Source organism: Ylistrum balloti, unplaced genomic scaffold (genome assembly GCF_031769215.1).
Source record: "Ylistrum balloti isolate Yb309-2 unplaced genomic scaffold, AGI_CSIRO_Ybal_v1 Utg370728, whole genome shotgun sequence".
Classification (NCBI taxonomy): Eukaryota; Metazoa; Mollusca; class Bivalvia; order Pectinida; family Pectinidae; genus Ylistrum; species Ylistrum balloti.
This window is the reverse complement of record NW_026782431.1, coordinates 761,832-883,423: the sequence shown is the minus strand read 5'-3', so window position 1 is coordinate 883,423 and position 121,592 is coordinate 761,832. Positions and strand designations below refer to the sequence as shown.

Genomic DNA, 121,592 nt, shown 5'->3' with positions numbered 1-121,592 from the left:
TACGTTGTGAGGAAATCGTTGCCCTGAACATGTTTACGTTGTGAGGAAATCGTTCCCCCTGAACATGTTTACGTTGTGAGGAAATCGTTCCCCCTGAACATGTTTACGTTGTGAGGAAATCGTTCCCCTGAACATGTTTACGTTGTGAGGAAATCGTTCCCCCTGAACATGTTTACGTTGTGAGGAAATCGTTCCCCCTGAACATGTTTACGTTGTGAGGAAATCGTTCCCCCTGAACATGTTTACGTTGTGAGGAAATCGTTCCCCCTGAACATATTTACGTTGTGATAGCTACTGTTATACCGTCTCCTGTGGTGTTTTCGTAACCGGTGACACTGGACTCATAAGGGATCACGGATTAATTAAAAATGTGTGGTGAGAACCACAAGGCGCTTTGGACATCTCATGTCAATGGAATCAGTTGATGTTGTACGAAGTCTCGACGTTTGTGATGTTTTGTGATGGACCATTAACAAACGTACCAGTGTTATTAAATATACTGCTTTCCGTCTGTCAGAGACATGTAACCGCCATCGTTGTAGAACGACGAGACAATACTATTGGTCATAAGTTGTCCGTTACTGTCACGTAACGGTCACTAGGACGACGTGGAAAACGAAGTGTAAATTTAGTCGCAATTCATACCTCAGGATAAATCCAATAGTTTTACTGATATCACCTTATATTGAATATATTCCTTCACATATCATTTAAATAATATCATATTTGGACTCGTGAGCATGTTGAACATTACCTATGTAGAATGCATATCAGATATACATTGTGAGCCACCACGTGATAACACGGGCCAATCGTTGTGGATAGTTATGTGTATACAAAGAGTGTATATATATGTTAAATGTAAACAGATATAGGTACGAGACACATGGCTGGTATCCCTGTGCATTCATTAGAAATAAAAGAAAATTCACTCGCATTTCGTGACAATATTTGTTTGAATGTTTTCTTAAAACCAATATTATTTACAGCAGAATGGTTTTCAACTCTACACCATGCTAGCACAAAGGATAGAAAATCATCTGTGCCTCGGGGGTTCAAATGGCGAAGCTCTACAAGATGGGACGATTCTTCCCGAAAGTGGAAAAATAACTGGAATATTTCGCCCTCTAAGCAAGAGATAGGCAAATCGTTACCCGACGAGAAAGAAAAATATTGAGTGTTTGTTGACTGTACTAGAATATTTTAAGTTCGTTTGGACTGATGTAAATTCATATTTTAGATATGATGGATCTGTCATGGGTTTCCATTCATATAGATTTAGGCAACGAGGTGAAACAACAAACAAACTTCGTGACAAGTAAGACGATCTGTTTATTACATAACATACATTGGAAACTATTTGTTTTAAAAATAGCATAATATAAGATTGTTCAAGGACACACAAGTGGAAAGCACTTTTTTCTTAATTTAGGGTGGGATACAGTAGAGCTTAACAATGAATTAAACTGCATCATACAGCTGTTTCGTCCTTCTAGAACTAGTCAGTGATGCTACATCATACAGCTGTTTCGTCCTTCTAGAACTAGTCAGCGATGCTACATCATACAGCTGTTTCGTCCTTCTAGAACTAGTCAGTGATGCTACATCATACAGCTGTTTCGTCCTTCTAGAACTAGTCAGTGATGCTACATCATACAGCTGTTTCGTCCTTCTAGAACTAGTCAGTGATGCTACATCATACAGCTGTTTCGTCCTTCTAGAACTAGTCAGTAATGCTAAGGGCCTAAATATGAAGCCTTGGAGGAGTCTAAGGAAAATCCCAAGTGATAAAAAGAAAAGTCAAAATCTAGACGGGGAGGTGCAGCAGACTGATACACAATATAACGTAGAGATATTGTCACTCTATTTCGCTCTCTAGTTGCTGATGAGTATCACATAATGATGATATGACGTCACAACGGAATCAATAGGAACATTTAGCCAATCACAACTCGTCTTAGTCATATTCCACATGTGTAATAACACAAATCTATGTAATGAGTGTATCAAACTGATAATAAGTAAGATATATGATAAGGTCATTTATTGTGTTAACACTATCGTGAGTAATTAGAATGTGTGGGTTTGGAATATCATAGCATTGATATACTTGTTCATGAAGACACTATCTTCGATGACACGCAATACTTTCGCTTAATATCACAGCTCAGTACACTTGTAACTAACAAGATAGGACAAGTCAGAACGAAGGTATGCGTTCATATCTGAATATCGACCATCGTATATTTAGTCTCAAAACTAATGCCTATGGTAAGTTTCTTTACTAGCCATGTGCTCACAAATTATTCCTAGCATACACTATTAGTGAATTATAATAGTAACATTTAAAAACGGAATATGTTGCAATTTAGTAACATTTGGAGGTGACCGTCCATCACCCTCCATACCATTTTTAGTACGTTTGAAGGTGACCGTCCATCACCCTCCATACCATTTTTGTGGTACGTTTGGAGGTGACCGTCCATCACCCTCCATACCATTTTTTGGTACGTTTGGAGGTGACCGTCCATCACCCTCCATACCATTTTTTTGGTACGTTTGAAGGTGACCGTCCATCACCCTCCATATCATTTTTTTGGTACGTTTGAATGTGACCGTCCATCACCCTCCATACCATTTTTTGGTACGTTTGGAGGTGACCGTCCATCACCCTCCATACCATTTTTTGGTACGTTTGAAGGTGACCGTCCATCACCCTCCATACCATTTTTTTTGGTACGTTTGGAGGTGACCGTCCATCACCCTCCATACCATTTTTTTGGTACGTTTGAAGGTGACCGTCCATCACCCTCCATACCATTTTTTGGTACGTTTGAAGGTGACCGTCCATCACCCTCCATACCATTTTTTTGGTACGTTTGGAGGTGACCGTCCATCACCCTCCATACCATTTTTTTGGTACGTTTGGAGGTGACCGTCCATCACCCTCCATACCATTTTTTTGGTACGTTTGAAGGTGACCGTCCATCACCCTCCATACCATTTTTTTGGTACGTTTGGAGGTGACCGTCCATCAAACCTCCATACCATTTTTTTTGGTACGTTTGGAGCTATTTATAAGTAAAACTGTTGATGCAATCTTGTAAGAGATGTCTTAATTATCACTATATAACCTAGTTCAAGGATTGATAGGGCTGAGCATCTCGTAAATTTTCATCATCCTCATATCAGGTTGTTTTTTAATCATAGTATCTAAAATCTCACATTGCTGTTCTAGGCATAGCTGTATGTAAATCGGGACTGGTTATACCGCATCGCTGGCTGAAATTCTGTACTGAGATGTGATTACGATCGACAGGAATTAATGTATCTCAAATCAGATCTTTATAAATCTTAACGGGTTTTCTCTCTAAAAATTCCAAACTGACACCTATATTTATAGCCAGTTCTAATTTAACAAGTGTATCAGCCGATTTTTGACGTCATTATTTCGTAAGAATGTTCATGGTGCAATGATAGAATGTGTATTCAATGTTAACTTGTTACGCCCAAAACACTCCCGAATAAAATCAGCCAATTTTCTTCTTCACACATGTGAATAGCGGACCATACTGTAAATAAGACGTCAGATTTCTAAACAGAGAACAATTCGTCAGCTCAACACATAGCTGTAAATACGACGTCAGATTTCTAAACAGAGAACAATTCGTCAGCTCAACACATAGCTGTAAATACGACGTCAGATTTCTAAACAGAGAACAATTCGTCAGCTCAACACATAGCTGTAAATACGACGTCAGATTTATAAACAGAGAACAATTCGTCAGCTCAACACATAGCTGTAAATACGACGTCAGATTTCTAAACAGAGAACAATTCGTCAGCTCAACACATAGCTGTAAATACGACGTCAGATTTCTAAACAGAGAACAATTCGTCAGCTCAACACATAGCTGTAAATACGACGTCAGATTTCTAAACAGAGAACAATTCGTCAGCTCAACACATAGCTGTAAATACGACGTCAGATTTCTAAACAGAGAACAATTCGTCAGCTCAACACATAGCTGTAAATACGACGTCAGATTTCTAAACAGAGAACAATTCGTCAGCTCAACACATAGCTGTAAATACGACGTCAGATTTCTAAACAGAGAACAATTTGTCAGCTCAACACATAGCTGTAAATACGACGTCAGATTTATAAACAGAGAACAATTCGTCAGCTCAACACATAGCTGTAAATACGACGTCAGATTTATAAACAGAGAACAATTTGTCAGCTCAACACATAGCTGTAAATACGACGTCAGATTTCTAAACAGAGAACAATTCGTCAGCTCAACACATAGCTGTAAATACGACGTCAGATTTATAAACAGAGAACAATTCGTCAGCTCAACACATAGCTGTAAATACGACGTCAGATTTATAAACAGAGAACAATTCGTCAGCTCAACACATAGCTGTAAATACGACGTCAGATTTCTAAACAGAGAACAATTTGTCAGCTCAACACATAGCTGTAAATACGACGTCAGATTTCTAAACAGAGAACAATTCGTCAGCTCAACACATAGCTGTAAATACGACGTCAGATTTCTAAACAGAGAACAATTCGTCAGCTCAACACATAGCTGTAAATACGACGTCAGATTTCTAAACAGAGAACAATTTGTCAGCACAATACACAGCTGTAAATATGACGTCAGATTTCTAAACGGAGCAATTTGTCAGCACAATACATAGCTGTAAATATGACGTCAGATTTCTAAACGGAATAATTTGTCGGCTCAATACATAGCTGTAAATACGACGTCAGATTTCTAAACAGAGAACAATTCGTCAGCTCAAAACATAGCTGTAAATATGACGTCGGATTTCTAAACAGGGAACAATTTGTCAGCACAATACATAGCTGTAAATACGACGTCGGATTTCTAAACAGGGAACAATTTGTCAGCACAATACTACCTTAGACAATAAGTAATTAGAACTTAACCACATATGACGCATTGTTATAACATCGTATAATAATAATGTATTAAGGATTCCGTCAATTATTGAATGCTTAAACAAGTCCGTATCCGAGCACGTTTTCATGAACCTTTCTCAAAAATTCTACGAATATGATTTACAGTCCCTTGTAATGGCGTTTAAAGTTTGTGAAGAGCCAAGATGATGAAATGTCTTCGATCCGTCAGATTACTCGGACAAGAAGACATACGTGAACGGTATGTTTATGCGGATATCTGGGTTTGTTAATGGCCTAGCTTCTGACAGATAACACGGTTCTACTTCATTCTGTGAACAATTTCACTATATATCGCCATATGTGAGAAACTGTTTTGTCTGGTGTGGTTTTGTTGTTCGTAACTCTAACACCTGGAATACAAAGAAAATGAAGTGTAATTTATGTTTGTACAATTACGAGTGCTACTTATGTTTATTGTATGATAAATACACTCACTTAAATTGGACAAAGAAGAGCTTTGCAAAAAAATAACAACAGCTTAATTGATAACATATTTCCATTAACGAGACCGCCACAACACAGAAGAGAAGTGCGCACAGTACGTAAAGACAGAGGTGTTTAGAAAATCAAATGTTGGAATTACCGATGACAATAATGGAGACCAACCGTTCTTGGTTACCGTATCCTTATACACTAAGCAGTAGTAACGGTACCCAGTGTTCTTCTATTGAGGAGCTTACTGTCCTTATACTCTAAACAGTAGTAACGGTACCCAGTGTTCTTGTATTGAGAAGCTTACTATCCTTATACTCTAAACATTAGTAACGGTACCCTGTGTTCTTGTATTGAGGAGCTTACTATCCTTATACACTAAGCAGTAGTAACGGTACCAAGTGTTCTTGTATTGAGGAGCTTACTGTCCTTATATTCTAAACAGAAGAAACGGTACCCAGTGTTCTTGTATTGAGAAGCTTACTATCCTTATACTCTAAACAGTAGTAACGGTACCCAGTGTTCTTGTATTGAGAAGCTTACTATCCAGTGTTCTTGTATAAAGGAGGTAACTATCCTTATACTCTTAACAGTAATAACGGTACCCAGTGTTCTTGTATTGAGGAGCTTACTATCCTTATACTATAAACAGAAGAAACGGTATCCAGTGTTCTTGTATTGGGGAGCTTACTATCCTTATACACTAAGCAGTAGTAACGGTACCCTGTGTTCTTGTATTGAGAAGCTTACTATCCTTATATTCTAAACAGTAGTAACGGTACCCAGTGTTCTTGTATTGAGGAGCTTACTGTCCTTATACTCTAAACAGTATAAAGGAGGTAACTGTCCTTATACTCTAAACAGTAGTAACGGTACCCTGTGTTCTTGTATTGAGGAGCTTACTATCCTTATACACTAAACAGTAGTAACGGTACCCTGTGTTCTTGTAATGAGAAGCTTACTATCCTTATATTCTAAACAGTAGTAACGGTACCCTGTGTTATTGTATTGAGAAGGTGACTATCCTTATACTCTAAACAGTAGTAACGGTACCCGGTGTTCTTGTACTGAGGAGCTTGCTATCCTTATACACTAAGCAGTAGTAACGGTACCCAGTGTTCTTGTATTGAGGAGCTTACTGTCCTTATACTCTAAACGGTAGTAACGGTACCAAGTGTTCTTGTATTGAGGAGCTTACTATTCTTATACACTAAACAGTAGCAGCGGTACCCAGTGTTCTTGTATTGAGGAGCTTACTGTCCTTATACTCTAAACAGTAGTAACGGTACCCAGTGTTCTTGTATTGAGAAGCTTAATATCCTTATATTCTAAACAGTAGTTACGGTACCCAGTGTTCTTGTATTGAGGAGCTTACTATCCTTATACACTAAACAGTAGTAACGGTACCCAGTGTTCTTGTATAAAGGAGGTAACTGTCCTTATACTCTAAACAGTAGTAACGGTACCCAGTGTTCTTGTATTGAGAAGCTTAATATCCTTATATTCTAAACAGTAGTTACGGTACCCAGTGTTCTTGTATTGAGAAGCTTACTATCCTTATACTCTTAACAGTAGTAACGGTACCCTGTGTTCTTGTATTGAGGAGGTGACTATCCTTATACTCTAAACAGAAGAAACGGTACTCAGTGTTCTTGTATTGAGAAGCTTACTATCCTTATACTCTAAACAGTAGTAACGGTACCCAGTGTTCTTGAATAAAGGAGGTAGCTATCCTTATACTATAAACAGTAGTAACGGTACCCTGTGTTGTTGTATTGAGGAGCTTACTGTCCTTATACTCTAAACAGTAGTAACGGTACCCTGTGTTCTTGTATTGAGGAGCTTACTGTCCTTATACTCTAAACAGTAGTAACGGTACCCTGTGTTCTTGTATTGAGGAGCTTACTGTCCTTATACTCTAAACAGTAGTAACGGTACCCTGTGTTCTTGTATTGAGGAGCTTACTATCCTTATACACTAAACAGTAGTTACGGTACCCTGTGTTCTTGTATTGAGGAGCTTACTATCCTTATACACTAAACAGTAGTTACGGTACCCAGTGTTCTTGTATTGAGGAGCTTACTATCCTTATACACTAAACAGTAGTTACGGTACCCAGTGTTCTTGTAATGAGGTATGAAGCAAAATAAATCATTTTACCTTACCATATACTAAACAGCAGATACAATTCTATAGATAAAATTATATAATTATATAATGATTGGTTGCTTTCCTTCACATGTAGTATTGTAATTTTATCAAACTTCTTTAATTTCTGAAGAAACTATGTTTTCTGTCTCGGAACAAATGATACTATACTGACTGGACAAAGGTACAGCTTAGTCATCGGTCTAAACGTACCTCAGTAAACTCCTAAGAATGCCTGTTTAAAATCCTAGTGTCACCTATATCCTGTACTATGACCTATTTTATATTCCTTGTTATGGGCGTGAGCCAGGGTGTATTTCTTACCCAAACACTTGTTCAAAATACTATAATAAAATCATTTAATTTGATCAAATCCTCTCCATTAAAGTCTGCTGCAATTTATGATCCAAGTGTAAAGCTAGATATTACGTATATAAAAAGTTATGGGAATTTAACTGGCAAAAAACATAATTTTCCATAAAAATTTTCAACAAATTCAAGTTTTGAAAAGCTGTTTGACAAATTAACAGTTGCTGTTCACCTAAAATATTTAGATGTTTTTGGCCAAATTTATGTACTTAAAATATTGAAAATTTTCATTAAATCTTGGGACCGGTAAAATTGTTGCAGGGAACTACTATCATATCTGACATTATACCCAGTGTTATTTGTTATCCAATTTTATGTTTATGTCAATTTCATTCATTATATATATTTGCCTTTAATTGGGAATGATATCAAATCACATTTTGACTCGTTGGATTATAGACAGAAAAGGCTCACATGGCCTGTATACGCTCTTGATGGATTTGCATATCAAAGGACATTCTGTGTATCTTTACTTAATCAAGGTGGGAGTATCCCTGTGTAAAACAATCAAGCTGAAGCTGAGGTAAGCAGCTGAAGGCCATGAACTGGTGAACTATTAGCCACCAGGTACACTTTTTTTTTAATTGTGCACCTGATATATATAAGCAAAATTAGTCACCAGTGACACCAAGCCAAAACATTATCATAAAAGCAATTCCTCTGTTGCAGTTGAAGCCGTCATTTAATTAAGTTTTCGTTTTTCCTTCCGGCAACACATTTTATTAAAATCGATTCATCATTTTCTGTTTCTTTCATTGAGACATTGGCTGTTTAGTTCATAGAATAGAATCTTTAAGTTTGTGATGGACTCCAGGTTTTCCAGATCCACATGAGGGAATGAGATATCTGATTCTTCAAGTTTCTGCCATTCACTTATAGCCCGGCGTGTCTTGTTGTGGTCTTCACCAACTCGCTTTGCCAAAACGTTTTTTGTAGGAGCAAAAGCTGAGCCATTTCATTCCAGTATCTCGTTCCGCTCGAAGTGGATCTGAAACATATATGGGGCCTCTGAAGGCATTCAGACATGCTGTTACAATGCGAACTAACTTGCCAATGATGTATTTTGATGGAAGTTGATTCTATTAAAGTGTTAAATACATCAACTATTTTTGTAAAAAAATATCTTGACAGTGTGACTTTGGAGAGGTAAGTTGGCGTGGCCATTTATCTTCATGAAAGATTAGTTTTAAGTTTCACCCTAAAAATACAGAAACAGGACTATTACATTTGCAGTGTCACTTGAAGTTGAAACAAGGTCAAATTAATATATTCCATACGTGTCCTTAAACTGACCGAAAGTCCAGCCAGTCTATCAAGTCTGAATCTGAGAAATGTTGGTGAATTTCCATGTATTGTACTGAAGTACATTAATTACAAGTGAAGAAATAATCCACGAAGTTTACTTCGCAAAGGAACATACTTGTCTCTACTGATGTTTATATCAGGATGTAGACTGCTTCCAAAGAACTGATTTAAAATACTTTCTTTTACCTTTAAATCTTGATTTGCAACTTGGAATAACACAAACATCAACCATTTTTACCATAAAAAATATCACAAAATAACTAAAATGTCCAAAACATTGAAACACAGGTAATGGTGTTCTGTGTCGTGGGTAAATACTCCAGCAGATATAGAAACATTGAAACTCAGGTAATGGTGGTCTGTGTCTCGGGTAGATACTCCAGCAGATATAGAATCATTGAAACAGGTAATGGTGGTCTGTGTCTTGGGTAGATACTCCAGCAGATATAGAATCATTGAAACACAGGTAATGGTGTTCTGTGACTAGGGTAGGTACTCCAGCAGATAAAGAATCATTGAAACACGTAATGGTGGTCTGTGTCTTGGGTAGATACTCCAGCAGATATAGAATCATTGAAACACAGGTAATGGTGGTCTGTGTCTCGGGTAGATACTCCAGCAGATATAGAATCATTGAAACACAGGTAATGGTGGTCTGTGTCTCGGGTAGATACTCCAGCAGATATAGAATCATTGAAACACAGGTAATGGTGGTCTGTGTCTTGGGTAGATACTCCAGCAGATATAGAATCATTGAAACACAGGTAATGGTGTTCTGTGTCTTGGGTAGATACTCCAGCAGATATAGAATCATTGAAACACGTAATGGTGGTCTGTGTCTTGGGTAGATACTCCAGCAGATAAAGAAACATTGAAACACAGATAATGGTGGTCTGTGTCTTGGGTAGATACTCCAGCAGATATAGAATCATTAAACACAGGTAATGGTGTTCTGTGTCTTGGGTAGAAACTCCAGCAGATAAAGAAACATTGAAACACGGGTAATGGTGTTCTGTGTCGTGGGTAAATACTCCAGCAGATATCTGTGTCTTGGGTAGGCAGATATAGAAACATTGAAACACAGGTCCTGTGTCTTGGGTAGATAGCAGATATAGAATCATTGAAACACAGGTAAAACACAGGTGGTGTTCTGTGTCTTGGGTAGATACTCCAGCAGATATAGAAACATTGAAACACAGATAATGGTGTTCTGTGTCTTGGGTAACTCCAGCAGATATAGAATCATTAAACACAGGTAATGGTGTTCTGTGTCTTGGGTAGAAACTCCAGCAGATAAAGAAACATTGAAACACGGGTAATGGTGGTCTGTGTCTTGGGTAGATACTCCAGCAGATAAAGAAACATTGAAACAGATAAAGAAACATTGAAACACGGGTAATGGTGGTCTGTGTCTTGGGTAGATACTCCAGCAGATAAAGAAACATTGAAACACGGGTAATGGTGTTCTGTGTCGTGGGTAGATACTCCAGCAGATATAGAAACATTGAAACACAGATAATGGTGTTCTGTGTCTTGGGTAGATACTCCAGCAGATATAGAATCAATGAAACAGGTAATGGTGGTCTGTGTCTTGGGTAGACGCAGATATAGAATCATTGAAACACAGATAATGGTGTTCTGTGTCTTGGGTAGATACTCCAGCAGATATAGAATCAATGAAACAGGTAATGGTGGTCTGTGTCTTGGGTAGATACTCCAGCAGATATAGAATCATTGAAACACAGGTCATGGTGTTCTGTGTCGTGGGTAAATACTCCAGCAGATATAGAAACATTGAAACTCAGGTAATGGTGTTCTGTGTCTTGGGTAGATACTCAAGCAGATATAGAAACATTGAAACACAGATAATGGTGTTCTGTGTCTTGGGTAGATACTCCAGCAGATATAGAAACATTGAAACACAGGTAATGGTGTTCTGTGACTAGGGTAGGTACTCCAGCAGATAAAGAAACATTGAAACACAGATAATGGTGTTCTGTGTCTTGGGTAGATACTCCAGCAGATATAGAATCATTGAAACACAGGTAATGGTGTTCTGTGTCGTGGGTAAATACTCCAGCAGATATAGAAACATTGAAACTCAGATAATGGTGTTCTGTGTCTTGGGTAGATACTCAAGCAGATATAGAAACATTGAAACACAGATAATGGTGGTCTGTGTCTTGGGTAGATACTCCAGCAGATAAAGAAACATTGAAACACGGGTAATGGTGGTCTGTGTCTTGGGTAGATACTCCAGCAGATATAGAATCATTGAAACACAGGTAATGGTGTTCTGTGTCTTGGGTAGATACTCCAGCAGATAAAGAAACATTGAAACACGGGTAATGGTGTTCTGTGTCGTGGGTAGATACTCCAGCAGATATAGAAACATTGAAACACAGGTCATGGTGGTCTGTGTCTTGGGTAGATACTCCAGCAGATAAAGAAACATTGAAACACGGGTAATGGTGTTCTGTGTCGTGGGTAGATACTCCAGCAGATATAGAAACATTGAAACACAGGTCATGGTGGTCTGTGTCTGGGGTAGATACTCCAGCAGATATAGAAACATTGAAACACAGGTAATGGTGTTCTGTGACTAGGGTAGGTACTCCAGCAGATAAAGAAACATTGAAACACAGGTAAGGTGTTCTGTGTCTTGGGTAGATACTCCCGCAAATGTAGAAACAACAAAACTTAGGAATAAGCTTAGATAACTAAGGTGTTGTACTAAATGTGCAATTTTAGTGAAAAGTACCAATAGTAGACTACAGAATATAACAGCTCCCGTTTGGTAAAATCAGCTGCTGTATCAATCAATCTGAATTGACAAAAGTGATTAATGTTTGTGAGTTACTATCATAGTATGCCTGAAGTATGGCAACAATCATTATCAGAAATTATTTGGGAGTATGAATTTAGATTAAAGCAATCTTTGCCAGTGTTTCAACACATGCATATAATAGCCACGCCCTTTTGTTTCTGTTCCATAAAGAAAAGGACAACATGCTGATAAAATTTGAAATATTTTTTTGAATCTGACATCATAAGAAAATCTGTCCCTGGAACAATTTAACCAGTCCCGGATTTTGATGAAATTTTCGGTACTTTAAGTAAACTTAATAACCAAAATGAAATGCGTTCATATTTGAGGTGAACAGCAACTAAAATGTTGTCAAACAGTTTTTCAAACCTTGAATTTGTTGAAATTTTGTTTAATTTGAAAAAAAATATTAACACCCCCCCTTCAGTTAAACTTCCATAACTTTTTATATGTGTAATACTTAGCTCTATATTTAAGTTCAAGACACGCAGTAGAATTTAATGAAGAGGACTTGACCCAATTTGATAATTTATTAAAGGTTTTGAACAAGTTTTGGGTTAAGATGTTCATCCTAGCTCACACCCATGACAAGGATAATAGAATAGTTCATAGTACAGGATACAGGTTACTTTTGGAGTTTTCAAACATATACTCAAGGGATAATGAGAAGCTGGGTGACATTATTGGCAATATTTAGCGAACACGTCGTTCAAAAACAGTGAAAATCGATCAAGCGACTCTGAAGGTTACAGTGCACGTGGTCCTGTTTCGAATGTAGCATTATTGCATTGCGTGACGATGTCTTCCGGGGAAAGCACGAAACGGGAAAATCTCGTGCACAGCAGTGTTGTGACATTGAATTACACTGATCGGCATACCATAGGTACTCTTCATTAATTAAACAATGACACGACTGACGGAAGTTCAGAGGGGTCAGGCCATTGCGATAATTATGCAAGGTCAAAGGTTGCCAGACATTTCGGTGTCCATGTTTGCACTATATAACGTCTTGTTAGGTGTTAAAGGGAAACTGGGCGGGTTGCTGATAGACCTAGGTATTGGCGTCGGCGCGTGACGTCACAAGGTCAGGGCAGGTTTATTCGTCTCGCGCATTTGTACAGTCGGCATCTTACTGCCATTACATCTGCCCTTCATACCATAGGTACTCATTACCGTCCTACCGATGCCAAAACTGTAAGGAAACGATTGTTGGAAGTTGGTCTGCGGGCACGTCACCCGTGTGTAGGTCTGCCCCTTATCGCTGCTCGTCGCCAGCGTCGGATGGTTTGGGATGCGGCACATGCTCCCAGAATTATCTCATTGAGGCAGTGGAGGCGGGTCTTGTTTACTAATAAGTCCCGGTTCACCCTGTTTCGAGCAGGCGGTCGACGTCGTGTATACCGACGTCGTGGAGAACGTTTAGCCGACTGTTGAGTAGCTGGTTCTGGTATAGTGTAATTGAACTGCCGCTAAGTATAGAGATGAGATCCTCCGACCCCATGTTGCCCCACTATTACAGCAAAACAACCTCACATTAAAGCTTGACCCCATGTAGCGAGGATCTGTCGCGACTTTCTCACTAACAAAAATATCCACCCACTAAACTGGCCATCATACATCCCCAACCTATTCCCTATTACCACTTGTTGGACCAGCTGGTTAGACAGGTTCGACGACGCCAGTCTCTCCGTTACTCTGGCCCAATTGAGAGCAGCCCTCTTGGAAGAATAGGCCAACATCCCAATGAGGAGGATAAGGTTGCTCATGAACTTCGTGCCTAGGAGAATTATGACTGTGGAGAGAGCGAATGGGGGACATATCCGGTATTGACTAGCCAGCGCCCACGGTCAGTCCATCTCAATTTCAGATTACAAAGTTATCTTTTAATTCCCTTCAATTATTCCTAAATCACTTACATTATATTTTTCAGAAAATCATTTTACACGTATTTATGGGACGAGATTATCATTTATTCATTAAGCAACTTCACACCGGTAATCCAAAATCAAATGTAATGTTTTATAGTAAAACTTTTGAGTCCGAACTAAAATATCGGTCAAATTAGACCGACATTTCATCATCTTAACGCAAAAGAACGAATAAAACATCGTGTAGTTTACGTATTAAGCTCTCCATTAAATGCATACGTGAAAAGTTCTAGCTGATGTTCATCTGGAAACCAGAAAGAAAACTTTTCGTGTAAAAACGCACACAAAAATACCATCCAAATGCTCTCAAGTACAGATGTATCTGCTAACGAAAGCATCACCCAGCTCCTCGTAGGTCCGTAGATTTTAATCTGAAACATTTTACCGCTGTAACAGTACATTGAGTTTGACTTAATAAGAAATACACTAAATGTTGATACAATGAATGGTGACGTTTCGGTAGAGATCCTCTCACACTATGTTAATAAAGCAGCGGTGTAGTGACCTTTATACCCCGAAAATGTGTCTTAATGATAATGTGCTTCAAGCTTTCATGCCAATATTTTTATTTTACAAAACAAACCCGTAGTATCAATGAAAGTCTGAGCTCATTAAATTAGATAGGAAGTTCTCGTTTATAGGGAAAGAACATCTTGCAAGGAGCAGTATTTATGAGCAACAAATGTAATCATTTGTTAAGTATGAACGTCGCATTTTCGATTACTATGCATTATACATGCTTAGGAAATTGTTTATCAAATCAATGGACATTTAACTGTATTTCTGCATTTGATTTCTAAACACATGTAGACGGATGCGTCGCAGTTCAAAATTTCCTTTTTATTACAAGAATGTAAATTCGCCATTATCTCTTTTTATAAAACGTTATAAAACTTTTTGTTTCTGAACTCGTACTGTTCCCTGAACGTTGTGGCGGAACTAGAATATAGTGAACCCGTTAACTTCCTTTTAGCTTTGTTTACTTTCACGGAAAATGTGAAAAACCAGTTTTGATCTGTGGTATCACAGGGAAAGTGATAACCAAGTTCTGTTCCTGTGGACTTTGCGAGGCATCACTGTGAATGTGTAAAGACAGCCAAGTTCATGTGCACTCTCCGTGGTATCACAGGGAATATGGTAAGCCATTTTAGTTCCTATGAATTTTACGGGGTATCACTGAGAATGTGGTTAGCCCGTGAGACAGGCCAAACAACAACATAAGGAATATGATCATACACATAACAATGACGTAATGACTGATGCTTGTACCAATCTCGAGCCAACTACCATAATCACGGACCAGGAAAAAAAAGTTCTGAAAAAAATATATCAATGCATTTAAATGAAATCTCCAAATAGGGTAATATAACAATATTAGTAATTAAATATGTTATGATCAATGACGAGTGTTCAAATAAAGACAAATACCTTGAACATGACAATTTGAGTAAAATTATACAGATTATCATGCATTTAAAACATTGATTACTTAACTGCCAGGAATCGTTCAACAAATTAAAATATAGGTTAAAAATAATAATACACCAAAACCTGTGAGGACATTTTTATAGGAGCGTGATATAATCCTGGCTTTATGTCCAATGTTGTAATACTTCAAATCAAGAATATAAACACTACCAAAAATAACTTACCATGGCCATGAAGTCTGACATGGCGAGTACCAGTAGGAATAATGCTCTGATCGGGACATGCGTAGTAATATGGATGGCCCTGAACGTGCATGTCACAAGCACGAATGGTATTACATTCTGAAATCAAAAGAAAGCAGCACTTTAAAACGTGTTTTATATAAAAATCTCCCTATTGGTTAGGGATTATTAAACGTTAATCAAGCACCACCATCACGTTAGGTTAAGTCTGTAACGCTAAATCATATTGGTTCGATAATATTCCAAACTGTGCTTTTATTTCATTGAATGGCTGCACCTAATGATTTACCGGCAAAAACCGATGGTATGAGTGAGCGGATAGGAAGGAAAATTAACATATGGTGAATTTCGTAGGAGGAAATGTATTTTACGTCCATCAAATATACTAATTTAGAATGGTTTTTGTTTCAGTGTCATGCAAACAACTGGAATGTGACACTTAGTTACATACAAAAAAGACACGAATTTTGACGTGTACGCGTTTTTATATAAGACGGGTATTGTAATTAGACAGCAATACAAGATTTTTCCAACTCCTCTTCCCCATCAGGAAACCCGGTATTCTACTCAACCTCTTTGACAAGGTCATGTTTTTAATATTGAGACAGCCTTGAAGCAGGTGCTACGCACATTGCACAATCATTAAGCAAAGTATAAGCGAGCCAACGCCGTAACGACACGACTGATAAACAGTAGTGCTGATGCAGTACACAGTCTGTCAACACGTCCGCAATTTCGGACCTGCCTGGGAGCAGCACCCGTGCCAATCAGACAACTGTGCTCTCGATCGACATATCTCACCCAATCGACAAGGGCAAGACACCTGTTTCCACCTGTCAGTGTTGTGTGAACAGCCAAGATCGTCGATATTCACATAACTTACATAACTCTACCCTTATAGCAAACGAAAAGTACGATCCTCCAGATACTAAACCAAAAATGTAATGAAACAGAGCGAGTTTTATTTGTCTACACTACAGCGTAGCTTTCCCAGTAAACCTGCCCTGACAACATGTTACTTGTCAGATTAGTATGAAATAGTATTTACTTATAACAACCACGTGTGACGTGACCCAAAACACATTTATTTAACAGCAGATAGCGAAACAATAAAGCAGTGCGATGCGTTGTAAAGTTTAACGCATGCCTGTCCTTATTCCATTTACACACTGATGCCATATTGTTCGGCAAGTAACTTCCCAGACGAGCGATATTATGACGTCACAAAATTCTAGCGAGTTGGTGTTCCGAACACGTAGATAACATTATAATAATACCCAAGGGGTTACATTCAGTATGGCTCTCTGTACCCCTGGACCATACTCGATATTCCAAGGATTACGCACAAGCAAAGTAATTTGATTGGTCTAGAGCGTATTTCACTCACTAACACTAACCAATCACAGACTGATACGCTCCTTTGATGATCACAAAAGAGCGACAACCAACGTCAAATGCATGATCTAATTTCTGGTTGACAACATCTTCGTCGAATTTAGTGGTAAGCTCTTCCAACAATCTATTGGCATTCCGATGGGAACTAATTGTGCCCCTCTGCCGGCTGACGTGATTTTGGATTTCATACGAGACTTAATTGATTAAAGAGCTTCTCAATGCAGGTCACAATTACCTTGCAAAGTCGCTTTATTTCACTTTCAGATATGTTGATGAATTCTTGTCTTTAAATTTAAAAAAACTGCTATCATCGGTCACAATTGGGAATTTGAAACCTGATGTAGAAGATTCTGTCGTGTTCTTGATTTTCAATCCTGGTGCAAATCCACTTTGAAGTTCAAAACCGTATATGTGCATCATTCACATGGATGCATACCCAAGCACACATCAACGACGCAGGGAACGGATCCATATGTCTGACAATGTACAAACGCAATGCGTCCAGCGTCGCAGGAAGGTTTTGCTCCTGACGTAGATGTCGCTACATTTCATCCCAAACTTACTCGATGTAGAGCCAGTTAATACGGATATTTCGTCACTTTAGCGCAAAACGGTCAAGTTGTCTTCCGCTTTAACTAAACACGTCCTTCCATGCGTTGTAAAGCAACGCAAAACCATGTCCTATTTGGTGCTGTGTAACGTTCTCTCGGTCCACAGTTCACCTGAACAAGAACATTACTGTTTTCAAGGTGAAAGGTCAAGGCTTTGTATAGCATTTCAGATCAGTCCCTGTTACTGAACCATAGATAACTATTTTAACACTGTAGCGCGCATGTCTATGATGTTGAAACAAAACTGGACAGAAATAACTGGATGTCGAGGGCGAATGTTGGACTGTTTCCGACAGTCCTGGTACTAGCGGTCAATGTAGAGGACTCGAACCAATAACGCAAATACAGCGGTCGTGTATACGCCATGTTCGTGGGCGGTCACGTGATGCGTTCATTTGCTGATAATACATCCACAAAATATTGTTCGTATCAATATGCACTCCGAACTGTCTTGCTACATTACTCTGAGATATTCCAGTCTCTAGCATGCAACTATAACGTAAATATTCAGTTCGCAAATATATGGCATATTCCTGACAAAAGTTTCTCTGTTAAAATAATGATTTTCCGTTACAGTGTATATAGCACTACCAATAAACGGGGAAAAGTTTTATTGTTGTCAAATCATGCGGTACCTAGGTTCTAGAGAAACTCAAACACATTGAAGCGTAACGACAGAAGCAGAGATTAAAGTTTTACCAATCGACCAAGCTTCAAATACAAGATGTCATATTTGAAATAATCTGAACATTTATTTGTTTCCACATCTATAGAGTATTTGTCCATTCGTATAGTTTGTTATGTCAAGAATTATCATTCAATCAAATAACGAAGTAGGTGGGAACGAACCAGGCCTCTCTTGAGTCGAGCATGGTGGCCAAGCATCATCGATACATCACTTTCATGACGTTTGTCACAACAGAGATAATACTTGAAAACAAAATGCTGATACGGTTTTAAATCTTAATTCAGATCAACAGTCCATAACAGCACAGTACAGACACACAGCAGCGCTAAGCAGTGAATAACGCTTGATAATGTCCTATCGAGCAGTCGGAGATACGCATTATCATGGGAACATTATTAATACCATACTGTACCGTGAAACCAATGGAAGACTGGGGCAACTATTTTCTAACGTGTACAACAAGCGATGTGTAGTTTATTGTGTTTTCAGATTATGTCAAGATAAACAGGTCATAACGTGATAGTGTTAAATAACATATCAACGGTTCTGACAAGACAGGACTGCAATTCAATACATAAAGCACTTAGGATGACAGTATCTAGGGCAGACATCGAGGAAGTTGGTCTGAGGTAGAGTTATGGGTGCGCGAGTCGCATCATATGTTGAAATAATAGGTATACCATATATTCATCACTCCATCTCATGGAATAGTGTCAATACAGAGTTATATCGTGTGACAAGAGATAGGGCCACAGAGATTGAGTACCACTTTATGTCATGGAGTAGTGTCATTACAAAGTTATATCGTGTGACAAGAGATAGGGTCACAGAAATTGAGTACCACTCCATCTCATGGAGTAGTGTCAATACAGAGTTATATCGTGTGACAAGAGATAGGTCCACAGAGATTGAGTACCACTCATTTCATCAAATAGTGTCAATACAGAGTTATATCGTGTGACAAGTGATAGGGTCACAGAGATTGAGTACCACTCCATCTCATGGAGTAGTGTCAATACAGAGTTATATCGTGTGACAAGAGATAGGGCCACAGAGATTGAGTACCATTCATCTCATCAAATACTGTCAATACAGAGTTATATCGTGTGACAAGAGATAGGGCCACAGAGATTGAGTACCACTCATCTCAGGGAAAAGTGTCAATACAGAGTTATATTGTGTGACAAGAGATAGGGTCACAGAGATTGAGTACCACTTTATGTCATGGAGTAGTGTCAATACAAAGTTATATCGTGTGACAAGAGATAGGGTCACAGAGATTGAGTACCACTCCATTTCATGGAGTAGTGTCATTACAGAGTTATATCGTGTGACAAGAGATAGGGTCACAGAGATTGAGTACCACTCCATCTCATGGAGTAGTGTCAATACAGAGTTATATCGTGTGACAAGAGATAGGACCACAGAGATGGAGTACCACTCCATGTCATGGTCGTTGTTCACATAGTCACGTCGTGTGACCACCGGTTAAGTAACTTTAGAAGCTCAGTGTAACACCTTTATGTCACGCCTCAAAGCCTCGAAGTCGTGTTAGCTACATTATGTAGCAAAGGGCGCACTTATCATAGCACTGACCGCCATTCCCGCTGAACTGTGAAGCCATACGGACTACGGACGCAAACTCATCAGTTCGTGTTCTGGTGGTTGTGAAACGTTGAGTGGTGTAATAGTCAAATCGCGTGAAGAGTGTAGATTACGCTGTTCTTAAAATCGAGAATGAAAGATAAAATCACTTATAAGGCAGAATTATTTAATGTTTCTTAGCTATGTAAAACGCAAAAGTCTGACTTCGTGGGAAGGAGCATAAAAGTTCACGTAGATCATAGCATCCTAAATCATTATACATTAACAGCCCTCTTCCTCGGCTCCAACACAACAGTAATTTGTAAAACAATCTGTCAAAAATATGACTGTTGATTTATTGGTGTGTGTGTGTGATATATAGCACCAGTTGTGTATTCCATATACAAACATATCACCTGTTACATAAAACACATATACCCAAGGCGTTATCAGCTGAGTGTATATATAACTCCGCACCTGGGTATTATCGTGCCCAGGGTAAACAACCTTCAAATAATCCAAAACGCTGATAAATCTGCATATAAACGCCAAAAATATTAGAAAAATCTGTAAAGTTTACACATAAACGTGTATGTTGTGTGTGGTTTATTTATACTTCTCTTCAAATTTATAGTAAACGAGATGGAACATTCGTAGTATATACTATTTAAGTGATACATTTATTGTACATAGCTTTAGAGATAAAAAAGACATTATTGAAACACGATCCATCTCTGAATATTTTCCGTGAAAGTTAGATGGATTACAGATCTTTGATGTTTTAGAATTTCGGTATGCTAGCCTTGTACCGAATTAACAGCTTGTTGAGGTAATTAAATCACAGGCTGAATCTGCTATAAACAGGCTTTTATCTATGTCTGATTTTACCTACTCTCTTATCGACATGTAGTTAAACTCAAGGTTGCACACACCTAGTCTATTTTCTGTATACTATATCGTTACACTACAGTCAAATTCTTAATATAACCCTAATATAAAATTATGTCATACTTTAAAATGACCGGGTTTACAACAGTATACCAAAGATCCTAATCATCTGCAATGTTGAAGAGAAAAGAAAATACATTTCTGTAAAAGTCATGTGACTTTATAGGCGACATTATCGGTCTCAATAATGGAGGAGTATCCCTTTAAAGTAATGTACCTTTACAGCTAATAAAGCAAAGTATTTCTGCACTTACAAGATTTACAGAAACTTGAACTGTTAAAATAGATATAAAAAAGCATGTTTGACATAACACAGAATGCGTGTTAAGTCAGCATTCCCCCATCGTTATACCATTAAAATACTATAATTTGCTGAGAGATTTCATAAACACGTTTTACGGTAACAGCCTTGCGTCTCCACATCTCTTCAATGTCTATTCTATCAAAGTGTGTGCGGCTAGGTTGGCCCTATCTGTTAAACACACTCATCATATATGATATGTAAATGACCCAAAACATTAGTTAATTGATAACCATATACCACTTCCCTACGACTGCGAAAAGATTTATTTGTAAGCTTGGTGTTCAGGAAGATGGTTTTAGAATAAACGGATAGTCCATAGTCAAAACATGTGACTTTAATAATACTGCAGTAAAGTGATAGCATTTCAGGGGAAGTATGAGTTTCACATCACACATCTGAAAAAGTCATCTAGGCATTAAGCCTCCCCGGCCCATTATAGAATTTGTAACTTTTGTGATAATATTAAGATAGGGAAATGGCACATATTTTAACCAGACCTATGATTATGTCTGTTACAACCATATCAAAACCCGCCCAATCCAGAAAGGCTTCACTCAATGTACGAACGTTATGTCTTAAAACATGCAAGCGACTCAATGTGTCACTTTCAGACAATTACGTCTTACAATATGCAAACGACTCAATGTGTCACTTTTAGACAATTATGTCGTATGACAAACGACTCAATGTGTCACTTTCAGACAATTACGTCTTACAATATGTCAATGTGTCACTTTCAGACAATTAAGTCAAACGAAACGACTCAATGTGTCACTTTCAGATAATTAAGTCTTACAACATGCAAACGACTCAATGTCTCACTTTTAGACAATTATGTCTTACAACATGCAAACGACTCAATGTGTCACTTTCAGACAATTAAGTCTTACAACATGCAAACGACTCGATGTGTCACTTTTAGACAATTATGTCGTATGACAAACGACTCAATGTGTCACTTTCAGACAATTATGTCTTACAATATGCAAACGACTCAATGTGTCACTTTCAGACAATTAAGTCTTAGAATATGCAAACGACTCAATGTGTCACTTTCAGACAATTAAGTCTTACAACATGCAAACGACTCAATGTGTCACTTTTAGACGATTATGTCGTATGACAAACGACTCAATGTGTCACTTTCAGACAATTACGTCTTTCAATATGCAAACGACTAGATGTGTCACTTTTAGACAATTATGTCGTATGACAAACGACTCAATGTGTCACTTTCAGACAATTATGTCTTTCAATATGCAAACGACTCAATGTGTCACTTTCAGAAAATTAAGTCTTACAATATGCAAACGACTCAATGTGTCACTTTCAGACAATTAAGTCTTACAACATGCAAACGACTCAATGTGTCACTTTTAGACAATTATGTCGTATGACAAACGACTCAATGTGTCACTTTTAGACGATTATGTCGTATGACAAACGACTCAATGTATCACTTTCAGACAATTACGTCTTACAATATTCAAACGACTCAATGTGTCACTTTTAGACGATTATGTCGTATGACAAACGACTCAATGTGTCACTTTCAGACAATTACGTCTTACAACATGCAAACGACTCAATGCGTCACTTTCAGACAATTAAGTCTTACAACATTCAAACGACTAGATGTGTCACTTTTAGACAATTATGTCGTATGACAAACAACTCAATGTGTCACTTTCAGACAATTATGTCTTACAATATGCAAACGACTCAATGTGTCACTTTCAGATAATTAAGTCTTACAATATGCAAACGACTCAATGTGTCACTTTCAGACAATTAAGTCTTACAACATGCAAACGACTCAATGTGTCACTTTTAGACGATTATGTCGTATGACAAACGACTCAATGTGTCACTTTCAGACAATTACGTCTTACAATATGCAAACGACTCAATGTGTCACTTTCAGACAATTAAGTCTTACAACATGCAAACGACTCGATGTGTCACTTTTAGACAATTATGTCGTATGACAAACGACTCAATGTGTCACTTTCAGACAATTATGTCTTACAATATGCAAACGACTCAATGTGTCACTTTCAGACAATTAAGTCTTACAATATTCAAACGACTCAATGTGTCACTTTCAGATAATTAAGTCTTACAACATGCAAACGACTCAATGTCTCACTTTTAGACAATTATGTCTTACAACATGCAAACGACTCAATGTGTCACTTTCAGACAATTAAGTCTTACAACATGCAAACGACTCAATGTGTCACTTTTAGACAATTATGTCGTATGACAAACGACTCAATGTGTCACTTTCAGACAATTAAGTCTTACAATATTCAAACGACTCAATGTGTCACTTTCAGACAATTAAGTCTTACAACATGCAAACGACTCAATTTGTCACTTTCAGACAATTAAGTCTTACAACATTCAAACGACTCAATGTTTCACTTTTAGACGATTATGTCTTAATCAATGTGTCACTTTCAGACAATTACGTCTTACAATATGCAAACGACTCAATGTGTCACTTTCAGACAATTATGTCGTATGACAAACGACTCAATGTGTCACTTTCAGACAATTAAGTCTTACAACATGCAAACGACTCAATGTGTCACTTTTAGACGATTATGTCTTATGACAAACGACTCAATGTGTCACTTTCAGACAATTACGTCTTACAATATGCAAACGACTCAATGTGTCACTTTTAGACAATTATGTCGTATGACAAACGACTCAATGTGTCACTTTCAGACAGACAATTACGTCTTACAATATGCAAACGACTCAATGTGTCACTTTCAGACAATTAAGTCTTACAACATGCAAACGACTCAATGTGTCACTTTTAGACGATTATGTCGTATGACAAACGACTCAATGTATCACTTTCAGACAATTACGTCTTACAACATGCAAGCGACTCAATGTGTCACTTTCAGACAATTACGTCTTACAACATGCAAACGACTCAATGTGTCACTTTCAGACAATTAAGTCTTACAACATGCAAACGACTCAATGTGTCACTTTTAGACAATATATGACAATTTACTGCTGTATAACATACGAACGACTGCGTGTATCTTATTCCAGACTTAATATGACTTTTTAATTGGCTTACACGGAACTGTCTACTGAACATGTTCTTATGCCGGACGATAGATGACATTCAACAACTATCTATGCACCATTCGTTATAATGCCGAATTGAATAAGGACCTAACAGTCATTACACATGACATAAGGCTGTAAGATATCCAATGATATCAGCAAACATTTGTCCACAATCGTTATACAATTTCAACAGTGAAATATGATAATAACAGTAATATGCCTGGTTAAAAGGCGACATAATCTGAATGAATAACTATCATGATAAATGAGATTGTACATTTCACAACGCCACAACGTATTGAACACATTAGGTTACATTTCATTCAGGATGCTAGCACTACTTCATCTGGTTTCTGTTGAAAATGTACTTATATGTGATACAACACAGTTGATAAAACAGAACAGGAATGAGCCAAACGTGATGGCATAATACTACATCACTGAGCAGGAAAATAAACGTTGGGAGGACAAACCCAAGATAAGGTTATGTACTCTTCCAAGTGATGTTTTGATCAGAAAGTCTGGTATTCAATTATATTTGTAACAAATGAAAAAAAAACAACAAAAACAAAATGGCAGTAAGAGAGGCCGGAATCTGGATTGCGAAGAACTTTGACACCTGTATGTAATATTTCACGCAGTAAACACGTTATACACCCATACATAATTAATACTTCACCAGAAAGATATTTTACTAATGTAGATAACGTGTGTTTAGACTTCCAGAAAGCACTGACATATTTCAGTATCTTAATGACACCGTGTACAATAATGTCTGATATCACAAAGTTGAAAGCTGCAGTGAACAAAACAACAAGAAACTACCAACATGACAACATAATCACAATCCAAACTCAAATTCCATAAACCTAAAGCAAAATATGAAAAAGGTAAACAGAGACTCAATGAGTACAATGAGAATAAGACCATGTGTTCAGGAAGAGATAGCGTCTTCTACTCCATCGACGACATCCGTCATGTAAACCTTGATCAATCCAAGTAAGTAGTGTCACGTTCCCAAATGAGAAAAAGATAAACAACGGAATACTTTTATCGCACGATGACATAAAATACTTCTCAGTGAGATCAACATGACGACCTTATATCCAGCATGATATCCCATAAACAATTACATCATTAAGGGTCCCAAGGTCAAGGTCGTTGCTTTTTGTATATGTAAGATTTAGACGTCAATGCACCATAAGAGGCGCATCCTTCCGGAACACCTGGTGTTATTCTTCTTGTATTTTTTTTTTTTTAATTTTTTAAGTCGTCTTCGTGTAAATGCTTATTTTGGTCTTGTTTTATCATGATAGTGTTTTCGTGATTTTAGATCTAAATGAAGTCCACGCAGTAATGTCATTGAATTAGATAATGCTTTCCCCTAACCACCCGTGACCTCGTTAAGCAATGGTACAAGAGACACACAAGTTATTAGCATCAAATTGCTCCGTACAGCTAATTCGTCCTTCTAGAACTTTGTCAGTGATGCAAAAGACAGTGGAGACGACTGAGGAAATTTTAAATCTTAGATGGGAAAATGTAACCCACAATCTTTTTTTATAAAATTATTTTTGAAATTGAATTAGTTCAAAGTTGCAAAATTTAAAAACGATTTGAATTACATTTGTATATACTAAACCCTGAATTAAATTGTGACATGCATGTAATGCCAGACCTCTTTGACTAAAGCGAAAAAAAAATCAAACGTTCAATCAAAAGTACGAGGTGAGTAGAAATAAAGTGCATTTGTAAAACAGTAAACGTTTTGGTACGGGAATCTGTTTGAGGTGGGAACAGGTATTTTATATATAAGCCATTTTGGACAAGGTGTAATGCATGTGTGGGAGTTAGCAAACTTTAGTTCAATGTATATACATTGGTAGACATGTCAGTCAGTTCAATGCTGAAAGCGTTTACAGAGTGGATCTGCTTAAGTAATATTTTTTATAAAGTTTATTCGTACTTAATGCGAGGTATACAAAATAGTAATAACACAACTTATACTGATGTAGTAACACCTAACAGCAACAGATGTTTTACCTCGTGTTAGAAAATTTTGTGTTTCAAAAAAAAAAAAAAAAAAACAACAAAGGGATACAAGAACGTGACTACTGAATAAGCAAACGAAATGTGTGAAGTATCTAAATCAGTGAAAACATTCAGTACGTCAACATATAACGTCCATGTAATCTTTCTAATATAGAACCTCCTCTAGATATAACATTCTAACCAAGCATAAACCATATTCTAATCCAGCAAGTCTACACATGATAATCATCCGACAATAAACCTGGCAGGTCACATTCACGGGCACATGAATGCCAGCATAATCAGGAAAATTCACTCAATTTGCGTATGTTACTTTCAATATTCCTACACCGTTTGCATTTAATGAGCTTGTAACAAACCATTTACTTTTGTAAGGTTACATCGCAGCAATACCATACAATTATGAATTTCAGAAAGTTTTGGGGTGATATGTTTATACTGACAACGAGCAATTAGCATAACGTTAGCACGTAACAGAGAGCTTAAAACCAATTCGTTGCGCAACATGTGATGACTAGAATTCCCGGTATTGAAATAGAAGCCATTTTTCATGACATGGAAGTGCATGTGTGTTATTTATTGCTATTTTATTAGCCGACACTATAACAATGTCAACTGAATATGTTAACTTGTGTGAGATTTATTGACACGACAAAAACTACTGAGAATAGCATTCTTACCTTTAACATCATAAGAGTTCCCATGGTGAACGGGCTGAAGACAGTCATAAAACAGTACACAGATGCTGGTTCAAAACTAGAAGGATATAAAACGGAAATAAATTAACATGTTAGTATAAAAACAGAATCTCCTATCGCTCCCACCCACAACGGCGACCATAAATACGAGTTTCAACTTTCATATACTTTTTATTCGTGGATTCATCTCCCTCTATCTATTATGTAATCCTAAGGTAGATCGTAACATATTACAATAGTCATGTTGAAAATGGTCTGGTGTGTGTCTGCCGACGGTACAGAGAGTGCTGTTTAGTCACTTACGTGGCTATGTAACAAAACTAATTCACAAAAATAACTTCAATTATATTTAAACCTACATTACAATAAAACTCACATTACATTAATCACATTACATTAATCACATTACATTAATCTCACATTATATTAATCTCACATTAGATTAAAACCCCACATTACATTAAAACTCACATTGCATTAAAACCCACATTACATTAAAACACAAATTACATTAATCTCACGTTAAATTAAAACTTCCATTACATTAAAACTCACATTATATTAATCTCACATTACATTAATCTCACGTTACATTAAAACACACATTAAAACTCACATTACATTAATCTCACATTATATTAATCTCACATTACATTAATCTCACATTACATTAATCGCACGTTACATTAATCTCACGTTACATTAATCGCACGTTACATTAAAACTCACATTACATGTAAACTCTCATTATATTAATCTCACATTATATTAAAACACACATTAAAACACACATTACCTTAATCTCACATTATATTAAAACACACATTACATTAATCTCACGTTAAATTAAAACTTCCATTACATTTAAACTCACATTATATTAATCTCACATTACATTAATCTCACGTTACATTAATCTCACGTTACATTAAAACACACATTAAAACTCACATTACATTAATCTTACATTATATTAATCTCACATTACATTAATCTCACGTTACATTAAAACTCCACATTACATTAATCTCACATTATATTAAAACACACATTACATTAATCTCACGTTAAATTAAAACTTCCATTACATTAAAACTCACATTATATTAATGTCACAGTACATTAATCTCACGTTACATTAAAACACATATTAAAACACACATTACATTACATTAAATCTCACATTATATTAATCTCACATAACATTAAATCTCACATTATATTAATCTCACATTACATTAATCTCACGTTACATTAAAACACACATAAAAACTCACATTACATTAATCTCACATTATATTAAAACACACATTACATTAATCTCACGTTAAATTATAACTTTTCATTACATTATAACTCACATTATATTAATCTCCCACTACATTAATCTCATTTTACATTAAAACTTTCTATTACATTAAAACTCCCATGATATTAACCTCACATTACATTAATCTCACGTTACATTAATCTCACGTTACATTAAAACTTACATTATATCAAAACTCAAAAAATAATAATCTCACGTTATATTAATCTCACATTATATTAATCTCACATAACATTAATCTTACATTACATTAATCTCTCTTACATTACATTAATCTCACATTACATTAAAACATCACATTACATTAAAACTCACATAACATTAATATCACGTTAAATTAAAACTTTCATTACATTATAACTCACATTATATTAATCTCACATAACATTAAAACTTACATTATATTAATCTCACATTACATTAAACATCACATTACATTAATCTCACATCACATTAAACATCACATTACATCAATCTTACATTACATTAATCTCACATTACATTAAAACTTACATTATATCAAAACTCACAAAATAATAATCTTACGTTATATTAATCTCACATTATATTAATCTCACATAACATTAATCTCACATTACATTAATCTCACATTACATTAAAACCCACATTACATTAATCTCACATTACATTAATCTCACATTACATTAATCTCACATTACATTAACAACCCACATTAACCCACATTACATTAATCTCACATTACATTAATCTCACATTACATTAAAACCCACATAACATTAATCTCACATTACATTAATCTCACATTATATTAATCTCACATAACATTAAATCTCACATAACAATAAATCTCACATTACATTAATCTCACATTATATTAATCTCACATTACATTAATATCACATTACATTAATCTCACATTATATTAATCTCACATAACATTAAATCTCACATAACAATAAATCTCACATTACATTAATTATCACATTATATTACTCTAACATTACATTAATCCCACATTATATTAATCTTACATTACATTAAATTGTACATTACATTAAATCTCACATCACATTAAAACTACAGATTAAATTGAATTAAAACCAGCATATATCAGGATCTAAGCGTTTGGTAGATTTTAGTGGAATATTTCGCTGTTAAACACAAACTGAGTTTTACATTTTACCGTGAGAATCTGGCCATCAGAAACGACATATTGAGGAATATAATCACAAATACCAGAATAAAATGTAGCAATATTGCTGCGCTGACACAGGATTTGTTATACAGTGTTACAGACATTTTGTAATATGTGTCCGTATGTAGAATGTGACTTGATACATGTAGTCCTCTCTACTTTATGTAAATTGTAAATTTACATCCCAATTATTTAATTTGGTCATATTGTACAGTAACAAGATGTCATCATAAACTCAGCTGATAAGCATTCTAGCTTTCAATCTAGATAAACATTCAAACGAACGACAGATTTTCTCCGTCTGCGGTGACGCAAACAAAACCAGTAAGAATTAAAAATCAGTGTTGATGAAACGCGGACAAACTTTCCACTGAGGCCAATGGCAAAGTAAAATGTGACAAGGTACTTGGTGAGTATTGTAATTGTTTAAGTAACTTTACAATCAAATGTGACGTCATTCAATGTCTCCAACGTACAAAATACCATCGGTGTCATTTTGACGTTTTACCTCGCGCAAGACATTCGTCAATCACAAACTTGGCTGTCTTTAGAATGATTTCAGAAATCCGTCCACATTTTCGGTACCGACACTCAGTTTGGAAAACTTTTTTGAAACCGTAAAGATTATGTATAGAACGGTAACCTACAACGACGTGCAGGTGTACAATATCTAAATTTAAACTAATGGTTAGGATTAAGTGTGACTAATAATGAATGTATCTTATACTGCATTACGACATCATATAAAACCTAGCGAAAGTGCAGTGTGATAAAGTATGAATCTAGTGACATTAATTAATATTTAATGAACAGTAAGACCTACTAAGCTAGTATCCGTTACAGAAAATAAAAACAAGAAAACATCTTGCCCATTTTTACTCAATTTTTATTTCTTTCACAGCGTACTTTAGTGGTGAAAGAAAAATGAAAATGCTGTAGACACGTCAGCAGATACCAAATTAAACAATACATATCGTCTTTGATTATGTATATTAGTTCAATACGTGTTATTACTCAAAACTTTCATTAACTTTAAATTGTCTCTACTTATTCATTTGCGGTAAATACATGTATTTAAATAGAGTAAATCCACCAGGTATTCAATAATGAAGCTATATCATGCTCAATGTTTACGTGTTTGTTTAAAGAACGGCTTTCTCTGTTTAAACTGAATGTAGACAACATGTTTTCACGCAACGAAATCACCAATCTGACAATGGGTGGGACAAGAGTGTGATGAACTAATACATTATAGTGCTGGTACCACTGAGAACTGCAGAAAACTGTAATGAAATGCACATTTTGACATCGTTGTTCATAAACTTGGCAGCTACAAAATGACGTATAATTTGCCGTCTTCAAGAAATTAGACACAATTTCAAGATTTAATACAAAAAACATTGCTGCTTTCATTACATGTGGAATGAAATGTATTTAGTAATTATAGAAAACCTCCTACACACGAATACATCCCTGTTTCCTATCACCACTCTATACATTCATTACTATATGTCTTGTAAAGAACGTTTCCACCGATTTACACCAATAATAACAAATTAGATGTACTATTACCATCCTATAAACCTACAGTGAACACACATGCTTGCTGACTAGGTGACAGAGAACAATGTACAATGTCCAAACTAGCTATGTAAATGCTGGACAATATATCTACATTTTGCACATTTCTTAGGTCAAAAGAGACAGGTGACACTAAATGAACCAGTCAGATTAACTTAGTTCAATAACGGCAATGGAATCTCTTAATGAGCCATTTCACGACAGGAACATTTATACAAAATATGTGTACTTATTAGATGTGAAGACAAGAATGTTTTGTCAAGAACACAAAATGACAAAAACAGTAACTAGAAATGCAAAAAGTCCAGATCTTCTCAATTAAATCTTAATGGCTCACGACAACACATATTTATATCTGAAACTTCTTTTCACGGCAAACCTCCTCAAATAATTAGGATTACAAATTAAAAATTGATTTAACTGTTATGGTTTTTAGTAAAACTGATTTAATCTCAAAGTCGACATACCTGTTAATGCTGGCTATATTCCCAGTGCCGAAAAAGCCAGTCAGCATCAGGAAAACCTTGTTTGTTAAGAAAATATTTCATTTACTGCATCAATTAATCACCTACTTTCATGTTTACCCTGTAGATCAGTAGCTCAGATATATGTTTAATCAATTATGAAGACATGTAGTCAGTATGAGATTACATGTTGTTTGAGGTAAGAAGATTATATAATACTGCAATTCTGAACTTTTTTTAACTCTTCAAATATTTTCTAAAATATCAATCTTTCCAGAACAAATTGTCTGAAAAGAAAGTTAAGTTATATTAAGAGTAAACACTTAGATACTTTGCCAAAATAATTTAACTTGCTATAAAGAGCCATCAATCAAAAATTCTGCTGTAGGAATGTTCAAGTACATTTACAACACTACGAAAAAGATACAAAATAAAAAGCTCTGCGGACGTCTTCCAATTGCAGGTGGCGCTGTTGTTTGATTTCAGGCAGTAATGGCGAGACAAAGTCTACAGATTCTACCTGAAACCATAAAATAACATATAAGTCCATTAAACATAATAAATGATAAAATAATGAAATATAATGATTCAGTGTTGGAAATCTGAAGACCTGAACTTCATTTATAAATACAATGTATATTGGTGTAAGGTAGAATCAGCGAGGATTTAATTACTATTCTATTGAGAATGTTCACAAAGGTCGTGTTCAAATTAACATACGGACATTCAACCTTTTATTGATTACTAGTGCTACAACGGTTGCTATGGTAATATGTACGATTAAATCTATAACTGTATCTATAGTAATAATTATGATAATACTATTCTGCCAGTAGTTAGTGAAATTAGACATGTAGGTATACTGTTAAATGGTAGATGTAATTCAACTGAAAGAACAGAAAGAGCTTGCAACAATTTACAATCTGGTACCATGTCTCTCCTTAAATCTGGTGCTCACCCCAGTGCACTTAACCCTCTTACTGTAGCTAAACTGGTTAATATTAAAGTGTATCCGTCTGCGTTGTATGGTTGTGAACTATGGATACTCTCAAAAGCTGAAATAGCCATGTTAGAAAGAGCACAAAGTTTTATTGTTAAATCCATCCAAGGTTTTGAAAAAAGGACGAGAACCGATATGTGTAACTCATTATTAGGTTGGACATCTATTAAAGCTTATATTGATATAAGAAAGTTACTATTTTTGAGGCGAATATATAGTATGAACATTAGCACTTTGGTATATAAAATATTTGCCATTAGATATTTTATGTTTAATACGAGTACTGCAAAACAAAGTGGGTTCATACCAGATATTGTACGGATCCTACGCAAGTATACATTGTATGGTATTTTTTCAGATTGTATAAGAACGGGCTCGTTACCTGGTAAACGACAGTGGAAAACATTGGTAAATAAGTACGTATATATATTTGACTACTTCCGGTTCGCGTCGATTCATAACAAGCTAGAGTCACATTGCTTATGGAAACTTGCTGCAAAATATCCTCAGTACTCTTTATCTATACATTGTATTTTAAGATGGTGTGTAACCTCTCGCAGGTCTACCAATACGGAATTGTGTCATGTTTGTGGAAAATTTTACAATGATTCTATAACTCATATTGTTCTAAATTGTGATACAAATGCATACAATAGAGACGAATTATGGTGCTATGTTATTAACATGTCAGATATTCAATTCAGTGTCCATATACATAACTTATCGCATTTCGAATTAACTAATGCTCGGTTAGGCAGTCTATTAAAGTATGATTTATCTTCAGAGAAAATGGAACATTTCAGATTAGGCGCTATCTCATATGTATGTCAAATGTTGAAAAACTATTATCAGTAATCTGTTTTTCTGGTACATATAAGTACCAAAACCCTATATCTTGAAAATGTGTTGAAAGTAGTGAAATACCTCTAATTAACTATCAAAACATATTGTAACTGTATATATATGTATGTGCGTGTTGGTGTGTACGTGTGTAAATTTATGTAATTTATTGCAGTTTATATAGTTTTCTTTGTAAATCTTCATATTTGGAGGAAATAAAGATAATAATAATGATAATACTACAAATATACCATTTAATTTTTGTAATTGCTAATTTTTTAATGATAACCATGGTTATAGGTATGATCGCTAATTATACAACGGTAACTTTGGTAATATCTATGATTACTAATTTGAAAACGGTAACTATGGTAATATGCATGATTACTAATTTAAAAAAGGGTACCTATAGCAATATGTATGATTGCTAATTTTAAAACGGTAACTATGGTAATATGCATGACTACTAATTTTAAAACGGTAACTATGGTAATATGCATGATTACTAACTTCAAAACCATAACTATGGTAATATGCATGATTACTAATTTTAAAAAGGTAACTACGGTAATATGCATGATTACTCATTTCAAAACAGAAACTATGGTAATCTGTATGATTGCTAATTTTAAAACGGTAACAATGGTAATATGTGTGATTGCTAATTTTAAAACGGTAACTATGGTAATCTGTATGATTGCTAATTTTAAAACGGAAACAATGGTAATATGTGTGATTGTTAATTTTAAAACGGTAACTATGGTAATATGTATGATTGCTAATTTTCTTAATAACGGTAACTATGGTAATATGCATGATTACTAATTTTAAAACGGTAACTATGGTAATATGTATGATTACTAATTTTAAAAAGGTTACTATGGTAATATGTATGATTGCTAATTTTCTTAATAACGGTAACTATGGTAATATGCATGATTAATTTTAAAACGGTAACTATGGTAATATGTATGATTACTAATTTTAAAAAGGTAACTATGGTAATATGCATTACTAATTTTAAAAAGGTAACTATGGTAATAAGCATGATTACTAATTTTAAAAAGGTAACTATGGTAATATACATGATTACTAATTTTAAAACTGTAACTATGGTAATATGTACGATTGCTAATTTAAAAAACGGTAACTATGGTAATATTTATGATTACTAATTTTAAAACGGTAACTATGGTAATTTGCATGTTTACTAATTTTAAAACGATAACTATGGTAATATGTATGATTGCTATTTTTTTAATAATGGTAACTATGGTAATATGCATGATTACTAATTTTAAAACGGTAACTATGGTAATATGCATGATTACTAATTTTAAAACGGTAACTATGTTAATATGTATGATTGCTAATTGTGTAAAGCATACCTACATATTGTACATAAATATAAGAAGAATAAACATTTTCAACAAATACTGGACTTCATCATCAACTCTACAAGTTCTACTTCTGAAATTTAATAGTTTTCATCATATTTGGTGCCGTAGCTCCATCGCATTGAAGACCAGCAGCAGATGCATAAAATTCCCTGTTTCTTAGACCTTAATCAAAACAAGTTTTTAAAACTCTGAACTTCTCACTCTGTAATACACTAAACACCTTAGCCAGCCTAACTCTACAGTAAAAACTTGTACAGGATTAAGCTCAGAATATTTACGATCAATAGATATCTACATACAATGATACAAACCTTTGGTTTGATTTGGCTGATCTGTCCACTACTTCTATTTTCCAGGTGTAGCCAGAAATACAAAAGGTAAGAGAGAGTGACCACAAACAGCCCCTCATGTCTGACATCTGGTCAAGGATAACTAACACGACAGCTCACACACTGATTACATCACTCTACAAACTTCCTATATCTTAAATACAATATTTTGAATGTAGAACTTTGTTTTAGGAAGAAAATGAATGTCAATTTGGGATTTTAATCCACAATGGTCAGTACAATAATTGTACATTCATTACAATTGTGTTACATTTGTTATTAAACAGTACAATTATTGTACATCTATAATAAATGTTTCACAATAATTACTAAAAAAGAACAATGTACATTAATTATTACCATTGTATTACAATCGTTACTAAGCACTGCAATAAATTTAACAACATTCCCTCAAAAAAATGTCAACTGAACTGGAAAATGAAAACAATTATAATCACAAAAACGAAACTGTAAACAAAAAACAAAAAACAATTATAATCAAACACAAAAATGTAAACAAAAAACACAAAACAATTATAATCACAAACACAAAAATGTAAACAAAAAACACAAAACAATTTTAATCACAAACACAAAACTGTAAACAAATAACACAAAACAATTATAATCACAAACACGAAACTGTAAATAAAAAACACAAAACAATTATAATCACAAACACAAAACTGTAAACAAAAAACAATTATAATCACAAACACGAAACTTTAAACAAAAAACACAAAACAATTATAATCACAAACACGAAACTGTAAACACAAAACACAAAACAATTATAATCACAAACACAAAACTGTAAACACAAAACACAAAACAATTATAATCACAAACACAAAACTTTAATAACACAAAACAATTAAAATCACAAACACGAAACTGTAAACACAAAACACAAAACAATTATAATCACAAACACAAAACTTTAAACAAAAAACACAAAACAATTATAATCACAAACACAAAACTTTAAACAAATAACACAAAACAATTAAAATCACAAACACGAAACTGTAAACACAAAACACAAAACAATTATAATCACAAACACAAAACTGTAAACACAAAACACAAAACAATTATAATCACAAACACAAAACTGTAAACACAAAACACAAAACAATTATAATCACAAACACAAAACTGTAAACACAAAACACAAAACAATTATAATCACAAACACGAAGCTGTAAATAAAAAACACAAAACAATTATGATCACAAAACAAAACTGTAAACAAATAACACAAAACAATTATAATCACAAAACTGTAAACACAAAACAATTATAATCACAAACACAAAACTGTAAACACAAAACAATTATAATCACAAACACGAAACTGTAAATAAAAAACACAAAACAATTATAATCACAAACACAAAACTGTAAACAAATAACACAAAACAATTATAATCACAAACACAAAACTGTAAACACAAAACAATTATAATCACAAACACAAAACTGTAAACACAAAACACAAAACAATTATAATCACAAACACAAAACTGTAAACAAATGACACAAAACAATTATAATCACAAACACAAAACTGTAAACAAAAAACACAAAACAATTATAATCACAAACACAAAACTGTAAACAAAAAACACAAAACAATTATAATCACAAACACGAAACTTTAAACAAAAAACACAAAACAATTATAATCACAAACACAAAACTGTAAACAAATAACACAAAATAATTATAATCACAAACACAAAACTGTAAACACAAAACACAAAACAATTATAATCACAAACACGAAACTGTAAACACAAAACACAAAACAATTATAATCACAAACACAAAACTGTAAACACAAAACACAAAACAATTATAATCACAAACACGAAACTGTAAACACAAAACACAAAACAATTATAATCACAAACACAAAACTGTAAACAAATAACACAAAACAATTATAATCACAAACACAAAACTGTAAACACAAAACAATTATAATCACAAACACGAAACTTTAAACAAAAAACACAAAACAATTATAATCACAAACACAAAACTTTAAACAAATAACACAAAACAATTAAAATCACAAACACGAAACTGTAAACACAAAACACAAAACAATAATAATCACAAACACAAAACTTTAAACAAATAACACAAAACAATTAAAATCACAAACACGAAACTTTAAACAAATAACACAAAACAATTAAAATCACAAACACGAAACTGTAAACACAAAACACAAAACAATTATAATCACAAACACAAAACTGTAAACACAAAACACAAAACAATTATAATCACAAACACAAAACTGTAAACACAAAACACAAAACAATTATAATCACAAACACGAAACTGTAAATAAAAAACACAAAACAATTATAATCACAAACACAAAACTGTAAACACAAAACAATTATAATCACAAACACAAAACTGTAAACACAAAACAATTATAATCACAAACACGAAACTGTAAACAAATAACACAAAACAATTATAATCACAAACACAAAACTGTAAACACAAAACAATTATAATCACAAACACGAAACTGTAAACACAAAACACAAAACAATTATAATCACAAACACAAAACTGTAAACACAAAACACAAAACAATTATAATCACAAACACAAAACTGTAAACACAAAACACAAAACAATTATAATCACAAACACGAAACTGTAAATAAAAAACACAAAACAATTATAATCACAAACACAAAACTGTAAACAAATAACACAAAACAATTATAATCACAAACACAAAACTGTAAACACAAAACACAAAACAATTAAACACAAAACAATTATAATCACAAACACAAAACTGTAAACACAAAACAATTATAATCACAAACACAAAACTGTAAACACAAAACAATTATAATCACAAACACAAAACTGTAAACACAAAACAATTATAATCACAAACACGAAACTGTAAACAAATAACACAAAACAATTATAATCACAAACACAAAACTGTAAACAAAAAACACAAAACAATTATAATCACAAACACAAAACTGTAAACAAATGACACAAAACAATTATAATCACAAACACGAAACTGTAAACACAAAACACAAAACAATTATAATCACAAACACAAAACTGTAAACAAAAAACACAAAACAATTATAATCACAAACACAAAACTGTAAACAAATAACACAAAACAATTATAATCACAAACACAAAACTGTAAACAAATAACACAAAACAATTATAATCACAAACACAAAACTGTAAACAAAAAACACAAAACAATTATAATCACAAACACAAAACTGTAAACAAATAACACAAAACAATTATAATCACAAACACAAAACTGTAAACAAATAACACAAAACAATTATAATCACAAACACGAAACTGTAAACACAAAACAATTAAACACAAAACAATTATAATCACAAACACGAAACTGTAAACACAAAACACAAAACAATTATAATCACAAACACGAAACTTTAAACAAAAAACACAAAACAATTATAATCACAAACACAAAACTGTAAACACAAAACAATTATAATCACAAACACGAAACTTTAAACAAAAAACACAAAACAATTATAATCACGAACACAAAACTGTAAACACAAAACAATTATAATCACAAACACGAAACTTTAAACAAAAAACACAAAACAATTATAATCACAAACACGAAACTGTAAACAAAAAACACAAAACAATTATAATCACAAACACAAAACTGTAAACACAAAACAATTATAATCACAAACACGAAACTTTAAACAAAAAACACAAAACAATTATAATCACAAACACAAAACTTTAAACAAATAACACAAAACAATTAAAATCACAAACACGAAACTGTAAACACAAAACACAAAACAATTATAATCACAAACACAAAACACAAAACAATTATAATCACAAACACAAAACTGTAAACAAATAACACAAAACAATTATAATCACAAACACAAAACTGTAAACAAAAAACACAAAACAATTATAATCACAAACACGAAACTGTAAACACAAAACACAAAACAATTATAATCACAAACACAAAACTGTAAACACAAAACACAAAACAATTATAATCACAAACACGAAACTGTAAACACAAAACACAAAACAATTATAATCACAAACACAAAACTGTAAACACAAAACACAAAACAATTATAATCACAAACACGAAACTGTAAACACAAAACACAAAACAATTATAATCACAAACACAAAACTGTAAACAAATAACACAAAACAATTATAATCACAAACACAAAACTGTAAACACAAAACAATTATAATCACAAACACGAAACTTTAAACAAAAAACACAAAACAATTATAATCACAAACACAAAACTTTAAACAAATAACACAAAACAATTAAAATCACAAACACGAAACTGTAAACACAAAACACAAAACAATAATAATCACAAACACAAAACTTTAAACAAATAACACAAAACAATTAAAATCACAAACACGAAACTTTAAACAAATAACACAAAACAATTAAAATCACAAACACGAAACTGTAAACACAAAACACAAAACAATTATAATCACAAACACAAAACTGTAAACACAAAACACAAAACAATTATAATCACAAACACAAAACTGTAAACACAAAACACAAAACAATTATAATCACAAACACGAAACTGTAAATAAAAAACACAAAACAATTATAATCACAAATACAAAACTGTAAACACAAAACAATTATAATCACAAACACAAAACTGTAAACACAAAACAATTATAATCACAAACACGAAACTGTAAACAAATAACACAAAACAATTATAATCACAAACACAAAACTGTAAACACAAAACAATTATAATCACAAACACGAAACTGTAAACACAAAACACAAAACAATTATAATCACAAACACGAAACTGTAAACACAAAACACAAAACAATTATAATCACAAACACAAAACTGTAAACACAAAACACAAAACAATTATAATCACAAACACGAAACTGTAAATAAAAAACACAAAACAATTATAATCACAAACACAAAACTGTAAACAAATAACACAAAACAATTATAATCACAAACACAAAACTGTAAACACAAAACAATTATAATCACAAACACAAAACTGTAAACACAAAACAATTATAATCACAAACACAAAACTGTAAACACAAAACAATTATAATCACAAACACAAAACTGTAAACACAAAACAATTATAATCACAAACACAAAACTGTAAACACAAAACAATTATAATCACAAACACGAAACTGTAAACAAATAACACAAAACAATTATAATCACAAACACAAAACTGTAAACAAAAAACACAAAACAATTATAATCACAAACACAAAACTGTAAACAAATGACACAAAACAATTATAATCACAAACACGAAACTGTAAACACAAAACACAAAACAATTATAATCACAAACACAAAACTGTAAACAAAAAACACAAAACAATTATAATCACAAACACAAAACTGTAAACAAATAACACAAAACAATTATAATCACAAACACAAAACTGTAAACAAATAACACAAAATAATTATAATCACAAACACAAAACTGTAAACACAAAACACAAAACAATTATAATCACAAACACAAAACTGTAAACAAATAACACAAAACAATTATAATCACAAACACAAAACTGTAAACAAAAAACACAAAACAATTATAATCACAAACACGAAACTGTAAACACAAAACAATTATAATCACAAACACAAAACTGTAAACACAAAACAATTATAATCACAAACACAAAACTGTAAACACAAAACAAAAAACAATTATAATCACAAACACGAAACTTTAAACAAAAAACACAAAACAATTATAATCACAAACACAAAACTGTAAACACAAAACACAAAACAATTATAATCACGAACACAAAACTGTAAACACAAAACAATTATAATCACAAACACGAAACTTTAAACAAAAAACACAAAACAATTATAATCACAAACACGAAACTGTAAACAAAAAACACAAAACAATTATAATCACAAACACAAAACTGTAAACACAAAACAATTATAATCACAAACACAAAACTTTAAACAAAAAACACAAAACAATTATAATCACAAACACAAAACTTTAAACAAATAACACAAAACAATTAAAATCACAAACACGAAACTGTAAACACAAAACACAAAACAATTATAATCACAAACACAAAACACAAAACAATTATAATCACAAACACAAAACTGTAAACAAATAACACAAAACAATTATAATCACAAACACGAAACTGTAAATAAAAAACACAAAACAATTATAATCACAAACACAAAACTGTAAACAAATAACACAAAACAATTATAATCACAAACACAAAACAATTATAATCACAAACACAAAACACAAAACAATTATAATCACAAACACAAAACTGTAAACAAATAACACAAAACAATTATAATCACAAACACGAAACTGCAAATAAAAAACACAAAACAATTATAATCACAAACACAAAACTGTAAACAAATAACACAAAACAATTATAATCACAAACACAAAACTGTAAACACAAAACAATTATAATCACAAACACGAAACTGTAAACACAAAACAATTATAATCACAAACACAAAACTGTAAACACAAAACACAAAACAATTATAATCACAAACACAAAACTGTAAACACAAAACAATGAACAATCTACAATTAACACAAATGCAAAATGAAACAAAAACAACAAAAACTGAAAATGCAAGTATGGTAGACCGTTTTAGCATGGTATTGTGATGCATGGGGAAATGAACCGAGGTCAAAATACCATATTGATGAAATGAACCCCTCCATGGTAAAGTGAAGCCACTTTATATTTTGTTTTCAGTTGATGTTTCTGCACTTAATTTCTTATCTCTTTCGTTTATCAAGTTCCTCCAAACATAATAAAACTGAAAAATAACAATGGTTGGTGAAATTTAGGGCGGGGTTGGGCCATGGTAAAGTGAAGCGTTACACTGTTATCTTACTGATTTACCTTTCTGTACCCTATTTTTGTCCTATTTACCCTGAATCAATCATATAAACACAAAAATAACAAAACATAGGCTTGGGATGGTTAAATCTGAGGTGAGGCAGGGGAGGGGGGGGGAGTGACTTAACCATGGCCAAGGTGAAGTGAACCCTATTGCCCACCCTAAATTTCCCCACCCCGGACCTAATGTTTGTTATAAATGTGTTTATATAATTGAATGAGGATGAATTGCAAAGCAATTGGTGAAAAAAAGTTAATTAGTTCAAAAATAGCTTAATGCTTCACTTTACCATGGCCATGTTCAAGTGAACCCCCCCCCCAACCCATTCCATCCTTAATTCCCTGTTTTCTTTTGTTTTATTATGTATTGAGGAACATAAGTAAACCGATAAAAAGTTTAGTGAAACAGCAATTGAAAACAAAATATTAAGTGACTTCACTTTACCATGGGTGGGGTGGGATTTTTCACCATGATGGTGAAATGAACTACGGTTCACTTTACCATGGGTGGGGTGGGATTTTTCACCATGATGGTGAAATGAACTACGGTTCACTTTACCATGGGTGGGGTGGGATTTTTCACCATGATGGTGAAATGAACTACGGTTCACTTTACCATGGGTGGGGTGGGATTTTTCACCATGATGGTGAAATGAACTACGGTTCACTTTACCATGGCCTTCACTTTACCATACTTCACCGGTATTCTACAATCACTATTTAACAGATCAATAAGTGTACTGTTATCACAATTGTATTACAAATGTTACTAAGCAATACAAACACTGCACATTTATTACAGTACTGTTGTATTACAACTACTAATCATATTTACGATACATAGAACTCACTGTGGTAGGAAGTTATACAATCAGTCTAATGGTTTATTGTAAGGAAACATTATAAAACATCACATGGCTCATTTGAATGCAATTTAAATATGACTCCCTTCTTCTGTCTAGAGAAGATGTAATTAAGGATACGAGATACTGAGCAGAAGGTAGACAGGAAGATAGGCTAGCATGATCGTCAATAGGCGATGTAATACACCTGTTCCTGACAACAATGGTATCATCAATGAAACACCTGGAAAGAATAACACACCTGTAACTGTTACTGTAAATAGATATCTTCAGTGAGTTTTCAATGTGATGAGACCAAAACATTGCTTTCCTCAATGTGATCGACTTTCTTAAAGATCTTGGTAAAATTAATGAATTATCAGATGTATGACTCAAGAAGTATGCATTTTCATCTCATAATTAATAGATAATCAAATTATATCAACGAAACAAAACAGTTAAGGGACTTTGAGGAAATGTTGGAAAATTAATCAAGAGAAATGGTGTTCCTAATAAAATCAGTGCTAACCTAATACAAGCCAGCTAAAGACCTGGTTGATGAGGGGTAGTCCTTGTTTCTTCTGTATACTGTGTGAGGTGGACAGTACAATATACACAGACAGGGCTGTAAGTACAAGCTGAAAATGACAAGAAGAAATCTGACTCAAAAACTGTATAAACATTGTAAATAGTGACTCATAAAGACATGTCAACATTGTAGATAGTGACTCACAAAGACATATCAGCATTGTAGATAGTGACTCACAATGACATGTCAACATTGTAGATAATGACTCACAAAGACATATCAGCATTGTAGATAATGACTCACAATGACATGTCAACATTGTAAATAGTGACTCACAAAGACATATCAACATTGTAGATAGTGACTTACAAAGACATATCAACATTGTAGATAGTGACTCACAAAGACATATCAACATTGTAGATAGTGACTCACAAAGACATATCAACATTGTAGATAATGACTCACAAAGACATGTCAACAATGCAAATAGTGACTCACAAAGACATGTCAACATTGTAGATAATGACTCACAAAGACATATCGACATTGTAGATAGTGACTCACAAAGACATGTCAACATTGTAAAAAGTGACTCACAAAGACATGTCAACATTGTAAAAAGTGACTCACAAAGACATCAATATTGCTACAAACTTGGAAGTCTGGAATAGTCTGTCAATATTTTTACAATAATGTCAGGTAAGTCAGGCACAAAAGTCAACACTGTTATAAAGGCTTGTATGTCAACCTAAATAAATGTATCAAAATCAGACTAAAAAGTTGTATCATATCATATCATATCATAGTAGCTAAGTTTACCATACCTGTACATAATTAACAGTGTAACCATAGTGACTAAGTTTACCATACCTGTACATAATTAACAGTGTAACCATAGTGACTAAGTTTACCATACCTGTACATAATTAACAGTGTAACCATAGTGACTAAGTTTACCATACCTGTACATAATTAACAGTGTAACCATAGTGACTAAGTTTACCATACCTGTACATAATTAACAGTGTAACCATAGTGACTAAGTTTACCATACCTGCACATAATTAACAGTGTAACCATAGTGACTAAGTTTACCATACCTTTACATAATTAACAGTGTAACCATAGTGACTAAGTTTACCATACCTGTACATAATTAACAGTGTAACCATAGTGACTAAGTTTACCATACCTGTACATAATTAACAGTGTAACCATAGTGACTAAGTTTACCATACCTGTACATAATTAACAGTGTAACCATAGTGACTAAGTTTACCATACCTGTACATAATTAACAGTGTAACCATAGTGACTAAGTTTACCATACCTGTACATAATTAATGCTGTAGCTATGATGACTAGGTGTTCTAAAATACTGTAATCTGAAATGAAAGAAAAATTAAAAAAGGCAATACATCACCGCCAAAAATTACATGTATTTAGACAAGAGGCCCAAAGGGCCTTAACGGTCACCTGAGGAATATATGTCAATAATCTGGGGATTTTAAAATGTAGCAAAATGTAACAACACTTATGCAGGACCATGTGTAAAACATCTGTACCAAGTTTAAACATGACCCACCCAATGGTTCTTGAGAGGAAGTCAATAATGTCTTAGCCAAACAGAGGCCAAGGTGGCCATCTTGGATTCTGAATCGCCCCAAAAAGTTAAAACACTTGCCAGGACCTTGTGTAGAACATTCGTATCAAGTTTCCCCTTTTCCCTGCGGCCCCTATTGGGGCCTCACCCTTTTTCTTCGCAAACTTGAAGCGGCTTACCATGGGGATGCTTTGTTCTAAATTTGGTCAAAATCCATCCAATGGTTCTTGAGAAGAAGTCATTTAGAGAAGGTTTTTACATATGGCCCCTTACACCTTATGGGCCCCAAAGGGGACATAATTACTTTTTTCAACATAATTTCATATGTCCTTCACTAAGGGATGCTTTCTACCAAATTTGGTTGAAATCGGTCAAAGTTCAATTTTTGACCCTTTTGAGCGCCCCCTAGTAGGGCCGTTTTTGACCCGATTTTTTTTCATTCGCAAACTTTGTAGACCTTGCCATAAGGACCTTAAATATCAAATATGAATTTAATCTGAATGTTGGTTTATTAGAAGAAGATTTTTAAAGATTTACCTAATTTTACCCCCTTTCCCCCACTCCTGCGGCCCCTGTTGGGGCCACACCCTTTTTCTTCTCAAACTTGAAGTGGCTTCCCATGGGGATGCTTTGTGCCAAGATTGGTCAAAATCCATCCAATGGTTCTTGAGAAGAAGTCATTTAAAGAAGGTTTTTACATATGGCCGCTTTTACACCCCTTATGGGCCCCAAAGGGGACATAATCACTTTTTTCAACACAATTTCATATGGTCTTCACTAAGGGATGCATTCTTCCAAATTTGGTTGAAATCGGTCAAAGTTCAATTTTTGACCCTTTTGAGTGCCCCCTAGTGGGGCCGTTTTTGACCCGATTTTTATTTTATTCGCAAACTTTGTAGACCATGCCATAAGGACCCTAAATATCAAATAGGAACTTAATCTGACTGTTGGTTCATGAGAAGAAAATTTTTAAGATTTACCTAATTTTATCCCTTTTTTCCCCCTCCTGGCGCCCCTATTGGGGCCATGCCCTTTTTCTTTGCAAACTTGAAGCGGCTTCCCATGGGGATGCTTTGTGCCAAGTTTGGTCAAAATCCATTCAGTGGTTCTTAAGAAGAAGTCGAATATGTGAAAAGTTAACAACGCAGGATGCATGACGACAGACAAATCATGATGGCAATAGGTCACCATGAGCCTTCGGCTCAGGCGACCTAAAAATCTTTAAATCCAATGTTGGAATAAACATTAACAATTTAAGATTTTTTTCTAACCAAATAAATGAAATCCTTGTGAAACAAAGGTTTCTATATATTAACCTACCTTTGTATAGCTAATACTCCTGTACCCATAGCAAGTATACCAGCAGCTCCCCTGTAATCAGTCAACCACAACAAATATAATATTTCTATGTCACACTTGATCAAACATGGTGTCATTTCAAACTGTTAATGATTACTTCTCAATGTTTGACATCAACCTAGTATCTTAGAGTATGATTGCAAATGTATACCATAATCTGTCACGATTTCTGAATTTCTAAAGAGAATTTTTTGAAGTTTGTATCAATAGGCAGGAGAAGTTTAATCCCTTTCGTCGTGTTTTCACTACTATATTCCAGAACATTTCTGGTTTAGTTATGATTCCAGATTTGAGCAAATAAATTCTGGTGGACAGAAGAGAAAACATCTCATTCCTAAATCTATTGTACTGATAATATTGTTACAACAACAAGTCTCACTCAAATATCTAAGATACGAATAAGGCAAGAATTATAATCAGTTATCATCACTAATCATCATTATCACTCAAACCTCAACATTTCTTTAATCTTTAAGATCAAGAGTAGAAGAAAATGGTTAAAAACAATGACATAATCATCAAGATCCCTCGCCCCGGTTTATTTGTAAAACATTTAAAGTGAGCAACATGGAACACTGGAAAAGATATCTGTTAATCAGGTCACGGTAGCCTGAACAAGGAGTTACGGTAATAAGTTTAAAAAGCAAGGAATTAAGGTAATAGATAAGGAAATGAAAAAAAATACACATACACATGGAGGTAGTTTGTTTCTCGGCCAACCACGGGCATCATGGGAAATAATGCAAGAATCAAACAGCTTATCGTCCATCCAAAACGTATCCCCTGTAAAATAATGATATCCTGAATTGAGGTTTTTTAATGTAAAACCAATTTTCATGATGTAATACTTACCATAACTTTAGTATGCAAATACAGTACCTACACCCATCTTTGTATCCCAACAACAAAAGATTCAAAAGAAAAACAATCCCGCCCTCCCTACGATCCATGAGCCATCACGACAGGAACGCAGAGTGATCTCCCTTCCTCTAATAACCTTTATGGCGTAAACCCCACAGAGGGGCAGCCAGGCAGATAAGGAAGAGGGGAGGATAGGGTGGGACTCCATAAAGTTATGGTAAGTATTACATCATGAAAATTGGTTTTACATTAAAAAACCTCAATTTCATTTCAGTAATAATTACCATAACTTTAGTATGCGAATTCGTCTTACCGTAGTGGTGACTAGAAGCCAGGCAGCCCCTTCAGCACAACCAAAGTAGTAGGGAGGGAGAACAGAGTGCTAAAGTGAAGGAAGGGACCTCTCTGTGAAAGAGCAGGTGTACCCACATGCCGCCGTACGGAAAGACATGGCCCGGGGCTAACGAGGAGGCCCAGCCACTGACTATGCCACCACCAAAGGTCCCAATGATACAGGCCTTCTGAGTGGGAAGCTAGGGATCACAGATAAAAATCTGTTAAGGTATCCCTGCCCTGCCAGAATACTGCAGACATGACCTCCTGAAAGGAGGACTCATTGAGAGAAGGGCCCAGGATGAAGCAAGGGCCCTGACCTCGTGAGACCGCGCTTTCACTCTCGCCCGAGCCAGATCATCAAAATGCTCGTAAGCATACTAAATCACCTGGCAAACCCACCTGGAAACCGACTGGGAGGAGATATCTCGTTGCCCCTGTTTAATGGGCAAAACAGACGGGATCGAGAGCCCCGCCCCCCCTGGTTTTATCAAGATAAAACCTAAGAGCCCGACAAGGACAAAGCAACCTATCTCGCTCCTCCGAGCTAGTCACAGCCAGGATCCTGATGGGATCGTGCGAGAACCCCGGAACCTGATTCTTCGCTAAAAACAACTCTATTCATAGCAAAGCCTCTGATTAGGGCAGAAAGAGAGGAGGACTAACCGATCTCCTTCCTGCCATAACAAGCAAGAACTCTGGCAATAGCTGTACGATAGCCAGCAATAGTGCCAGGTGGCAGATAGCGGTACCTAAACAGAGAGATTAGGAATTCCGCAATCAAATGCAGAGGCTTCGAATGAATAAGCTTCCTTGCCGACACACCAATCACAGAAGATCATCCAACGTGACTGGTAGACGGCAGAAGAGGAAGCCCTGATTGATTGCTCAATGCAATCGGACACCTCTTGAGAAAAGCCTGCCTTGGCGTGGCTTCCAGAGATAGCCTCAGCGCGTGAAGGTGGAGGATCTCTGGTCAAGAGTGTGTCGTTCTGGGCCAAGGCTGGCGAAGGAGATTCGGTCTGGTGGGGAGAGCCAAGGGCTCCTCCACCAGAAACGACAAGAGCTCCTGAAACCAAGCTTGCCTCGGCCACAGAGGGGCTCTCAGAAGTAAGGAGCAGTGATGCTCCCAGAACTTCTGTAGAACCCTGCCCACCAGGTTGAAGGGAGGGAATGCATATGCATACGTCCCTTCCTATTCCAGAGAAAGGGCGTCCACAGCCCACGCCTTACGGTCTGGGACCGGGGAGACGAAGGTTAGCAGCTGGTTGTTCAGGGAAGTGGCAAACAGGTCTATAATAGGTCTGTCCCACGCCTGACAATTCCCCTTGAAAATCAAGGGACACAGCTGCCATTCCGTCAACACCGGCTGATGGCGCCTGGAGAGTGGCCACCAACACACTCAGCCTGCCAGAAAGATGCTTGACCGCTATGGTCAACTGCATGTCCTGGCAGAGAAGATGGATGTGGATGGAGAGGGCACACAGGACATGAGACCTGGTGGCCCCTGTCTCTCCAGATACGCGACAACTGTTGTCGGTAGCCACACTTTGGACTGCAGGATACCCCTAAAGGACTGCAGAGCCAAATGAACAGTCTCATCTCGAGTACACTGATGTGCTCCGAGAGTTATTCGCCAGACCACTCCCCCATCGAGGTAAGCTCACATTCCTGTCATGAACGCGTCCATGAACAGGATCATAGAGGGGATAGGCTTGGTCAGAGGTACCCCGTGGAAAACGTTCTCCTGAATGGTCCACCAGCAAGAGAACTCCCTGACCGACTGGGTAAGCGGGATCCAGGCCTCCTGGATGACGGAACCCAGTCAGACAGGAGGAACATCTGGAGAGGTCCGATGTGAATCCTCCCTAGGGGGACCACATATGCCAAGGAGTTGAGATACCCCAGAAAACTGAGGAACCAATGTACCTGGACAAGTGACCAAGTGATGAAAGTCAGAGCCAGAGCCCTGACCTTCTCAAACTTCTCCAGAGGTGGAAGGGCTAAGCCCCGAACCATGTCAAAATGGTTCCCCAGGAAGAAGAAGTCCTAATATGAAGGAACCTCTGACTTCTCTCTGGAAGGAATGAAGCCGACTCTGAGCAAGAGTTTCAGGACCAGACGAGTGTCCTTCACTAACGATTCCCACACCAAAAGAGGCATGAGGGAGTCGTCGAAATAGATGTGGACGTCTATTCTGCAGGAGTGAAGGAAACACCAGCAGCAACTTGGTGAACACCAAAGGAGCTGTCGTGAGCCCCAAGGGCATCTCTGCCTTGGCAGCATGGTCCCTACTTCCTCCTGGAGCACCCGTGCCCTTTCTGAATCCCCGGGAGGAGGAAAGAAACAAAAACGGCCAGGAGGTGAGGGACGAATCCTGAAGAAGGGGAATACCTAGACCCTCCCTGACCACCGACAAAAGCCCAAGCGTCCTCTGTAATATCCTGCCACTAGGAAAGGAAAGCAGAGAGACGTCCGCCCACAGGGAGTTCCGGATGGGGCAGATCGAGCCCCTGCCAGACCAGAGAATCGTCTGCCCACCCGGAGCCTGAGCCTGCAGGAGAAGGACATGAGCCCGGGAAAGGAGAACCACCGTCCACCCGGCCATACCCTTCGCCTTTCGCGGCCAAGAAGCAGAAATAGTCAGGAACCCTTCTTCTTGCCCCCAGGAGGTTTCTTACCCTTCCTACCCTTCCCCTTGTTGCCGTTGAAGTGAGGTTGGGACTTGGGCTGTGCAGAAAACTGAGCAGCCGAAGACTTCGCCTTCTTCTTAGGAGGCACTGACCCCTGCGAGGCACTGGCCTTCTCAGCCTGAAACCTCTTCACCAGAAGTGCTGAGGCGACCGAGTCCTCCTTCATATCCTTCTGAACCCAAGGAAGAGCTCCCCTGAACAGGGTAGAGCCCTAGAAGGGGGCATTCAACAAGCGGAAACGGTAGGGTTACTGGACTGGGCGGAATTTCAGAACTGAAAACTGCCTAGCCAACACGGCATTGACGAGCAGAGAACCTGCAAGGCTGCCGTGTCCTGTATGTCGGCTGTTCTGTCTCGGATAACCGACACTCAGGCAAATCGGATACCCTGTATAGACAAACTGTCAGGAAGTCTATGTATGACAGAACTTGGATGGAGAGGTGCAACATTCTCTCCATCCTGTGGTGCTCTTTGGGATCGAGCACCACCTGGTCCACTGATTTGCCGGGCCAGGCAGCCAGCTGTCTCAACTCCAGCTGTGCTGGTTGAGAGGCCAGCTGCCCATCATGTGTGGCATAGTCGGAAGCTGAAGCCTCCGACAATTCACCAACACTGAGCTGCAGACCGACAAACCCGAGAGCACGGGTAGAGAAGGAGTCCTTCTCTAAAACCGGAGCCCGGGCCGTGGCCAGAACCGAAGACATGATATTGCCTTCTGGCAGAGACCGATCTGAGCGAACGGAAGCCCGAGGAGCCACCAGGGAACCCAGAAGGATGGTGGATTCAGGCGCCGACGATGCTGAGGCGGTGGGCAAACCTCCGCCCTGAGAATCCGGGAGATGTTGGCCCGGAGGACCCGCATCCCAGAAAGCACATGCTGAGCCTCAGCTTCAGCAGTCTCAGGGCCATCTTCCCCTTGTGAACCCTCTTGGCCCAGGAGAAAGATGAATGACATCGTCTTCCTCTGCCGAGCCCGCACCCTCGATGTCCATCTCCTCCTCAATAGAGACCGAAGTCACCTTGGGAGGAACAGGGGCCGCCAGAGGAGCCATCTCCGCAGAGGGGAACTCCTCTTTATGGCATTTGGACGCAGCGCGACCAACAGCTGTAGCTGTAGGCTTGGGTCGGAGACCCGAAGCCGACCCCTGGGAACAGGAGACCGACGGGTCCGCGCTGGAGGCGGAAGTCCTTAAGGTCTGGCAAACCTTTATAGGACCGGCCAACAAGGCCCCCGAAGTAGCAGAACATTGGGGGGATTCCGCACTGCTATAACATCTCCTAGAGGAGAGACCAACCCCTATGGGTTCCACGAGTGAAGACCCATGGGGTAAAAACCCAAACCCCTGAGGGAATGGGAACGGTCCAGCGGGCCGGGAGTGACCCCAGAACTGGCCAAGATGGCCTGCCTGAGTCTGGGGCTGGACATCCTGTCCAAAGGACCAGGATGAACCGCCACTCCCACCAGGTGGAAACCCAGACATGTACAGGCTAAGCCCGTAACTGCTGAGTAACTGTTGGTACCCAAAACCATCCGCAGGTTGGCCTGGGCGACCCAGGAATAAGTGCCCGCAGGCACCCCTACTCCCTGAGCCCGGGGGAAAGGGAGACCGGAAACCGGACTCCTGGCCTGAAGCCCCAAACCCTTGGAGGAAAACCCCCTGGGAAACCCTGCACTGGGAAATCTGGATTGGGACGGAAGTCCCAGAGCCAGAAGCCTGTGAGGGTGGGAAAACAGACCCCGCGCTGACACCAGGATTAGTGAACTCAAGTGTCACTAATCCCCGTAGCCACAGACAATCCTGACAAAAAGTCTGTGGCCCCTGAACCTATACCCGAAGGCACAGTTCCGGAGTCAAAGCGGCCCCCACCAACGACGCCACCTGGCGTGCCGAGGTCCCTGAAGGAATCAGAGACCTCGACCGGAAGTCCCTTTCCGACGGTAACACCGCCGCCTATCGAGAGCTACCGGCCAATTCGACCCTTGACTGCGCCGAGTCAGGGTCGGGCTGCCCCCCCCCCTACTCCAGGACGCACCTGGACAGGGGGAGCCACCCCCTGCTGAAGGGCGGAGCTCGGTGGAACGAGAGCACCCCCAGCAGGAACGCTCTGGTTCAGAACTTCAGGAGGGAGGTCTTAAAAAGCTTACTTCCCTTACCGGAAGAAGAGGACGAATCCCTCTTCCGGCGGAAAGTTAGCTGGAAAGGCATGGAAGCCTAAGCAGCAGACTCCATGTGCAAACAAAGTTCACATTGTGAGGTCTGGCTGTAATGTCGGCAAATGGGACAGGTATCATGGGGTTCCCATTATCTATAGAAATAGGAACATCCATGCGCTGACCCCCGACGTAAACCCGGCACCTTTATCCAGCATCGAAACAATAAAAAATTGTAACAATGAAAACAAGGATAAAAAGTTTTCTAACAATCAAAAAACTACGAACGAGATCATAAAACCTACCGTACGCAGCAAGATTGTACTGCAAAAAAAGAAAACGGTCGTACAAAACGGCCGACAAAGCAGCAAGAAAACAATTTCAACTTCACGAAAATCCGAGTGACGAGACAAGTAGTCACTCACTCGAACACGCGGAGTAAAAACACGGCCGGAAACGAAGTTCTCGAACAATCAAAAAACTACGAACGAGAGCACAAAGCCTACCGTACGCAGCAAGATTGCACTGCATAAATAAAACGGCCGTACAACACGGCCGACAAAGCAGCAAGAAAACAAATTCCAACTTCACGCAAATCCGAGCAACGAGACAAGTAGTCACGCACTCGAATACGTGGAGGAAAAAACGGCCGGAAATACGGTCAAAATAAACAAATGACAATACTTAATTTCACAATATAAGTTGGGAGATGGGTTTATAGACTACTAATAGAGTAACAATATACTCAAACGACAATGGCAGTACGAAGAGAAGGAGTAAGAAAAGCACTTAGCTCAGACACCTCCGCACTCGTCGGCAGCCATAAAGGTAAGAGGAAGGGAGATCACTCTGCGTTCCTGTCGTGATGGCTCATGGATCGTAGGGAGGGCGGGATTGTTTTTCTTTTGAATCTTTTGTTGTTGGGATACAAAGATGGGTGTAGGTACTGTATTTGCATACTAAAGTTATGGTAATTATTACTGAAATGAAAACTGATCTCACCCAGCAGCAAGGAAACAAGACAATATTTCAAACTTTGCAGAATTTTCTTCAGTGTTAATAAATTACACAAACTATACAAAAATCTATCATAAATTACACTGCCTATACCACTTCAATAACATGAAACTATCATATATTAAAATTTCTACATCTCATGTATCAACAATTATTAATATAAACACTAAACAGAGCACCTAGAAGTCAAGTCAAATCTCATCATCTGTAAATAATACATCTTTAAAATAACAACAAAATAAAACATCAATACATGATGTACCCTGTCTGAGAAACGTGACAATTTTATACAAGACTTCAATTTAAAAAAGGAAAAAAAGAGTTGAATGAAAGAAAAAGAAAAATCCATAATTGTTTCTATAAAATCAAACAAATCATACTTAGAAAAAAAAATTTGACGGGATCAAACTCCATGAAGTTCTGTGAACCGTGAATGTAAGATTTAATCTCAAGTCACCTCAAAGTGTCACTCTCCAATAAGTCAATTTCTCAGTTAAGTGAAATCTTAGAACATTGAGAAGTAACTCAAAATCACAATAAAAGAACATATGACAAGGACATGTCATAACATTATGTGATATATATATTTACATCAAGTTTATTCTCCCAGGGAGATCACAAAAGCTTTATCAACATAAAGACAAACAATTAATCCAAGCACTTTTTTAAACTGATATTGTGTCAAGACAGCTAGGATTGTGTCTGAGGGTGAGGAATGGTGCCTGGGGGTGGGGATAGTGTTTGAGGGATGAGCATTGTCTGAGGGTGAGAAATGGTGTCTGGGGGTAGGGATGGTGTCTGGGGGTGGGGATGGTGTCTGGGGGTGGGGATGGTGTCTGGGGATAGGGATGGTGTTTGGGGGTGGGGATGGTGTCTGGGGGTGGGGATGGTGTCTGGGGGTGAGGAATGGTGTCTGGGGATTGGGATTTGTGTCTAAGGTTGGGATCATGTCTGCGGAGAAGGTGAGGAGTAGGGGATTGTGAAAAATTGTGTCAGGGGTCGGGGATCATGTTTGAAAAGTGGGGAATTAAGTCTAGGGTTGGATGGTGGGGATTTGTGTCTAAGGGGTGGGACATTGTGTCTGAGGGTAGGGAATTGTGTCTGAGGATTGGGAATTGTGTCTGAGGATTGGGAATCGTGTCTGAGGGTTGGGATTGTGTATATGGGTGGGAAATTGTGTCTAAGGGTGGGAAATTGTGTCTGGAGGTTGGGATTTGTGTCTGGGATTGGAGTATTGTGTCTGGGGATGGGGATCTTGTCAGTGAGGGTTGGTTAATCCTGTCTGACATGTTGTGTCTGAGGATCGGGGATTGGGTCTTAAGGGTTGGTGTTGTGTCTAAGCTATGGGATTGTCTCTGAAGGGTGGGACATTGTGTCAGAGGGGCAAGGAATGTATGGGTAGTGGTTGTGAGTTATCAGGGGTAGGCTGCTGGTAAGGGAGGTAAGTGTTATATTGTGGAAGGGATTAGTTGAAGTTTTAAGCCTGAAGAGTGTATGACAGTTTGTAAGAGCTGGGCATACATGTACATGTGTACTGATCCTAGGATTCATAAAGGGGAATAGATAACACTGAAGTCATAAAAACACAATCATTAACACCTAAAGTTGTACCTTGTACCACCTATATCTCCCATATAAAATAAGCTATTCCACACATGGAATGATTCATTATCTATTGCAAGGGGAAGCAGGGATATATCAGCATAAGTAAAAATATATAAATATTTATGGACATGAGGGTCTGGATGAAAAACTCTGAAGTGCTTTAATGCTATTTTGAATATGACATCACAGATCGTGCAATAAAATCGTAAAACAGTTTTAAAGGGCAATCACTTGCCTCATTATATTCATAGGCATGCTTAAAAACAAGGACAAAATGTACAGGAACAAATAAGACTACATAAAAAGTTTTTTAAACGTGGAAACCGTTGATATGAACCTTGACCTTACTAAAGGTAGCTAACAAGGAACTATGTTGGTTTTTCTTTTTTTGGTGAGAGCCAAAAGGAGGTTATGGAGGGAAAATATTCACATAAATATAGCTGCAAGGAGAAAACACATTTTACTTAGAAAAAAAAAAGTCTCCAATGAAAATGTATATTAATATAGGATTTATCATCATAGAGGCGACATCTTCACTGTCACATTATGTAAAATATATGTCTCAGTCTGTAGCTGAAATAAGATAACAGTAACACAAACATTTACAATGTTAATCAAACAGATACATTTATTTCATCTTTATATCATTTTGCCATTTTAAGTCAAGGTTCATATGACAACATTTTGGAAATAATGATTGCGGGCAAGAGGGAAGGGAGATCATGATACAGGGAGAGAGGGAAGGGAGATAAGATTGAGAGAGGGAAGGGAGATAAGATGGAGAGAGGGATGGGAGATCATGATATAGGGAGAGAGGGAAGGGAGATAAGATGGTCAGAGGGAAGGGAGATAAGATTGAGAGAGGGAAGGGAGATAAGATTGAGAGAGGGGATATCATGATATAGGGAGAGAGGGAAGGGAGATAAGATGGAGAGAGGGGAGGGATATAAGATTGAGAGAGGGAAGGGAGATAAGATTGAGAGAGGGGAGATCATGATATAGGGAGAGAGGGAAGGGAGATAAGATGGAGAAAGGGAAGGGAGATAAGATGGAGAGAGGGAAGGGAGATAAGATGGAGAGAGGGAAGGGAGAAAAGATTGAGAGAGGGAAGGGAGATAAGATGGAGAGAGGGAAGGGAGATAAGATGGAGAGAGGGAAGGGAGATAAGATGGAGAGAGGGAAGGGAGATAAGATGGAGAGAGGGAAGGGAGATAAGATTGAGAGAGGAGAGATCATGATATAGGGAGAGAGGGAAGGGAGATAAGATTGAGAAAGGGAAGGGAGATAAGATTGAGAGAGGGAAGGGAGATAAGATGGAGAGAGGAGAGATCATGATATAGGGAGAGAGGGAAGGGAGATAAGATGGAGAGAGGGATGGGAGATCATGATATAGGGAGAGAGGGAAGGGAGATAAGATGGAGAGAGGGAAGGGATATAAGATTGAGAGAGGGAAGGGAGATAAGATTGAGAGAGGAGAGATCATGATATAGGGAGAGAGGGAAGGGAGATAAGATGGAGAAAGGGAAGGGAGATAAGATTGAGAGAGGGAAGGGAGATAAGATGGAGAGAGGAGAGATCATGATATAGGGAGAGAGGGAAGGGAGATAAGATGGAGAAAGGGAAGGGAGATAAGATTGAGAGAGGAAAGGGAGATAAGATGGAGAGAGGAGAGATCATGATATAGGGAGAGAGGGAAGGGAGATAAGATTGAGAGAGGGAAGGGAGATAAGATTGAGAGAGGAGAGATCATGATATAGGGAGAGAGGGAAGGGAGATAAGATTGAGAAAGGGAAGGGAGATAAGATTGAGAGAGGGAAGGGAGATAAGATGGAGAGAGGAGAGATCATGATATAGGGAGAGAGGGAAGGGAGATAAGATGGAGAGAGGGATGGGAGATCATGATATAGGGAGAGAGGGAAGGGAGATAAGATGGAGAGAGGGAAGGGATATAAGATTGAGAGAGGGAAGGGAGATAAGATTGTGAGAGGAGAGATCATGATATAGGGAGAGAGGGAAGGGAGATTAGATGGAGAAAGGGAAGGGAGATAAGATTGAGAGAGGGAAGGGAGATAAGATGGAGAGAGGAGAGATCATGATATAGGGAGAGAGGGAAGGGAGATAAGATGGAGAAAGGGAAGGGAGATAAGATTGAGAGAGGAAAGGGAGATAAGATGGAGAGAGGAGAGATCATGATATAGGGAGAGAGGGAAGGGAGATAAGATTGAGAGAGGGAAGGGAGATAAGATTGAGAGAGGAGAGATCATGATATAGGGAGAGAGGGAAGGGAGATAAGATGGAGAGAGGGATGGGAGATCATGATATAGGGAGAGAGGGAAGGGAGATAAGATGGAGAGAGGTAAGGGATATAAGATTGAGAGAGGGAAGGGAGATAAGATTGAGAGAGGAGAGATCATGATATAGGGAGAGAGGGAAGGGAGATAAGATGGAGAAAGGGAAGGGAGATAAGATTGAGAGAGGGAAGGGAGATAAGATGGAGAGAGGAGAGATCATGATATAGGGAGAGAGGGAAGGGAGATAAGATGGAGAAAGGGAAGGGAGATAAGAGATCATGATATAGGGAGAGAGGGAAGGGAGATAAGATTGAGAGAGGGAAGGGAGATAAGAATGAGAGAGAGGGAGATAAGATGGAGAGAGGGGAGATCATGATATAGGGAGAGAGGGAAGGGAGATCATGATATAGGGAGAGAGGGAAGGGAGATAAGATTGAGAGAGGGAAGGGAGATAAGATGGAGAGAGGGAAGGGAAATCATGATACAGGGAGAGAGGGAAGGGAGATAAGATTGAGAGAGGGAAGGGAGATAAGATGGAGAGAGGGAAGGGAGATAAGATTGAGAGAGGGAAGGTAGATAAGATGGAGAGAGGGAAGGGAGATAAGATGGAGAGAGGGAAGGGAAATCATGATACAGGGAGAGAGGGAAGGGAGATAAGATTGAGAGAGGGAAGGGAGATAAGATGGAGAGAGGGAAGGGAGATAAGATTTATGAGAGGGAAGGGAGATCATGATATAGGGAGAGAGGGAAGGGAGATAAGATGGTCAGAGGGAAGGGAGATAAGATGGAGAGAGGGAAGGGAGATAAGATGGAGAGAGGGAAGGGAAATCATGATACAGGGAGAGAGGGAAGGGAGATCATGATATAGGGAGAGAGGGAAGGGAGATAAGATTGAGAGAGGGAAGGGAGATAAGATGGAGAGAGGGAAGGGAGATAAGATGGAAAGAGGGAAGGGAGATAAGATGGAGAGAGGGAAAGGAGATCAGATGGAGAGAGGGGAGGGAGATCATGAGATTTGAAGAGAGGGAAGGAAGATAATGATAGAGAGAGGGAAGGGAGATAATGATGGAAAGAGGGGAGGGAGATCATGAGATTTGAGGAAAGGGAAGGAAGATAATGATGGAGGAAAAGAGGGGAGGAAGATATTGGAAGAGAGGAAAGGGAGATAATGATGGAGGAAAAGAGGGGAGGAAGATATTGGAGGAGAGGAAAGGGAGATAATGACTTAGGAAGAGAGGAAAGGAAGGTTATGATCAATTACAAAAACAAAGTGCCAACTACAATAAATAATATGCAGGCTCTGACACATTAAAGTTATAAATGAACCATTGAATGATATTTGTGTTGTATGGAGCCAGGAACAAGTGCCAAACTACTAGTATTTAAATCAATAAGAGTTTCTTGTGTCCCTCACTGAAAAAAGTAGGTGAAATGATTTCCATTTGCAAATAATGCCCTGTTTCATTAATTATCAGAAAAGTTAATGTTTTGGTATAAATATTTGTTGAAAAATCCAAAACAATTCTAAAAAATTTAAAAGTGACATTTTCAATCAAACTCCAAAGGGAAGCAACTCTGCACAATTTACATATCAGAATTTGATATAATCTGTCATGTTAATTTCTGCTTATCATTGGTTGTCAAGTAAAAAAAAAAATCAAATTTTACCTAACTTCTGACAATAAGGAGACCATCATATAATACTTACAGCAAGAAAAAATTATTTTTCTTTGTAAATCATTTTTTAAAAATCAATATAATATGAAGTAAATGATAAGTTCTTTTAGATAAATTTCCTTTCATTGTCACAAAAACAATGCGGAAAAAAACCCACAAAAACTAAATTGAAAACAAAATGCATATACTTATATTTTCAATATTGAAAACTGATTTGAAGTGTAATTTTGTAGACACAACAACAAAGTCACACAGTATATTTATTATTCAACTAACAGGTAATGATTGACTTAAATGTTTACAATGTGAAACATGACCTGTCATCATTCCTCATTTTTTTCTGCACACAAAATTTCTGAGGTGAAACATCAAATTTTTTGTTTTAAATATATAACATAACAGGTACGAAGGCAATTTATCAACAGTTATAAACAACATCATCAACAAAACAACAAATTAACACTGTACAGTAAATTTTGTGACATCTATTTATCACAACAACCTCAACCATAATGCTAGCCCAGCTTTTCAATTCACTTCTGAAAATGAAAATTTATGATCCAATCTAAAATTACATTATGAATTCAAATTTTATTCACTAACAGTAAAAAAAAAAAGAATTGTTCGACTCATGTAGACAGGATATGAGTTTCTCATGTCTAACTTATATTTAGAACTTTTGAGAAGTTTAATAAAATTTGACAAAAATCTAAAATTCAAATTATGTGATTTCATGCATCTGCTATTTGAGAAAGTGGATTCTGGTCACTTGTGACGAGAAGAAAACCTAACAATTTAGACCCCACACTACCTTTACCTTCTATAAAAGATATTCTGTAAAATCTTGAGATTTTTTCAAGTTTTACCAATTCTCACGATGTTATACTTACCATAACTTCAGTATGCAAATACAGTACAGGCACCCATCTTTGTAACTCAAAAAACAAAATATTCAAATATTCCATCCTACCTACTCTCATGTGAGCTTAACTTTACAGGAGACATAGAGTGATCTCCCTTTCTCAAAAGCCTTAATGGGTAGTCAGACTGAGAAGATATGGGGAGGATAGTATGGGACTCCATAAAGTTATGGTAAGTATTTTATCATAAAAATCTGTTTTGAATAAATCTCAATTTCATTTCAGTAATAATTACCATACCTTCAGAAAGCATAATTGGAGGGCAGTCCTGGACAAACAGCACAACTCCAGGCAGAAAGAAAGTGGTTCTGGTACCCTAACCCCTCCTCCCAAAAAATTATTACTGAAATAAAAATTTATATTTTGTGGGGCTCAATTTTCGTGGTTTTTTTTATTTTTCATTTTTTTTTTTTTAAATTTCTATTTCGAAGAAACTAAATATAGTTTAATAAATTTGTTTATTTTATCAGTTTGTGGACAAAGGAATTTGTGAATTTCGAGTACCCATAAAATCAATCATTAGTTCAACACAAAATTCATAATTTTACAGCATATCAAAGTAGGAAATTTGTTTGTGACTTAATGATGACTAGTGCGACATCTTCTCCAGGTGGTATGACTTCTTAATCAAGTTTTAAATTAGGAACATTTTATTTCATGAAAAACTGATGAATATCAACTTTGATTTGAAAAACGGAATTTTTTTTATCCAGTTAATTTTTTCCAGTTTTTAAAAATTAAATCTCACTTTTTTTAAGCTTGGATGATATAATATCTGTAGTGTTAACAGAAGAAGGAAAGCTAGCAGAGAAACCCCATTGTTACCAGGGAGATCTGATATCTATCACATGTTATCAGGACAGTGAATACTCCTTATTGTGTTGGTGACATCCAATACCCTAACTGTTCACTTTGCAAAATTCTGACTTTCAGGTAAAAAAAAAGTCACCAACAATACCAGTGAATCATTAATCAAGCTGATTTCTTCTACAAATATAAGTTGTCATCATCTTGTCATTTGGTACATAATTTTGTGTCTGCTTTGATGCAAATTCATTTGATCATTCTAAAAAAAATCTTTTGAAGTTTTGAAATTCAAACATCTAAAGAAAAAAGAAATATTTGATACATTTTTTTTTCTTTTTAACTCATTGGATCTGATCACAAACTTCCTTAAACTCTATATGAATTCAGTACTAAAATAATTGTATCTAGCTTCTGTTTGCAAATAATTCCTTTGTAAAAATACTGTACATATAGAATTACTGTTTCTAATAGGTGAAGTCAACCATCTCATAGTGAAGTGTCATTCTTCAGGGATATTTCTTTAAAAAAAACATAGAAACACTACATTCCTGTGAACAAAATTTGTGTCTAAGAAGAAAAAAAACAAAAAAGTCTATCAGACATGAATGACTCTGCTCCCGAAGCATTTGCACAAGTTGTCAAATGTAACCTTTGACCCTTTAAAATTAACTCACGACCACCTTAGTTAAGGTGTAAATTTGATATCATGATGCTATGGGGCAAATATGACCCAAAATGTTTTATTAGATCTCAAGATGCGACATTGATTTTGAATGGGACGTGATTTGATGGGGCGAACATGGGTAACACTATATGCCCACTCAATCCCATCAAATGGCGGGGCATCAAAACACAAACACTTAAAGTTAAATGCTACCTTGTACATCATACATGTAATTCTAAAATATGAAAGAGTTACCTCCCTTCAATCCTACTAATTTGTAGGGAGAACAATATAGAAATTAGCCTGGTATATAACCATTTCATGGCCCAGCCTGATAATATTTTGTTTGTCCAAAACTTTGTAGTATTTGCACCAGAAAAGCTATTCCAACTTTACAAACCATTTTAAATGGTTGAAGATCAGTCTCTATCTGTGCTATGTCCTGTTATTTTACACCAATAAACAATTTAATGGTCTAGCTTTCAATCTGTTTCACTTCAGTTCATTGGTTCATCAAAATTGTCCAATGAAAATTGAGAAGCTTGTAGATTGGGCGACTGACTCCCTGACCGATCTGACTGGGCTTCTTCAGAGCGGTCCATACCCATACAAAGGGTTGATGACTTTAGAGGCACGGGCCAGCCACTAGAGTAGACTCCCTTGAGGGCAGGGTCTCGTCGAGAGATTAAGTAAGGACTAGAGCTATGTATATGTCTTTGAAGCTGATCTGACTTCTGCTGGCGTGAAAATGCTGCCACATCAAAATTGTTCCTTGACAGGGGAAGAATATGGTCATGTGATGATTTCATCATCGTATTCATATGTAACGGGGGTCGTACCATAGCTGCTCCACTGGCAAGAGATTTCGATAGCGTAAATACATTCATATCAATTCCTCTGGCTGTCTGTTGATGTATCCTGTCGTAACGTACTGAACGATCATTGTGATTGTCCTCATCAATATTCCTAGCATCCCATTGGTTGAAATTGGAAATCCTGTCTTCTGACTGATTGTTACAAGGTTTGCTTTGTAACTGACTGAATGGGGAGCTCCTGTTCTCTGGCTGGCTAACCTCTGAAACCTTGCCTGCAGATTGGCTATGATTTAAGATTTTACCTTCCAGCTGACCGTTTGATGACATTTTATCTGACTGGCCAAAGTTAGGCATTTTGTCCAACTCACTGAACTTTTGAATCTTGTCTGAATGATTCAAGTTAGCCATTTTGTCCGAGTGGCTAAAGTTAGGCATTTTGTCTGACTGGCTAAAGTTAGGCATTTTGTCTGACTGACTAAAGTTAGGCATTTTGTCTGACTGGCTAAAGTTAGGCATTTTGTCTGACTGGCTATAATTCGGCAATTTGTCTGAATGATTAAAGGTAGGCATCTTCATATCCGTCCGGTCAAAGTTAGGCATATTAAGCCTAGAGAGTGGAATGTTTTTATGAATGCCATTTTGAGATTCACCCAGACAACTATGTGTCGATGAATCTTGGGAAGTCTCTCTGTGGAATCTATCCTCGTACCGGACTAGGTCTTCCTTCTGCTCAGCTGAGTTCTCCTCCTCTGGGGTTAGTGGTGTGGAAATAGGAACCATAGTAGGGGGCATGTACAAGTGTTGTGGCCGTGATGCCTTCCTCTTCCTTGGCTTTACCTGTCCTGACAGGTTCACCTGTGAGGGAGATGTGGGGCTGCTTTGGGGAAGGGGAGATGAAGATTCAGTCGGCCCTGGGGGATCATGTTGCTGCTGAAGCTGCTGCTGGGTCAGGTCAAGAGGCTTGGAATGCAGGTGTGTCTGTCAACAAGGAAGAAATGACAACATTAACAGGTGTGTCTGTAAACGAAGAAGAAATGTCAACACTTAGTTAACATTGTGTCTGTAAACAAGGAAGAAGAAATGTGTGTCAACACTTCAACACTTAACATTGTGTCTGTAAACAAACAAGAAATGTGAACATATAGTTAACATTGTGTCTGTCAACAAGGAAGAAATGTAAACATATAGTTAACATTGTGTCTGTCAACAAGGAAGAAATGTCAACACTTAGTTAACATTGTGTTTGTCAACAAAGAAGAAATGTCAACATTTAGTGAACATTGTGTTTGTCAACAAAGAAGAAATGTCAACACTTAGTTAACAATGTCTGTAAACAAAGTAATGTCAACACTTAGTTAACAATGTGTCTGTCAACAAAGAAATGTCAACACATAGTTAACAATATGTCTGTAAACGAAGAAGAAATGTCAACATTTAGTGAACATTGTGTCTGTTAACAAGGAAGAAATGTCAACACTTAGTTAACAATGTGTCTGTCAACAAAGAAATGTCAACATTTAATTAACATTGTGTCTGTTAACAAGGAAGAAATGTCAACACTTAGTTAACATTGTGTCTGTAAACGAAGAAGAAATGTCAACACTTAGTAACTGGTTTGTCAACAATGAAAAAAATATACCATTTTGTCAGAGGTGAATCTGTCAACAAGGAATAAATGACAACATTTAGACACATATGTGTCTGTCAACAAAGAAGAAATGACAACATTTAGACACATATGTGTCTGTCAACAAAGAAGAAATGACAACATTTAGTCGCATGTGTTTGTCAACAAGGAATAAATGACAACAATTTTTAGATTTCGTCACAGATATGTCCATTTGTCCCAGAGGGATCTTGGCGCCAACCTTTGTATGATTTTCTTTGTTCTTAAAAATTTTGATCCCTTCCCTTTTTTTATTTATAATTTGCTCTAGATGATCGGAAATCTGACAATACTTCTCAAGCAACAGCAACAATCCACTCAGTCCATTTTTCATGTCATTACAACATTACATTATAAGATATTTTGTGAATGTAGACAAACCACTGTCTGGAACAGCAGGGCAAATATATATGACGGGAATTTGTAGATGTAAATTTTTATCATATGCATAGACTTTTATTATCTGCCATCATTCTACGTATACATATTCATATTTCTTCAACATAATAAAAGTAGGTTTTCATTGATAAAAAAAAGCAATCGCAACAATAACCTGACTTTACTGAAGTCCACGAGGGTCACAGTCAGCCATTTTTTTTTTTTTTTATCATTTCTAAAATGGACAATGCACAGTTAGTCTATGGAAATAAGAGGACCACAGGCCCTAATGGTCATCTGACTATAAAGACCTATCTATGAGAGAGGCCAAATAGGCCTAAAAGGAATAGCTCAACTACCATTACGCTACAGGCTATATAAAAGACATTGATTCATAAAGACATTTTCTGCAAACTTGAAATCATATTCTTTATACATCATAGCACACAAATGCCATTACTGCAGATCTACTGCTTGTTGAAAAAGAAAAGAAGATCTCAACTCATTTGACATAAGAAATCTTGAATCAATTGGCAGCTCTTCGTTGACTTATGTTAAAGAGCCAATATCAACAGCCTGGACCTTTTTAGTCGTTAGAAGATTTTAGCACATTTGAACCCTGTGACCTTTAAAAAGAGAAAAGGTCACAAATATTGATACATTTCACATTTGTGACCTTGAAAAGGTCATTAGCATTAACAAACTATGTGAATCTTCATCACAGGATGCTACAGGGCCAATATCAACACACTTGGCATTTTGGTTATTGAGAAGTTGTTAAAATTGTTTTAGACATACATGACACCCGTGACCTTGAAAGTAAGTCTAGTTGAATCATTTGCCAAAATTTAATAGCCCTTTGTCCCAGCATGCTACAGACCCAACATCAGCACCCTTGAATCTTTGGTAATTGAGAAAAAGTCACCTCAGCATTTCAAAATATTTAACCTCTGTGACCTTGAAAGTTTGTCAAAGCCATTCATTTTTACAAAATTATCCATTCATTCTAAAGGCTGATACCAACACCCTTGGCCTTTTGATTATTGAGGAAAAAGTTGTATAAAAAATTTTTAACACCTGTGACCTTGAAAAATGGTCAAGGTAAATGATATGAAGAGAGCAGGTAGCACTTTATTCCAGCATGATACAGAATGCTATAGGTCCAATATCAGTAGACAAGGCCTTTTGGATATTGAGAAGAAGTTGTTTAGAGATTCTGACATATTTGATACATCTGACTTTGACAGTATGTCATGATCATTCATTTTAACAAACTTGGTAGCTCTTAAACCAATCATGCTACAGGTCCAATGTCTACACCCTGGGCATTTTGGTGATTGAGGAGATATCATTTGAATGGAAAGTTTAATCACAGCAGAAATCCAAGATGGCCACCTTTCAGCCACTTTGTTAATCTGATAAATCCCAAAATGAAAAAGAGCAAAACTAGGGACCAAGGTGAACATACATATACAATTAGACAATGATCCATCTAGTACTTCTCAAGGGATAACCTTAACCAGACAGATCTAAGTATGGATGACGGACGGATGACTGACGGATGACGGACGGATAACGGCCAGATGTTAGACAAATGACGGATTTAGATTAAGAAAAGAGATATGTTGGGAGGTCAAAACTTGCTCAGCTTAGAAGGGTCTTATTCCATGAGAAAATGGTGTTAATTTGATATGAAGATATAATCTACATCCTGTTTATCTTTCATCCCACACATTCATTTTAGTGCCAATGTTTATAAATTAAACAATTTTTTCTCCCTTATCTAACGACCATATCACCACCAAATTTGTTTTACCTTATTAAATATTTTAAGTAAGATTTAAATATGAATCTTTAAGCATATCATACAACCTGATACTTCAAAAACTTAATTGCATGAATGTTACAATATTAACAGTGATAAAATCAGACTCAGATTTATAATGTAACATTCACTTGTAAAGATTCATCAATTTGATGAGAAAAATCTAATATTTTCATTAAAATAACATCATTATTCACGGTTTCATGGAATTTAAATAGTATCTGCTCTATTAAATCATGGGTTAACATCAAAAGAGTGCTTGTATACCTATAAGACAGGTGTCCCCACTGGGGGGCCCCTTTTTCCTTACTTTGGCCTTTCTTTATGATAAGGAAGATTATGAAGCTTCATCAATTTTTCAAAGCAATCATGAAAACATTTTATCACAGAAGAGATTGGGTTGTGGTGTACACATAACTAATACATATCATCTGTAATGTGTCTGTAGGAGAACAGCCATACAGACAATACTACACTATACAATAGTTCTCATCCCTACAACCTACAGACAATACTACACTTTACAATAGTTCTCACTCCTACAACCTACAGACAATACACCACTATACAATAGTTCTCACTCCTACAACCTACAGACAAAACACCACTACACAATAGTTCTCACTCCTACAACCTACAGACAGTACACCACTATACAATAGTTCTCACCCCTACAACCTACAGACAATACTACAATATACAATAGTTCTCACTCCTACAACCTACAGACAATACCACACTATACAATAGTTCTCACTCCTACAACCTACAGACAATACTACACTATACAATAGTTCTCACTCCTACAACCTACAGACAATACCACACTATACAATAGTTCTCACTCCTACAACCTACAGACAAAACACCACTACACAATAGTTCTCACTCCTACAACCTACAGACAATACACCACTATACAATAGTTCTCACTCCTACAACCTACAGACAAAACACCACTACACAATAGTTCTCACTCCTACAACCTACAGACAATACTACACTATACAATAGTTCTCACTCCTACAACCTACAGACAATACACCACTATACAATAGTTCTCACTCCTACAACCTACAGACAAAACACCACTACACAATAGTTCTCACTCCTACAACCTACAGACAAAACACCACTACACAATAGTTCTCACTCCTACAACCTACAGACAATACACCACTATACAATAGTTCTCACTCCTACAACCTACAGACAATACACCACTATACAATAGTTCTCACTCCTACAACCTACAGACAATACACCACTATACAATAGTTCTCACCCCCACAACCTACAGACAATACAACAGTTCTTATACCATAATATGTCTCCCCTATAACTAACATGCATTATCACACTTAACAATAGTTGTCTCCCCTACATCTAATAGATAATACACAAGCAATTGATAGTTGTCTCCCTTACAATGCAACCCTATACATTTGGATAAGCCCTGTCACACAGATCCCCCTCCACACTTATAACATACCATGTGTTGTATGCCTTGAGGGTAGCGTCATTTGGGTAAGCCCTGTCACACACATTACATACCCGTGTGTTGTGAGCCTATAGTTAAGCCTTGCTTGGGTAAGCCCTGTCACACACATTTCAAACCCGTGTGTTGTGAGCCTATAGTGACGCATCGTTTGGGTAAGCCCTGTCACACACATTACATAACCGTGTGTTGTGAGCCTATAGTTAAGCCTTGCTTGGGTAAGCCCTGTCACACACATTACAAACCCGTGTGTTGTGAGCCTATAGTGACGCATCGTTTGGGTAAGCCCTGTCACACACATTACATAACCGTGTGTTGTGACCCTATAGTGAAGCCTCGTTTGGGTAAGCCCTGTCACACACACTACATACCTGTGTGTTGTGATCCTATAGTGAAGCCTCGTTTGGGTAAGCCCTGTCACACACATTACATACCTGTGTGTTGTGACCCTATAGTGAAGCCTCGTTTGGGTAAGCCCTGTCACACACATTACATACCTGTGTGTTGTGACCCTACAGTGAAGCCTCGTTTGGGTAAGCCCTGTCACACACATTACATACCCGTGTTATGTGAGCCTTGAGAGTAGCTTCGTTTAGGTAAGCCCTGTCACACACATTACATACCCGTGTATTGTGAGCCTTGAGAGTAGCCTCGTTTGGGTAAGTCCTGTCACACACATTACATACCCGTGTATTGTGAGCCTTGAGAGTAGCCTCGTTTGGGTAAGCCCTGTCACATAGATGACACTGAAACTGACTATCCACCAGCTTATCATGGTTTCGTATGTGGTGCTGCAGGTTGGAGAGTTGAGGAAATGCCCGGTCACATCCTTCTAGTGGACACCTGTAAGGTTTCTCACCTGAAAATATAACAGAGACAATATCAGTTGCCTACACCTCAGCAATGAACAAGTCTTCATATGGCACTCATAGTTCATGAACAAGTCTTCATATGGCATTCATAGTTCATGAACCAGTCTTCATATGGCATTCATAGTTCATGAACCAGTCTTCATATGGCATTCATAGTTCAGGAACCAAACTTCATGTGGCATTCATAGTTCATGAACCAGTCTTCATATGGCATTCATAGTTCATGAACCAGTCTTCATATGGCATTCATAGTTCATGAACCAAACTTCATTTGGCATTCATAGTTCATGAACCAGTCTTCATATGGCATTCATAGTTCAGGAACCAAACTTCATGTGGCATTCATAGCTCATGAACCAGTCTTCATTTGGCATTCATAGTTCATGAACCAGTCATCATGTGGCATTCATAGCTCAGGTGATTGACAGAATTTTTATAGTATCTATCTGATAATAATATTCATTGTGTTCAACAAATCATGCAAATTTATTGAAAAATATGTTGGAAGTAAGAGAGTGAATTCTCTGTGCCAAGTTGGTGAAATCTGTGTGTTAAGTTAGTGAATTTGCCGCACTAAGTGAGTGAATTTTCCACGTTAAATTAGTGGATTCCTGATGTTTATAGACATTACAATGTGATATCCACTGGCTCATAGAAATGGCTTACAGATATTTAGAATCTAAAGACACATGGCATAAGAAGATGATTTTTAAAACTGTAAAGGAATAAATGTATAAGCTCAGTCTCCTAGTGCTGCTTGAGTGCCCTCAACAATCCTTAAAACCTCTCCAAACTAATCAGCATAAATATCAGCTGATATGACAAGGAAAAAAATAAAAATCCAATATTCTATTTCACGTAAATTTAAGACTTCTTAGAAAGTAAATGGATTCTGATACAATAAATTTAAAATGGAAATTTTACATTTACAAATTTGAAAACAAAATGAAGAAAAAAACAAAGTCTTTCAATAAACATTTTATTTTGCATCTTGAGAAGATGAAGCAATTCTTCTGTTCCGAGTGCTTCCCCGAACTGTCAATTCCATTCATCATACGGTTTAGTTTTTTCCCCATTAGCTAAGAACTTGTTCTACTTCTCTAGGAATATTTCAAAATGATTTGTCTATATGCAGAAACTGTAATTTTTTAAGTTACTAATTTTCCAAATCCCATCAAGAAAATGCACGGTGCATAAGGTATCCACTTTTAATCTTAAGTAGCATTTCCAGGAAAATCAATAAAAATTATTGCAATATCTTGACATCCAGCCAAAATAAATTGCAAAAGCAAAATAATCCAAATAAGAAATATATTCATGCATGCGCATACCTCTTGTGATCTCATTATAACAAGAGCTGGCATTTTTCTGTGCGCAGTAAGACACCATAATTTTTTTTGGAAAATTTTGTTGCAAGATATTTCTACATAAGAGAAAGCCGGAATGTCAGCCATCTGCATCTTACATGTACACATTTTTTATCGTGATCCTTAAAAATACATAATTTCAAGATGAATGAATCATTTATCAACTAAAGTACATTATTGCCACCGAGAAACGGCAGAAAGGTTTTTGTTTGAAAATGAAGCCTCAAATTTTACACAATGAATGAGACAATAAACAATAGGGCCCAACTTTTCAGCTCCATCAAACAAGCATTGTTTGTAATTATGTTTTATATGGAAGAAAAGCTAGATAAAAATCAGCAAAATAGGGTCATTATCATCATATTTTTTAAATAAAACCAGAAAGACATTGAACAATAGCATTCCACCAAAACACAACTGTCTCCACAGTATCTTTTAGTAACAAACCAACCTGTCCCTCAGGATCCTTTAGTAACAGAGACAATCTGTCCTCCCACTATCCATCAGTAACAGAGACCACCTGTCCCTTCATTATACTTAAGTAACAGAGACAATCTCTTCCTTCTGGATCCTTTAGTAACAGAGACAACTTGTCCCCTCAGTATCCATCAGTAACAGAGACCACCTGTCCCTCAGGATCCTTTAGTAACAGAGACAACTTGTCCCCTCAGGATCCTTTAGTAACAGAGACAACTTGTCCCCTCAGTACCCTTTAGTAACAGAGACAATCTGTCCTCCCAGTATCCATCAGTAACAGAGACCACCTGTCCCTCAGGATCCTTTAGTAACAGAGACAATCTGTCCTCCCAGTATCCATCAGTAACAGAGACCACCTGTCCCTTCATAATACTTTAGTAACAAGAGACAACCTGTCCCCTCAGTACCCTTTAGTAACAGAGACAACTTGTCCCCTCAGTATCCATCAGTAACAAAGACAACCTGTCCCTCAGGATCCTTTAGTAACAAAGACAACATGTCCCCTCAGGATCCTTTAGTAACAAAGACAACCTGTCCCTCAGGATCCTTTAGTAACAAAGACAACATGTCCCCTCAGGATCCTTTAGTAACAAAGACAACATGTCCCCTCAGTATCATTAAGTAACAAAGACAACCTCTCCCCTCAATATCCTTTAGCAACAAAGACAACCTGTCCCCTCAGTATCCTTTAGTAACAGAGACAAGTGTCCCCTCAATATCCTTTAGTAACTGATACATCTTGTTCCCTCAGTATCCTTAAGTAACAGAGACAACCTGTCCCCTCAGTATCCTTAAGTAACAGAGACAACCTGTCCCCTCAGTATCCTTAAGTAACAGAGACAACCTGTCCCTCAGTATCCTTAAGTAACAGAGATAACATGTCCCCTCATAATACTTTAGTAACAAGAGACAACCTGTCCCCTCAGTATCCTTTAGTAACAGAGACAACCTGTCCCCTCAGTATCTTTTATTGACAAAGGCAAACAATCCCTTTGTGTCTTATCATCCTTCAAGCTATGTGTCTGCATCCTGTTTAACAGCCTCCAGACTATAATTAGGTGTCTTAATCAATAGCCCAGACTATTTGTATGTGTCTTTATGAACAGCCTCTAGACTAGGTGAGCATGGCCTTATTTAATTAAAATCCTAAAGTCCTTGTATTAGTGACTTAATAAAGAACCTCCAGGCATTGGGTAAGTGTCTTAATAAATAGCTTCCAGGATATGTCTAAATGTCTTGTGTAAATGTAGGTATCTAAACCAACAGCATCAAAGGCTATGTATAGGTGCCTTAATGAACAGTCTCCAGGTTATGTGTGTCTTATTTAACAGCTCAAAGGCTACTTAAAACAAACAATCTCTAGGTTGTATGAAGGTGTCTTAATCAATAGCTTCCTAGCTATGTCTCCAGACTTTGTGTAGGTGTCTTAATGAACAGTCTCCAGACTTTGTGTAGGTGTCTTAATGAACAGTCTCCAGACTTTGTGTAGGTGTCTTAATGAACAGTCTCCAGACTTTGTGTAGGTGTCTTAATGAACAGTCTCCAGACTTTGTGTAGGTGTCTTAATGAACAGTCTCCAGACTTTGTGTTGGTGTCTTAATGAACAGTCTCCAGACTTTGTGTATGTGTCTTAATGAACAGTCTCCAGACTTTGTGTAGGTGTCTTAATGAACAGTCTCCAGACTTTGTGTTGGTGTCTTAATGAACAGTCTCAAGGTTATGTGTAAGTGTCTTAATGAACAGTCTCCAGACTTTGTGTAGGTGTCTTAATGAACAGTCTCCAGACTTTGTGTAGGTGTCTTAATGAACAGTCTCCAGACTTTGTGTAGGTGTCTTAATGAACAGTCTCCAGACTTTGTGTTGGTGTCTTAATGAACAGTCTCCAGACTTTGTGTAGGTGTCTTAATGAACAGTCTCCAGACTTTGTGTAGGTGTTTTAATGAACAGTCTCCAGACTTTGTGTAGGTGTCTTAATGAACAGTCTCCAGACTTTGTGTAGGTGTCTTAATGAACAGTCTCCAGACTTTGTGTAGGTGTCTTAATAAACAGTCTCAAGGTTATGTGTAAGTGTCTTACTTAACAACTTAATGAATAACCTTTGGGTTATGTCTATATGCCTTAATGTCTTCAAGCTATTTGTTCACAGCTTCCATGTTTTGTTTAATGTTTTAATGAACAGTCTACAAGATATGTTTTATGTGTCTTAATCAACAGCCTCGAGACTTAGTGTCTTAACGAAGACTTTGTATAGGTGTTTAGATTAAAAGCCTACAGACTATGTGTAGCTATCATAATGAACAGCCTTATGGCTATGCGTAGTTGTCTTAATTAACAGCCTACAGGCCTACAAGATTTGCAACCTCACTTTTTAAGAAAAGTGTTTTAACTCAGTAGACCTCTTGTCTTAATGTTTAATTCCACTTTTAAGTCCACATAATGCTACATCTTCACTGACAACTTGTCTTCGGTTGGGTAGTAAATTATTGATATATGTCTGTATTTTTTGTATTAAAAGTTTCAAAGTAAGAAATAAAACTACAGATTTCTTCTTTTCTAATATTCCATGTATTGATGATGTACTTTATTAGATTGACAAGTAGAATTAATGACCAGGAAATGATACAGTGTAATTTACATCAGCATAACCATTTATAACCCAAAATAAACTTCAAATGTTGCCTCTCGTCAGTCTTATCTCTAAAAAAACACCCAGACCATTTCTTATGCGGAGTTTTGACATTACCTGTGCACAGATATATGCACAAAGAGATACACAAGTCTCTCTGCCCACTTCTTTCATTCCATATTTTTTATTTTTTTTTTTATAGATAAAATATTCAAAAATAGATCCCTACATAGAAACTAGAAAAAAGGTAGAAAAATTCCATTTCATCGTAACTTTTGCACCTGTAATCTGGAATGTGTATATGCAGAATGTCTGTGCATTCTAGTACTGTAATTGAAAACAGCTTCATGGAACTGTGATAATGTGTGCCATACTTTATCTGAGCTGACTGCATGTCGTTAAAAATACATTTAAATGCAACTCCCAAAAATACCAGAAAACCTGTATAAAACCTGAATGTGTATCAGCAGCCTGTTCTATATGCAATCTTCACTAAGCCCTCATCAAGTCTGTCAGTTTTTTTAAATGCTCTAGTGATGTTTTTTTTCCCTTTGTACACAATAGTCATTATTCAAACCTGCTCTGAGAAAAAAAAAACCCATTTCAATATTTAACACTTAAGAGAATACGTCTATTGCAGAATTCAAGAGAAAAATGGGGAAGTTCATTATCAGTGGTTCAATGTGTTACTGTACAGAAGTGATAATCCAGCGGTTGGTAGTGTTTCTGTATAGAAGTGGTTGTTCAGTGGTTCAATGTGTTACTGTACAGAAGTGATAATCCAGCCGTTGGTAGTGTTTCTGTATAGAAGTGGCTGTTCAGTGGTTGGAAGTGTTGCTGTACAGAAGTGATAATTCAGCAGTTGGCAGTGTTGCTGTATAGAAGTGGCTGTTCAGTGGTTGGTAGTGTTTCTGTATAGAAGTGGTTGTTCTGTAGTTGTCAGTGTTGCTGTATAGAAGTGGTTGTTCAGTGTTGCTGTATGGAAGTGGCTGTTCAGTGGTTGTAAGTGTTGCTGTATAGAAGTGGCTGTTCAGTGGTTGGCAGTGTTTCTGTATAGAAGTGGCTGTTCAGTGGTTGGTAGTGTTTCTGTATAGAAGTGGTTGTTCAGTGGTTGTCAGTGTTGCTGTATAGAAGTGGTTGTTCAGTGTTGCTGTATAGAAGTGGTTGTCAGTGTTTCTGTATAGAAGTGGTTGTTCAGTGGTTGGAAGTGTTTCTGTATAGAAGTGGTTGTTCAGTGGTTGGAAGTGTTTCTGTATAGAAGTGGCTGTTCAGTGGTTGGCAGTGTTTCTGTATAGAAGTGGCTGTTCAGTGGTTGGCAGTGTTTCTTTATAGAAGTGGTTGTTCAGTGATAGTCAGTTCTGCTGTATAGAAGTGGCTGTTCAGTGGTTGGCAGTGTTGCTGTATAGAAATGTCTGTTCAGTGGTTGGCAGTGTTGCTGTATAGAAGTGGTTGTTCAGTGGTTGGCAGTGTTGCTGTATAGAAGTGGCTGTTCAGTGGTTGTTCAGTGTTGCTGTATAGAAATGGCTGTTCAGTGGTTGGCAGTGTTGCTGTATAGAAGTGTCTGTTCAGTGGTTGTTCAGTGTTGCTGTATAGAAGTGGTTGTTCATTGGTTGTCAGTGTTTCTGTATATAAGTGGCTGTTCAGTGGTTGTTCAGTGTTTCTGTATAGAAGTGGTTGTTCAGTGGTTGGTAGTGTTTCTGTATAGAAGTGGCTGTTCAGTGGTTGGCAGTGCTGCTGTATAGAAGTGGCTGTTCAGTGGTTGTCAGTTCTGCTGTATAGAAGTGTCTGTTAAGTGGTTGTCAGTGTTTCTGTATAGAAGTGGTTGTTCAGTGGTTAGCAGTGTTTCTGTATAGAAGTGGCTGTTCAGTGGTTGGTAGTGTTTCTGCATAAAAGTGGCTGTTCAGTGGTTTGAAGTGTTTCTGTATAGAAGTGGCTGTTCAGTGGTTGGCAGTGTTTCTGCATAGAAGTGGCTGTTCAGTGGTTGTCAGTGTTGCTATATAGAAGTGGCTGTTCAGTGGTTGTCATTTCTGCTGTATAGAAGTGGTTGTTCAGTGGTTGTCAGTGTTGCTGTATAGAAGTGGCTGTTCAGTGGTTGGCAGTGTTTCTGTATAGAAGTGGTTGTTCTGTGGTTGGCAGTGTTTCTGTATAGAAGTGGCTGTTCAGTGGTTGGCAGTGTTGCTGTATAGACGTGGTTGTTCAGTGGTTGGCAGTGTTTCTGTATAGAAGTGGTTGTTCAGTGATAGTCAGTTCTGCTGTATAGAAGTGGCTGTTCAGTGGTTGGCAGTGTTGCTGTATAGACGTGGCTGTTCAGTGGTTGGCAGTGTCTCTGTATAGAAGTGGCTGTTCAGTGGTTGGCAGTGTTTCTGTATAGAAATGTCTGTTCAGTGGTTGGCAGTGTTTCTGTATAGAAGTGGCTGTTCAGTGGTTGGAAGTGTTTCTGTATAGAAGTGGTTGTTCAGTGGTTGGCAGTGTTTCTGTATAGAAGTGGCTGTTCAGTAGTTGTCAGTGTTTCTGTATAGAAGTGGCTGTTCAGTGGTTGGCAGTGTTGCTGTATAGACGTGGCTGTTCAGTGGTTGGCAGTGTTTCTGTATAGAAGTGGCTGTTCAGTGGTTGGCAGTGTTGCTGTATAGACGTGGCTGTTCAGTGGTTGGCAGTGTCTCTGTATAAAGTGGTTGTTCAGTGTTGCTGTATAGAAATGTCTGTTCAGTGGTTGGCAGTGTTTCTGTATAGAAGTGGCTGTTCAGTGGTTGGAAGTGTTTCTGTATAGAAGTGGCTGTTCAGTGGTTGGTAGTGTTTCTGTATAGAGGTGGCTGTTCAGTGGTTGGCAGTGTTGCTGTATAGACGTGGCTGTTCAGTGGTTGGCAGTGTCTCTGTATAGAAGTGGTTGTTCAGTGGTTGTCAGTGTTTCTGTATAGAAGTGGCTGTTCAGTGGTTGGTAGTGTTTCTGTATAGAGGTGGCTGTTCAGTGGTTGGCAGTGTTGCTGTATAGACGTGGCTGTTCAGTGGTTGGCAGTGTCTCTGTATAGAAGTGGTTGTTCAGTGGTTGTCAGTGTTGCTGTATAGACGTGGCTGTTCAGTGGTTGTCAGTGTTTCTGTATAGACGTGGCTGTTCAGTGGTTGTCAGTGTTTCTGTATAGAAGTGGTTGTTCAGTGGTTGGCAGTGTTTCTGTATAGAAGTGGCTGTTCAGTGGTTGGCAGTGTTTCTGTATAGAAGTTGCTGTTCAGTGGTTGGCAGTGTTTCTGTATAGAAGTGGCTGTTCAGTGGTTGGCAGTGTTTCTGTATAGAAGTGGCTGTTCAGTGGTTGGAAGTGTTTCTGTATAGAAGTGGCTGTTCAGTGGTTGGAAGTGTTTCTGTATAGAAGTGGCTGTTCAGTGGTTGGAAGTGTTTCTGTATAGAAGTGGTTGGCAGAGTTGCTGTATATAAGTGGTGTTTTTTTCATATAGTTCATATAGTTATTTACAGAAATGATGGTTCAGTTGTAAGAAGTGCAAGTAGATTTCTAACCCAGAATTCAGATTTTTACCCCATGTTTAAATGAGCTGCACCCCCCCCCTTCACCCCCTTGTTTAATATGAGTTAATATGATACAGTAGGGAAATTGTACATTGCACCAAACATGGTGTTCGACACTTTATTTTAGATTAAAGTCTATCCAAAAGACAGGCTTCACAGTACAGCTGACAGGGCCAGTATGAGATATCACATGGTGGGTTTGATGTAGGTGAGAGAAACGCTCAGAATAGCTGCCTACGGGTTCATTATTACTGCGGCACTTTTAATCAGGCCATGCTTGTACACTAATGAATATTTATTCATATTTTACTGATACCAAAACAGTTTTTGTAGTAATTTTTGGTATATTGTTTTATGAGAGTACAACTTTAACATCACGGCTAATTGAGCTGTCAATGCTTTGCGTGATTTATAGACAAACCAAATTACTGCGATTTTTTGGTATCCATTCTTCATAACATTTTCTGCAAAAGAAAGGTGTGATTTATAAATATTCAAAGCTTTGGAGGTTTGTCACATCACAAATACATCACCTCTTCACACTACATATTTCTGAATACTTTGGAAAGAAAAAGTTCATATTCGTGATCATTGCGATGAAGGAATCAACTTCAAGGATGGATATCTATTAGTCACCAGGGAACAGAAATTCCTTCCAATCTTGAGTTTGACAATTTGTAGTTTTCCAAATAATACCGTTTGCAATTTTTACCATTTTTAATCCCTGTGACCTTGAAAATGGGCCAAGGTTATTTATATTAGGAAAATTTATTGCACTAACTGACATCCAAGGTACCATATCCTACATCTTATGAATCTGTAAATTAAATTATGTTGAAATTTTCAACATGTTTGACTTCTGTGACCTTGAAAACTAGTCAAGGTCACTAACATTATATAAGTGCTCCATTATACCTACTGGACAAATAACAAGGTCCTGGGTATTCTGGACCTGGAGAAGAATTTCTTTCTTAATTTGTTAACAATTAAAGTGCAGGTAATTTTTTATCTTTTAACCCTGGGTGAGTAATCAAGTTGACTTAGACCTAAATACAATATGTAAGAAATATATTGCAGTGCAGCTACACATAACACTCCAACATATTCCCTCTCTAAACCTTAAAGACATTAAGAAGGTGCTGTAATGAATTTTCATATATCTGACTTCCATGACATTGAGTGTAAAATCAAGGTCATATATTTGAGGATATTTTACCCCAGGTACCTTAAATGGCCTGATATAAGAATCCATGTGCTATAAAATTTCTAACAGAACCTTTTCAAAGTAAAAGGTTGACAGATGGATGGACAAACTGATGGACAGACGGAATGCTGGACAGATGGATGGACAAACTGATGGACAGACGGAATGCCGGACAGATGGATGGACAAACTGATGGACAGACGGAATGCTGGACAGATAGATGGACAAACTGATGGACAGACGGAATTGTGGACAGATGGATGGACAGAGAGATCCTGCAGTATACCATTCTCAGCTCATGCTATGTGAGCAAATTATCAGTTGTAACCAATATTCTTTCCATAATTCTTGCTTCACTACAATCTTTGTATGAAACTGTTACTTAGGAAAAAATATGTAAATAAGAAAGAATATTTTCCATTTAATACCCAGAATTTTGTGCCAGCAGTTTAAGTTCTCCTCGATGCACGAGTTTATGATGATTAAATCTGTGACTGCTGATATAACATTGATTTACAGAACACAACATTTTTTTCTTGAAGTCTCTATGAGGATAAAGCTGTATTGAAATCACTCTGAGGAAAAACATAATTACCTAGGCAAGGTTGTTAGATTTTTTCTTTGATGATGCTTAAATTTACTTTGATATCAAGTTTTGGATCAACGTTGAAGCAAGCGAACAAAAGCCAATTTTCGTCTGCCATTTTTAATGGGCAGAGAATGCTGCGTGAAAAATCAACAAAAAATTGCTATAGTCTTGATATGATAATACAAGTCAAAGATTTATAAAACATTAAATTTAAAATTGAAGTTAATGATTTTGAAATAGAACCAAGTTTCCAAAAACATGATTTTACACTATGTTTTAAACATCTGAAGCTCTATAAAATATGTGCGATAAATTTTTTCAGAAATAATCAATATTTTTATATATAACTCTAAGGCATTTTTCATTAAAATTCTACTGAATGTTTAGAGCAAGGGGGACAGGAACCCCGAACCCGAACAAACTTTGGTCAGGGGATCTCATTAAATCACAGGGGGTCAACATATAAATTCTGATTTGAAATTTGGGGTTTGCCTTTTGCTGGACAGTAAAATAGCATATGATTTCAATTCCACTTGACAAAATTGCTTGACTGGGCTTATCAGACACAGGAAGATGATTATGTATACTGCATTAAGTCCATGACAGATAATTACAGCCCTTGTCGTGGTCAATCTGTAGTAAATCAAAGCCCATGCTCAGACTTGGGAGGTATCTGATGATATCAAGACGACAGAACATTGTTACAAAGTTACCTCCCCTGATTGATCAAGAGTTCCTGCCAGCTTTGAGGACTACTCTAGCTGACATTAACATGATGTTTATATTATCATACCTTGTATCTACCTTACAATAAGCCCAGGACAAACACGTAGTCTCAAGGTGGAGGAGCACAGGGCTGATATTAATGTTTTAACTTTCGACAGGTTCTTTAAAACCAGCAAAAAAAAAGTTGAATTATATAAAAAAAAAATACCATGAAAACCAAAATGAATTAAGAAAAAGGCAAACTACATCTCTTTACCCTCAAGCTTTTGATAAAACAGTTAAAATTTCAATAAAACTTTATTGTATACGAGGATAAAAAATAGCAATTGTTTGTATTTGTGTAAAAATAATATACAATAGATTCTGATTTTTTTATCAGGGCTAAAATCTCATTGTGTACAAGACTTTGCATTTTTGTTGGTATTGGGTTTTATGGATAACTCTTGTTTACAAGGTCCTTTAGCACTATAATCCATGTCAATTTGTATTGCTTATTTCATGGGAATATAAATTAGCAGATTAGGAGTAAAGAAAGTCAACTGCCCAATAAAAGTGCCATTTTATTGTGAATGTCAATATCAAATGCCTACTATAGGACAGATGTTATATATTCTGTCACCAATACATAACTTTCTTCAATTAAAGTTCTCCAATCTTGTTTATACATTGTGTGGTTTGGTGTATTTAAAGTTCTTCCAGTGCCTTATTCATAAATATCAGGTAGTTTTTTTTTATTGAATAGAATTGATTGACGTTACAATACTGTACCATTATTAAATGCTATATTCATGTTCACGATCAAGGATGTTAAAGAATTTCAAAAGAATATTAAATGTTGTTGAAAAATGTTACACACAGGTGTGACTAAATCGGAAAAGTTTTCAATTAAATTTTTTCAGGTATTTTTTTATATATATTCTGATACACCAGAGCACTTTAATGGGATTTTTTTCTTGAAGGATTGCTATTCTGACATGAATAAAATTACATCTCATTTCATATTCAGGACACGATCCTTAATTGACAGGTGAAGACCAAGGAAGACAGATTTAGAGGAGTTATGTAATTCTTTGTATGCCAGAACTTACATCTTAAGTACAGTTATCGTGACTACTTTTCCAATGAAAATATACATGTACGAATATTGCAACAAAAAACTCTGTGACCCATCGCTGCAAACAAAGGTATTCACATGCAGAGTAGGGAGAAGACTGCATAAAAGTCATCGTCATATCTACGTATTTGTTTTTGCAGTTTTATATGAAGTAACCTGCATCTAATGTGTCATTGAAATGGAATATATCGGAACGAAACAAGGAAGTACACATTTCAATTCTAGCTTGTGGCCACAACTGGACTGTGACATCTTTACTCTGTCACACCACAGGACTGTGACATCTTTACTCTGTCACACCACAGGACTGTGGCATCTTTACACTGTCACACCACATGACTGTTACATCATTATTCTGTCACACCACAGGACTGTGACATCTTTACTCTGTCACACAACAGGACTGTGACATCTTTATTCTTTCACACAACAGGACTGTGACGTCATTATTCTGTCACACCACAGGACTGTGACATCATTATTCTGTCACACCACAGGACTGTGACATCTTTATTCTTTCACACAACAGGACTGTGACGTCATTATTCTATCTCACCACAGGACTGTGACATCATTATTCTGTCACACCACAGGACTGTGACATCTTTACTCTGTCACACCACAGGACTGTGACATCTTTACTCTGTCACACCACAGGACTGTGACATCTTTATTCTGTCACACCACAGGACTGTGACATCTTTATTCTGTGACATCACATGACTGTGACATCTTTATTCTGTCACACCACAGGACTGTGACATCATTGTTCTGTCACACCACAGGACTGTGACATCTTTACTCTGTCACACCACATGACTGTGACATCTTTACTCTGTCACACCACATGACTGTGACATCTTTACTCTGTCACACAACAGGACTGTGACGTCATTATTCTGTCACACAACAGGACTGGCATCATCACACAACAGGAATATTTCAACTAGTACTTCACCCAGGGGCCAAGTCATACCCCTCCCCTGCCACTAACAGAATTATTTATAAAATAATAAAACAGTATTTAATTTTGGTGATATATATAATCTATTTAGTAGTTAGGAGTAACTGGTACATTGTTGAATTCTAAAAGGGGCATAAGTTTCTGAAAAAGGGAGATAAGTCAACCTGATGAAGATTACACATATCTACAATGTAAAAGCTTTATAATCAGCAAGTTTAGGAGGAGTAGTCACTACATTGTTGCATCTACAGATCAACAGACAGACAGATGGACGGACAACCAGATTCCAGTATATCCTCCTGTCCCAACTTCATTACAGGGATTATGTATAATGAAATATATTACATTATAACAAGAGGCCCCTTGGGTCTGTATCAATCACCTGCTAATATAACTGGGCTTACTAGGATACCAAGGTTCTTTACCTCAGACAGTCAGCCATATATCCTGTTCTAATCAGACCTTGTGGTCAATGAGAAGCAGTTCAGTGTACAACAAATCTGACCCTTTTGACCTTCATTTTGCAAATTTTGTTGGGCTTCATTCTAGGCCTTTGAGTTTTTGAGGGGAAGTCATTTAAGTGTTTTACCACATTTGACCCCTGTGACCTTGAGTATGGGTCAAGGTAATTTCATTTTGCAAACTTCGTTGGGATTCATCCCAGAAACCAACAGCAAGGTACCATGATTCTCGGCAATTTGGTGACCTTGAAATATGGCCCAAGTTTATTATTTTCCACAAACATTGTAGGGTTTCATCCCAAAAATTAATCAACCAAACATCTTGATTCTAGACCTTTTGATTACTGAGAAGAAGTTATTTATTTGTTCATCAAATTTGACCTCTATGGCCTTGAAAGTTGATGAAGGACATTTCTTTTTTCAAACACTGTCAGGCTTCATTCCAGGAAGCTACCAGTCAAATATCTCCATTCTTGGCCTTTTGCTTTTTGAGAAAAGGTTGTTTAAAGGTCAAAAACTGATGCTGGAGAAATTCCAGATAATGGATGTCGCACCATTAAATAGTTCATTTGGCCTGTGAGTTAACAATGTGTGAGGCAACATTCCATCAAAAGACAGGTGATGATGTCTTCATGTGTATTTTTATGTGTGAGGCAACATTCCATCAAAAGACAGGTGATGATGTCTTCATGTGTATTTTTATGTGTGAGGCAATATTCCATCAAAAGACAGGTGATGATGTCTTCATGTGTATTTTTATGTGTGAGGCAATATTCCATCAAAAGACAGGTGATGATGTCTTCATGTGTATTTTTATGTGTGAGGCAATATTCCATCAAAAGACAGGTGATGATGTCTTCATGTGTATTTTTATGTGTGAGGCAATATTCCATCAAAAGACAGGTGATGATGTCTTCATGTGTATTTTTATGTGTGAGGCAATATTCCATCAAAAGACAGGTGATGATGTCTTCATGTGTATTTTTAATTTTCCTATCTTGTGTCTCAAAACTACAATTACGACATAATGATGTGATGAAATGGTAATTATGTCAAATAAGACAAAGAACATAAGGAGATTCAATGACGAAAATAGGGCAAGGATGACAACATAACAGACAGTTGTGTTATCAATGACTTAAACGTGACTTCTGTATCAATTCAAATACATACTGTATTCTGTCATTAGCTCTGCTAACTAATGAAATACATTTCAAATGTGTAAAAACCAAACACCAAAATGGTTATTTAGAAGCCGATATCCCGACAATAAATTCTTGGTTAAAGTACACCACACCAGGTTAGTGTGTAAAGGCTTTTAAGTATGGAAAAAATTACTCTCATATCAGATTATCAGCGGAACTATTTATCCTGAGGTGTTGAAAAAACAAACCCATTCTATAATCTGATTTATCTACATTTATAGACCATAGAAAATATTCCCTGACAAATCAGACTTAACAATCTGCCAGTGCTAAGAGCAGAATATCCACATAATCAAAGTTATATAGCTCAATTCAATGACAAAAAAAGTCATGTTGATGCAAAACATGTTTTCCTTATATTTTTTCTTCCTGTTTTGATTGTGTTTGTTAAATTAGCTAGAAATGTACCAACCAAAATAAAACAACTCTTTAACCGAACCTAGATGAAGGATGTACTGACAAAAATAACACACTCTGTAGCTAGATCTTGACGATGAATTTACCCACCAAAATAAAACACCCCTAAAACTGGACTTAATGTAACTAAATTTACCCACCAAAATAAAACACCCCTCAAACTGGACTTAATGTAACTAAATTTACCCACCAAAATAAAACACCCCTAAAATTGGACTTAATGTAACTAAATTTACCCACCAAAATAAAACATCCCTAAAACTGGACTTAATGTAACTAAATTTACCCATCAAAATAAAACACCTCTTAAACTGAATATAAAAGATGAATATACCAACCAAACTGAACATAACCTTAAACCATTTTCTTTCAATGAATATACACACAAAATATAAAAACTATCACACTGTCCCAGGCCTTGTAATCAACAATATACCAGTCCTGATAAACAACACTATCCCTCTGTTCTATATACAATAAGAAAATGACAACATGTGAACATAACCATAATCCATTTTCTAATTCAATGAAATTAGGGCAAAATATAACAAACTATCACACTATCCCAGGCCTTGTAAACAACACTATCCCAGTCCTGATAAACAACACTATCCCAGCCCTGATAAACAACACTATCCCAGTCCTGATAAACAACACTATCCCAGTCCTGATAGACAACACTATCCCAGCCCTGATAAACAACACTATCCCAGCCCTAATATTCAACACTATCCCAGCCCTGATAGACAACACTATCCCTGCCCTGATAGACAACACTATCCCAGTCCTGATAGACAACACTATCACAGCCCTGATAAACAACACTATCCCAGCCCTGATAAACAACACTATCCCAGTCCTGATAAACAATATCCCAGTCCTGATAAACAACACTATCCCAGCCCTCATAAACAACACTATCCCAGTCCTGATAAACAACACTATCCCAGCCCTCATAAACAACACTATCCCAGTCCTGATAAACAACACTATCACAGCCCTGATAATCAACACTATCCCAGTCCTGATAAACACTATCCCAGTCTTGATAAACAACACTATCCCAGCCCTCATAAACAACACTATCCCAGTCCTGATAAATAACACTATCCCAGCCCTGATAGCCAACACTATCCCAGTCCTGATAAACAACCATATCCCAGTCCTGATAAATACCACTATCCCAGGCCTGATAAACCACACTATCCCAGCCTTCATAAACAACACTATCCCAGCCTTCATAAACAACACTATCCCAGCCCTCATCAACACAATATCCCAGCCCTCATAAACAACACTATCCCAGGCCTGATAAACAACACTATCCCAGTCCTGATAGACAACACTATCACAGCCCTCATAAACAACACTATCTCAGACATGATAAACAACACTATCCCAGCCCTCATAAACAACACTATCCCAGCCCTGATGAACAACACTATCCCAGACCTCATAAACAACACTATCCCAGCCTTCATAAATAACACTACCCGAGCCAAGGCTAATAACATTATCCCAGCCCTCATAAACAACACTATCCCAGCCTTCATAAATAACACTATCCCAACACTCATTAACAACACTATCCCAGCCCTAATAAATAACACTATCCCAGCCAAGGCTAACAACATTATCCCAGCCCAGATTAAAGAGATTATTCCAGCCCAAATTAAGGAGACTATCCTATGAAAGTTCACAAATTTTTGCTGTTTACAAAGAAACTCCATTCCTATTAACTCATCTCATGTATAAAGTGAATTAGCGCTGCCTTCAAGAAGCATTCATTCTGCATTGAGATTAAAGTTTAAAATAATATAAATGCTATCTGCAAGGGTTGATAGATGTTCAGAGCCGAAGACTATTTCAAATTATATTGTATTCACACTTGCTGGTAACCATGGTTACCCACGTTAAAAAAAATTTAAATTACAGGAGAAAAATTATATGAAGATATTGCATAATGCTAAAGAAAAATGAGATTTTTTTTAATCTGAAATCATTTGTAAAAGTACTGTAAAGCATTACTATGGCAGATGGATGATAGTTGAAAATGGGAAATTTGACAAAAGAGTTATTTATAACCCTTTTAAATTCTAAAATTTGAAATTCAATGCCATGATGTGTCAGTGCGGCTTATTTATATCTTAATTATATATGATATAATATGCATTCTGATGGAACAACGAAAAAAAATATCTGCACTGTTATAAACTACCAGCGATTCATCATATCTGCATATCAACGAAGATGGGCAAAATTCAAATATCATCATATTTGCATAAAAATGCTTCAACATGCTGTGCAGAGACTTATCAATTCCAGGCAGGCACTTAAAAAGACAAAGGCAACAGGATATGCATTTTAAATGCAAACTGTAAAAAATATCACCTAGGGGCTGAGTTAAATAATATTAAAAACAAGATGAAATTATTTTGCGATACCCAAATGTAGGACACGAATATTACATTATCAAATACTATAAACTGTAGTTCTCACTTAGTATCAGTTCTAAGGAGGCTTTTGTCTAAATATTTCTGTTTCCTCTGAAAATGGAAATGCTTGATTTCATCAGCATACATATATCATGAAACCCTGATGTGTTTTTGATGTCAGCTCTTCAGTATACCAATAATTATTATCTTTTCAAAAGTTCTCTCATTACAATTTCTTGCAAAAAGTTTTTCTTTAAAAGTTCTCTTATCTAAAATTGTTTCTTCTTAAAATCATCTCTTTAAAGTTTTTGATTCATTTTAAAATTCTAATTACAGATTTTTAGATAAGCTAGGTTTTTTTCTTTGAAATAAATGCTGCTACATTTTTAAACCGCTGAGTAAAACAGTTTTAGAATCTGATCCCTTTTTACCAACTCTTACAAAGTTCAATCCTATGTCATTTTTAAGAGTTTTTATCTTAATTAAGCTTAAGGGACAAAATGAATCATGAAACATTGTAATCGTCAAGTAATTACATTTTTTCTCATAACTCCACATTCCAGTCATGAGTATCACTTTCTTTCACCTTAACTTTAAATACATCTGCATCAAGCAGAGATCCGTGCACAATATAGAGTGTTTTTGAGCTTCTGTTGAGCTCAGGTTTAATTCCTCTTAACGTTAGTCTACTCAATTATCCTTTCTTCAGCTTCCCCCACATCAAAACATCCAAACCCTAAAATTGAGTTCCTTCCCCTATAATTTACCCTCCTCTATCATTGAGTTCCCTCCTCTATCATTAACTCTCCCCAACTCATTGAGTTACATCATTCTTTAATTTACTTTCATCCAATCATTCAGCTCCCTCCCCTATAATTTCACCTCCTTCCCCAATCATTGAGTTCCCTCCTCTATAATTTCACCTCCTTCCCCAATCATTGAGTTCCCTCCTCTATAATTTCACCTCCTTCCCCAATCATTGAGTTCCCTCCTCTATAATTCACCTCCTTCCCCAGTCAGTGAGTTCCCTCTCTATAATTTCCACTCCTTCCCCAATCATTCAGCTCCCTCCTCTATAATTTCACCTCCTTCCCCAATCATTGAGTTCCCTCCTCTATAATTTCACCTCCCTCCCCAATCATTGAGTTCCCTCCTCTATAATTTCACCTCCCTCCCCAATCATTGAGTTCCCTCCTCTATAATTTCACCTCCCTCCCCAATCATGGAGTTCCATCCTCTATAATTTCACCTCCCTCCCCAATCATTGAGTTCCCTCTCTATAATTTCATCCCCATCGCCAATCATTGAGTTCCATCCTCTATAATTTCACCTCCCTCCCCAATCATTGAGTTCCCTCCTCTATAATTTCACCTCCCTCCCCAATCATTGAGTTCCATCCTCAATAATTTCACCTCCTTCCCCAATCAATGAGTTCCCTCCTCTACAATTTATGCTCCCTCAGTCATTGATCATGCACCAGTAGAATTATAAGAAAATCAAACATTATGTCAAAAACATTTTTATCTTGTACAAGTTGGATTACGAGTGTCAAGTGCCAAAATGGAAAAGCTCGATCATCCCTTCATGTTTTCTTCAACCTTAAAAGCATTTCTGAAAGTGGAAAGATTGCAACACCTTCCTATGTCAGCAAATGAAGCTGAACCACAATTAAAAGACTAGTTGTATTTCACAAGGGAAAAAAAGGTTAAATTATTGCAAATATACACCACCATCTAATGGTCTTGATCAATACCAAGAACAGCCTAATATCTAGATATCTGAGGGTTGGACATGATTAACATTAAGATTAGTCCAATAAGATATCTGAGGGGTAGATAGATCTAAATTGAAATCAGGAATAGTGAAACGGACTATTTCATTGGTGAACATGAGGTTTAAATCAGTGTCAGAACCAGTCCATCTCAATATAAGGGGTTAACAGGTCAAAATTTACATAAGGTATAATCCATTTAGATATTAGAAGGGTGGATGTTAAAATCAATATGTTGAGTATTGATATACATGTTGGCTGATTTTTGTGTCCATCTTGACTTTTTTTTATTTTTAGATTTAGCCCAAATGAAGCATATTTTCTTAATCTTTTTTCTAAAATTACCAACATATATATCATAACATGCTTTCTTCAATTTATCATTTGCTTCTGTATAAAGTGGAATTTGTCAACCTTCCCAGCAACAGTTTGTCAAGATACCTTTCCCAGCAATGAATTCCTGTCTCATTTTTTAATACAAGCTTATTTTGAAATTTTCAGGTCTTCAGAAACGTCATATGTATATTGGACTGAGTCAATTCAATCTTTTCAGACGAAATTTAATACAATATCTAAGTGGTTATTTCACAAGTTGACACATCTATATTTTTTTTATAATTAATGAAAAATATTGAAAAGTTTTAGACAAATTTTATTCCCTAGACAGCTATTTGCATTGTTATCTTGCCAACCTATAAACTAACATGGATAGATCAAAATAAAAGGCAAGGAGATACCACATAATATGCATAGGGGAGGCAGGGTGTTAGTAACAGCATTGTTAGCTTCACACAAGTTTTGATAATGAAGTTTTAGAGATAAAGATTGTATTTTGACTCTGCTTTCTTAAAACTGGTGTAGTATCATACAATGTCTGTATTTATGTTATGGATTAATAACACATGCAAGCATTTTTCCAAACAGGTTGATTTTTTAAAACATGACTGTTGATGGTTGATTAAGCTGACCAAGTTTTATCTGTGTCCAGACACTTAGATATATATATACACACACACAAATGCACAGACATCACATACACAGTTAACTTAACACATTTTAAATAAATATACATTTTCAATATCATCAAATATCAAATGAAAAATACAACACTGATATTTGAATAATGGATGGATTGAAACTTATTTTCTGATTCATGCATTAAACAGACGACACATGAATATGATTCAAATAAATTTCAAAGAGAAAAAAGTCTGATAAAGCACATATACACTTTGTATCTGATGTAAAGAAAAGTTTTTTAAGGGGGGAAGGGAGGCATTTTGTCTGTCACAAACCAGACACAATGAGATGCGTAGCCCATGTGTTGTGTCTCATTTTTAATGTCACTCAAACTTTTTGTTTACACATTCGCTATAGGTAAGCTGTCAAGAGAAAGAAAAAAAAAAAAACCCATTTGCAATAATTCTTTTAAGTATAATGTTCCGAGTAATTTTCTGTAGGAATAATTTATCAGCAAATATCAAATACACATTTACAGCGCCTAATCAACCTGCGTTTAAAAAGTCCAATGAAATTTTTTAGAATTCTATTGATTTCAGTTTTTGAAACAGAAGTAAAAAGAACTAAAAAATATCAATATTGATCCTTTTTCTTTACATGCTAAAGTCTTCTATTTAACTATGTCAGGAGAATCTGCTTCAGGACAAGGTCTACTACGATATCTCGTGATGAAGAAAATCAAGGCATCGTTAAATCTTCTAAGGCATTCAGATTTGTTACAGAACATTTAACAGTTATTTTTGCAACAAAATTGAGGATTTTCAATCTAATTTTAATTAACAGACAAAAATGTCAAAGTGAGGCTTACAGAACAAAGGTCGAGTGGTCAAGGTGAAGGTCATTGTTTGGATCAGAGGTAAACATACTTGTTAAAGTTGAGCAGACTTGCTGAATATAAAAAATCACAATTAAGCATTGAGAAAGAAATATACTATAAAGAGGGAGACTTTGGAAATTTTCAAGGGCAATATCTCTTGTAAATACTTAAGTCAACCTATACCAAATTAAACAGCAACCTACATGATTTCATTATACAATATCCCCACCTGTCCAAGAGTGAAAGAGTAGAAACCAAATTATGATAGATTAATGTGCAGATGGCCGTCCAGGTATTAAATATTGATTATCTATGCACACAGATCCCATATCAACTTCATTACACTGAAAAAACTAAACTCTGCATTATCTGGACACTCCGTAAACCAGACCCTGTTCAAACTGTCACTGTATAATTCATTATGAACCTGTGTGGGCGCTCAAGGACGGGAAACTGTTTAAACAACACCCTGTATGATCAGGACATCATTTGAACAATACCCGATATGAACTGGACAATATATAAATAATACCAACATGTATAAACTGGGCGATATATAAACAACACCCTGTATGATCAGGTTACTGTACAAATACACTCTGTCTGTATGAACCAGACAATGCTGAAACAATACACTGTGTGAACTGGGCACAATAAATATATAGGACTTAAAAGAACTTCCAAAATTTCCCCTTTTGGCCCCGCCTTTCCAGCCCCCGGGGGTCAAGAACCAATATTTATGCAAGCTTTGTTCCCTTCCCTTCTGGATGATTCTTACCAAGTTTGGTCAAAATCTGCTTGGTCATTCATGACTAGTAACATTTTTAGAATAAAGTTGAGGCACTTGTGATGCCAGACACAGGAAGGACAACCGACAGACCACAGACTCCTTGCTATGGCATAAGCTCATCTGTCCTTCTGACCAGGAGAGCTAAAAACAGCATACTGTGTAAACTGGACATTATATAAACAACACCCTGTGTGAACTAGACACTGTTTAAACAACACCCTGTATGAAGTTGACACTGTTTAAACAATAACCTGTATGAAGTTGACACTGTTTAAACAACACCCTATATGAAGTTGACACTGTTTAAACAACACCCTGTATGAAGTTGACACTGTTTAAACAACACCCTGTATGAAGTTGACACTGTTTAACAACACCCTGTATGAAGTTGACACTGTTTAAACAACACCCTGTATGAAGTTGACACTGTTTAACAACACCCTGTATGAAGTTGACACTGTTTAAACAACACCCTGTATGAAGTTGACACTGTTTAAACAACACCCTGTATGAAGTTGACACTGTTTAAACAATAACCTGTATGAAGTTGACACTGTTTAAACAACACCCTTTATGAAGTTGACACTGTTTAAACAACACCCTGTATGAAGTTGACACTGTTTAAACAACACCCTGTATGAAGTTGTCACTGTTTAAACAACACCCTGTATGAAGTTGACACTGTTTAAACAACACCCTGTATGAAGTTGACACTGTTTAAACAACACCCTGTATGAAGTTGACACTGTTTAAACAACACCCTGTATGAAGTTGACACTGTTTAAACAACACCCTGTATGAAGTTGACACTGTTTAAACAACACCCTGTATGAAGTTGTCACTGTTTAAACAACACCCTGTATGAAGTTGTCACTGTTTAAACAACACCCTGTATGAAGTTGTCACTGTTTAAACAACACCCCATATGAAGTTGACTCTGTTTAAACAACACCCTGTATGAAGTTGACACTGTTTAAACAACACCCTGTATGAAGTTGAAACTGTTAAAACAACACCCTGTATGAAGTTGACACTGTTTAAACAACACCCTGTATGAAGTTGACACTGTTTACACAACACCCCATATGAAGTTGACACTGTTTAAACAACACCTTGTATAAATTGGACACTCAAAATACACCCTGTATGAACTGGACACTAAAAATACACTCTGTATGAATTGGACACTAAAAATACGCCCTGTATGAACTGGACAATAAAAATACACCCTGTATGAACTGGACACTAAAAATACATCCTGTATGAACTGGACACTAAAAATACATCCTGTATGAACTGGACAATAAAAATACATCCTGTATGAACTGGACACTAAAAATACACCCTGTATGAACTGGACACTAAAAACACACCCTGTGTGATCTGAATGAACACCATAATAAACTCTGTATATAATGTATATTGAATCCTCTGGAAACTTTATAAAACGGTGACTGTATGAGGAGGTCCTTTTAGATTTAATGTTGTAAAAAAAAAAAACAGTTCCTTTATTAATTGGTTTCTGTAAAAACTGGACAGCCAGTTCTCTGTATACATAAGTCCCCATCCTATCATACTTACTACAAATCTGTATTGACACATCTACTTGAAACTGTACACGAGAAATTAGTTTGCTGTAATTAATTTTTGTAACAGTAAGGCCAACATATATGCAACAAACTCACTGTAATCTGTCAAAAATACACATTAATGCCAGAAAAATTCTCACCTGACAAATTTTCCTCGTTGATGTCTGTGTTATGACAAGTAAATGTTACATTTTTGCGTTCTGTTTTATATTACAGACAAATCAATGTCCACGTCAACTCGTTTTTTCCAGTCTCATATTTATTGGCGTTAATAGTCAATCTCCCAAAAGATTTTTTTCTTAACTTCAGATCCTGGCAAACACCATATCACAAAACGATAAAAAAATCTTTTTGATGCACTGGAATTTTATATTCTAAGGGATATTTTTTATGTGTTGCTAAGGTCCATGTCAATTGAGAGAGGCCAATCTAAAGGGAAACTATATTTATTTTGTCACTCAATAGAGGCTAATCAGAAGGGAAACCATATTTATTTTGTCACTCAATAGAGGCCAATCTGAAGGGAAACTATATTTATTTTGTCACTCAATAGAGGCTAATCAGAAGGGAAACCATATTTATTTTGTCACTCAATAGAGGCTAATTAGAAGGGAAACCATATTTATTTTGTCACTCAATAGAGGCCAATCAGAAGGGAAACCATATTTATCATGTCACTCAACAGAGGCCAATGAGAAGGTAAACTATATTTATTTTGTCACTCAATAGAGGCAAATCAGAAGGGAAACTATATTTATTTTGCCACTCAATAGAGGCCAATCAGAAGGGAAACCATATTTATTTCGTCACTCAATAGAGGCCAATCTTAAGGGAAGCTATATTTATTTTGTCACTCAATAGAGGCCAATCAGAAGGGAAGCTATATTTATTTTGCCACTCAATAGAGGCCAATCAGAAGGGAAACCATATCTATTTTGTCACTCAATAGAGGCCAATCAGAAGGGAAACCATATTTATTTTGTCACTCAATAGAGGCCAATCAGAAGGGAAACTATATCTATTTTGTCATTCAATAGAGGGCAATCTAATGGTAAACAATATTTATTTTGTCACTCAATACAGGCCAATCAGAAGGGAAACTATATCTATTTTGTCATTCAATAGAGGGCAATCTAAAAAGAAACTATATCTATTTTGTCATTCAATAGAGGCCAGTGTGAAAGGAATCTAAATCTCATTTTGCCACTCAATAAAGGCAATCTGAAGAGAAGCTACATCACATTTTGTCACGCAATAGAGGCCAGCCTGAATGGAAACAATACTGTGAATATTTTCAATACATGTACAGCATAGGGTTATTGGGTCAGATTTTATCAAAAATCTTCTTGATTTCCGTACTAGAAAAGGCATGCTATTAACTACTGATAACATTAACAGGGAAATAGCAACAGATTCTAGTACAGAGGTATGACCATTTCAAACAAAATTACTAATAGTGTCAAGCTAAAACAATTCTACATTATTTTACCAGTAATGTTAACTACAGGAAAAAATGACTATTACTTACTGGTAGTTCTACTGTGCATACATAAGATAGAATATCAAATCAACAGAAACATTAAGAAAAAGATGGGTTTGAATGGGGTCTTAAAGGCAGGTATTTATTTTGTAACCTTGGATGTTCACGGGACAATAAATCTAGCATGCTCTAGTGCTTGTGAGATAAACCTTAATGACAAATTAGTAAAATATACTATCATCAATGTCTCCATCCCTCCTCCACCAACCAAAAGCCCAGTACACAGATACCCTGTTTAGTATTTCAACATTAGAACTCTTGGCCCTTAACTGTACAATTTTTTTTTTAATTTTTGATTTTAGATGAAGATATACATTTAAAAGGAAACATTCATGAAATATGCATGTACTGCAAAAGTGCAGAGAGGAAAAAAAAAACATCAATAAAAACCGGAAAATAATTGCAGTATTTTGGAACATTTTCAACAATTTGTCAACAACCATCATTTGGTGAAGTTTGAAGCAAAAGAAGCAGGGCCTACTAGATAAACAGATGGTGGAGAAAGGACATTCATTTACAGGTTTAGTTATCGGAGAAGCTGAAACCAAAATAAAATACATCCTACATGCCAACTACTTTCAACTGCTGACAAAGTTGTTGATATCATCAATAGTGCATATGACCTTTCTTCCTGTATGGGAGGTTACTGACTGCCTAGAGTTGTGATGTCACACTGCATCTGTCCATATAGTTTTTGTGTGTCATCCATCTGTCCATAGTCTTGAAATGACAGAGTGTGTCTATCCATCTGACTTAAGCTTTTGTCATGACATAGTGTGTGTCCAGCTGTCCATAGTTCTTGTGATGACATAGCATGTCTAACTGTTTGACTATAGCTCTTGCAATGTGTGTCTAGCTATCTGACCAGTTCTAGTGACCAGAAAGTGTGTCTGTCCACCTGACCATAGAACTTGTGGTGACAGTATGTCTGTCCACCTGACCACAGAACTTGTGGTGATAAAGTATGTCTGTCCATCTGACCAAAGAACTTGTGGTGACAATGTGTCTGTCCATCTGACCAGTTCTTGTGGTGATAAAGTATGTCTGTCCACCTGACCTTAGCTCTTGTGGTGACAATGTGTTGTCCACCTGACCTTAGCTCTTGTTGTGACAGTGTGTCTGTCCATCTGACCAAAGAACTTGTGGTGACAGTGTGTCTGTCCATCTGACCAAAGAACTTGTGGTGACAGTATGTCTGTCCATCTGACCAGTTCTTGTGATGATAAAGTGATTCTGTCCACCTGACCAGTTCTTGTGATGATAAAGTGATTCTGTCCCCCTGTCCATAGAACTTGCAATAATAGAGTGTGTCTGTATATCTGTCCATAGATCTTGTGGATGACACAGCATGTCTGTCTATAACTCTTATGATAGTGTCTGTCTATTGCATTAGTGATAACAGTGCATCTGTCCATCATTCTTATGATGATAGAGTCTGTCCATCTGTCCGTAATTCTGGTGATACAATGGTCTATATGAAACAGCTTCCTGAAGTGAATTTCAGTGAGATGACTGATGGTCAGAGAGCCTGGAATTGCACGTCTGTCCATCAAAATAAATGCTTTTCCTTTCAGTATTATCTGTCCATCTGTCCAAAGCTTTTGTCAGAAGTCATATTCTGTGAAATAAGTAAATGGACAGAAACTCTAATGACAAAGTACAGAAAATACATAACACATACAAAAATGCAGACTGAGGCCTGTGAGGATGGACCAGGATTAGAGAAGGGGTTGGATTCAACAGAGTATTGGGTAGAGGGAATGTTTAAGGGATATTGGTAGGGAAGTGTTGAGGTTTAGGGAATCATTTAATGGAAGGAGATTAGTGAGGTATTGATGTGATTTTATAGCATTGGTGGGTTAAAAATGATAACAGTGGGATTTGATATTAGTGGATCAGTAGGAAAGGAATAAAGTGAGAGGATAGTACTAGAGCAAAAGGAACAGAAGTCTTAAAGTTAGTGAGGGGGAAGTGACTTACATTGATTCAGGACTTGTGTTTGTGGGGATGAGAGTTAAGAGTAAAGGTGTGATCCTGTATAACACATACAGTATTGTGTGGCTTTAAAAGAAACATGGGTTCATTGCTCCATGAAACGCCACGGTCACTTTCACTAAGCGTGTAGAAGTTGATGGCTACCTAACTGAACACCACACAGGATGCCTTACAAATGTTATCCAAAGCGACTGGGATTGGGAGTCTTTCTCAGAGACAACTTATATCTTTCATTTTATCATCTGACTGATAAATACAAACCCACCCAGTTTGTAGTAATATATTAAAATCATTGATTTTCGTAAGGGATTTATTTTCCATTGACGTCATTTGTACTCATAAGCCATGAATTCATCTGTCCTTGAAGAATTGAAAATTTGTACAAGTAGACTTGCTGAGCTGTATTTAGTCTAGAAATCACGAGTCCCCAAAATAGGAAATTTTTAAGAACCCATGAAAATAAATGATGTCATTGTATTGACCTGAGGTTTCTAAGTCAGATAGCAGACAGAGCTTTAAAACTCTGTCAATAATGACCAAGTCCAAATTCTCACTTTGTTCACCCAGTGTACTTTTTTTATATCAAGGAATTTTTCTTTTATTCCGATCAAACTTTCAGAATCTGTCACCAACATTGTGTGAGCTATAGGCTTGTCTGGTCCTAGATTAAAGCACAGCTGTAATGTGATTGATTTTAAATGTTTTTCAACATTCTATTTGATAAAACAACCATTCAGGAGCTATTTGATCTTTAATCTATTTTTTTTTAGATATATATATTGACGATGACTATAACATTCAAACAGTGTCACCATCAATATCACACAACAACAAGAAAAAAAAAATGAAAAAAATTGTTGTTTGCCAAGTTTGAAATACCATAAATCACCAAATGAAAATGACAAGTTTTTGCTGTACCTGAGAAATCTGTTTTGGTCTTTCCTAAATTTATTGACGAAAAAATCACAAGGAGAGAATGTTGATAATGTTATGATCCTCACAACGTTTGAGAGCTTTATTAAAACCTTGTACATGCAATTCATCGTCAGCTAACATTTAATTCTCTTGTGTTATCTGAAATGGATGTCGTCAGCAGTGTAAATGATCTAACATGTTGACTCTGTCCCCTGTCAACAGTATCTGAGGTAAAACCATCTATTATTAATTGATTAGGTCATACTATACAATCCATATAGCTGTATGAATGGGTACCATTTGCAGCAATGCAAAGTATTTCTGTCAATTAAGATATATAATCAGTACCGCTCTAACAATTCTGTCAACCAATTTGTATAACCAACACTCCTGACAGATAAGCTGTATAAATGAGTACCAGCCTGTTGGCTTTCCTGCCTGCTAAGCTGTGTAAATGAGTACCGGCCTGTTAGCACTCCTGCTTGCTAAGCTATATAAATGAGTACCGGCCTGTTAGCACTCCTGCTTGCTAAGCTATATAAATGAGTACCAGCCTGTTAGCACTCCTGCCTGCTAAGCTGTGTAAATGAGTACCAGCCTGTTAGCACTCCTGCCTGCTAAGCTGTGTAAATGAGTACCAGCCTGTTAGCACTCCTGCCTGCTAAGCTGTGTAAATGAGTACCAGCCTGTTAGCACTCCTGCCTGCTAAGCTGTGTAAATGAGTACCAGCCTGTTAGCACTCCTGCCTGCTAAGTTGTGTAAATGAGTATTAGCCTTTTAGCACTCCTGCCTGCTAAGCTGTGTAAATGAGTACCAGCCTGTTAGCACTCCTGCCTGCTAAGTTGTGTAAATGAGTATTAGCCTTTTAGCACTCCTGCCTGCTTAGCTGTGTACATGATTACCAGACTGTTAGCACTTCTACCTGCCCAGATTGTATTGATATCCACCCAGCTCAATAAATGGCTATTAGGAATTACTAATCCTGTTTGAATTTGCCTTTTTCCTTGAAAAGCAATTGTCTTTCTTTCCTTTCTTCAATGTTCCCTTTTGGAGCCTCATATCTAATAAACAAAGAATATAGACACGCCACATACAAGTCACAAAATGTTCACCCCTTGAGGAGCCTCAAAAAGAAAGAAAATAAAAGGTTCAACCCTGGAGGGGCCTCAAATGATTAATCCTAAAGGAGCAAAAAAAAAAAAAAAAAAATTGCCCATTGAGGAGCCACAATTCATCATAAAGGCTACCCTGTAGGGAACCTCAGCCCTGAGATAATGACACAACTTTTAGAAGTGGGCATGGCACAATTTCCGTCTTCTAAAATTAGAAAAAAAAAATGAAACAAGCCAACATTTTAAAATTAATTTAAATCATCAAAAAGTACTTTGCTGCATTTGCTACTCATCATATTCCATCATAACCATCACATTAAAATAGATGCACAATATTCAAATATTTTACCGCAGCTTCAAAATTGACAAGAAAATTACATTAACTAAATTCCATGTACAAAATGTAATTAAGTAACCAGTCTTTTATTTCAAACAGCCGTAGAAGTATAACAAGACTTCAGATTTTTATAATATTCAATTAAGATGTAGCGAAAAATCTTACTCCTGTGTAATAGAAAGTAACATGAAGTCGGAGAATTCCAATTTGACTGATTTTATTGTATCTCCATGGAGACCATCACTCCGACAGTCTACCTGCTTCTGATGCAGAGTTCTCATCATTATCTGCATTTCATAAAGTTTCACACATTTTGCTTATCCCGTAAAATACTAATCCAACATTGAAGAAAGCAATATTTCATGAGTATTTGCTGCTAAGCAATTTAAAATAATGTGCATTGCATCTTGAATCTCTTGCCCCCTATTTTACCAAATGGAAGATCTTTTTCATTGATCAGGATTGGTTGATAAGTTTTCTTCAGGGTATAGTAGGGTTAATTAAAACAAAGTAATATCCACAATAAAATCCGGCTCCTCTCATTGACATTTTAGCTTAAAATCCTCTTTGACATCATTAACAGGCACAACGGGCCTATTAGTCTGTTTGACATCATCAACAGGCAAAAAGGGCCTGTTCGTCTGTTTTACATCATCAACAGACACAAAGGGTCTGTAAGTCTGTATGACATCATTAACAGGCACAACGGACCTATTTATATTTGATATTTTCAATAGGCATAAAGGGCCTGTTAGTCTGTTTTACATAATCAACAGACACAAAGGGTCTGTAAGTCTGTTTGACATTATCAATAGACACAGAGGACCTTTTCATATTTGACATTATCAACAGGCATAAAAGGACTGTTAGTCTGTTTTATATAATGAACAGGCACAAAGGGAGTCTGTTTTATATCATGAACAGGCACAAAGGGACTGTTCGTCTGTCTGACATTATCAACAGGCATAAAAGGACTGTTAGTCTGTTTTATATAATGAACAGGCATAAAAGGACTGTTAGTCTGTTTTATATAATGAACAGGCACAAAGGGACTGTTAGTCTGTTTTATATAATGAACAGGCACAAAGGGACTGCTAGTCTGTATGACATCATCAACAGGCACAAAGGGACTGTTAGTCTGTATGACATCATCAACAGGCACAAAGGGACTGTTAGTTTGTCTGACATCATCAACATGCCTAAATGGACTGTTAGACTGTTTTATATCATGAACAGGCACAAAGGGACTGTTAGCCTGTCTGACATCATCAACAGGCATAAAGGGACTGTTAGTCTGTTTTATATCATGAACAGGCACAAAGGGACTGTTAGTCTGTCTGACATCATCAACAGGCACAAAGGGACTGTTAGTCTGTCTGACATCATCAACAGGCAGAAAGGGACTGTTAGTCTGTTTAATATCATCAACAGGCATAAAGGGACTGTTAGTCTGTTTTATATCATGAACAGGCATAAAGGGACTGTTAGTCTGTCTGACATCATCAACAGGCACAAAGGGTCTGTTAGTCTGTTTTATATCATGAACCAGCACAAAGGGACTGTTAATCTGTTTAATATCATCAACAGGCATGAAGGGACTGTTAGTCTGTTTTATATCATGAACAGGCATAAAGGGACTGTTAGTCTGTCTGACATCATCAACAGGCACAAAGGGTCTGTTAGTCTGTTTTATATCATGAACCAGCACAAAGGGACTGTTAATCTGTTTTATATCATGAACAGCCACAAAGGGACTGTTCGTCTGATTGACATCATCAACAGGCATAAAGGGCCTGTTAGTCTATCTGACAATATCAATATATCAAAAGAACCTAATATTTGACCTCATCAACTGGCAGAGAGGGCCTTTTTTCCTGTTTTACATCACAACAGGTGTAAAGGGCTTGCTATTCTTTTTTACATTATCAACAGAAACAAAGGACCTATTTGAAATATTTGACATCATCAACAGGCACTGAGGGCCTGGTAGTCCAGTATCATCAACAGTACAAAGGGTCTATAAAACTGTTATACAACATCAACAGGCATAAAGTGCCTGATATCCAAGTATCATCAAAAGTACAAAGGGTCTATAAAACTGTTATACATCATCAACAGGCATAAAGGGCCTGATATCCAAGTATCATCAAGAGTGCAAAGCGTCTATAAAACTGTTATACAATATCAACAGGCATAAAGGGCCTGGTAGTCCAGTATCATCAACAGTACAAACGGTCTATAAAACTGTTATACAACATCAACAGGCATAAAGGGCCTGATATCCAAGTATCATCAAAAGTACAAAGGGTCTATAAAACTGTTATACATCATCAACAGGCATAAAGGGCCTGATAACCAAGTATCATCAACAGTACAAAGGGTCTATATCAACATCAACAGGCATAAAGGGCCTGGTAGTCCAGTATCATCAACAGTACAAACGGTCTATAAAACTGTTATACAACATCAACAGGTATAAAGGGCCTGATATCCAAGTATCATCAACAGTACAAAGGGTCTATAAAACTGTTAAACAACATCAACAGGCATAAAGGGCCTGATATCCAAGTATCATCAACAGTACAAAGGGTCTATAAAACTGTTATACAACATCAACAGGCATAAAGGGCCTGATAACCAAGTATCATCAACAGTACAAAGGGTCTATATCAACAGGCATAAAGGGCCTGATATCCAAGTATCATCAACAGTACAAAGGGTCTATAAAACTGTTATACATCATCAACAGGCATAAAGGGCCTGGTAGTCCAGTATCATCAACAGTACAAAGCGTCTATAAAACTGTTATACATCATCAACAGGCATAAAGGGCCTGATATCCAAGTATCATCAACAGTACAAAGGGTCTATAAAACTGTTAAACAACATCAACAGGCATAAAGGGCCTGGTAGTCCAGTATCATCAACAGTACAAAGGGTCTATATCAACAGGCATAAAGGGCCTGGTAGTCCAGTATCATCAACAGTACAAAGGGTCTATAAAACTGTTAAACAACATCAACAGGCACGAGGAACATGTTACTATGTTTTACATCATCAAACACTACTCAATAGTACAAATCATCCACATCACAACTTCACATCATCCATCATAACTCCATATCACAAATCACCCACATCATCCATCATAACTCCATATCTCAAATCATCCATATTACAACACCACCTCCTTCACATCCTTGTCCCACATCACAAATCCATCTCTCCCACATTACAATTCCACTTCATCCATAACAAATCCCATCAAATCTGATAAAAACCTGCTAACAACAAATTAAGCTTTCATTTCACATCATGTGTCTCTACTGACAGAATATCTGTATGTTCATTTCACATCATGTGTCTCTACTGACAGAATATTTGTATGTTCATATTACATCATGTGTCTCTACTGACAGAATATCTGTATGTTAATATCACATCATGTGTCTCTAGTGGCAGAATATCTGTATGTTAATATCACATCATGTGTCTCTAGTGGCAGAATATCTGTATGTTAATATCACATCATGTGTCTCTACTGACAGAATATCTGTATGTTAATATCACATCATGTGTCTCTACTGACAGAATATCTGTATGTTCATATTACATCATGTGTCTCTACTGACAGAATATCTGTATGTTCATATCACATCATGTGTCTCTACTGACAGAATATTTGTATGTTCATATTACATCATGTGTCTCTACTGACAGAATATCTGTATGTTAATATCACATCATGTGTCTCTAGTGGCAGAATATCTGTATGTTAATATCACATCATGTGTCTCTAGTGGCAGAATATCTGTATGTTAATATCACATCATGTGTCTCTACTGACAGAATATCTGTATGTTAATATCACATCATGTGTCTCTACTGACAGAATATTTGTATGTTCATATTACATCATGTGTCTCTACTGACAGAATATCTGTATGTTCATATTACATCATGTGTCTCTACTGACAGAATATCTGTATGTTCATATTACATCATGTGTCTCTACTGACAGAATATCTGTATGTTCATATTACATCATGTGTCTCTACTGACAGAATATCTGTATGTTCATATTACATCATGTGTCTCTACTGACAGAATATCTGTATGTTAATATCACATCATGTGTCTCTAGTGGCAGAATATCTGTATGTTAATATCACATCATGTGTCTCTAGTGGCAGACTATCTGTATGTTCATATCAAATCATGTGTCTCTACTGACAGAATATCTGTATGTTCATATCACATCATGTCACTACTGACAGAATATCTGTATGTTCATATCACATCATGTGTCTCTAGTGGCAGAATATCTGTATGTTCATATCACATCATGTGTCTCTACTGACAGAATATCTGTATGTTCATATTACATCATGTGTCTCTACTGACAGAATATCTGTATGTTATTATTGCATCATGTGTCACTACTGACAGAATATCTGTATGTTCATATTACATCATGTGTCTCTACTGATGGAATATCTGTTTGTTCATATCACATGTGTCTCTACTGACAGAATATCTGTTTGTTCATATCACATCATGTCACTACTGACAGAATATCTGTATGTTCATATCACATCATGCGTCTCTACTGACAGAATATCTGTATGTTCATATCACATCATGTGTCTCTAGAGGCAGAATATCTGTATGTTCATATCACATCATGTGTCTCTAGTGGCAGAATATCTGTATGTTCATATCAAATCATGTGTCTCTACTGACAGAATATCTGTATGTTCATATCACATCATGTCACTACTGACAGAATATCTGTATGCTCATATCACATCATGTGTCTCTAGTGGCAGAATATCTGTATGTTCATATCACATCATGTGTCTCTAGTGGCAGAATATCTGTATGTTCATATCACATCATGTGTCTCTACTGACAGAATATCTTTATGTTTATATTGCATCATGTAGTTTGCAGGCAGAATATCTATATGTTCATATCACATCATGTGTCTCTACTGACAGAATATCTGTATGTTCATATCACATCATGTGTCTCTACTGACAGAATATCTGTATGTTCATATTGCATCATGTGTCTCTACTGACAGAATATTTGTATGTTCATATCACATCATGTGTCTCTACTGACAGAATATCTGTATGTTCATATTGCATCATGTGTCTCTACTGACAGAATATCTGTATGTTCATATTACATCATGTGTCTCTACTGACAGAATATCTGTATGTTCATATTGCATCATGTAGTTTGCAGGCAGAATATCTGTATGTTCATATCACATCATGTGTCTCTACTGATGGAATTTCTGTATGTTCATATTACATCATGTGTCTCTACTGACAGAATATCTGTATGTTCATATCACATCATGTGTCTCTACTGACAGAATATCTTTATGTTTATATTGCATCATGTAGTTTATTGCATCATGTAGTTTGCAGGCAGAATATCTGTATGTTCATATAACATCATGTGTCTCTACTGATGGAATTTCTGTATGTTCATATTACATCATGTGTCTCTACTGATGGAATATCTGTATGTTCATATCACATCATGTGTCTCTACTGACAGAATATCTGTATGTTCATATTGCATCATGTGTCTCTACTGACAGAATATCTTTATGTTTATATTGCATCCTGTAGTTTGCAGGCAGAATATCTGTATGTTCATATTGCATCATGTGTCTCTACTGACAGAATATCTTTATGTTTATATTGCATCCTGTAGTTTGCAGGCAGAATATCTGTATATATTGCATCCTGTAGTTTGCAGGCTGTTATATTTTTCATCAGAGCCCTTGAGAGTACTCTAAACCAATCTTCCAATTCCACCCATGCTTGGATATGTACAGTAAATCATTAATCAATGATATGTTATTTATAGATACAGCTAAAGTTTCTTCTGATATCTACAAACATTCACCACTCAATAAACGATAAAAAAACAAATCCAACAAATCTCAACAGACTGCAGTCAAACCTGCCTTAACGACCACCTGAATTAAATCACTTCCTGTCATATGTGACCCTAATTTTTCCTTCCGAAGTAAATACTTTACTATACAAATGACCTGAGTTAAACAACCACCTGTCTGACGCAACCAGCAACCATTATTTCTTTGTCCAGAGTATCAGAAACAACCTTTTTCATCGACTTCCTGAAAAATGACCTGACTTCCATAAATGTCTATACCAATTTGCTGTGTGAAAAGCTAAACGATCACATGACAATCACATGTTCAAGAAGTCATGTTACCCAAAAAGTTTATTTGCCAATAAAAAAAATGCAGTTCTCCAATATGGGTTGAGTTGATAAACCCTTAACAAGTTCCTCTGTATGTGTATTGATCTGAATGAAACAACTCAAAAAACTGATATAAAAGTGTAAATACAACATTGATGTGCAATCTAATCTATTTTAGCATCGTACTTTGACCTGAGGAGAACCCAACACTGAATTTCTGGAAGAGAATGGGTGTCATATGGTCATTAAAGCACAGATGTAAAATAAGAACACCTGAGGTTTAAAAATAAGAAATCAATTCAGATTGAAAAAACAATAAAAAAACCAAATATTATATGTCAGACTGTAACATAATTTTTTTAACCATTGAGAATTTAATTTGAGTGATTTTGAAATGTTTTTGTTTTCATTTCTTTTTCATTTTTTTTTTCATTGATCCTGTATTATGAGGCTACCTGTAATATATGACCTATTAAATGTCTTACTTTGAAGGTCACATATGATAGGTTTGACTATATATATATATATATAGCAGAATGTAGTACTTACAAGTCTATATATAGATATCTCAACAGACTATATAAAGTTATCTGTACCAGTATAATTGTACTGTCAACAGACTATATATATAGATGTCTGTACCAGTATAATTGTACTGTCAACAGACTATATATAGATATCTGTAGCAGTATAATTGTACTGTCAACAGACTATATATATAGATGTCTGTACCAGTATAATTGTACTGTCAACAGACTATATATAGATATCTGTAGCAGTATAATTGTACTCTCAACAGACTATATATATATATATGTTACAGTATAATTGTACACTATATATAGATATCTGTACCAGTATAATTGTACTCTATATATATAGATATCTGTAGCAGTATAATTGTACTCTCAACAGACTATATATAGTTATCTGTACCAGTATAATTGTACTGTCAACAGACTATATATATAGATGTCTGTACCAGTATAATTGTACTGTCAACAGACTATATATAGATATCTGTAGCAGTATAATTGTACTGTCAACAGACTATATATATATATATGTTCTGTACAGTATAATTGTACACTATATATAGATATCTGTACCAGTATAATTGTACATCTCTCTACCAGTATAATTGTATTCTCAGCAGACTATATATATCTATATATATATATATATATATATCAGTACCAGTAGCAGTATATATATAGTATCTCTCAATTGTACAGATATATATATAGTTATCTGTACCATATATATATATATATGTACAAATTGTACTATATATATAGATGTGTAATTGTACACTATATATATATTGTACTGTAATTGTACTATATATATAGATATCTGTAGCAGTATAATTGTACTATATATAGATATCAACAGACTATATATATAGATGTCTGTACCAGTATAATTGTACTATATATATAGTCAACAGACTATATATATAGATATCTGTAGCAGTATAATTATATATATATATATCAGTACTGTAATTGTACAATATATAGATATCAGACTATATATATAGATGTCTGTACCAGTATAATTATATATAGTACTGTCAACAGACTATATATAGATATCTGTAGCAGTATAATTGTACTATATATATAGATATCAGACTATATATATATATATGTTACAGTATAATTGTACACTATATATATAGATATCTGTACCAGTATAATTGTACTCTATATATAGACTATATATATATATATAGATATCAGTTACAGTATAATTGTACACTATATATATAGCTATCTCTACCAGTATAATTGTATTCTCAGCAGACTATATATATCGATATCTGTACCAGTATAATTGTACACTATATATATATATATATATCTGTACCAGTGTAATTGTACACTATATATATAGATATCAGTACCAGTGTAATTGTACACTATATATATATATATATCAGTACCAGTGTAATTGTACACTATATATATAGATATCTGTACCAGTGTAATTGTATACTATATATAGATATCTGTACCAGTGTAATTGTACATTATATATATATAGATATCTGTACCAGTATAATTGTACACTATATATATATATATGTCTTTACCAGTGTAATTGTATACTATATATATATAGATGTCTGTAGTACATTTACATGTTCAGACAGGTGTTGCTGAATTGTAATTTGTATGTGTTCTACATGCAAGGACTGATTTGATAGAAGATATGCAAATTTCATAATGTAATGCACCGAGTTGTCCCATTGATCAGCTGGGAAATATCTTTAGATAAGAAATTCCTTTAATCAAACAATATGAAATTATTGGAGCCTTTGCTGTTTTATCCTTTTATCTTTTTGTTACCTCCCTTTGTGATTTAGTTTTAAGGTTATCAGCCAGTTGCTGAATGTTGCTGGAGTTGTGAATCACAGTTGATTTTTCAAGATGTGTTATCAAGTTAAGTGAATCAGCATAACATCAAACTCCACATCAACATCTCATTTTTCTAACACAAAACATTTTACATATGAGAAAGTCACCTGATCTGTCACTTCAATTATTTACATATAACATTCACTGATTACATTTAACCCCAAAACAGGTTCAGGAGAACGACATAGGAATCCAACAATCGCCATGATTATGATATCATACGGCTTTGTTACCACAATCAGTACATAAGTAAGTGACCTGGTACTGTGACTGTCTCCATCAGTACAAGTGACCTGGTACTGTGACTGTCTCTATCAGTACAAGTGACCTAGGACTGACTGTCTCTATCAGTACAAGTGACCTAGGACTGTGACTGTCTCTATCAGTACAAGTGACCTAGGACTGTGACTGTCTCTATCAATACAAGTGACCTAGGACTGTGACTGTCTCTATCAGTACAAGTGACCTAGGACTGACTGTCTCTATCAGTACAAGTGACCTAGGACTATGACTGTCTCTATCAGTACAAGTGACCTAGGACTGTGACTGTCTCTATCAGTAGATGTGACCTAGGACTGACTGTCTCTATCAGTACAAGTGACCTAGGACTGTGACTGTCTCTATCAGTACAAGTGACCTAGGACTGATTGTCTCTATCAGTACAAGTGACCTAGGACTGTGACTGTCTCTATCAGTACAAGTGACCTAGGACTGTCACTGTCTCTATCAGTAAGAGTGACCTAGGACTGTGATTGTCTCTATCAGTACAAGTGACCTAGGACTGTGATTGTCTCTATCAGTAGATATGACCTAGGACTATCACTGTCTCTATCAGTACAAGTGACCTAGGACTGTGACTGTCTCTATCAGTACAAGTGACCTAGGACTGTGATTGTCTCTATCAGTAGATGTGACCTAGGACTGTGATTGTCTCTATCAGTACAAGTGACCTAGGACTGTGACTGTCTCTATCAGTACAAGTGACCTAAGACTGTGACTATCTCCATCAGTTCAAGTGACCTAGGACTGTGACTGTCTCTATCAGTACAAGTGACCTAGGACTGTGACTGTCTCTATCAGTACAAGTGACCTAGGACTGTGATTGTCTCTATCAGTACAAGTGACCTAGGACTGTGTGACCTAGGACTGTCACTGTCTCTATCAGTACAAGTGACCTAGGACTGTCACTGTCTCTATCAGTACAAGTGACCTAGGACTGTGACTGTCTCTATCAGTACAAGTGACCTAGGACTGTGACTGTCTCTATCAGTACAAGTGACCTAGGACTGTCACTGTCTCTATCAGTACAAGTGACCTAGGACTGTCACTGTCTCTATCAGTACAAGTGACCTAGGACTGTCACTGTCTCTATCAGTACAAGTGACCTAGGACTGTCACTGTCTCTATCAGTACAAGTGACCTAGGACTGTCACTGTCTCTATCAGTACAAGTGACCTAGGACTGTGACTGTCTCCATCAGTACAAGTGACCTAGGACTGTGACTGTCTCCATCAGTACAAGTGACCTAGGACTGTGACTGTCTCCATCAGTACAAGTGACATGGGACTGTCACTGTCTCTATCAGTACAAGTGACCTAGGACTGTCACTGTCTCTATCAGTACAAGTGACCTAGGACTGTCACTGTCTCTATCAGTACAAGTGACCTAGGACTGTCACTGTCTCTATCAGTACAAGTGACCTAGGACTGTCACTGTCTCTATCAGTACAAGTGACCTAGGACTGTCACTGTCTCTATCAGTACAAGTGACCTAGTACTGATTGTCTCTATCAGTACAAGTGACCTAGGACTGTGTCTCTATCAGTACAAGTGACCTTGGACTGTGACTGTCTCTATCAGTACAAGTGACCTAGGACTGTCACTGTCTCTATCAGTACAAGTGACCTAGGACTGATTGTCTCTATCAGTACAAGTGACCTAAGAGTGTGACTGTCTCTATCAGTACAAGTGACCTAGGACTGTCACTGTCTCTATCAGTACAAGTGACCTAGGACTGTGACTGTCTCTATCAGTACAAGTGACCTAGGACTGTGACTGTCTCTATCAGTACAAGTGACCTAGGACTGTCACTGTCTCTATCAGTACAAGTGACCTAGGACTGTCACTGTCTCTATCAGTACAAGTGACCTAGGACTGTCACTGTCTCTATCAGTACAAGTGACCTAGGACTGATTGTCTCTATCAGTACAAGTAACCTAGGACTGTGACTGTCTCTATCAGTACAAGTGACCTAGGACTGTGACTGTCTCTATCAGTACAAGTGACCTAGGACTGTGACTGTCTCTATCAGTATATGTGACCTAGGGTCATCATCAAATCTCTTACATAAAAGGTAAGGATATAACAAATTATCTCCCTTATCATTTTCTACTGATGCTTGTTAAGCTATTTCAAATGAAAAGGTGCAGTCAAATCTTTGAAAAAAGCCCCAGTATATTGGACCAATTTGACTCAATGACATATACTTTCCCACTGCACAATGTCCCTCTCACAGAAAGGATTTTAAACGGTCTTTGTCATCCTGGCATACTATCCGTTAATAGGATAATAATCTTCAATCATATATCTTTTGAAAAAATCTGAAAAAAATATTTTGAAATGACAACCATTTGTATGGACAAGGATGGGTAGTTAGACTGTATAATTAACAAGCAGTGACAATATCAAACCTGTATTGTTATCGTGTCACTTGCTGTTAAGTATGGTGTATAAAAAGCACCCTGTGACCTTTAGATAACTGAGTAACTGAAGACTTTTTTTTATACATGCAGCTGTACAAATTTGTAACTTGTAACATAAAAAATGTACAGATTTGGACAACGCTTGATACATTGGTCATAATTGCTTGATCTAAACAGACAAGGAAAGATCTAAAATATTTTCCCCAGGGGAATCAGACCTTTGAATTATACAAAATTAAATCCCCTCAATTCCATGACGCTTCAGACCAAAACTGCTCAAAATCAACTAACCTTTATCATAACAGAAGACAGACATCCTCTATTACACCTACTTGACCCTGCCCATCAGACCCCAGGGAGTCTGATCCTCCAGGTCATTCCAGGTCAATGTGGAATATCATGTATTCCACACTGATATTAAATTGACTCCCCTTTACCAATAATGATTCAGATCAAATGAAGACAAAATACTATCATTCTTAAAGAAGGAGGATCTAAATTAACTGGCCTTATTTGCCCTATTGAGACCCATCCACTCACCTCAGGGAACCAAGACCTACTTTTTATACTAAACTGATTTTTTTTCACCTAAGGATGCTTTAGAACATAAATGGACAGAATCCTTATATTCCTACAGAAGAAGAAAGATTTTAAAGAATTTTCTCTATTTTCCCTATTGGGCCCGGCTCCTCCCACAAGTGGGCTCCATGACCCAGAGTTTCCCTATTGGGCCCAGCTCCTCCCACAAGTGGGCTCCATGACCCAGAGTTTCCCTATTGGGCCCAGCTCCTCCCACAAGTGGGCTCCATGACCCAGAGTTTATACAAAATTGGTTTCCCTTCATCAAAGAATGCTTAGACCATATTTGGGCAAAATTCAATAATTCTTTCAAGAGAAGTAGGATTTCAAAAAATGTGCTCCTTTTTCATTGTTGGATCCAGCCCTTAATCCCTTGGGTCCAAGACCTCAACCCTTTATACCAAACTGATTCCGTTTCACCCAATGATGTTTCTGACCAAATTTGGACAAATTTTCCAATCATTCCTACATAAGGAGAAGGATATTGAACTGGTAAAATTTGTTTTGGTCCAGCCCCTCAGGCCCTCTTATATAAGTATATATAAAAAAATATTTGTTTCCTTCTCTTGATGGATGCTTATGACCAAAAATTGTTCAAAACCTGCTTTGTCCTTTGAACCAGGTGAGCTAACAAAAACAGAAGATATCCTAGAGAGATCTAGGTACCCACCAGCATGTGTGATCTTCAATGGTTGTAGTGTACATGTGTTTGACTTATATCAAATGTTTGAAATATTTCCTGCATATTTTTCTCTTTGTCTTTTAAAGTGGTGAACTTAATCATCAATCAGTCTCAACACTACAGCATAACTCAACTAAGGATAAAAAGTTTGTACAGATGAAATATAGGAATTATCAATCCAGGAGATCTCGAGATGTGAAAATTCCAGATGGCCATATAATATGGCCATTTTGTTTTTACAATCAAGCAGTTTCAAATCAAACGCTTCAAATGAGTCTAATCGAATGCTTCAGATGGGTTTTATCTGAGAAATAGCAAACTTTGAGTTTATCGAATTCTAAGACCATCTATTTGCATTTAGCTTTTGTTTTAAATTAAATCAACTGAACTGTGCTCTCAGATAATATACAAGAGATATCCCATCGAAAATGTAGAAATTAAAGATGTCCTCAAATAGTGCATGTATCCATTTGAAAAATAGATCTCAAGTGCAGAAAGAGTGGATCAAAATCTTAATGACAGTGTTTGGGGCAAAATTTATAAAACGGGTCAAAAACCAAAATATCAATCACATTAACCAACTCTCCTCAGTAGTGTGTAAGGAAAGACAGTGAAATTGTGTCATTTTGTCAATAATTTGTCCATAGACAGATAGACGGACGGACAGATGGACATCAATTGGTCCATTTAGACCAGATGGATTAACAAGACAAATTATAATGCTGATTTAGTGCAATTCTGTCAGTCAGAATGCATGCCTATAATATCCCTAAAGCTACGATACTCACCACACTCCACGTCCCATGACATCACTTAACAGGATTTCTAGAGAATATTTCTTATAACTCAGGAATTTTATAAAAAGACACAGAAGTACAGCAAGTGCACAAGAGTTTAAAAGCTGTGATGTCTAGGGTTAAAATCTGATATAAGTACACAAGGATCAAACTGTCACATAGTGTTTCATCTACTGTTTACCCCACACTGTCGACACACATTCCTTAACACATATTATATTAGGGTTTAAAAGATTGCTTTCAGGGTGACCTCAGTATTCACAGTTTTATGAAAATAATCCTGTTCTAAATTTATTCATCCTACCTATCACAGTACATGAAAAAATCTCAAACAAATTAATGATTTTACCTTTGGCCAAGATAAGATCACAGTGACCTAATTCCCACATTGTCTGTTGAAGACACATGTATTTTCCACTTCCCCATGCATGCTCCCACACAAATACCATGACCCAGAACCAACTAATTATTCAGAAGTCATATAAATATCTTAAAACAGTTGACTACTGAAACCTTGAAAGTCAGTCAAGGCTATTCATTTAAACAAATTTTGATAGCCCTTCAGCCCTGTTTGCTACAAGTCAAACATCTCAAGGCCTTATGAATTACTAAGGAGGTCATATGAAGATTTTAACACATTTGACTCTGTGACCTGGGTCAAGGTCATTCATTTAAACAAAATTGGAAGCCAGTAAGCTAAAAGCAAAATATGATAATGCTGGGCATCCTGCTTATTGAAAAGAGGTTGTTAAAACTTCTCAGACATTATCACTTGTCTTAGAAAATGACATTAAAAAGATATGTCCTTGCAAATGGTTCAAGGTCATTCATATGAACAAACTTGGTAGCCCTTATCTTAGTATGCTACAGGCCCAATATCAGTATCCCAGGCCTTTTATTATTGAAAAAAAGACACTTGAATTGATGAACAAATTTAATCCATGTGTCTTACCATAGAGTGTATGATACAGTAACCTAACAAATTTAATCCATGTGTCTTACCATAGAGTGGCACTGCTGTGATACAGTAACCTGACAAATTTAATCCATGTGTCTTACCATAGAGTGGCACTGCTGTGATACAGTAACCTAACAAATTTAATCCATGTGTCTTACCATAGGGTGGCACTGCTATGATACAGTAACCAAACAAATGTAATCCATGTGTCTTACCATAGGGTGGCACTGCTATGATACAGTAACCTAACAAATTTAATCCATGTGTCTTACCATAGAGTGGCACTGCTATGATACAGTAACCTAACAAATTTAATCCATGTGTCTTACCATAGAGTGGCACTGCTATGATACAGTAACCTAACAAATTTAATCCATGTGTCTTACCATAGAGTGGCACTGCTATGATACAGTAACCTAACAAATTTAATCCATGTGTCTTACCATAGAGTGGCACTGCTATGATACAGTAACCTAACAAATTTAATCCATGTGTCTTACCATAGAGTGGCACTGCTATGATACAGTAACCTAACAAATTTAATCCATGTGTCTTACCATAGAGTGGCACTGCTAGACACAGTAACATAACAAATTTAATCCATGTGTCTTACCATAGAGTGGCACTGCTATGATACAGTAACCTAACAAATTTAATCCATGTGTCTTACCATAGGGTGGCACTGCTATGATACAGTAACCTAACAAATTTAATCCATGTGACTTACCATAGAGTGGCACTGCTATGATACAGTAACCTAACAAATTTAATCCATGTGTCTTACCATAGGGTGGCACTGCTATGATACAGTAACCTAACAAATTTAATCCATGTGTCTTACCATAGAGTGGCACTGCTATGATACAGTAACCTAACAAATTTAATCCATGTGTCTTACCATAGAGTGTATGATACAGTAACCTAACAAATTTAATCCATGTGTCTTACCATAGGGTGGCACTGCTATGATACAGTAACCTAACAAATTTAATCCATGTGTCTTACCATAGAGTGTATGATACAGTAAACTAACAAATTTAATCCATGTGTCTTACCATAGTGTGTGATACAGTAACCTAACAAATTTAATCCATGTGTCTTACCATAGAGTGGCACTGCTATGATACAGTTACCTAACAAATTTAATCCATGTGTCTTACCATAGAGTGGCACTTCTATGATACAGTAACCTAACAAATTTAATCCATGTGTCTTACCATAGAGTGTATGATACAGTAACCTAACAAATCTAATCCATGTGTCTTACCATAGAGTGGCACTGCTATGATACAGTAACCTAACAAATTTAATCCATGTGTCTTACCATAGAGTGGCACTGCTATGATACAGTAACCTAACAAATTTAATCCATGTGTCTTACCATAGAGTGGCACTTCTATGATACAGTAACCTGACAAATTTAATCCATGTGTCTTACCATAGAGTGTATGATACAGTAACCTAACAAATTTAATCCATGTGTCTTACCATAGAGTGGCACTGCTGTGATACAGTAACCTGACAAATTTAATCCATGTGTCTTACCATAGAGTGGCACTGCTGTGATACAGTAACCTAACAAATTTAATCCATGTGTCTTACCATAGAGTGGCACTGCTATGATACAGTAACCTAACAAATTTAATCCATGTGTCTTACCATAGAGTGGCACTGCTGTGATACAGTAACCTGACAAATTTAATCCATGTGTCTTACCATAGAGTGGCACTGCTGTGATACAGTAACCTAACAAATTTAATCCATGTGTCTTACCATAGAGTGGCACTGCTGTGATACAGTTACCTAAGTCAGTTGTGAATTAAAAGCTAATGAACTGTCAATGGTTTAGAGATATTACAAGTATAGTAAACAAGTTTTAGCAAGATGAATATTGAAGGTGATATATCTCTGGGCATTAATAAAGGCGAATTTGACATGAAGTGCTTTAATGTGCTTTATTGAATTCATCTTTATCCAGTTGACATTCATAATGACAATGACTGGCAACTGGAAGCATTTCTAAATCATTTCTAAGATATTTTCTTACAAATATGGAAGATATTTTACATTTGTTAGCTAAGTGAAACAGCCTTTTTATTGATTGTAAATTTAGGCAAAATATATATCATTATTTCAGGAAATTATTTTTAGCAAACTTGTCTGTCATTTAATATGCCTTGACTTCAATGTGTTCTGTTAGGGTTCATGTTTGCTAACTGTAAAAGTCAACACCATCAGTTCATGTTTGCTAACTGTAAAAGTCAACACCATCAGTTCATGTTTGCTAACTGTAAAAGTCAACACCATGTGTTCATGTTTGCTAACTGTAAAAGTCAACACCATCAGTTAATGTTTGCTAACTGTCAAAAGTCAATACCATGAGTTCATGTTTGCTAACTGTAAAAGTCAACACCATCAGTTCATGTTTGCTAACTGTAAAAGTCAACACCATGTGTTCATGTTTGCTAACTGTAAAAGTCAACACCATGTGTTCATGTTTGATAACTGTAAAAGTCAACACCATGTGTTCATGTTTGCTAACTGTAAAAGTCAACACCATCAGTTAATGTTTGCTAACTGTAAAAGTCAACACCATGTGTTCATGTTTGCTAACTGTAAAAGTCAACACTATGTGTTCATGTTTGATAACTGTAAAAGTCAACACCATGTGTTCATGTTTGCTAACTGTAAAAGTCAACACCATGTGTTCATGTTTGCTAACTGTAAAAGTCAACACCATGTGTTCATGTTTGCTAACTGTAAAAGTCAATACCATGAGTTCATGTTTGCTAACTGTAAAAGTCTGTGTTCAAAAAAAGTCAACACCATGAGTTCATGTTTGCTAATGTTTGTGTTCTAACTGTAAAAGTCAACACCATGTGTTCATGTTTGCTAACTGTAAAAGTCAACACCATGTGTTCATGTTTGCTAACTGTAAAAGTCAACACCATGTGTTCATGTTTGATAACTGTAAAAGTCAACACCATGTGTTCATGTTTGCTAACTGTAAAAGTCAACACCATCAGTTAATGTTTGCTAACTGTAAAAGTCAACACCATGTGTTCATGTTTGCTAACTGTAAAAGTCAACACCACGTGTTCATGTTTGCTAACTGTAAAAGTCAACACCATGTGTTCATGTTTGCTAACTGTAAAAGTCAACACCATCAGTTCATGTTTGCTAACTGTAAAAGTCAACACCATGTGTTCATGTTTGCTAACTGTAAAAGTCAACACCATGTGTTCATGTTTGCTAACTGTAAAAGTCAACCCCAGTGTGAGTATTTGAGTATCATTCCATCAAAGTGGTGATTTCTATGAACTGTAAGTAAATTACACAGGTGAAATTTAACAGGGGTCTGGCATTTGACCCCCCACCCTCCCCCCCGTTGTAGATTTAAGTCAAATAGACATCAGGTGTAGGCACAACACAAAGCAGTCCCCCCCTGCCCCGTTGTAGATTTAAGTCAAGTTAAATAAGTCAAGGTGTGTGTGTTGTAGGATAATTGACAAATCATGATGCTGACATTTCACTGAATAACTACCTGTATTGCACACATTTCATCAGAATACCTAGCTTCTTAGTATAAAGTAGTCATTGAAGTCTAAGCAAGTAACAGAGAGTTCCACAGAGAACATATGGGCGAACCCCCTCCCTATCTATCACTACAAATTAACCCCCTCACTATATAAACACATACATTAAACCCCTCCCTATATATACACACAAATTACCCCCTCACTATATAAACACATACATTAAACCCCTCCCTATATATACACACAAATTACCCCCTCACTATATATATATAATACCAAAATAACCCCCTCCCTATATATACAAACAACCCCTTCCCTTATATACACACAAATTAAATCACATACATTAAACCCCTCCCTATATATACACACAAATAACCCCCTCCCAATATTTACAAAAATCCTCCTAATTCATTACACCCTAAAAACCCCCTTTAAATATATATATCTAAATAACCCCCTCCTAACACAAAAAGGAACCATTTCCTATATATAAACCAAAATTACCCCTCCCTCTTTATATACACATATTACAACCCTTCCTATATGTACACACAAATAACCCCTTCCCTATAGATACACACAAATAACCAGGGCTCTCACACACAAATAACCCATCCCTACAGATACACACAAATAACCCATCCCTACAGATACACACAAATAACCCCCTCCCAATATTTACAAAAATCCTCCTAATTCATTACACCCTAAAAACCCCCTTTAAATATATATTTTGCATTGGAAATGGGGCCGATATAATCTAGCAGATCAAGAGCCCTGCATACAAATAACCCCCTCCCTATATATACACACAAATTACCCCCTCACTATATATATACCAAAATAACCCCCTCCCAATATATTCAAATAACCCCCTCCAAATATATACAAATAACCCCCTCTCAATATATACAAATTACCCCCTCCCAATATATATAGATTAACCTCTCCCTATTTATATACAAATAACCCCCTCCCAATATATACAAATTACCCCCTCCCAATATATATAGATTAACCTCTCCCTATTTATATACAAATAACCCCCTCTCAATATATACAAATTACCCCCTCCCAATATATATAGATTAACCTCTCCCTATTTATATACAAATAACCCCCTCCCAATATATACAAATTACCCCCTCCCAATATATATATACATTAACCTCTCCTTATATATATATACAAAATAACCCCCTCCCAATATATACAAATTACCCCCTCCCAATATATATAGATAAACCTCTCCCTATATATACAAATAACCCCTCCCAATATATACAAATTACCCCCTCCCAATATATATAGATTAACCTCTCCCTATTTATATACAAATAACCCCCTCTCAATATATACAAATAACCCCCTCCCTATAGATACACAGATGACCCCCCCCCCTATAGATACTCACATATGATCCCCTATAGATACACACAAATAACCCCCTCCCTATATATACACAGATGACCCCCTCCCCCTGTAGATATACACAAATGACCCCCTATAGATACACAAATAACCCCCCCATAGATACTCACAAATGATCCCCTATAGATACACACAAATAACCCCCTCCCTATAGATACACAGATGACCCCCTCCCCCTGTAGATATACACAAATGACCCCCTATAGATACACAAATAACCCCCCCATAGATACTCACAAATGATCCCCTATATATTCACACAAATAACCCCCTTTAGATACACACAAATGACCCCCCTATGGATACACAAATAACCCCCTATAGATACACACAAATGACACCCTATAGATACACACAAATTACCCCCTACAGATACACACAAATAACCCCCCATAGATACTCACAAATGATCCCCTATATATACACACAAATAACCCCCTTTAGATACACACAAATGACCCCCCCCTATGGATACACAAATAACCCCCTATAGATACACACAAATAACCCCCTACAGATACACACAAATGACCCCCCCCTATAGATACACACAAATTACCCCCCTATAGATACACACAAATAACCCCCCTATAGATACATACACATTACCCCCTATATATAAACACAAATAACCCCCTACAGATACACCCAAATGACCCCCCTATAGATACACACAAATTACCCCCCTATAGATACACACAAATAACCCCCCTATATATACACACACATTACCCCCTATATATAAACACAAATAACCCCCCTATAGATACACACAAATAACCCCCTACAGATACACCCAAATGACCACCCTATAGATACACACAAATTACCCCCCTATAGATACACACAAATAACCCCCCTATAGATACACACACATTACCCCCTATATATAAACACAAATAACCCCCCTATAGATACACACAAATAACCCCCTACAGATACACCCAAATGACCCCCCTATAGATACACACAAATTACCCCCCTATAGATACACACAAATAACCCCTCTATAGATACACACACATTACCCCCTATAGATAAACACAAATAACCCCTCTATAGATACACACACATTACCCCCTATATATAAACACAAATGAACCCCTTTAGATACACACAAATGACCCCCCTATAGATACACACAAATGACCCCCTACAGTTACACACAATTGACCCCCCTGTAGATACACAAATTACCCCCCCCCCCTATAGATACACACAAATTACCCCCTATAGATACACATAAATGACCCCCTAAAGATACACACAAATGACCCCCCCTATAGATACACAAATTACCCCCCTATAGATACACACAAATTACCCCCAATAGATACACACAAATTACTCCCTATAGAAACACACAAATGACCCCCTATAGATACACATAAATGACTCCCCTATAGATACTCACAAATTACCCCCTGTAGATACACACAAATGACCACCCTATAGATACACACACAAATGACCCCCTATAGATACACATAAATGACTCCCCTATAGATACTCACAAATTACCCCCTGTAGATACACACAAATGACCACCCTATAGATACACAAAAAAATGACCCCCTACAGATATACACAAATGACCGCCTATAGATACACACAAATTAACCCCTATAGATACACACAAATTAACCCCTATAGATACTCACAAATTAACCCCTATAGATACACACAAATGACCCCCTATAGATACACACAAATGACCCCCTATAGATACACACAAATTACCCCCTACAGATACACACAAATGACCCCCCTATAGATACACACAAATGCCCCCCCTATAGATACACACAAATGACCCCCTATAGATACACACAAATGACCCCCTATAGATACACATAAATAACCCCCTATAGATACACACAAATGACCCCCTATAGATACACACAAATGACCCCCTATAGATACACACACATTACCCCCTATATATAAACACAAATGACCCCCTATAGATACACACAAATGACCCCCCCTACAGATACACACAAAGAACCCCTATAGATACACACAAATGACCCCTATAGATACTCACAAATGACCCCCCCCTATAGATACACACAAATGACCCCCTATAGATACACACAAATGACCCCCCTATAGATACACATAAATGACCCCCTACAGATACACACAAATGACTCCTCTATAGATACACACACATTACCCCCTATATATAAACACAAATGACCCCCCCTATAAATACACACAAATGACCCCCCTATAGATACACACAAATTACCCCCTCTAGATACACACAAATGACCCCCCCCTATAGATACACACACATTACCCCCTATATATAAACACAAATGACCCCCCCAATAAATACACACAAATGACCCCCCTATAGATACACACAAATTACCCCCTATAGATACACACAAATAACCCCCCTATAGATACACACAAATTACCCCCCCTATAGATACACACAAATTACCCCCTATAGATACACACAAATGACCCCCCTATAGATACACACACATTACCCCCTATATATAAACACAAATGACCCCCTATAGATACACACAAATGACTCCCTCTCTATATATACAGTTTACCCATTCTCTATATGTACACATCTATTAATCCTCTAATTATAAACACAAATCATGCTACCTTAAGTATAAACATCAACAAATCTATAAATATCTTCAGTGTTTACTAATGTAGGTTCTATACCTGATAACAATGATCCAAGGCTAGGTAAAATAAGACAACAGGTAGATTGTCAGTACGTACAGGTAAACTTATACTACTTACCTGTATGTATCCGGTGATGCTGATGAAGATGGGACAACTGCTTGAAGGATCTCTCACAGAACTTACAGTGATATTTTCGTACATTCGTGTGGACTAGATTATGCTGTGTCAATTGTTGGCGACTTTTGAACCCCTTGTAACAGTGAGGACAAAGGTGACGACGGTCAGGGTTCACCAGTGATGACATATCCTTTGGCGAAAGTTGACCTGTTGATCCCGGATGACCAGAAGACCCGTTTTGTTTTGGCATAGTTTCGGTTTTTATTTTTTTGTTGGTCATCTTGTTGTTTGACCCGCCGCCTGGGTCGGAGATTTGTGGAGGGGTCTCCGTCAGTGGGACGTCCACCCCCGAGACAAGGTCTGTCGTTCCATGACGAGGTATTGGTGATGGGAGTGGATGGTGTGGGTAGTGGTGATGGTGATGATGGTCCGGCGGTGTAGGTGTCCCGAGTGGACTGACCGGTAGGTGACCAGAAGCTTCCATCCCTGGTGGCCCTCCATTCTCCCTGTTGTTGGAAAGTAGCCAGTAAGTAAGACAAAGTTTGAAATTCTGGTACCACGGATCCATACTTACTCAACATGTTAAAACAACACCAAGAGTCATTCACAGTCAATATATTGATTGAAACTTCAAACAAATGTTTGATTTTTCTTAAAAAGTTTTGCCTAATGATGCCAATGATGTATACAACGACAATTTAGAAAAAATTCTATCAACTTGGACTTAAAGCTTAACGCAGGTCGTCAACAAGCATGTCCCATCTCAGTTCCGACTCAAATAAAGAGGGCTTTTGAAACTCCGATATGTAACAACAGTTGAGCACATCCGTGGTTTGGATCACCTACAGAAAAATAGGTAACAGTTAAAAACCCTTCCCTTCGTCGTGATGCACTTCTGCACTGCTCAGTTGCCAACTCAAACTATGAAACTAGATCTACAAGCTCTCAAAAAAAACCAGACAGTTAAAAAAATGTCTAGTTTGAAATGAAAAGAGCCAGTTGTATTGCTGTGAAAAAAAAATCCATTCAATTTCCTGTAGTATTTTTTTCTATGCCGACTCATGCTATAAACCTTGTGATATAATGCGAGTCGCTTGAATTTAATGATTGAATGGAAGGTTCTCCCAGTATGCGTTATGTAATAATGAATTAATACAGAACATCTCATACTTCCCCGCTCTCTCTCACAAATCACTAAACCTTACTACACAATCCATAATTTGTGCAGATATAAAAATTTTACTTTTTTTTTTTTGTCGGAGCAAAATGAAATACACAACAGAAGTGTACATCTAGTTCATATTAAAGGTAAGAGGCCCACCAAGGGGAAATACAATTAATACTGTTATAGGTAAAATACTTTATGCAGCATGAACTTTAAGGCCTGTGTATATTTTATTAACATTTTATTGATTTTCTCAGATAAAAAGGCAGAAAAATCCCCCATGTAGGCCTCTTGTACGAATAATGATTCATATCTAAAAAAAATGCACTTTGTTATTTTTCCATTTATCTCCGTCTGCTGATAAAGAAAAGACTGCACATAAAAAAAATCCTATTTGCAAACCTAAAACTATTAAGGGTTTATTAGTTTCATGTTGATGGGAGATTTTTTTATTCCTTCAAGACATGTATTTCTTTAAAGTTAGTGAAATAGGCAGGCAGAGAAAACACATCCTCTTACAAGTGTACATTTAAAAAAAAATTGTTAGATATTTATGCTATGCAGCCAAAGGATTTAACAGCCGAGAAAAACACTGAGCTACACTGAGCACGGACCCTCTATTGTGTAGCTATAGATCTATAGCTTCAGGCATTTGTCAATTTTTTATGCAGTTTTTTTTTATGTTTTA

The 121,592-nt window shown here is 36.6% G+C and overlaps 2 protein-coding genes across 2 annotated transcripts; both read right to left on the bottom strand.

Moving 5' to 3' along the window:
* Positions 1-14,593: 14,593 nt before the first annotated feature.
* LOC132557825 (GPI ethanolamine phosphate transferase 1-like) lies at positions 14,594-47,300 on the bottom strand. The gene is made up of 11 exons (XM_060222351.1): positions 47,232-47,300; positions 46,502-46,552; positions 44,909-44,963; positions 43,576-43,684; positions 43,188-43,290; positions 35,158-35,257; positions 32,034-32,126; positions 31,610-31,665; positions 27,037-27,112; positions 15,658-15,774; positions 14,594-15,320 (listed from the first exon to the last, which is right to left on the bottom strand). Exons 1-11 carry the CDS (start codon positions 47,270-47,272, stop codon positions 15,153-15,155), a joined length of 969 nt encoding a protein of 322 aa, XP_060078334.1. The 5' UTR covers positions 47,273-47,300; the 3' UTR covers positions 14,594-15,152.
* A 14,757-nt stretch (positions 47,301-62,057) lies between these two features.
* Positions 62,058-120,307, bottom strand: LOC132557807 (uncharacterized). Its single transcript, XM_060222336.1, has 3 exons — positions 119,740-120,307; positions 68,429-68,601; positions 62,058-63,353 (listed from the first exon to the last, which is right to left on the bottom strand). The coding sequence occupies exons 1-3, from the start codon at positions 120,305-120,307 to the stop codon at positions 62,058-62,060; spliced, it is 2,037 nt and encodes a 678-aa protein (XP_060078319.1).
* Positions 120,308-121,592: the final 1,285 nt, after the last annotated feature.

What these genes read in the sequence shown, in the direction of transcription:
- LOC132557825 (XM_060222351.1), bottom strand. Translation starts at nt 47,272, where the DNA reads ATGATGCCCGTGGTTGGCCGAGAAACAAACTACCTCCATGT. An exon ending in TACCTTCTGCTCAGTATCTC is followed by an intron (nt 35,258 to 43,187) that starts GTATCCTTAATT and finishes ACCAGATGTCAG; the next exon opens with ACATGAGGGGCTGTTTGTGG. An exon ending in GAACTCTTATGATGTTAAAG is followed by an intron (nt 15,775 to 27,036) that starts GTAAGAATGCTA and finishes TTTTGATTTCAG; the next exon opens with AATGTAATACCATTCGTGCT.
- LOC132557807 (XM_060222336.1), bottom strand. Translation starts at nt 120,307, where the DNA reads ATGGATCCGTGGTACCAGAATTTCAAACTTTGTCTTACTTACTGGCTA. An exon ending in GCATCACCGGATACATACAG is followed by an intron (nt 68,602 to 119,739) that starts GTAAGTAGTATA and finishes TTATATTTTCAG; the next exon opens with GTGAGAAACCTTACAGGTGT. An exon ending in TCAAGGCTCACAATACACGG is followed by an intron (nt 63,354 to 68,428) that starts GTATGTAATGTG and finishes CCTTGTTGACAG; the next exon opens with ACACACCTGCATTCCAAGCC.